The sequence below is a fragment of the Homalodisca vitripennis genome, chromosome X (genome assembly GCF_021130785.1).
Source record: "Homalodisca vitripennis isolate AUS2020 chromosome X, UT_GWSS_2.1, whole genome shotgun sequence".
Taxonomy (NCBI): domain Eukaryota; kingdom Metazoa; phylum Arthropoda; class Insecta; order Hemiptera; family Cicadellidae; genus Homalodisca; species Homalodisca vitripennis.
In genome coordinates this window covers 147,835,695-147,979,873 of record NC_060215.1, presented here as the reverse complement: position 1 = coordinate 147,979,873, position 144,179 = coordinate 147,835,695, and the positions used below count along the sequence as shown (strand labels likewise).

The following is a 144,179-nucleotide window of genomic DNA, read 5'->3' as shown; positions in this document are numbered from 1 at the left end:
AATTACTTTATCGATGATCACATGCGTGACAAATTTGACGTTTTCTGATGTTCCTTAGAGAGCAGAGACTTTGCATCCCCAACCTTTTGCAATAACAGAAGATCGTATATACTGATTAGAACAAATCCGAAAATCTACGTTCTAAACATTCGGTAAATACTGATTGTCGTGATATTCACCATCAGATTTAAAGTACGAAGTGGGGTATTAACCTTATATTTCATGTACAATAAAATAAAAGAACTTGTGTTAAAATTGCAACAGGAGCTAAATACTAATTTATGTTTTATTGTATCAATAAATATCGAACTGCCATGAATTATTCTTTCCTCTCGTTTCATTGCATGGATTATTCGAACTTGAATAAATAATTTATGATAAAATATTAAAGCCTCCTATTGTAACCAGTGTAAATAATGTCTTGTAATTTTCGGCTTAATTTCGGTTTAAAATCTGATATAGGCTAGATTGAAGAGATTTTAAGGGATTTTGCCAATGGCGCAGTGTAGCGGGTACAACGGTTATCGCAAGATAACCAGATCAAACAACGTCGAGCGTGGCTGCTGCTTGGATAGGTAACCGCTGCTGTCCTGGCCTTGCAAGCAGCCCGCCTGCCCGGCCATTGGTGGTGGTTCGGAATACACCTTTAAGCCGTTGGTCCCCAGGTTAAGTGTTAGAGAGGGCTTTTTACCCCTAACTTCGCCTGGTGTAATAAGAGATTCTCTGACTTTGACTTTTTTGACATGGTATGCAGGATGGGTTAAGGTGGAGGATGGTGCAATCTCTTGCCTAGATCTCATGGCACTGCCATCACGACGGATAGTAGATAATATATAATATATCAGCTATGCCAGCTTGGAAGAAGCTTTCTCTGTTTCTAACTCTATTTATCTCTATCTATCAAAACAGGCAAGGAAGGGTTCTCCTTACGTTTGTCTTACGCCTTCAGCACCAAGAGACCCTCACATAATCCAACAATAATCCTTTGCAGTGAACTAAACTAGGATCCTGATATGGTGTCACCCCAATTTGCCAAGATTTACTGTTAGTGATGTGACATATTGGCTTTTCAAATTTAATTACATATGTTTTGCTGTACCAAAATGTAGGTTCTTCTGGTAGATATAAACCTGCCAGAAGACAACCCTTCTCGGAAGCAATAAACTTTATCTGAACTATCAAATATTTACAAATACTCTTTAAGAGCAATTATCCAACACATTAAGGTAAGGACGGATGCTGTTCTTATATAGTTGTCACCTCTTGTATCAGGTGCCGAAGCAATGTAACACAGGATTATCAGTTTATTTTGACTGAATTTTTTTACTTGAGTATCGCTGGCTTGATGGGCACTGGGCATCTACATACGCCTAACGCTCATCTCATTACCTGTCGCCGTACCAGACCCTGGGTTTCTTGACCTTCCAAGAAGGTCATTACCGGTGTTGCTTTCCTCGGCAGCGAATATTTCCGAGGTTCCGATGACATCATTTACCGTTATCAGAACACCCCTTAAAACTGAAAACACCCCGAAGTATTTGAACAGTCTGGAATGCACTCTTTGTGAACCCAATTTGTTATATCGTCCAATTACAAACCAAATAAAGGGGAATAGGCACATAAATAACAAAATTAAAGGATAATAGGCGACAGATTACACGGTACTGACGCCTATTTTAATCCCCTAACTCGCTCAAGTGAATAGTCGGTTTGGTACTAAACAGCACTTACATAACACATAGTATATGCCGTTATTACTTTTTAAACAGTTTTGCTCTAGAGTCATGAGTAAGGGTATTACCAGTTTAAAAAGTTTGCTATCTGGCTTCCGTGGACAGTAAATTGCCATAAATACCAGCTGCCCCTCCATCGTTGTGAGGTAAGCTCACAGGCTCATTCGTACTTGTTCTCCTGAGAGGTGGCCTATTGCCAAGGTTTAAAGCGCCTATCGGCTATCCAAAATGTACGACAGAAACCCTAGCAGTTTACAGTTATACAAACTGCTGAAAACACTTATGAGGAAACTTACCGTTCTTGACCAAAGTGATAATGATTGTGCTTGGGTAACACAGAACAGTCAAAGAACAGTTGTTCCAAACTCTCTTACTCATTGCATAGCCTAGAGATACTCTTATATTTGTCCAATTCCAATAATTAGCGGTACTGCTAACAGAAAACTGTCATATAAATGAAACAGTAGATTCTGGATAAAAATCGTATTTTTATAAATTAGTTACTATAATAATTAAGTACACTACGTAGCAAAAATAATTCACCTCTTCGGCCATTTAGGCCTTCATTTTATCTAACATTATTGAATATTTATCATTTTAAATATATGGATTATATGCATTATAGCTATATTTATTCTGAATAACCAATAAAAATAGTAAATCCAAGTTCTCGTAAATCCTTATTGGCTTCAAATGAAGATGGTCGAGATTCTAGTCATCTTGTCTCCGCTTAGTACAATAACACTTTAATACATTTTAGCATATACATAAGTGCGTAACATGAATACATAAAAACGTAACGTAAAAATACAATATTAGATGGTTTTTGAAAATATCTCCTCATCGAAATTCAAAATATGGTAGTTTTCTATATATATTTTGTGCGATATATTACTTTCAATATGTCTGTTACGAACCTGAATTGTATTGTTTACATTAATAGTTTTCAAGTACAAACTTTCTTAAAACTACTATTAGTAAGGAACTTTAAAGGATTTTATGACATAGTTTTTACATGTAAGGCGTGTATGTCTGTACCATGATCACTGACTACAATTGCCTTATCCATTGACTCATCGCCAATTCTCCAGTTTTTTGTAGTTCGTTTTTGAAAGTGGAAGGTTTGTGAAAGTAAGTGTTTTTCGGACATTTGCCATCGTCAGTGACACAAAAATAAATAAACCCCGTGTGTAAAATGAAAGTTTGTACTTGTCATAAACATGAGTATAGTCATAAATAGAAAACGAAAGTTCTTAAGATTTTCATACATAGGTACGTGACAGTTACTTTAATTTTGACCCTTAATAGCAACATTATACTTTAACCATTCTTAGGCTCTTAATTTTATCCTAAATTATTTATGGAATGTGTACTACTTTAAATATTTAATAATAAGCGTTAAAAGTTTCAGATTTTACTCTGAATAAGCGAAAATAATATGCAATCCAGTAACAAAAACCAATAAGCCTTTTAATAACTTTAAAAGCAGACGTTTCTCATCACGATGAGATCTAAAAGTGTTTGAAATGCAAAATTGTTCCTATTGTCCTAAAATAAAGGCTCTTAAGAGTGGTGAACATAATCATACGTTTGACGGCATTGTTAAATTAATACGCGTACGTAGACAAAAAGTTAAAAAATAATTCTACCTAACAAGTGAATTATTTTGTATAAACCACCAACATCAAAATATTGATTTTTGCATGTAAAACGCAGAATACTTCAAACTACAGTCTTCAAATACTGAATGGTTTATAATTGGGATGAATAAACCTTTCCCATAATTATATAGTGGTAGGTATCTAGGGAAAGCGAGGTTTAATTCCCGAAATGTTACGGTACCCCAAACTTAATCAGATATTTCACATCTTTCTCAACAATGTTTTGTATAAACTCAGCCCACGGAGGGGTAAATAACGGCAAGAATATTACTTATCCGAAATAACACTTCTTAGTTACTTGCTTCTTTTTCGTATAGTGTAGAACCGAATATTATTTTGATTTTATGTTTAAACTTCTTGTGTGCAGTTAGTTTCATTATAGCCAAAATTCGTAGTATTCTGTAAACTATACGATTAAGTACTAAGAGCGCAAATTGTTGCATTTTTTAATGACGCACTGTAGTGGGTACAACAGTTATCTCGAGATAACCGGATCAAGCAACGTCGAGCGTGGCTGCTGCTTGGATGTGTGACCGCTGAGCGATCCTGTCCTTGCAAGCAGCCCATTGGTGGTGGTTCGGAAGTCACCTTTAAGCCGTTGGTCCCCAGTTTAAGTGTCAGGAGAGGGCATCCTTGCCCTTAACTTCGCCCAGTTTAATAAGATATTGTTTACCTTACTTTTTACTTTTAATTGAAGAGTTTTGAGATAGGGAGGGTGGAAGAGGGCGGTTCTCTCTAAACCTGGATAATAGATTAACCACATCTTGTGTAATTTGCGTATTTGTAATTTGGACAACACTTGGATATAAAATTATTCGATTTAGCTAAGAAAATAACAGTCAAATGAGGTATTATTTTTAAGATTTTGTACGCTACCTTTTTGAATTGGTAATTAATTTATTGTAACCTTTGGCTCAAAGTAAAAATTAATAAATTCATAAGAATGAAAAGATAAATTAATAAAGTGCTCGATGTGATTAGAGATATACGCGTTGTCTCAGATGATGTTTTTTGCATCCAAGCTTCAAATCCTTTTGCCAAAATGTCTTAAAATGTATAAAAATCCAATTTCCGAGGGAAGAGGACTGACATTTTTACAATCAAACCCGAAACAAATCAAAATGAAATACTGATTTATACCTTTATTTACTTGTATTTATTTTAATTAAAATCTGACGGGGACAGCAGCTATCGCAAAATAACCTAGTTAAGCAATGTCGAACGTGGCTTTGTGTTGTTTGGGGGTGTTTGCTTGTTGCTTGTTTGCTATTGCTTTATGTATGCTTGGATGTGTGGTCGCTGAGCGATCCGGTCCTTGCAAACAGTCCGCCGCTCAGCCGTTACTAGTGGTTCGGAAGTCATCTTTAAGGCGTTGGTTCCCAGGTTAATTGTTAGATAGGGTTTCTTAGTCCTTGATTTGACTGATAGGATAATACATCCTTTGCTTTGTATGCCTTATAGTTATTTGAACTCTAAAATCCATATCTAAACTATATATGGATATATGGGGACTTTGGCATAGTACATCCACATTTGACCTACGGTTTGAGACTATAGGGCAGCTGTTCTAAATACAAATTTGACAGAGTATTTAGAACACAAAAGAAAGCTGTTCGAATAATTTCGAAATTAAAACCCAGAGAGTCGTGTAAAATTGCCTTCAGGGAGCTTGGATTTCTAAACTTACCCAGCCTCTATATTCTCGACGTTACCCTGTACTGCCGATTCAAATGCGAACTGGTTCAGGGCAGGGACGTCCATCAGTACGAGACCAGAGGCAGGAACAATTTCAGGACAGAACAGCATAGAACGGCTATGTTCGAACACTTGCCATCTCAAATGGGTGTCAAGTTAATCAATAAGCTCCCTGGAGATCTCAAACGAATTAATGAACCCAAACAATTCAAATCTCGATTAAGACACTTTTTGTTGTCAAAGGCATTTTACTCCGTTGATGAGTTTACGATGGGCCGCTGGGATGAAAATTAATATTTTATTATTATTATTCTATTTATCCTTTTCTGATATCCAAAACATGCAAAATACAATATATTGTTAGGTTCACACATGAGTATGTGGAATTAACTGTGCCTATGTTAAGATAGGTTTTAGTTTATAGATTTTTAAATCAAAATGTTGAAATGACGCTTGCAATGCAATTTTGTTAATTGTTTTACTGCAATAAAGAATTATTATTATTATTATTATAGATTTCCTTCGTACTGTACAAATCGTGACTTTGGTCTCCGTCATGTTAAGGATGAAAATTCTTTACGGATTCTATAGTAGTTTGGTACTGATGTCTTCATGTTGTTGTAAACATAATCTAAACATCAATCGGATGCATGTCAAACCATGCGTTAAAATCACTAGCGGTGCGGTGGGTCGGCTGGATGACAGCATTTCAGTATTAAAATTGTCTGTTAAAGATGACAGATTACCTTTAAATAATTACTTTAATGTTTAATATCTTGCAATAGTTTATAACGACGACTAAGTCAAGGGCACGCTGAGGTTAATCTGAGGCCATTGTGACTGAATAACTTACCGCACCTATCAGTTTCAGCACGACGATAACGTTTTTTATCTGGTTGAAGTTTTTAAATTTACTAAACTACCCAGTTTAACTTTTAAATATCATGGGGAAAGAAGAAAAAAGGACTTGCTCTAAGCTCGCTTCAAATACTATATTCATTTATTAAAGTTTTAGAACTGCTATAGACAAATTTCACGAATTTAGTTTCTCCAATGAATATCAGTTTTATCAATTATCAAGGAATTATGGTGAATATTTTGTGATAATATTGTCCGAAATGTTTATTTTTGTTGTATTTCTGCAGTTATTAGCGGTTTGGATTAAAAAATCAATATAAAAACACGAGGGAATTTTAGAAATCTTACAAACTTGGTGCCTGTTAATAATAACATTTAATAGGAAGTAAATAACAATACTAATGACGCAAAATTTTAAATTACTCGTATAGTACTAGAAAAACAATGATGGCATTTTTAACACAACTTGCGCATGCCACTCTGTCTATATTGTGCCAATCACCGGAACTCTTTATGAAAGTAATTTCAAATAGATCGTCTAACCTTTAGCTTTTTTAAACTGCGACGAATATGATAGGGATTTCTAACCGAAATTGAACAAAGTTAAACAAACACACAAAAGTGCCTCTAGGAAATAATTATTACTGGTTTTAAGATAAATATAAGTAATATATAAATATATTTAAATCCCCTTAGAATAAAAACATTTTTGAATACAGAGAGCACAGGAGGAGTCCAAATTTGATATTAATAAAACCGAATAGTTTTGTTTTCGCGTTAAAATTAATTTTCATTAGGTATAAAAGTTTAATTTATAGTTTTGGGATTGAGAGTGCAGAATGAGTAGGGGAGAAGTGTACTATTTTCATTTTACCGGAGTTTACCCCTATACAAATTTGCGTTGGTGGAAATTAGAAATTATGAAGTTTTTTAGCATGTTACATCTTCCGCTTAGTCCAACGTCTAAAATCTGGCGCTGTCACAGACAGGACTCCTGGAATATGACGTCATGTTCTTCTGAAGAGATACAAAAAATGCCGGCGACGAAGATGTTCAAACTGAACTCTTTGCATAGTTTCCACATCAGCGACTACAAAATATTGTCTGGTTACTCAGCTGCCATCTAGTGTAATCTAGATGAAGTATTATCATTGTCTCATTAGATGAACTTCGATGCTTTAGAGGCTTGTGTGGTTTAGGTAAGAAATTCTTCTTAAATATGTTGGTTCCAGAATGTACGAACTAAGTTTGCTAAGAATTAAGGTTTTAAACATATCAAAAATGGTCCTCACCGTACTCGAATAAAAGTTATTATTTTGAATTATTCATGATGAGTAAATTATAGACGCTTATAATTATGTACAGCTCCTCCTTCTCCATACACAAATTAGATCCCACAGATGGCCACTAAAATATCCAAGATTTACTTATTCTCTCAAAAGCATACAATCCATTATGTATATTGTGTAAACTATCTATACTGGTTCGCTCAGATTACAGTTGCAGTCAGCTTCAAATTTTTAATATGAAATAATGATTTTGTTTCAAATTATGTTTTTACATAGTTATATACATACATAAACCATCTGGAAATTTCCTGGCTACTTTTACAAGTATTGTGGCCAGGTGAAAAAAAATTTGTAATTTAAATAGAAATTAAAACTGAAATTACGTGTCTAGCATTAAAATTATAGTTGAAAAAATGTCGTTTTCTGCAGCATCTGAAAAAATTCTAAACTAAAAAAACAAATACATATAATTTTTTTTCTAAGCTATAAGACAAACAGTTGTTATGACTATATAACAATACAATTTATATATTGCTGCTAACAATTTTTTTTTACCTAACAATATAACTATAAAAATTGTCAAATTAACAAATTTAATATACATTTATAGAAAGCACACTTTAAGGAAAAACGTACTATCTTATGATACTTTAACTAAGAATACTATTTAAAAAACTTGTGTCATTCAAAGACAATAGCCAATCAAACACTTTTTTGGAAAACGTATTTAAATTGCGACTGGATTTAATGCTATTGGATAACTGGTTATAATATTTTGGTCCCAAGTACTGAAATGAATGCCGAAAAAATTACTTGTTTACTTTTGGCAATTTAAAGTTAATTTGGTGGCTAAACCTTGTGTCATAATGCAAATTTTCCAAACAAAAATTTCCGCTTCTAATAAAAAATATCCTTAGCACTTTATAAATGAAAATATGCTGAACAGGTAATATACGCAAATTTTGAAACAAAGGAAAAGAACTGTCCCTTTTTGACCCCTTTAAAATTATTCGCAAAAAGTAATTTTGAGTTATTCTAAGTTTTTGAATTAAAAATTTAAAGGTACCAACCACCCCAACACACAATTCCATACTGTAATCTTGAATGAATTAATGCAAAGTAAATTGTTCTGAGTAGTGAAGTACTACAAACATTTCTCAAGAAATAAAACTTCCTTGTAGCTTATCTTATTTTTTTGGGTAGAATATCAATGTGTGCTTCAAAAGTAAACTTCTCATCTAAAACAATACCTAAATACTTTATTTTTTTTACTTTCTCCAAAGGTTCACAGTGACAATTTTGAAAATTGCATAATTTTGAGTGAAATATTATAGGAAATGGAATTTCAAAACCTTAAAAATGAAAATTCAAATATTTGGATCTATTTGTGTTGACTTGCATACGAATTTCGAGACACCATTCTCTTAACAATCGAAGATCTTGATTAATCGAAAGCCCAATCGTGGCTTCGTTTTGTTGAGAATAAAAAAGGGCAATGTCGTCAGCAAAAGCACTAATGCTGCCTACAAAATTTAAGTTTAACAAGTCGTTTATAAAAATAAGATAATAAAGTTGCCGAGATAACCGATCCTTGCGGTAATCCGGCCTTACAAAACCTTTGAAGTACTGAAAATTTTGCCGATTTTAACACGTTGTCTTCTACCAATAAGCAAAGATTTAAACCAACACAAGAGAATCCCTCTTACTCCTGCAGCCTCCAACTTGGATAGGAGAATGCCGTGATCAACCAAATCAAAAGCCTTTTTAAAATAAATAAAAAGACCTGATGTCTTAAGTTTATTATTGAAACTATTGTAATTTTTTTCTGAGACTGCTATGAGAGCATCCTTTGTAGATTTGCTTTTTGTAAAACCAAATTGACAAGGGTTATAAAAATTTGTAATCTGCAAAAAGTTTTGAAGTCTTACTACCATAATCTTTTCAATTAATTTTGAGAAAACTGAGAGCAAACTAATGGGTCTCAGATTGTCAGTTTTAATTGAACTACTATTTTTTTAAATTGGAATAACAGAGCTTAATTTTAGATTTTCAGGAAATATTCCCTTACCAAAGCTAAGATTAATTAAATGTGTCAAAATTGCTGCTAATTCAGGGATAGTAAACTTCAGTAGTTGCACGGTAATATTATCAAAATCAGAAGATTTTTTATTTTTCATGCCTATAACAATGCTTATAACCTCTTCTTCCTTAGTAGGAGTTAAACAGAAAGAGCGTGGGCAAGCGTACAATGGAGGTAGGTTCGTCGCTTGGACTTTACCCGGGCGGTCAGACTGTACAGAGATAAGGTAATTGTTTATCTCTTCTGCGATATCGGCTGGTTCTGAGATTGAAACTCCGTTAGTATTTTCTATGCGTTCAACTGTTTTATTTTTACTCTCACCAGTCAAGCTATTTATTATTTTCCATTGTTGAGCACTGCCTCCATTGCATCCCAATAATTGATTTGAATAAAAACTATTTTTCGCTAACACAATTTGAGAGTTTAACATTGAACAGATATTATCAAAATATTTACAAAAATTTAATCAAACGGCCTTCTTTTGTATATTTTGTATAATTTTTTACGTCTTCCAAATTTGTTAAACATGTATTTCGTCAACCACGGACTCATTGATTTGGCTTTTGTAAACTTTGAAGTAATTTCAACATTTTTATTGCTACCACAAATACACATATTTATAATTTCATAAAACTTACTAGAGGAATTATTTACATCATTATCCAAGTATACATCATTCCAATTGACGGTTTGTAACTTATTCTTAACAAGATTAAAATATATAGCTTCTTTTGATAAATCAGAAATTGGAACAGAATTTACAGATTGGTTTACAGATTTTGTTGGCGCAATTTTAAAATTTACAGCTAATAAGCAATGATAATTTATACCCTGATCAAAAACAGAAGACTGAAAATGATTTATATAATTATTCCTTACAAAAAATGGTCTATTATTGTTTTTGATGAATTTGTTATTCTTGTAGGACTGTGAATTAAAGATACAAAACCGTTGTTATTTAATAAACTTTGATAACTAATTGAGGTTTGAGTTTTTGCAGCAATATTCATTAATGTCTCCAACATAAATCAAATTGTTTTTAAGTTTTTGATTTCGCGCTTCAACTCGTTTAAAAATATATTTTCAGAATATGCTTGAAGTCTTTATACAAACACAACATTTTAAAACAGGTAGATTTAAGTTTAATATCAAGAAGTAAAGCATCAGCTGATACCATTTCTATGCGCAACTCATTACAAACAATACTTTGGTCAACAAAACATAACACACTGCCCGCTCTATATCTATCGTTACATTTCGTAAACAAATTATATTCTGGAATATTAAAATTACAAGATTCGTCAGACGAAATCCAAATTTCACTGTGAATTATAACATTTATTTTTCGCTTTATGTGTTCTAGCTCTATCATAAAGTTGTTAAAATTTGACCTCATACTTCTTATGTTTGATTATAGAAATGACAGCGTACTTTCATCATTTTCGGAAAACTGAAAAAACTCATAAATATCTAGATTTGAAATTGACGAAGAACTAAGGTAACTCATAGCTTTGAATAATTAACAAAACGAAAAATAACTGTAATTTACAAAAAAATGAAACAAAACCTAAATTATATACCACTCCTGGTAATAACAAACCCATTATTGATATAACTCTACTTATCCCCTTTAGACTAGTACACTCTAAGCACACAGCAAAATAAATAAATCAGATAAAACTTAAAATATTAACTACTTTGGTACTTAAAAAACCTTATCCGATTTAGCCTACTCGCCTTAAGTAAGACTTTCAAGTGCCTCATAAGATTCGACTCTCTTGAAAGGAGCGCCTTGACTCTTTCGTATAAAGAACTTCCCGTCCCTTGCCCAGGCATAGGCGTACCCCACTTCTCTACACTCTGCTTTCAACTTAGAAAGAAATACCTTATTGTCCGGTGCCAGGTGCTCGTTCACGAAGACTCTGTCCCCAGGAAACACCGCACTCACATCCCGCGCCGTCAGTCCTCCTTTTCTCTGCCTGTACTTCTCAATGATGCTGTCCCGTGTTGATCTTCTTACGAATTTTACGATTAGTGCTGGAGTACGATTCTTCTGAAAAGCAGGAACCCTGTGAGAAGTTGAGATATCACTCTCGCTGACCTCCACACCCAGAGCTTGCGCGAGATCCTTCACTAGGCTGTTGGTGTCCTCGTTCGGTGTCACAGGCAGTCCGCTTATCTCTAAGTTGTCCTTCCTGGAGTAATGGTCCATAGATCTTACTTTGTCCTTCAGAGCGGTGACTTCGCAGGCAAGATTAGCGTTCCTAGAACGAAGCTCCTCATTCTCCTTTCTTAAAGTGACGAACTCGGCGGACATCTCTCTCACGAGCTTGTTTGCTTCATCCAGCTTGTTCGATGCAAACTTCACTGAGGCAGCTACCTCATCCATATCTTTCCTGAAGGTTTTCCCAGTGTCCGAAAGTGAACTCATGTCCAGTTTAAAATCAAATCAAATCAAATCATTTCTTTATTGCTTTTAGACAATATATAACATTGTATAGCAGTCGTCATATATTCAAACAGCAAATACTCTACACACTCACACACAGTCAGACTTACATTTCACTCATTCACACTAATTCACACTATCTTTGGATCCAGATTTTAAATTTTGGTAATTTAAGATATTTTTAGATATCCCAGCGACTCATCATAAACTCCTCTAGCGAATAAAATGCTTTTGACACCAACAGGCATTTGAGACGAGTTTTGAATTGGATTTGATTAGTTGCATTTTTTACACTTTCAGGGAGCTTGTTGATTAAGCCGACGCCAACCTGATGCGGTAAATGCTGAGATACCGCCAGTCTATGACTATGGACTCTAAAGTTGTCCCTGGCTCTAGTTTCCATACTGATGAAAGTCCCTGCCCCGGACTAAAGTGCACTTCGATTGACAGTACAGGATCACATGAAACATATAGAGACAGGGCAATGTCAGCAAACCTAGCTCCCTAAAAGAGTCCCTACACGACTCTCTGTAATTAAACTTTGCAACAATTCTAATTGCCTTTTTTTGAAGCCTGAAAACGCGTTCTCAGGAGTTTAAAAACGCGTTGAGGAGGTTAAAAGTTTTGACCTCCTCAAAAACATCGAACTTCAGCTCCTGTAATACTTTGAGCATGAACCTCCTTTGTTAAAGGGGTGCTAGGGCCTGCGCCGACAGTACTGGGGTTAGATGAGGTGTTACGACAATCAATACACTTTCACTCACGATTTGAACGGGTCTTCTCAAAAGAAGGGTCGTTTACTATACATCGAGAATGACAAAGTTTGTCGCAACCACCGGCACATTTCACGGCAGCCTCCACTTGCTCCACAGCACACACCTGCCCACAGATACCGCAGTTAACGGACATTTTTATTTTAATATGATTAGACAAAATAAATCATAAATACAATTCAGTACGCACTAATACAGCACTCCGCTAGCGATCGAAAACACAAAACTCAACTTGCAGAGACTTGCTGCGGCGGAGCGACACACTAAGCGTCTTATCTGTAAGGACTTTGGAGCCAGACGATTATTTAAGGTTATTTAAGGTACATTATATAAGGTACTATAATGTACTTGTTATCAGAGATCTACAATTTTTCTACGTCGACGCTGACCGTACATTTACGGTGTAGTTCTTAATTCCTGACCACCAGATATGTTTTATATAGTCAACAAAATATAGTTATTTTATTTGATAACAAATTAATATTGATCAAAATTTAATTCAAAACATTTTTAGCTACTATTATGAATTTTGTGTCCCCACAGTATAAAAGCCAAAGTGGACACATCTATTCAATGTAATAGTTTAAAAACCCCTTTTAAAAAACTAAATCATAATAATTTTTTATTTTCGTTTTAAAATATTCCCACCTTTAAAACAATTTCCAAATGGTTGGATGGTTCTAAATACTAACGAGAAGCCTAAACCAAAACAAGACATCGCGTGACGACAGAAATGAAGGCGGCCTTTGCTTGTAATCACTGGTTTAGTCACCTTTGTTTGTGGCTTTAAAAAGAATGTCGCCGATAAGTGAACACGAATTAATTCAGTATATTACAACCAAATCCAATCCCGTATATTAATTTGCACTCAAAGCCCTACTCGTTTGGCTACCATAGACATTGGTATTAGGTCGCCTGAATTTTCTGCAATTCCATACGATATAACATTGCTTGTAAAATAATAAAACACTCAATTGGCCATTGTAGCATTTGCCGTTAAAAGACTAGAAAAATAGAAGATATTTGTCATTAATCCATAACATTGTATTTGAATATTTTTGTCAATTAAATTAGTATTTATGGACATCTCAGATCAGGCCCACAGAAAATCGGCTGGAAATAATTATATTAATTTCTATGGCATATATCTGAAAAATGTCAAAGGGTGAAAGGAATGGCTTGATTTTTTATAGACAAAAAGATAATTTTTATAAGGTACCTTATGTCTCGTTCTTAAATTACCTTTCTTTAATATTGCTGTATCCTTATGTTGTATTATATACAATGTAATTATGTTCACATACTTATCGGGAGCCTTTATATGATGTGACTGACAAACATTACCAAAAATCGTCCATGCCGTTCGGTAGAATCAATGGCTGATTGCAGAAATAAACTGTTTGTTAGTTCTACACTCGTAGAGAAGTATTAAATTATCTTCATAAAGCTGGACGTCCCCGCTCAAGATATATGTTATGCGATTATTTAGCAATAAAAAACAGGGGGTCCAAATCGGAACCTTTAGGCGTTCCTCATAAAAGAGACTACGCTTTAACACACCGTACTTTAAATATCTTTTGTAAAAGGTAAAATATTATTGCGTGAATCAGGAGAAACTCAAAAAGCCGGAAGGAACCCCACGGAAGTGATCTGGGAGCTTCCCAAACGGTTTTTTGGAAATCAAGGTGTTAGAGAGTATCAACCGTAGCAACGTCAGGTTGTTACTCATTACTCGTTCACTTCCACAAGCACGTGTGAGATGAAGATATAAGTTGAAAAAAATCTCGTAAAAATACTCTTCTTAGAAGCCAATAAGATTAGAATTGAAAATATATATATATACCTAAGATTACATGGCCTTTAGTCCATTAATTTATAACATTTTCCATACGTTATCGAAAACTTCACGGTATCGGGGTGGTGTTTCTCATCCCTTTTCAAAACGATGTGAGAAAATTTACCAAATAGGCTTTCACGATTTAGAACATTTTCGTGATTGATATGATTTCCACAATTGGAAATGAGGATATTTTAAACTGCCTCATAGAGTCTAAAAGGTAAAAAGTAAAAGTAAAGAATGTCTTATTTTACCAGGCGAAGTTAGGGCTAAGAAGCCCTCTCTAACACTTAACCTGGGGACCAACGGCTTAAAGGTGACTTCCGAACCACCACCAATGGCCGGGCAGGCGGGCTGCTTGTGAGGACAGGATCGCTCAGCGGTCACCCATCCAAGCAGCAGCCACGCTCGACGTTGCTTGATCTGGTTATCTTGCGATAACCGCCGTACCCGCTACACTACGTCATTGGCCCGAACATGAACCTGCGTTAGAACGTTACGTAAACCGGTTCAGTAGCTCGGAGATTGAGTGACGAGCGAGTACTTACAGGTTATTTTACATATCTGTGCTTGTATTGAGATATAAACATATACTATCAACCTCGATCTGAAGATCAATGATTGAAGGATGTGTGTGAGTGTGAATGTGGCTGTGAGGGGATGAGGGAAGGGAAAGTGCCGTAGAAAGCAGCCTGCGGCCAGACGTGGCCTCCCGATCGAGAACAATGCCCAGCGATACGGGGGCGGGTCGAACGCCTACCACTAACCTATTCACTCTTATTGAATTTGTATTTTTTGCATTCTTCGAAATGATGAAGTCGTCATGAGGTGATTCCGGACCCTCCAAGCACGAGTTCCTGGCAACTTCCTTAGACGATATGCAATCAGTCCTGTGTGAGTAACAATATTTTTATCGCACAGTTCTAGACTACAGACAAGATCATAATCAATGCCGTGAAGACAGCGATAGTTTTGTTCAGTTCCGGACTATCTGACGTTCTATTATCCTGATTAATTCCACAGACAAGATAATAATAACCTTGGATACTGCGATACTGTTGTTCAGTTCCGGACCATCAGACGTTCTTTTCTGCTGATTACATCCACAGACAAGATAATAATAACCTTGGATACTGCGATACTGTTGTTCAGTTCCGGACCATCAGACGTTCTATTCTGCTGATTACTTCCACAGACAAGATAATAATAACCTTGGATACTGCGATACTGTTGTTCAGTTCCGGACCATCAGACGTTCTATTCTGCTGATTACTTCCACAGGCAAGATAATAATAACTTTGGATACTGCGATACTGTTGTTCAGTTCCGGACCATCAGACGTTCTATTCTGCTGATTACTTCCACAGACAAGATAATAATAACTTTGGATACTGCGATACTGTTGTTCAGTTCCGGACTATCAGACGTTCTATTCTGCTGATTACTTCCACAGACATAATAACATTGTATACTGCGATACTGTTGTTCAGTTCCGGACCATCAGACGTTCTATTCCGCTGATTACTTCCACAGACAAGATAATAATAACAACCTTGTACACTGCGATACTGTTGTTCAGTAAGATAATAATCAATACCATGAATAAATAGATACAGAATTTTTAGTGCGGAACTGAACAAGAGGTTCAGTTCCAGGTCTTATAACTACTACCATTTTCGAAACTATAATTAGTAACTCTTATACATCAATAATGCTATGGATTTATTAGACATCTGATTATGAAATGATCCCCATCATAAGCTTAAGTTCATGTAGAATTGGATCGAAATATATTGTCCACGTCTGAAATATTCATATACGTTTTGAAAAATATTTCAGACAGATTTGATGAATCGCTATATGTTCAAGCAAGTTGATCTCTTAATTTTACTCTCTTAATTGAACTCGATAATTTCATAAGTATGAACACAAACTATGTTAACAAACTTGTCTTAGAATAGAAACATATCTTGCAAAATGTTTTGTACCATAAATACGATAATTCAAGATGTATACATTTTCCAATGATCAGAACAAATTTACTTCTCTATCGAGAGAAGAATTCTACTTAAACTTTATTGTGACTTATTTTAAGCATTAAAACCTGTTAATGTTCTCAATTAACGTTCATAAATTGAAGTTCAGTTCTCATGACGCCCGCTGTGGTAGTTCAGGAATGTATATAAGATTTGGAATACCCCAAGGTTTTTCTGAAACATACTGTTTTAAATCTTCATAATATATGAAACTGTACCTTATAATTTTACATTTTTATGACACATAATATCTTTCACTGTAGATCACATTTGAAGAGGAAAATGAATGTGTGTACAGAGGTGGAGGATCCGACAACTGGAGTAACCATGTAAGTATGATTTGTGTTACCGCGAAAATTATATTTGTTTCGTTCACTGATATTATAATATACGGTTGTTATATGTTTAGTATTGGTGAACGGTACAATTAAACGATAAATAGTCGAGTGTCGGATAGCCTACTTACTACACAGTAGATGTGCAGGAGATAATATAATTGCCCTCGTCACCTACTGTACTTTTATCATTTAAAAGACAAAGTCTTTTACTACACTTTCCTTAATCATATCATAATAATAGAATAGTTATATTTAATAAAAACAATCCTTAAATCTAACAATATTTTCTGCATAGGAAAACACAACATTGAAGAGAAGATAATATTTGGGCCTTCTCTAAAAATGCTGTTAGTTTTTACAACATGTTTTCGTGGATTTCAGATCATGCAAGAAGTTTATTTCTTGTTCTAATATTAAATTTACTCAACTAAACTACTACATCTACTAGGTATAAAAAAAAAAAAAAAAAAAAAAAAAAAAAAAAAAAAAAAAACAAGGTATAAACGTACAGTTCTTGCTTCAATTATCTGTTTTATATTTCACTTTTCTAGTTAAGAAGGTTCAGTTAGGCATAATATTACATTGTTACGCTGCCATAATTTGTATACCTTTTTGTCAAGAACCACCGATTCAATTATTATGAAATTCTTTAAGCTTGTTATATGTAGCTTTCTTACTATTTTAAACATATCATAGAAATTATTTTTATCAAAAAATGTGTGTTCGATACAATGCAAACTGTAAAAGTTTCATGAGAATCCGCCAATTAGTTCTTGATAAAAAGGTCCACAAATGGGGAAAATGCCAAATTTCAGGAAACTGAAGGTAAAGACAATATATACAAATGGTCTTACTTGGTACGTTTTAATGTTAGTTATAGTGGTACTCTGCCGTTGTAATGTTAGCTATAGTGGTACTCTGCCGTTGTAATGTTAGCTATAGTGGTATCCTGCTCCAAAACTGGGATCATCTTGACCCTCCCACACATCTTCCAGCTTCCTCTTACATGGGCTTGTCGAGATATTTTGCAACATCGGAGGCCACAGTCTGAGCTTTCTCTAGTCTTACACGTACGTTTCTCATAACACCGCAAAAGTTCTGCTCAACAGTCATTCGCAACTTAAAATATCAAACATCTAGCTATATTTCCTTTAACTCCTTCAGTTTATGGCGTCATCGCTTTGGAATATATGAAGCCATAAACTCTTGTATGTGTTTGTGAGCGTACACGTTCTTCACATTAAAATGTATATAAGCTAACAAACACAGGATTTTTGCAAACGATTCGAAATATTTTGATTCACAGACTCTGATTTAAAAAATGTCAATATTTTTTATATTGAAAACATATAAGTCACGTTAACTGAATTTAGTGAATTTTACGAAATTGGTCCAGAAAACTTTTAGAAAATTAGCAGGGTGTTTTCATTTTTTCCTTTTCTAACCTTCTTAAAGTAAACTGGTTTATATGTATCTAATTTTGAGATCTCTCAAGAAGTATTCATCTTGATTAATCTAGGTGTCAAAAATACTCTAGGATCTATTTCACACGTGCACCGCGGACGACAATACTGCTCTGGGATGGTCTGAATGAGTCACCGTATCGAATTAAAGAATAGGTAGTTTGCATATGATTATTTTCATATAATTTTACTTTCACATGAATAACCAGCAAAGCATGCCTAACGGTATCATATCGGCCTAGTAGATAGCCGACGCTAGTCCACTTCTCATCGGTTAATGATGGCGGGTTTGCCATAATTATGTCCACAAATTTAAATGTACATACTTCTGGTTTATTTAATTTATAAGGGCATTGGGTTCGACTGGTTCAATAGTTTTTGTGATACTTTTTTTAATCGAGATATGGAGTCCAGTAAGGATGATGGTTTCTATTCCCAGGAGGGTTCATTTCAGGCTAATTTATACCTTACAGTTGAATCCACACTGGGCGCATCAAATACCAATGTGTCAGTTTAATCCTATTATACACTTTATTGTCACAGGTAAAGTTAGGACCATTAGGTCCTATCTTACGCTTAACCTGTAAATCTGGGCAACCTTGTGGATGTCTAGGAGCGGCACATCACTAACCGCAAATGTTTAGATTCTTGGGTGCAAGGGTAGTTCTATAGGTCTAGTCTATTGCTGGAGATGACTGTTGGAGTTGGTGGGTTCCCTAAGAGTCAAAGGTTCTTGCTATCCTAGACATAAGCGTGTGCCACCCCCTGCCTGCTTTGACTTGAGAGGCAGGTTCAGAGCTGGCTTCCCCTTCTTCCGAGGGGGACATGACTGAAATTAATGCCCTAAATTCTTCCTCATGGATCTCGACAGGAGGCGGCCTCTACCCACAACCTTACCCATCCAGAATATCCTGTCACTCTGGAAGCGGCGTAAAGATCCTTTTTGGACTAGGTGCAATATTCTAAGCTTTTTGTTCTAAGAGAACAAACAAAGGTGGTGTTTACAAACTTTCCATGGTAACTCCCCTCAAGAAAGGTACCAAATGAGGAAGGGCGTGGGGATTAAGGATGCTAATCCAAGAACGCTCCAGCAGTGACACCAACACTACTGATCCATCTGTTAGTCAGACTAACCCTGTAGCCTTGCAGTTCAATTAATAATCCAAGAGATGCGCAAATTTAAGTACGAAATAACTATATTATATAAGTTCTTATGCTATAATTAGGTGAATTTGTTATTAAAGCTACTTACGGCTTTTAAATTTTCCATATTACCCTTTCAAACAATATCAAACAAATTATCTTGGTGACTGTGGCATATATTTTAATACTTGAAGAAGCTCGTATGACTTAAACTTATACGTAATACATTCAAGAATGCTTTTTACATTTCAAGGTCAAGGCCTATCCATTGGTTTACATCTTCATTGCCTACCGGTAGAATTCGTGTTGACACTTATCTCTTGAAATTAAAATATCAAACTCAAAGATTACCTTTAAGTTGTGATACTTCGTAACTGATTGCTAAATTTAAAAATCTAAGACACAAAATGCTCTCTTTGTCTTCAAAGTTGGTCATGGCATTCTTTGCATCAAACGGCCGATAAGAAAATAAACCACTATAAATAAAACGTTTTCGAGTCTCTTCAATGTGGTAATAACTTTTCATAAGATACTTTAAATGTTTTAATTAATATACGTGCTAGAAGTGATAATCTTGAGAGTTTTCAAGATTGTTTTCATTGATTGGTAATAGCACTTTTCAGAGAAACACCATAAAGTTTAAAAACAATAATACTTATTGTGAACTTGTTCATGAACTTATGAATAAATGCTGAAAGATTAACTTTGTCTTTTGTGGAAATAAAACACTTTTTAGTCCATTATCTACTGGAGTTCCTTGACAATTTCAAATTTTCTTAAGCTATTTTCAACTTCTATTTGCCATTCATGTACGAAGTATAACACGACAAAGGTCACAGACGCAACCCATTCAACAAAATATGTCAGAATCGTTTGTTTAACGACCGTTAGCGTTCGTTTAAAGTTTAAGTGCGAGGTTTAACAAAAAAGGGATAACCACTAGATTAACACAACACTTCATTCGCCAAAATACGCTGAGAACTATTGTAATCGGTTGGTAGCTATTTTTAGCATTTGTTTAGCATTTTTTTGCAAAAAGTAGTAAAGGCAAAAGAGTCTCCGCTAAAATCACTAATGCCACTCGTTTACTAACATACACCAACAACTAGTGGAATCGTTTGTTTGAGTTGTAAATTGTTTTGTGATGGCATCGTTTTCGTCCTCTACCACTCCCACTCCTCCCCCCTTCGTAGCTGCGTCTTAGCTGACGTGTTCGTGGGGGGTTATTGGGGGGGGGGGGCCTAAATACAAGGAAGGCCTAAAGGCGGCATTAAATTAAATATGACCTCATATACAAGCGACAGTATTCACCGGCCGAACCCATAGTAGGTGCAGTAGCATCATTTAACGAAATCTGTGAATTCCATCAAATTATCACTTTTGATTTAAATGAGACTTGAACATTTTTTACTCTGCCCCAAAAACGCTCAATGCCCAGTGCGGTTTTATAGCCCCCACGAACTTATTTGTACCTCTCCACTGGGGAAAGTAATGTTTACGGTTTTTAACATACGTTTTAATACACTTGTTTAACTTACATCCATAACCGATAGAAATCTTATGTAATTTTTTAAAGAAGCGATTGAAACTGAATATAAAATATCTTGTAATTTGAAAGTTCGTCCAGCTTTATAAAAGTAGATAAGAATTCCTAAATGCATGGTAATAAATTTTTTGCCTGTAGTATCTTTCGCAATGAATTTTCAAGTTCTTCTATGATGAAACTCTGGTTTTATTCCAGCAGTTGTGCTACAATTCAACTTCAGAAACTTCCACCTATTCCAAACATTCAAATTTGTTCTGTGTTTACACTCTCACATTCCATGTAATCGTTTAATTTATTTAATTTATCCTCAAACTCTTTGACCTTGTGCCGGTTCCGTGCCATGAGTCCTTAGCGCTATTAATATTGAGGTAGCTTAGATTACATTTCATCAAAAATCTCACTCCAAATTACCAAATACAACACGATAGTACCGTGATTAGTATTTTGTTGTAAATTGTTCTCTATTCTCTAATTCTAATCATCCACACTTCCTCATTGTATGGACACGCAAGAGAGCTTTTGTATGAAACATATATACGTACTGATAGATTACGATAATTATGCAGAGACTTCTTACGTTACACTAAAATTATGGGGTTTTCTGTTCGATGATTCTATTTCTTCCAACATTTCCAAAAGCGGGTAACTTTAAATTTTCTAATTGTAACCCCTATCTTGTGACATGTCATTTTAAAGGTCTATTCAATAGAGACACAATGACACGAATAAAACACCTCTACGACGTTTCTAGCAAAAGTTATGGGCAAACAACCCCTTACATTTTAGGGTGTAATTAAGTCCTGATACGCCTGCATATATTCCAAACTGTTTGAGATATAGATGTACAACTTTCACCATATGAGCCTATTCGATTCACACGGATCGATCTGAGGCTTGCATCGATCATGCATTTTCAAGGGTGAACAGTAAAGACATGTTCATCGTGAATGCGACATCGTATATCGTACATGTTCATCGTACATGTGGGTATCACGGATAAGGTTGGAGGAAAGGTTGAGGATAATGCGAGCAAGGGAAAAGAGCTGCGTTTCCTTGCTGAAATCCCAGAATTTCTATGGCATCAATTGCAAGGCAGCATTGCAAAGCATCAATTGGATTTTAAATTCATCAGCTTTAAGTCAACCCAATCTCGTTAATATCATAGTGAACTTTGGAAGAAACCGGCTTCGCCGGCAACATGCAGTCTCCTGGCACCCGTTTCCGAATTGATTACTCCAAAACTTAATCAGCTGTTTGATAACGTTTACTGGTCTTTTGCGTGCAGTCAATGTCTGCTTGGACTCATTAAATTCTATTTTACAAAATTTATTACAAAACAGCAAATTGGTAACTAAAGTACCACTGGGAAGTACACCCTTTAAGAAAATTAAAACTTGGATGAATGATTATATTTGTTCCTATAATTAAGACGAGAAATACATTTTCAAATTAGTTAAAAATAATCACGTAATAAAAATCTCAAGGATTTACGGTTTAAAAATGAATTACATTCAAAAAATCATGCAATTCAAAGATAATTTTAACAAAAGTTGTAATGTAAATTACACAACTCCAATTTTTAAAGTATTAAATGAAATAACAGGGTAATCCTTAAGTAAATAAATAAGTAAATAAATCCCTAAGTAAAATAAATTATATTGCAAACGAAAATGTAATTTGTGAATGGTTCATTTACTGTAGTGAATAATTTAACTATTATTTCTTGATTATAATTGGAAATTCAGATATAAATGTTGGTGTTTCTTTTAACTCAGAAGACTGAGAAGAAGTCAATGTTTACTACTCCAGTTTTTCTATTGATTCTTTTGAGTTATCATATAATTAAAAGATAATATATCACCGAATGTGGATGACATTGGTTCTGTATTACTTAATGGATTATGGATGTCTTACAATTAGAGTTTCTCAAGTGGAATTTTTCCTACGCCATTTCAACTTTATGATTGTGCTAATTTAAATTTTTTGTGCAATAATTATTGCCCCATATCTTTTACCTTCGTGCTTTTCAAACATCTTCGAAAAGTTGTTGAACTAAATACTATTATTCATTTTGGATAAATAACGTATGACTAAATTTGGACTTAGAGCTAATATGATTACTGAAAGTGCTTTGTTAAATGGTATGGAAAGTGTGTACAACTGTCTAAATTATGTTACGATTTTGAGTAGTATAATATGAAATTGCTTTTGATATAGTTTATTGAAATATCTTGCTTAAAAATTACATCAATGTTGAATTACGGGTGTAGTGTATGTTTGGGTCTAGTGTATTTATTAGATCGAGGACAGTGTATTCGTATTAATTGTCTTAAGTGATATGGGGGAAACAAAATACGGTGTACCTTAAGGTTTCGTATTTAACGCAGTTTTATTTTTTATAATTAAATGATCTCTGTGAACAGTATTATTCGAGATTCCGAGGAAAACTAACTAACTTAGAGAAAAAATATCTAGTGATTGTTAAAGAATGTACTTATATTCTAGTTACAATCTCTGTTTATTGCTGCATCGATCTATTTTGCGATATGCAACACAGATAATCAAATAGTTATTGGGTATTTCAAAGTAAACATGGTCGTGTTTTCAAAACAGATAACACTTATCTGACATATAGAGAATGAATTGTTAGTTCTTTGAATAAGCTTTTATTAAACTTTACTTGTAATATAATTGATATTTTTGCACTAGCAACAAAATATGTAACGTTTTCATGTATAACTTTATTCATTTTTATTTTATTCCTAACAACATGCAATAAACACGATGCAATAAATGAAATATACTGTAGTCGTGTTTTGACTACGTTATACAGTTTAGTAAGCCTAATAAATATAAATTAAGATGCACTGGGTAAATTAAAGATGTTTATATGTTATTCCGTTTATATAATAGAATATTATGTTTCTAAGTTTTTAAAACACTTGGTTTTCAAACGAAATACTAATTTTAGTATAATTAATCTATTCCGAAAAGAAATATTTGGATGTGCGATGAGACACCTTAGTACTGGGTGGAGTAGGAATACTCGTAATAAAAGTAGTCACTCCCTGTGTGTTTTCAACTTAACGATAAGTAACCGTATGAAATTGTGATTTCTAAAAAAAAGCTTCGAACTTCCTCGAAAGGGTTATCATCAAAAGGTTAATACAGTGAAGTTTCCCCAAATAAAGTTACGTCTGTTAGAAAGAGTTGTTCATTCATCGTGTGCCCTATCCATTGAGTTAAAAACTGTAACAGATGCTCATCAACAGTTGCAAAAAAATCTATTAATTTTGTAAATTTTATAAAGCACTTGGGGATTTTTTACGTACAATACAAGTCTGGCCCTACTAGGGATCCCAATGGAACTCCCAGTGTTCCTCAGAACTGAGATAATACCGTGCAGGCAATTGGCTGGGCTTCGAGCTTTTTCTTCTTTTTCACTTATAAAAAAGGTAAAGAATGACTTATTTTACCAGGCAAAATTAGGGCTAAGAAGCCCTCACTGTGACACTTAACCTGGAGAACAACAACTTAAAGGTAACTTCCGAACCACCACCAATGGTCGGTCAGGCGGGCTGCTTGTGAGGACAGGATCGCTCAGCGGTCACCCATCCAAGCAGCAGCCACGCTCGACGTTGCTTGACTCGGTTAACTAATGATAACCGTTGTACCAGCTACACTGAGCCATTGGTCAGTCGTTGGTTTAGAATTCTCGCTTTAGAAGAAGTAAATCACTGTTGACCAAGTCTAAAACATTTGAGTTCACACAGAAAAAATGCCACATTTTGTATGCATACACTGATTCAATCAAAGTATAATTTCAAACCGATGTTCTCCTACATCCTATAAATTTCAGCGTCGTAAAAAATGTAAACACCCTGAAAGAAACAGTCATTCAAACTTTGGAACCATTATAAAGGTGAATTTCTGTTTGATGATGTCCTCAAAATATACGTGAAAGTTGACAGTTATTTTAGTTGTCAAATAGTTTTAATTTCATGCACATTTAAACATTTTGGAAAACGACCAGATTCAAAATGTATTAACCATTGATACCATTGGCTTATAGATCAATTTTAGAAACATATAAAAGAACACTTATTGAGCATATTAAGTGGGTTTCTGTGGCTTTTTAGATGGACACACTTCATCTACAAAAATTTCGGAAAAGGAAACTTAGAAAAGATTAATTTTTTCCTGGTCTTAATAAAAACTAAAGAACGTATCGTATGTATCGAAAAATAGTTAAATTTAATTCCATATTTGGAGAGTTCACTGCTCTTTGTTTCTAACAATATTGTTGATTTCTTTGTATCTTACTTTACCCATTTCCTTTCGATCTAATTCAGGCCCTTTTAGTTGTTATTCGTGCCCAGGAAAATATTTAATTTTCCATTAACTTTCCCGCCTGCATCTTGACCACAGTAATTTATAATACTACAGAGTCAATATACTACAGATAGAATAGTGGGCCTTGTATGGAAAACAATCTTGAGTTTTTTAAAGATTTTGATACAAAGTGTCAACCAGTATGTCAATGCAGGTGTTTTTTCTTTTTCAAGATTAAATTATGCAATTCTTGTGGTTGAATTCTAGTTTACCATTTTCTGTTAGTGCAGCTTCTGGAATCTGACGTTGTCAGACTTCTGGAACCTCTAGTTATCTTCATCTGAAGGGACTCAAAACCAGTCGGCGACGAAAAAAAAACACTTCAAATCGTTTCGACATCAGACACACTGAAACTACAAAATTTTAAAAAAAACTGGGGCTAAAATCAATTTTCGCATTGATCAACCCTTCCCAAAACAAATACGTCATGTGTAGAATTCTTGTTATAAAAGTTTTGATCGAGAATACCTACCCGGGAATGTTTTATATTATTCAACAAACTATTGGTACTTTACATAAAATGTTAAAGGTCCTTTTATAAAATTTTTGAAAACTAATATGTGATCGGTATTTGTCGCTAATAAACTCGGTATTGAACAGAAATATTAAGCTCTGAGAAATATTTTAACAGAAATACGTGGTTTTGTCACATTTTTATTCTTATAAGTCTGATACATTTTGATTCTTTGGCTGGATTTTTACGGATGGACAAGACAGGCAATGCAAGCCATCGCTCGTTTGCTCTTCAGTCGCAGACTTCACGGAATGTGTAAACGTCTGGAAGGATAAGTGAAACTTTACACAGCCCGAGTATCTGATCTATCTCTGAATCGTACTGTTAGTATGATGGGATGTTTATTTTGTCACGGCAATTTAAAAAATAGGATTGATGATGAGAGTGGCGAGGTGGTCGTCGGCCCGGAACAGCGTTGCGTTAGATTGAAGGGTGTGGCAAAATACTGGCTTCCGGCACCGGCTGATGTCCAATTGTGCGTTCGTAGAGAATGATTGCCACATGAATCAGGCCTGTGAATCACGGACAACGGAGAATACATGTCCTTCCGGCACATATTAACTACACTTTTTATCGCATCATAAAAATTAACTTTGTTTCTGGCACTTGTGATCGAGAAGGCACAAATGTCCAGCACAGAAGGCCTCTGACCTGGATGTAACAAACTTTAGAAGTAGAGTATCATGGTTTTATTTTAACGTAAATTTTCTCTTATTTGAATTAATCGTATACTTATTTTTTTAAGGAGAGTCAGATCTCCTTATAAACCTTATTCTATCTGTCCTCATGGGCCACTGGCCTGTGCGCATCTTATCAAACAGAATTAAGGGGGAGAGTCGATACAGTACAAGGTCGATGGTACTGATAAAAAGTAGCTTCGGTCACAGACATGATTTGAACCTGCACTATCTCTAACTAAGATCCAAAGGCCAACGTCTTAGACTGCTCGGCCATCGGCACTCCCATTATGAGTAAGCTTACTTAATATACAAATCCAAGTCTTTAATATGGCCACCATGGCTTTTAAGAAACCGAATATTTGTTCATTTCTCACCCCGTCAGATCCTTTAACATGTTAAAGCGAGGATCTAAATTAAATTAAGATTCCATTTGGAATATTTCCCTGAAAAGTTTAACAGTCAATGAAAAAAATTCTTTTCTAGGCTCTCTTTAGTGTACATTGTGTGTGTGACTTTCATGATTATTACATTAACAATTAGGGTGGTTTTTTGTACACTTCATGGCATTATTAAGATCATATTAACCTTTATGGTTTTATTTCCCGGTAGTACAGGTTATATACAGGGTGTTCATACAAGTGTGTAACAAACGTCTGTGGCTGATAATAGTCACATTTGCATGTTGGAAATTTTTAAAGTAAAATAACAAAATACCATACTTGTTATAAAACATTTCCAAGAAACAAACTATTTTTTTTACGAAATCCGTCAATACATAAGCGATCACAACCACTTTAAATTTATGCTTGCTCAAACCGGAAGTAACAGAAATTTTGTCAGTTGAAAGGCTTCAACTGTTTTAACGTATTTTTATTTTACTGTAAAATTTTAAATAGGTGCAATTTTGTTAATATTAAAGAACATTACACAATTATTTATTTAACATTTACTCTTATATGTAAATACTCATATACTACGTACAAAGTTTTGTAACTCTATCTTTACTAGTTCTAGAGGTATTAATTTATTATAAAAAGTTCAAAACGGTGGCTAGCGGCTAAACAAAGTTTTTTCAGGCTCTACCTATGTTTTCAGGAAATTCTTGTTTTAAATGATAAGTACTATCAGACAAAGAAGTCTGAACACGCTGTTCTATAGGGAAATAAAAAATGAAAGTTTAATAGGTTCTATAATAACGCCTGATGTTTAAAAAGAAACTACCCTAATTGTTAATTTTTTTAATTTATAAAAGTGATACTGTGGACAATAACGAGGACCTAGAATTTTACTCCTTCATTGATTCAAGAATATGGCGGGGTGAGATATGAATAATTTAATTTCACAAGCCATGGTGGTCATCTTCAATATTTGGATTTGCATATGAAGTGGGCTTTCTCATAATAAATATAAGATTCTCATGTATGACTTTAACAATAATTTAGATGGTTAAAGCTAAAATATTGCTTAACACAATAGGGACTCTCATAAGTGTTTTATTTTAGGCCTTCTCCAAATGTATGTGCTTACAATAGTTTTTTTTTTTTTTTTTAGAAATATTTGAAGTTTTGGAAACCAATAACATATATTCTTTTATGAGAACAACAAATTCAATAAGAACATAAGGGTTCTTTTGAGATATTTCTCTTCCGCTATAGAGAAACAACTGTTAAGGAATCTTTAGATATTAATTTCAAGAAATGTTTTCGTGAGAATCTGGGATATCATTCCTACAAACACTTTACGACATTTCTGAATTGTATTGGAAGTCGGAACTAGTTATATACATAACTTCTGGTTGAAGTATAAAATTTTACCTTTACGCAGACGCAAGTGTTAACGAAGTTGAATGTATGCCAATGTTTGAAATATTAGTTTGGTACCTTTTTAACCAAGTTGAGACTAAGTATTCGCGTCATTATCAATTATTGTAATACATATCCAGCTCGCAGCATTATCAGCAAACAACATCGCAGAACGAGTGTCATATTCATATACTTACTTATTTAATCCTGCACTGAACGCTAGAGATAAATTTTACCCTTGTGACGATAATATTTGCTGCAGCATCTCTTAAATTTGACAACTAAACAGCAATATAATATGGCAGTAGCTGAAAATAACATCGTGGTCGTGGCTTATCACATCACTCTTGACTTGTGAAAACTGAAAACTTGTGAAGCTCAAGTAAACATTTAATATACGAGTAATAACAAACGACATCAAATTGTTTATTTTATTGACAAGGTTACATGCAAGTTTTACTATACAGGACCAAATAAATAAAACGAGCGATATGTAAATTGGGCTTCTTATACACAACTCGTACACTTTCAAAACTAGGGCTTAATACACAACAAAATATAAATTGTTTTTCACATTTACGCAACTTGCACATTTTAAAATAAAGGGCCTAATAAACAACTAATTGTGTGTTTTTCTTCACGTATCGTACCCATAAAAAACAAATATAAAAATAAAAGTTTGCTTTTTTTATTAACTAAGAGTACATTATTAACGGGGGCGGTTCCTGGAATTTTATTTTGGGCGGGCCCATGTATTTATATAAATTTATGGTGGGGGTCCGGGAGTGATGGAAAAATTTGTAAAGTTTAAAATGGTGAGTTTTAATGCCTTCCTGAGTTCAAATTTAATTTTCTAGTGTTTTAGAAAATTGCTTTAGTTTAAGACATTTTTGAAAAACGAGGATTTGTTCATTACTTTTATATTATTCCTATTCATATTTTTACATCATATTCTCAATGCGGTAGTTCAACTTAGATCTAAAGAAAAACATTTCACTGAACAAATATAAGTAAAAATAAAAATTTTACTACCTGGGTAGGAACAAAATACTTCCCTTCTCTTAGTTCAGAACTTGGAATGAGTAAATAAACGCAAACTATCAATTAGGTTTTTATTATCCAATGCAATGAAACAAATCAAAATTTTTTATTATAACCATTAGTTAAAAATAGTTTTACGATGTTTTAAGTTAAGAAGATGGTAAGCAGGAGAATTCAGTTAATTTCGAAACAAATTGGAGGCATCTTTCTTTTTAGCTGCAAACTCATTTACAACTGGATCTGGCTCCATCAATAAATGGTAACTTAGTTCCTTCTCTATTGAGATAATTGCAAGATTACTCAGTCGTTGACCTGCCATTGATGCTCTTATGTGAGGTTTTATACGTTTCATTGTTGAGAAGCTCCTCTCTTCAGGTACTTACAGGTATTACTAAAAATGTAGCAAAGAAATCCTTGAGTTCTTTGAAAAATGTACCCATGCTGCATATCTCGTTGTAGAGACACGATAAGGATCCTTACTACTTGAAAACATTGAATTTCCGAGCTCACACTGTGTTTGTATAGAACAAATAGTATCTCTGTATCTTCCATAAGAAGAAGCAGCAGAACACAGTACTTCTGCGTCCAAAACTGTTTCAGAAGTTGGATCACACCCTGATATGGTCGAAATAAAAGAAATATTTTCTGAAAACCTTCTTTTCATTTCATTTGAAATATTGTCTAGGGTGGCAAAACATTAGCTGACGTCTTTGTTTTTCAGTATCTGCAAAATTTGCGGCACTTCTGCCTTTGCCAATAGTCTCCATTGTTAAATAGTCTTCTAGTCGGCTCGAAACTTTCTGTGGCCGTGAGCGGAATGCACTTCCTGTTACTTCAGTTTGATTCATATTTGCAATTTTAACTGCTTCTTCGTAGCACTCTTCAAACTGGTTGTCAGTCCTTAAGAATAGCAGTCTTGACATGGTAGCTTCAATAAATTTAAGGCTTTTCTCGAGGTCAATTGTTGAGGTTAGAAAGTATGTTGAAACAAAAAAGTAGACAGACATACAAAAATAATAATGTTACGAAAAGTTGTAAGCTGCCACAAAAGTGCTTTTGCCTCTGCAGACTACTTTTTTGTCGCTTGCTACACGTGTTTCTAAAGATCTTACAACAGGGGTGAATTCGATTTAAAAAATTTGACCTCCTTATATTTGGAAACCCACCTTGAGTCACATTGCTGGAGTACATGTAAGTGTTTATTACCAGTTGCTGTTTTCTTCTTGAAAGAAAATATTTCCTGCCACAAAACAGATAGCGACCGAAAAGAATAAATAGCTTCAAGGAGCCCAATCGTTTCATCGGCGCTACGAACATTTTTGGCAACATCTATAAGGACCAAGTTCAGCCTGTGGGCATGGTTACGTATGGGCATGGGCTTTTTGGTTAGCTGTCGAATCAGAGCTTGTAGGCCATTAAATTCACCAGATATGACACTGGCTCCATCAAATGATTGACTAACACAGCTTTCAAGGTTAAGCTGCAAATTTATTAAAAACTCTCAAATTCTGTTAGCCACGTGCTGTGCATTTAGTTCGTGCACTTGAACAAACCCAAGAAATCGGTCCTTTACTTTAGAATCGTGAATTTATCTGCAACAGACACTCATCTGTTCGCAGCAAGAATAATCATAAACCTCATCCATTATTGTATCGTAAACATTGCTATCTGCTTTAATTGCAGAAATCATTTGATCAGTAATTACTTTGTTCGTAGCCAGTATAATTTCATTTTGTATAATTTGTTATGTATATGTTGCATTTTTGGCAAGCTTTTAATATTTTAGTCTAGGGTTTCATTTTCAATGCAGAGAAGACTTCCTTTGTTAGACCTTTTGGTTGTAATATTACTTTCGAAATCAGCTTCTCTGTCTGACTCATTAGAATCACTATTTTCTGCCCTAATTTCGTAATATTTTAGCTCAGTTTCGCAGTGCCCGCGCAATGAGGTATGCTCATAAAATATAGCATAGCCATTACGTTTTGTCTTCCGAAAAATATAATGCTTCTAATAACTGACTGAAGGATGTCTCTATTTTTTGTATTTCTTTTGCGAGTTGATTTTTGTAACCACCACACTCAGGGCCGCATTTACAAATTCGGCGCCCCTAGGCCTACAGACCAAAGAGCGCCCCCCCCCCCCCCCCAGAGGACTCTGATTACACTGACGTAGAAATCCAGTAAATTTCTTAATTACGTAATTTTGATTAAAGATAATTACAATAGTATATATATATATAGAGAGAGGAGTGTTTTGAATAAATAAAAGCAATAAACCAATGAATGAGTCAACGTCGCACCCCGGACCTAGTTGACCTTGGCCACCCGCCCCGCCGAGCGCCAACACCACCCGCCGCCGCAACTTTTTTCTTTTGTGTACTTTAAAATTTATGCGCCCCCTAAAATTTTGCGCCCTAGGCCTGGGCCTAGTGGGCCTATAGGGAAATGCGGCACTGACCACACTAGTCTTTTTGGAAGATTTCCATCCGTGGTATTGTGGTAGGTAAATATGCTTTGCGGACATTGTAACTTTCATGTCTTGTAACCAGACTTCCTAAATGTTTCTAATCATTGTAACCAGTCTTCACTAACACATCTTCAAGTAATTGGCACTGAGTCAAAAAATGTCTACAAACAAAGCAAAAACAGCATAATTTTTAATTGAATATTCTAGCCAATGGCATCTTTCGTACCAACTAATGTTTCGGCGTTGAATCGTCACTTCTGGATGCTTCAGCCCATTATCACAACTTAAATTCAAATCAAGGACTTGACTATTTACAATTTGTGTTTTAGAGGTACAAGGCTGATCCAATTTTAATTTTTTACTCTTTTCTTACTCAACTGTTTCAGAGATGCTGCTCAGTTTAGGCCTGCAATTGTCAGAATCTATGTTTGTTTGAACTGATGGATTATAATTATTAGAGGGTTTTTTTCTTTTAAGCAAATATTTATCCGTATTAAATGGTTGTGACACATAAATAAATAAATTATACAATTTACACCTCCTAAAAAATGTCTTCCATTTTCTTCACTAACACTAGTTGTAAGTTTTCAGTGATCTCATTTTATATTATTTACAATTTAGACTCTTTGTAACAATAACACTTTAATGTTTAGTTTATCTGTAGCAACAACGAAAACTTAGCAATTCACAAGATGCTTATAACATATAATAAATGTTTAACCTGTATAGGTTACTATTTTTATACTTTTCCTATTTTTGTAGTATACTACTAGTATCATTGAACAATAGTCACTTTAGTTATAAAAATAGTAAAAATACATCAACTAACATCGTAACGTAATTGTAATAAATCACGCAAATCGACATTTGAAACATTTAAAGACGAGAACTAGAACAAGACATATGTAAACAAACAAAACCTAACTCCACCCTGGAGTCTGCACCGTGAAGACTGCCGACTATGACTAAACTGTGACAGTTGCCAAGTGAAGATGAGTCACGCTCTTTTCCTCTTATGCTCACTGTCTCAGTTTCTTGTTATGGTTATGCCAGTTACTATGGTCTCCTCCATCATCAACAATACAGACAGAATTATTACTGTATGTATTTACGTAATAATGTTATTAATTAAATTAGTTATTATAAATGTATACACATTTAGCTATCTATTCGTAATGGTTGTAACTTTTTTTCTCGAGTTGTTCTGAATAGAAACAAAACAAACCCCGTTTTTCTATCGATACTTCCTGTTTATTACGTCATGTCCTTAAAAATCTGGGTGGATCCGGGCCCACTCGCTAAAGCCGCCACTGACTATTAATATAATAATAAACAACCAAATACAAATTTTGTTTGAGCTAACCAAACGTGCATTTTTCGATGTAATATCAACAACAAAATACATTTTTTTATTTGCCACGTGCATCATAACAACAAAGCTTCCAACTTTGGCTCTTCAATAAAAGCATTGTAGCGAATAAAATTACCAGAATGCACAATTATAGACAGATTATAGTCTATAGACAATTTGTTGTTATTCTTAAGATTTAGAAATAGCACAGTATACTTATTTATTGTTTTTACAATATAAATTGACTGTTGTGTACTGTTAATTCAAATTGATTTGTCATAGTTCAATGATACAATAAAACAGTAATACTACGTTTCGAGATCTGCAATCTTATATCTTCCTCAGGTGAATAACTAACCTAACACTAACTACAGTTGAGTTTGAAATAAACCAATTATACCAGAGCGTTGTGACACGCATGTTAGGAATCACAAGCACCATGTTGTTTATGAACTCCACTGACTCTAAAAAGTGCGCTTCATGAAAACAAAAAACGAATTGTATGGAGGAATGACTCATGTTCATACACATATGTCCGACCAGTCGTGACTCTTGAAGGATCAAAGACCCTTGGTGACCTAAGGGCTCTCGGAATGCATTCACACTCTTAATTGTAGGGCTACTATTTTTTAATTGCAAACTACTTTCACAATTTACAGTGACCTTTTTGTGTGAATTCTGATTCGTCTCGATCAGTTTATTTAATATGGCATCTTCAAAGGGAAAAAATGTAAAAATCCAAAGAATATCTAATTAAGAAGTTATTGAACTGATATTTAACATAGGGGCTGCATTTAAATCAAATTTCCACTACTTGAACATGTAACATTTATGCCGTGTCAAATCATTTCAATTGTAAAAACAAGAAATACATACTACTCATAATATAACTATGGTGGGAAGGTTTGATTCAATTTGAATATTGAGCTTAGCTCTATTTTACCTCCCGCTTAATGCTCATGATGAGCGCGAATGTTCACCTGATGAGGCAATGAGAACACTCTCGTCTAGACTACACTGGATAGCTTCTGGGTAACCAGACTGAGCTCCTTCGTGGGGTGACTCTTATATCGAAAATTTACAAAGAGTTTATTTTGAATATCTTCGTCTGCCGACTTTTGATGGATCTCTTCAGACAGATTTGGACTCCAGATCCCAGGAGTCAATCTGGTATCTAAAGTGGAGCTAAACTCAACGTTCGCAAATGAAAACTAGACTTTGTACGCTTTGATCCACGTTTACGGTCGCACAGCATACAAATTTGTGTTGATTAAGAGGTGTGTGTAATGGTAAAATTCTCTGAAATCAAATAAAATCTTTGATCCACAAAGAGTGGTTTCAATGGACGTACCATTTACATGAAAAAGTTCCATATATGGTTTCTCCAACAAAAAACAGATAATTAGATGTACTGGATATTCAAGAGCGCCACGTTCTTAATAAGTATGTGAGCCAGCAGGTAATGGCACAATTGTTCAGGTAGGTTTTCCACTTGGGCTCTTCAATTCGTAAGTTGCTGAGTTTTTCCACACAAGGGATAGGAAAGGTTGCTGCTCCTAGGTGATGAGAGTTCTTCTCGTCGAGGCTCTAGAAGTCAAGCAAGAGCTTCTTTGGCAAGAGGAATTCCTTTTGGTAAATCTTGAGTGGATCTAGCTATAACACCTTTTCTTTGATTTGATTCTTTCTTACTATGGCCTGGTGATATCCATAAATGTCGAGGGTCTTGTATTTGTTTTTTTCGTTCCACATCTGTTGCAACATCTCTTATAATATCAGGCGGAGATATATTGACGACAGGGAAGAGCTTAGTGGTTGGGTGTGATTTTCAGACGTACACTAATAATAATAATACTTACTGTCCCTTTGATAGCTACGTATCTGGTATGTGCTGAAGATTCTGCAGCCAAAACGCAGAGTGCAAGTGAAGATGTTCTAAGTACGGTTAAGGGAGCGCCACATTTTGGTTACCAAGTTTGTGTTGAATATTATTTCTGGTTGAAGGTTTGCCTTTCAGTTTGAAACAATTCTCTTTGGATGACAACACGTGGTTTGAGGTATTTATGAGAAGCACAGCCTTTCAAGAGTTTCCCTACACAATTGAAGGTATACTTTTCTGGAGGCTTCTCTACTCCGAATTTGGAACGAGCACACTTGAGTTTTCATGAATTTGGTTTGTAATAGTTAAATTGGTATCTGATATAAGGTTACATGATAGAATGTAGAATATAATCAAGGAGGTTCCAAAAGACGTTATGACACTGACGCTGCAAGCAACAATGTAACTCCTGCTTTATCTGATGCAAGTTGAACGACCTTGGAAAATGAGCTTTACCCCGAAGAAGTACGCGTAATCCCGATGTAGCCTGTTGTAGACGCGTAAGTCGTTGACATTCAGATGATACTTGAATGAGTTGAATGAATGAACAAGTGCTTTTTTATCAGAAGTTCTAGTTTTCTTGTACCCATGCTACGGAGGTGACCAAGCACCGAGGTAACCAAGCAGGGATCACTTCTGGCTGGTTTATTCCTTGCAGTGTAACCTATCATTGGGCGCAGCAAAAACCGATGTGTCTCTTAAATCTGGGCAATCTTATGTATGTCCAGGAGCGGCACATCACTAACCGCAAATGTCGAGATTCCGAGGTGTAAGGGCAATTAGACAGGTCTAGTCTACTGCGGGGATGACTGTTGGAGTTTGGTGGGGTTCGTTCCCTAACAGCCTCAACAAGGGTGTGCCACCCCTTGCCTGCTTTTATTGAAGAGGCTGGTTCAGAGCTGGCCTCCCCTTCTTCGGGGCGGGGGGCATAACTTTGAGATTAGTTCCCTAATTCTTCCTCATGGATCTCGATAGGTCTAGTCTACAGCGGGAGATGACTGTTGGAGTTTGGTAGGGTTCCCAAGTATCAGAGGATCTTGCTAGCTTCAACAAGGGTGTGTCACCACCTACCTGCTTTGACTGGAGAGGCTGGTTCAGAGCTGGCCTCCCCTTCTTTCGAGGGACATGACTTTGAGATTAGTGTCCTAATTCTTCCTCATGGATCTGGATAGGAGGCGGCCCCTACCCCCTAACTTACCCATCCTGAATATCCTGTCACTCCGGAAGCAGCACTAAGGTTCTTATAGGACTAAGTGCAATTTATAAGCTTCTTGTCCTAAGAGAACAAACAAAAAAATCACCTTACCGGATGTACTGGTGGCCGGAAGTACTGATATAAAAAAAGATTTATGCTGACTCTCTCTCAGAATTTCAATGACGGGGTCAAAGTGTGGGATTCTTGGTGGGCTTGAATTTAACATCTGACATGATTTCGGGAATTTTGACTTGGCCTTCGCAGTGGCCATATGAAATTATGGTGAAGGTTTGGAATTATATTAATACCAGAGCTGCAGGGCCTGTGAGGAGCCAGGCAATCCGTACATTCATTCTAACTTAATTATCTAACGCGATTTAGATAATTAAAAAGTATCAATATTGTTGGCAGCAGACTGGATCCTATTTTCTTTTCGTATTATCTTTACTCACCAAGATCATATCGATTTGTCTTCCTTTCTATGCAAACATTGCACAATGTACTTCGTGGCACAAAACTTTGATTTCCAGTTTGAGGTATGACACTGCCTTACTGTTGCAGCAATATATGCTACGTAAGAGTTGCAATGTATATGTACGGAAGTATACCGATGCAGTGGACTATTAAAGGACCCTATAATACGTTACGGGGCATTTCAAGTCTGTCGGCATTATCTACGGATATACCTGCTGCAGCTTTGCTTTACTACCCTTCAACTTTTGACCCCAGAATAAATCAATTTCTTCCATGCACCACGAGGAACTTATGTACCAAATTTCAAGTCTCTAGGACCTCTCTCAACAGTTTATTGCATAGACGGACGTACAGACCACAACTAAATGATTTTAAACAGGCTGTTTTTTTTTTTTTTTTTTTTTTTTTTTTTTAATTTTTTGGGGCACTGAAGTGTTAGCAAAATGAGATATTACGAGATTTTTATTAAAGCGTGTGTATTTTGATAAAAACATATTCTAAAATTTGTTTTTTCACTATGAATAGGTTTTTCCTGACATCTGCCATGTCTAACTACAATCATTGTTTTGATTTTATTAAGTGTGCATCACAGTGTGTCATAGTGTGCATGGAGTTTAGACGCAACATGGTTGTGGTTATTTCTGACTTACGCGTGTCACAACTCTTTGGTATGTGTTAGGTTAGTTGTGTGCCTGAGGAAGTGATAGTATTGAAACGTAGTGTAGCTGGTTTTATGTATCGCTATCCGGATGGCAAATATCCGGAAAAAAATCCTGTCTCCTTATATCCTAAACATTAGGTAATGGAACTTAGTGATTAATCAGTATCGACACATTGCAGGCCAGCCAATATTATATTGAATTACTAATTTGTCCATTTAATATCTCATGGGAATGTATTATCAATTATATAAGACTTTTTTGTTTTTATTCGACCAATATTAATCAAGCTGTTTTTGTCTGAAAACCACTCATATTTTCATCCTTCCATCATCACCAATAGTAGTGTAAGACAGCATAAAAAATCATAGATTGCTGCTTGAGATGAAATCTGTTTTTACCTTACTCGAAGAAAATTGTATTTACTGAATTTAAGAAATTTTGGCAACTGATAAATAAATGTTAACTAATACCACATTTAATTCTAGCCACAGTACTTGCTGGGCACAAGTTATTCCGGTACTTTGCTATTATTTGCACCTTTTTGTACCGGAGAACTAAAAAACTACATCATTAGCAAAATCAGGCTTAATGTGGAAATTACACGTCACTATGACGGTCGGTTCTTATTTCCTGCTTCCCTAAACGAAGCGATGTCCACGAGAAGGAGCCACTCTGTCCCCATCTACTACTTTTAATTACGCGATATAAGTAGGTTTTAATTCGGTATCATAAATATGTTACTAGTAGTACCAAAGTTAAAGATGACCTTGACATACGGGCGATCACGTGATCTGAGCTTGAATTTGGGCGCTATTTCGAGGAGTTCTTTTCTTTTTTTAGACAGAAAAGATAGGTGGCGCCGAACTTTTCCCGACCTCAGGTCTCGTTGGATGATCTGGCACGTAATCTGAGGTCGGAAAAGTACCGGGAAAATAAGAAAAACATCCCTCGATATAGTACCTAAATTCAAGTTCAGATCATGTGGGCGCTCGTTGAATTTTATTTTTGAATAAGTACATATGTATTTACCTACTTATATAGCCTAATAACCAAATAGTATATAGGGACACAGTGGTCTATTTCTCACCTACATCGCTTCCTTTTTTTGGGAGGCAGAAAACAAGAACCGACCATTGTAATGGCATTTAATTTTCGAAAGTAAGTCAATTAAAGTGTGTTCTTTTTATTGATAAATTCTTTCAGGTCCCCGGTAAGAAAAACTTTTCAAAAAATAGTGGCTTCCGGATTACACAAAAGTACCGCTATTTCTTCCATGATTAAGTTACTTTACATTACTCATACTGAAGCCAAGCCTTGGACATCATCGTGCAGTTGCTATGACGTAAACGCATTTTCCTTATAAAGCCTGTAATTTTGTTTGCGGATACGATTGTCTTCACACTCTACAGTGAAGTTGAAAACATCCAGCAGTCACTTGTGTAAACTCATCGTCAACGCAAATTCTACAGCAACCCACCACTATAGACTTAACAACCACGTCGATAATCGATATATTTCGCTTCGATTCTTTATACAATATGAAAGTATATATATATATATATATATATATATATATATATATATATATATATATATACTCACCAGATTCTTTCTTCGCCTTGTGAAAATGACTGTCAATATTTATACATTATCATCAAATTACAGTTATCGTTCGGATTAATAAAAGATTATTTAGTTAGTTTATTGTCACCAAGAATTGATCGTACTTCATTGTGCACTTCAGAATATCAAAATCGATTTTAGAGGATTTTTACTGTTCTTCTTCTCTGCTGTCCTCCATCTTCCTTGCATCGAATAATTAAGTAATGCGGAGTATACGTCAGTTTACTAAGGCCGATTGTAATTGACGATACAGCTAACAGCGTTATTGTCATCACAAGTCAACTGAAACAGGTGTTTTATTGTTGTCATTTTCAGTACTAGCACATTCTGGCTCAAGCGTTATGACCTATGGTGCCTGATTTTGTTGCAGGTCTGGCAAGACATCGAAACTGTGATTATGGGCAGTGGAGGCGAAGTGGACCAGGAGGCTTCTGCAGTTCTGCAGGCTTGCGACACTTCTGCTAACGGCCTGGACATGGATCCCTTCACCCAGCCCACCACACCGAGCTACTACATAGACTTGGGGGGCTCTTGCAAGAGTCGGCCAGCCGACCAACTGGTACCGTTCGTCCCCCCGGTGATTTACTCCCTGCCACCGCCCGTCGATTCCACCAAAGATGACCCCTCGAAGAGTGACTCGTACGCGGAATGCATCAGCAGAATCAAGACCGAGGATTCCGCCCACGCGGAGACCTTATACCTGACCAGTGCGAGGCATCCCAGTTCCTATCCACCCTTGGCCTCCGCCTCCCACAATTTCTCCAACGCTTCGCCCCACTACTCGTACGGCGTGAGTCAACCCTCCTTCGTGCCTCCGGGACCTCGTTGTATAGTTCCTCTGGGCCAGATCTCCCCGCCTAACACTCCGGAGACCTTCCGGACACAGGTCGTCCACCCTTACGGCCACGTCCACGGAGTGGACGCGATCTCTCACGAACATCCTTCACACCATTTCATGCTCATCACACCACCGTCCTCACCACACGTCTCGACCCTGCACGGACCGCCGGATCTACGGCACAGACACCCCGGCCACGCTTTCCTCCCCGGGCAGCACCACCTGCCTCCCCCGGGAGCCGTCAAGTCCCTCGTCACCAAGACCCGACGTCGCCAGAACTGGAGTCGGCGAAAGGTCATAGTGCACACTTGCTCCCACTCCGGCTGTGGCAAGACATACACCAAATCATCCCACCTGAAGGCACATCTCCGCACACACACGGGCGAGAAGCCGTACCAGTGCGGCTGGAAGGGCTGTGGCTGGAAGTTCGCTCGCTCGGACGAGCTGACTCGCCACTACAGGAAACACACCGGGGACCGTCCCTTCCAGTGCAGACTCTGCGAGAGGGCGTTTTCCAGGTCTGACCATCTCTCTCTCCATATGAAACGACATATCAATATCTGAAGAGAATTTTGACCAAAATATAATCTAGTTTATTTGATACAGCGTATTCTAAAAAGATGATTTATTCAGTTTTGGACAGTTGGTTTTTGAAACCTCGATGGTAAATATATTTAAGTTGAGTTGATAAACCTTACCTTGCAAAGATTAATGAGTTACATAAAAGGTATTTTAGAACATTTTAGTGAAAGAAATACCAAATCTATTTCACAATGGGTCTATATGTTTACACTAGTTTAAAAGTTTAAAATGAAATTTCTTGAAAACAGAAAAGTTTTGGCACGCAACTACTACTGTCTTAGTTATATACTTTTCCATTTACCACACATAAGTGAATTGATCTAATTTGTAAAGTATTCATAACAAATTCAATACAATTTTTATTATTTATATTTAAAACAATTTTAACAATGCACAACATAAATTTTTGTCCTACAATGGAAAATTATATAAATTATATTACTTGCAAATCTGATAATACCAAAGATTTTGGATTATTTATTTTCATTTACTGCATAAAGAAATTTTGGTTAAAAGGAATTAATGCAACTAAATATATCTACTCATTTTGTTTCTCAACATGTGTGTTTAAGAGCTGACTTTACTAGCAGCCATCTTGCTTTTAGCCTCATAATAACGTTATTACACCTCGTGCTCTGTTACGCCCTCATTTTTGAGTTTGGCAGATATCTCATGCTAATCATATTGATTAATAGTTTAAAAATTTAATACTGCTTGATTATTCAAATTGTAAAATAGACTATTCAGTTCAAGTTTTTTCTCAATATCCAAGATAAATACAACAAAATTTAAAGGCATTTGATGCGTGTTGAGTAAGTTTTCAAAATGAGATACCTCTTATCACTCCACTATAAGAAATAATAGCCTTAAAGTGTTTGTAGGCATAAAACATGTTCTTGTTCGTTGAAATCGAGATGGCTGCTAGTAAAGCTAACTCTTAACATGAAATAACTCTTGATAATGTTATTATAGATTTGGAAAACAAAGGGCAAGAGGTACAACATACAATCAGTTCCGCCTTACAAATATGAGTTACACATATGTGGAATAAAAATTTGATATTGTCAAATAATATTCATTACAAATTTATAAAAGAAATTATTAAAACTTAAATTCCTGTTTATGTATACATAAATAGTCCCTACATCTTTCTTTATGGATTTTACTCATTTCTATGGTATGGATTGCACCATACATAAAAGTATATACTGTATACATAAAATATGCATATATAATACAATATACATACATGATAACACAACAATTTAATAAATAGATTCGTAATTAAATTCAAATAACTTTACAAGTTACACCAGATATTACCACTCCTTTTTAGATGTTAATTTAAATGTGTTCATGAAAATCCACATGAAATCCCATAACTTAAAATTAAAATAAGGTCGTGCGGAGAATTTAATCAAAAGACTCACATAATCTACATCTTTTTTATCTGAATTTTCGAGGCAATGCAACACTGTAGTGTGCATCTATTTTTAACTGGTCCTCGTAAAATCTTCACACCTACTTACTTGCCCGTAAATACCCAGTAACGATTTCACTTTACGGTTATAAAACACATCAGCAAATTTATATGATATTTTACTAATAATTTGAGGGTAGAACAGAACATATATGTTACCCTTATTCTATTTAAAAAGTTCCGTATTTCGTTATAAATCTTGCCAAATGCTTTTACTACTTCTAAAATGGGTTTTAATGTTGCAGTGCTTCCTGTAATTTACATCCGCAAAATATTTTATTAACATTTTTTTTTATTTGTGTTAAATATCATTGTTGCTATTAATTGCATGTACTCGTAAGAGTTTTGAAAAAATGTTCTTGATACCATGGTACGACTTATTTTTTCACATTTCAATCCAAATTTCTTTACTCATAAAATGAATTATAATCGCAGATTTGACACTTTTTGTCAATTTAATAACAGTGAAGTGAAGACTTTAACACATACAACTAGGTGTAATCTTACGCGTCATTCCTACCAATGCATCCTAACTTACAGCAAAATATACATTTTCCTCTTTAGTTGTACTATTTTTAGACGCAAAATAGTTTTTGTACCAAAGATAATCGTTATTGTGAGAGCTTTTATTCACCACAGGTTCTAAAAAATGCATTAAGCTACTGGAGATTTAATTTTTCATAAACAACCCATCACCCATGTTTTAACTAATTCCGTTTAACAACTCAAGAAGACGGGATTGAAATAGTTTAACAACAAAGAATTTACAAAATATACTCTAATAAACTGGAATCGTACAGAATGAAATAGGCCTACATCAAGTAATTCATTGATATATTACAAAAGCAAAAATTTGTTAACTGAGATAAAATGTTTGAATATTTAGTGGCAAAAATTTAATACTTTTGTACTGACCTTTATGTGCTGAATTGAGACAGTAAATTAATGTTTTTACAAACTGGATTTTTCCTGGGTGGACGTGTCTTTGAGAAATGCCTTACAAGGGTATAATCCAGATAAAGTTTTTAAAGATTTTTTTGTGTTAAAATGGAAGTTTTAAGAATCTTTGATCGTAGATTTTAGGAATGTCAAAAGATATTTGACTTTAATGACGATCTGCAACCCTCAAAAATTGCACAGAACGGCGACTCATAAGTTAAAACTACTTGAGATAATCTTATGACCTCCTGTTTCCTGTAGTTTCTGCCTCAATGGAACTGTTTAACCACTGTACGCGGATCTTGAGTCACCTAGGCCCTCGGCCACGTTCATGAGAAGTCCACTATTCTAGTAGTTCCGGTGAAGCAGGCCTATAAGAGAAGCCGGACTGGAGTGTAGTTGGAGCTCGGGTAGACTCGGACCAGGATGCTGAGACAATGCGTGGTGTGGAGGAGTTGGGAGTGTCTGGAGTCTGCACACAACACAATAGCCTCAAAACCAACATCGGCCGTCGCGGGCGTCTTTGTTCTTCAACTCAACTCCAAACTGTTACTGTACAAGTATCAACGTAGTATCGCTGCGGTCCCCCCCCCCCAATAGGGCACGCTACAAACTGAGTACTGTCAACTATTTCGAATGTCACTGTCAAAGTTTAAACGGATCCTAATTAGAAATTGGCCGAAAGTTTTACTTAAAATATGTTCTGCTATTGATAGTAAAATAGTAGTTTTCCAACATTTGACTAATCCATCTTAGGTCTAAATATTTCAAAGTCGTCCGTCTACAAAAGAAACGTAACCAGATGTTTATTTTTCCTGATACTTCGCACAGTTATACGTCGTCAAGTATCTCATTCTCCCAGTCATTTCAATAACGAAAACAAATATAAATGCATTTTGAGATATTGCTTGGAATTTCTTTCAAGTTTTTTCAACTTGCAATTTTTTACAACATAGAAAAGTATGAGTAAATAAGTTGTAATTTCATACTGAAAACACTACCTACAACAATTCATAATATGTCGATCCTATCGAAAATATGTCTAATTCCACACTTTATTTTAAAAAAGTAGCCCTTACTTTAGAGGGAGTTGACAAGATGTATCCACATATTTTATTAGTGTGACTGCAGTATTTAAAACCATAGTTATACCGTTTTAATTACATATTTAACGAATAAAAAAATAATCCTAGTTTTAAAAATAACGTAAAGGGATTTCCTGGAAAATTTGTGGGAATAAGACACTCACGTATCCGAAGTTAAAAAACCACTACTATTTACATACAAAGTGTTTACAACATTATTAAGTGTGTTATAACAGCCGAATCACAATACAGAGTGCGACCGAAGTAGAGAAACGAACTTTCTAACTCGCGGCATTTCAGAAACGTTCTCTCTTAATTTTCAATAGTGACGTTGATATACAAGCCCATAAACAGTATAAATACGAGATGACGCTATCCATTCCCCCCTCTACTTCTAGACGTCAAGTGGGACAATCGCCAGATGTAAATCAGGAAAACTTAAAAAACATAAATAAGCGGTGAAAGATTGCTGCATCCGGCCTGGAGCAAGTTGACATTCCCAGGCGGAAACAGCAAATTGTATGGTAATGGTAATGTAAGTAACCAGTGGACAATCTGGCGATGAATTAATGCGATTTTACAGGGAGATGCGCCTGGATAGTCGTCCACCCACACGGAACTGAGCGTTTACACGCGGCCCTGACGCGGGGCATTGCGTCTCTACACATGTTCACCACATAGTGTGGTCACATCATGACTTTGACAAACTATAGGTACACACGACACATTGCGTCTGTACACATTATCATCACTTATTGTGAGCACTCCAGGTCTTTGACAAACTATAGGTACACACGACACATTGCGTCTATACGCATTATCACCACTTAGTGTGGTCAAACCAGGACTTTGACAAACTATAGGTACACACGACACATTGCGTCGGTACGCATTATCACCACTTATTGTGAGCACACCAGGACTTTGACAAACTATAGGTACACACGACACATTGCGTTTGTACACATGATGACCACTTATTGTGAGCACACCAGGACTTTGACAAACTATAGGGTACACACGACACATTGTGTCTGTACACATTATCACCACTTAGTGTGGTCAAACCAGGACTTTGACAAACTATACGTACACACGACACATTGCGTCTGTACACATTATCACCACTTAGTGTGAGCACACCAGGACTTTGACAAACTATAGGTACACACGACATATTGCGTTTGTACACATGATGACCACTTATTGTGAGCACACCAGGACATTGACAAACTATAGGTACACACGATACATTGTGTCTGTACACATTATCACCACTTAGTGTGAGCACACCAGGACTTTGACAAACAACTATAGGTACACACGACACATTGCGTCTGTACACATTATCACCACTTATTGTGAGCACACCAGGACTTTGACAAACTATAGGTACACACGACACATTGTGTCTGTACACATTATCACCACTTAGTGTGAGCACACCAGAACTTTGACAAACTATAGGTACACACGACATATTGCGTTTGTACACATGATGACCACTTATTGTGAGCACACCAGGACTTTGACAAACTATAGGTACACACGACACATTGTGTCTGTACACATTATCACCACTTAGTGTGGTCAAACCAGGACTTTGACAAACTATAGGTACACGCGACACATTGCGCGTGTACACATTATCACCACTTATTGTGAGCACACCAGAACTTTGACAAACAACTATAGGTACACACGACACATTGCGTTTGTACACATGATGACCACTTATTGTGAGCACACCAGGACTTTGACAAACTATAGGTACACACGACATATTGCGTTTGTACACATGATGACCACTTATTGTGAGCACACCAGGACATTGACAAACTATAGGTACACACGACACATTGTGTCTGTACACATTATCACCACTTAGTGTGAGCACACCAGGACTTTGACAAACTATAGGTACACACGACACATTGCGTCTGTACGCATTATCACCACTTATTGTGAGCACACCAGGACTTTGACAAACTATAGGTACACACGCGACACATTGCGCCTGTACACATTATCACCACTTAGTGTGAGCACACCAGGACTTTGACAAACTATAGGTACACACGACACATTGTGTCTGTACACATTATCACCACTTAGTTGTGAGCACACCAGGACTTTGACAAACTATAGGTACACACGACACATTGCGTCTGTACGCATTATCACCACTTATTGTGAGCACACCAGGACTTTGACAAACAACTATAGGTACACGCGACACATTGCGCGTGTACACATTATCACCACTTAGTGTGAGCACACCAGGACTTTGACAAACAACTATAGGTACACACGACACATTGCGTTTGTACACATGATGACCACTTATTGTGAGCACACCAGGACTTTGACAAACTATAGGTACACACGACACATTGTGTCTGTACACATTATCACCACTTAGTGTGAGCACACCAGGACTTTGACAAACAACTATAGGTACACACGACACATTGCGTCTGTACGCATTATCACCACTTATTGTGAGCACACCAGGACTTTGACAAACAACTATAGGTACACACGACACATTGCGTTTGTACACATGATGACCACTTATTGTGAGCACACCAGGACTTTGACAAACTATAGGTACACACGACACATTGCGTCTGTACGCATTATCACCACTTATTGTGAGCACACCAGGACTTTGACAAACAACTATAGGTACACACGACACATTGCGTTTGTACACATGATGACCACTTATTGTGAGCACACCAGGACTTTGACAAACTATAGGTACACACGACACATTGCGTCTGTACGCATTATCACCACTTATTGTGAGCACACCAGGACTTTGACAAACAACTATAGGTACACACGACACATTGCGTTTGTACACATGATGACCACTTATTGTGAGCACACCAGGACTTTGACAAACAACTATAGGTACACACGACACATTGCGTCTGTACACATTATCACCACTTATTGTGAGCACACCAGGACTTTGACAAACAACTATAGGTACACACGACACATTGCGCGTGTACACATTATCACCACTTATTGTGAGCACACCAGGACTTTGACAAACTATAGGTACACACGACACATTGCGTCTGTACACATTATCACCACTTATTGTGAGCACACCAGGACTTTGACAAACAACTATAGGTACACACGACACATTGCGTTTGTACACATGATGACCACTTATTGTGAGCACACCAGGACTTTGACAAACTATAGGTACACACGACACATGCCTGTACGTACCACCACTTATTGTGAGCACAACAGGACTTTTTGACACACTATAGGTACACACGACACATTGCGTACCCATGATGACCACTTATTGTGAGCACACCAGGACTTTGACAAACTATAGATACACACGAACACATTGCGTCTGTACACATTATCACCACTTAGTGTGGTCACACCAGGACTTTGACAAACTATACGTACACGCGACACATTGCGCGTGTACACATTATCACCACTTAGTGTGTGAGCACACCAGGACTTTGACAAACAACTATAGGTACACACGCGACACATTGCGTCTGTACACATTATCACCACTTAATGTGAGCACACCAGGACTTTGACAAACTATACGTACACACGCGACACATTGCGCGTGTACACATTATCACCACTTAGTGTGGTCACACCAGGACTTAGACAAACTATACGTACACGCGACACATTAATTTTGAAAATCTTTCTTAAACTCTGTCTTTCTTGTTGGAGCCTCGCCCTTCTTCATATGTACTGTACAGTATCTACAGTAAGATACATGTCCATCTCAAACTTTCTGTTAAAAAAAATATATTTCTCCATTTTCATTCTTTGGATGGAACATGTAAATGTTATTACCAGAAAGTGTACTAAACCGTGTGGCCCTTTACAAAATGTGTGACTACAATTATTTAAAGGAATGTATGAGATTCACGAAGTTGTCCATTTTATCTATTTTGACAGGTTTTTTTACGTAAAAACTTAAATATAAAGTGAAATGTAGTTAATTTTAAGTTTTAAAGATATATGTCATTTGTTACTTGAATGCTTAGGGTAAGGTTATGATTGCCAAATGAATATAAATTGTGGAAATGTTGGAATACGTCTTTTAGTGAAACCAAAACATTTTTAGGTGATAAGTCAGATACTTATAATTCTGTGTGTATGGTGCGTAATGACTGTTCCCACAACTGTTATGTTGCAATATTACCTTTGTGATTGCAAATCGTCCAAGAGCTTTCTATGTTTTACCAGTTATGTTTATAGTTATCAGTATTAGTACAGTTCATTGAGTAATGTCACTTGTTAGTAAACCCCAGTACCGTCCTACTGAACTGATACTTATAAGGTTTATACATTAATTAGTTTTTGTTGGCTTTTGGAGACAAAGTTTTCTCCACTTATTTACCATTGTTGACAGTGCGTGATAATTGTACACTTTAGCATATATTTATTTTAGATTTAGTTTGTAAAATGTTATCTTGCACATTGTAAATATGTAAAGTTTAGGAATGCCTGTTCCATCGTTTACTGAAATAGGAAGCAGGTGAGAGTGAGAACTTCAATAAGTGTAATTTTTGTATTCAATCTCCCGAATCATAGTTCTCAAATTAATTCGTATTTACATCGCGCAATTTAAGATTTTGCAAGAAATTGTACCTTAGTTCTTAAGAAACAGTTTATAAAATGGAACAAGCATTATGTATACACAGTTGAGTTCATAAATAAAGAGTTGAAATTTAATTAAGCCAAGTCTTTTTATTTTAATATTACACCTGATTCTTCACTATGAATATTGAGTATACAAGTCTAGTCATAAAAAATACACAAATACCAAACAATAAGTAAAATAAAAAGCCAGAAGCATCTTTCCTCCTTCACAACAAGAATTACACATTTTGGTTGGTTATTTTCACACTCCTGGTACCTAGGTGGAGGTGACATTATCATCACCTTAATTTTATTTGAACTGCATATAAATTCAAAACAATATAATATTGTAATGAGAATTTAATGTTAGTACAGTTAAGCTGTTTATTAAGACAACAGTTTTTAAATTTTTAAAAAATTGTGTGAGCTATGCAAATGATTTATTTTACTAAATCAAGATATTTAAGATACAATCATGATATTTCAAGTTAAAAAAGGAAAGGCTTTTGTTCAAGTAAAGGTAAGCTGATTTAGTTATAACCAAGACCTACTTGCCTATTATCATTAAATAAACTTCCTATACCTGATACTTATATGGTTTCATGGTTACATTCAGAAATAATGTAATAAAAATTGTACAGAGAGTTGTGAAATTTTATCAAATATACAACTGTCAAAACTGCAATATTTAAAAAATAGTGTTGCTTTTTGATCAAAAACATATTTATTTAGCTAACAATATCATAAAAATTAGAAACGTACACAAGAAACAGTTTTAATCTGATTAATTAAAGAAAGTACATTATATTAGGATATTCCCAATGTATATCAAAATGCCAGATTGCTTGAAACTCAACAGCTGTGACTTCGACAGCAGACGGCCGCTGTTATAATGACAGCCTACATTCCCAGAATCCAGCTTAGGTGCTGCTACATCTAGATGATGACATTAACCTGCTACATTGTAAATTGGCAAAGATGGTATTAACTTTCAGTAAATTTCTCTTGATACGCTTTTTATAAGAAGATAAAAACAATATTTCTGGATTACATTTAAGGTACCTAGATATTGTCAATATTGTTGAAACTAGGGCTGATAGTCATATCGATAAAAATCGAGAAATTCTGGCAGTCCATCAATCTGGATCAAAATTGAGATTGCGGCATATCAAACATTGTATGAAATAAAGCAATTATTTCTGCGGTAATATTATTGGCAGTGCCGCCATAATGGTGTTACAGTTTCTTATCAATTCATGAATACCATCTTGCCAATAACGATGTACTTGAGAAAGGAAAAAATAATTCTGAAAAGGTCACCTATTAGAGAATTATTATCATAATTATGAGTTTATTTGAGTTAATAAGATGGTCCAGTCGGTTTAGGGTTCGACATTTGTTTAATTTTACAGCCACGGCCTTTTTTGATACCCTCCTTGAAGACTGGAGAATGCAGGTAAAGATTTTTTATCATTTTCCATTAACTGTCTTAAATGTGCACTAGAGGCAATAATGGTACCAACTCTTCATCTACACTATACATGATTTTATAATCTAGGTGTCTCTGATGTTAAAAAGATGCAAATAAGTCGTTCGTCTTTTTTGGATCTCTTCAGAAGTCAGTTGACTCCAGATTCCAGGAATCAAGTCTGTGATAGTGTCAGATTTCAGATGCTGCACTAAGCGAAAGGTGAAATGGCTAATGAGATGAGATGAGCTCATCAACGCATCCAACCATAGCTATGTTGTGTGTAGCAATTTCGATCATCTTGAAATTAATCGCACAAATAACCACTAAATATACGAGTATAATTTTTGCTGTATTTGTAGAAAAGATGACTTAAGATGTTTAACATAAATTGCCAAGGTGGGGAGGGTTGATTCCATGTGAATGTTGAATTAAGCTCCAATTCATCTTCGTGTTAGTGCAGCGTCTGGGATCTGGCGCTGTTACAGACTTGACTCCTGAAATCTGGAGGCATGTTCGTCTGAAGAGATAAAAAAATAGTCGGCGACGAAGAATCTCAAAAAACTCGTTACATCGTTTCGACATCGGAGACCACAAGATATACTGACAGATAGGTGAAGAGATATTCTCGTTGTCTCTTAAGATTGTGCACCTTTTTCATGATTCGTATGCAGTACATATGGTATTAAAATTCACATTTAAACTCCTATAAAGTAGGCGTTTAAATGGTTCAAATCAATCCATCCCTTGAGTTAAAATGTCATTTTTTCTAATGAACCTTCAAAAATTTGAACATATCATCTTTGCTCTGATGTTCCAAATAACAGAGGCTCATGAAGTCTACCTTTCTTCCAACTGTGCTGAAAGAGGTATTTGAAATCAAAGTGTACAACATTAACATATTTTTCTTCCTAATGTTTGACTTAAAATTTACTTATTGAGCATAGCCGTATTTAAAGAAAGATATTGGAAATATTATCAATTGAGATGAATTGGTAACGCTACAAAATTAACTCTATTCATTTACTGTAAATACACTGCAATAATATTATACGTGTAAGGTAATATTTAGGCTTAAACATCGATTTTATAGAATCTATCATCAAATTCGGTGGTTGTAAACAAATATACTCACAAAGGAATATGAAATAGGCTACATGCCTTTGAGAATGCCGATGGCCGAGTGGTCTAAGACGTTGGACTTTGAGGCTGAGTTAGAGATAGCGCAGGTTAGAATCCTGTATGTGACCCTTGCACTTTTTATCAGTACCATCGAACTTGTACTGTATCGACTCTCCCCCTTATTCTCTAAGATCCTCGCACAGGCCAGTGGCCCATGAGGACGGGCAGAATAAGGCATAAAAGGAGATCGTCTTCTCCTTACAAAAGTTATACGCTTAGTTAATCACACTCAATATAACTTTTTAATAAGTAATTAAACAAAAATAATAAAATGTAAAGTAACAAAACATATATTGCTGTTCCATGACTTTTTAATTGGTACTCTATACCAACTGTATATTTGCTGAAAGTAAGTCAATTAAGCGACCGATTTGATATCTGCTTTATTTCCGTATTTCGACATATATATTCTACTTTGGAAAATATTGAATGGAAAAAGACATCTTCTTTACACGAGCACTAAAGATAGTGAATACTCTTTATACTTAACGGATGTTCACGATTGGCTTAAATCAAGTACGGATTTAGCAAAACAACTGTTTGAGAATCTATGTGAATCCATATACCATACATAAAACATTCTTAGTCCATTGTTTAAAATTTCATACAGCAAGTATTTAGATTAATAAAAAAACCAACACCGATTCTATCCTCCTTGATTCTCTACTTTTTCGAATTCAAAAATAATATTGTAAAGATTATACTTAACAACGTCAATAGTATGTTGGTTTCTCTTTTCGTTTTTCACCGTGGTCTAATTAAAAAAGAGATCACTTTTAATCATTAAAATGCCATTTTCACAATTTAGAGGCTCTAAAATCCTTAAGTTTCATTTCTACAAAGTATTTTATAGTGACTACTATAGCATTTTCCTGTTCTTTGCGTAGCTTTGCAAGAAAAAGTTATATCGGCTTTTCGTACAATTCACCCCTCCCTTGTATGTTTTTTTCAGCCGAATCTAGAAATTATACAAATTAAAAGTTCTGTATGCGATGATTTTTTTCATTGTGCTGAATTACTCTAAAACACCCTATACAATATAGTTTTCAAATCTGTACATTTAATAAAAAGTAGTACTTTATTATTGGCAACATATTTATCGCCAGATTAATTTCACAAACCTATTAACTATTTTACTTATGTTCTTATCCTGTGAGTGGAGTCATGTTATTTTTATGTTGATTAAAAGTTAGCAAACAATGCCTCAGAACCCTTTTACTCTCAAACTCTCCATTTTCTGGCATATCTATAAATATTTATTTACTGCAAAGATCTTAATGTCTTAATAAGTGTGACATATCTTTTAAATTATTTTGGCACGTAATGGAATATATAAAATTAACTGTTTTAATGACACTGTGGGAGCTCATTCTACATGTAAAATAATGAAAGAGTTTGTATAAACATGGGCTCGGAAATGCTTCATTAGTGAGTTACGGCTAGCGCCGCATTTCAGCTCAGCAGGCAAAACGAGGTCTTCGTGAAATTCTGGTCAGGTAGATTAAGGGGCGAATTCAATTGTGTCTTGTGCTTTTTGACCTGATAAACTGAATAAAAAACAGGTTACAGAACTGTAAGTTAAATGAGAAATTCAGTGTCAAATGTAAAAAAATGGAGTGAAAACACATTTTTTCATCTTTGAAATACGGAAAAACATCCCTCAAGATAGTACCTGAATTCAAGCTCAGGTCACGTGATACCTCGTAAACTTTTTATATTTTATAATACGTACGTATGTATTTCCCTACTTATATAGCCTAGTAACAAGTAGTACATGGGGACATCGCTTCCATTTTAAAGTAGAGAACCGATCGTCTTAATGACATGTAATTTTTACAGTAAGTCAAATAAAGTCTATTCTTACTATTAAGGTAGTTGTCCGGTCCCAGATAAGTAAACGACTTCCAAAAATAGTGGCCTCCAGTACCAAAGCACAATAAAGGTTTTAAGTGAACTGTATGCTCCTATTTTCATAAATGTATGCACTAATGATTTTCCAACCGTATTCACCTAACCTCTCATAAATCAATATATTAATCGGTGTATATGAATTTTGAAGTGCCAGTGGCTGCTGAGTCCTAAGCCATGTTTATGCTACGTAGCTGCATATCTCTATAGTCGGACTGTATAGCTGGATTTTGTAGCAGAGCTATATAGCCAATCTAAATAATTTCTTTTGGTCAATGTCAGAGCGTCAGACATTGGTTCTGGTTAGAGATAGCGCAGGTACAGTACGCGCGCTGAAGGTTCGGCCCTGTCGTTGCCCTACTAACCAAATAAAAACATTGACTCTCCAATGATCCGTCACGGACGGCAATGTTTAATTCTCGCTCGACAATCAATTTATGGTTAGACCAACTTCCTGTACAAATAAAATTCTGAAACTTCGCAGATCTATTTTCCTGTGTATGCCAATGCTAATAGATGTATTAAGTTTCAATGTTTTATTACTTTTCTTCAATAAAATATATTTTAAAATTAACTGTGCCAAAATTGTGATACAAAAAAGTTTGTATGTGAGGATTTTTTTTATTATTTGGTCAGGAAACTTTCACCAGCGGGAAAGTTTTTCTGAATGAACTGAATTTAATTTTAGATTTAACTTTTTTCAGATACATAGTTTAGGTTAGCCGTAACTTGTGGAATGTATCACCGACACCGCTGCCCTACAGTTTATGGCCCATTCACGTAAATGCAACACGGCAATACCATTTGAAAGTTTAACATTAAATCACTTTGCAATAGTTTATTTCTGAAAAAAAAAAACACACTTTTGGCCAAAGTGGTGATCTGTGATAAACTAAAAGTTTAAACTTTAATGAAATTATGTTGAATTTCATTGTATTATATTCGAATAGAAAGTGTTTTGGGGTGTATTGTTTATACACTAATTTTATGATAGATGAATGAATACGAAACACTGATGTATAAAGAATCCTGAGAACAGGGACAATAAATATTCAGACTGCAGCGGGCCAAACATTGGCGGATGTCTGCAGAACAGTTGTTATATCGGGCAATCCACCCGTCCCCCGCCATAGTCTGCTCGGTTGACTCGGAGCCGAACCTTCAGCGCGCGTACTGTACTATCTGTGACCGTAGCATTTCTATCAGTACTGTCGATCTTGCACTGTATCGACTCTCCCCTTATTCTGTGTGATATGATCCTCGCACAGGCCAGTGGCCCATGAGGACGGACAGAATAAGGCTCATAAGGGGATCGGCCTGTCCTTAAAGAAAGAGTATGCGATTAATTCAAATAAGAGAAAATGTATGCTAAGTTAAAGCCATGATACTCTACCTCTAAAATGTATGACATCCAGGTCAGAGGCCTTCTGTGCTGGACATTTGATTGATCATACCAAGCCTTCTCGATCATAAGTGCAGAAACAAAGTTAATTTTTTAATTTAGACACTTTTTTAATTAAATTTAAAACATTTTAAATTTAATTTAGAAAAAAAGTTTAATTTGTGCAGGAAGGACATGTATTCTCCGTTGTCCGTGATTCACAGGCCTGAATCAAGTGGAAATCATTCTCTACGAACGCACAATTGGACATCAGCCGTCCGCATAGGACGGATATAATAAAACTAAAAAAGTCGGTGTCTTTTTCTATCTACAAGAGATTAATCTAATAATAGTTCCGTGTAAAAAGCTATGTTGATGTTGCGATAGGTTTGAAAATAAGAATTACTAATGAAAAGTAAGTAATTGCTGCAGTGAAGGCCAAAGGTGAGTTGCAGCCACTGTTGGACACGAAGGGCACTTGGATGTCCCTTACCAGTCACAGGAAGCGGCTCCATTTTCCGGCCCAGTGGTTCGAGGGGCCCTGGGGTCCCAGTGTCGCTCTCGCGGTCGCTACGCTCATATCTCTATCTAAACTGCATATTGGCTCATCATAGGGTACCATTACACCATTACGTTCTTCAAAGGACCAGTAGGGGACTCTTCTGCACGCTACACGCGCTACTCGGAGGTCCAGAGTTGAGCTTACTGTTTCAGTGCCATATATGGCGGACTTTATACAGTCCAAATGAAATTGTCTTGTTTTTATAATAAATCATGAGTCAATAAATCTTTTGGAAACGCTATGTATGAACTACTGCAAAAAGCTGTTGATGAAACACATGAGATACAGAAGCCTCAAAAACTGAAAAACTTGTATAGCTTAGTGCTAGTTTCCTGATAAATTTATATGAAAACTCCATGTGGAATAATTCTAGGGCCCCTTGTAATATGGACGTTTTGTCCCTCTAGACAGTTAATATAATATTAGGATAAACAGTATAGGCTATTCATTATTGACAGTCCTCCACCAGATGGACTCGTGATTAACATGTACATATTTATGTAAAATAGCTGCAATACAAATGAGCTAATTAACTAAAACAGCATTGTAGCTGCTTGATGATGAACCTTTGGTTTCAAAATACTTCGTTCAAAAAATAAACAATTTGGAAAAGTACTGTTGTTATTAACATTTAAAAATTGTGCAATTGTTCCAAGAATCTTCAATTACACTCAGTTGTTGAATTTTGGGAAAATTTACCGTTTTACCAATGCAATTATTTTATTTCAATAAAAACAATTAACTTTTACAAGGAGGTGCGTTTCGGCGACTACCATGAACCTTCCAAACTGAACCAGGCTAAATTTTCTGACGATTTCGTAGAAGCAAATTAAAATCACCTTTATGTCCCTGGACTATAAGCTTTATTTTCTTGGTTATATTTTGATATTATTTCGTAGATCTTCACACTAGAAATGTAATATTTGAAGCCAGAAAAAGTACATATTTCATTTGAAACTAAATTTAATTTTTTATCAAATACGAGGATACGTTTTTTAAATAGAAAAAATACCTACAGGCAGGCCTTCTAAAACTAAATACTGAGAAATAATTATTTAATTCATGTATGGACCACCTACTTCATAATTTGTACGTGGCAAACGATAATTTCAAATGGTACGTAATGGTTTTGCTGTGAATAACATTAAATAAATAAATAAACATCCCTATACACACAATACACACGACATCCATGTATACCAATATTGCTGAAAACTACAAATACGTGCCATTTCTTAAGTTGTATGTTTTGAAAATTATGCCATTTTATAGAAACTATTTCAGATTATCGTAATAAAAATTAACTACAAGTATATTAAATCTGTAGGTCTATAGTTTTAACATTTTTTGTTTTTTGTTTGTTTTACATTCACCTTACTTTTTTAGCGAACTTGATTAGACTTTTCATGGAATTTGTTAGTTGTTCCAGGTGTTTTCTCTTGCATTTAGCTTTATTTTATGGCTTCTACAGCATAATTACTATAAAAGAACAGTTACACTTCATGGATATCGTATTTTATTTCATGAAACGGAACATGTTCGTTAAATCTGCAGTTAATAAAATGTTAAATGGTTTAAACAATAATACACAGTTTTTAGAACAAATCTCTACTCTGTGTTTATTTTTTAAACAAAATTCACATATTAAAGTAATCGTACATGTATTTCGTAAATATAGTGCGTTATATTTTTTAAGTTGTAATAAAACTGTTAACGCCTATTCAACGCTTATTTTTAATGTGTGTATATATCGAGTAATTTCCATTATCCATTTATATGAGAAAAATTCAGAGGTATTATCTAGAAACACGACTAATATTTATTCGGGTAGAATTGTATGAATAATATTCATTCCTTTTTGCATCGTAACCTTTTATTATCAACAGTAATCCGCTGTTTTCAGAGTCTTTCATGAAATTTCTTCTTAAATAATCTGTTAGCAATGCTCTTTGAACACCATAGCAACATATTACTTTAATTTATTGACTAAGCCAAGTGAAACATACCGAGTTTTATTTTATATTATAGTTTTTTGCTTATGATACTTTGATTCTCCATCATTGTGTCTTATTCAATAAGGTATAAGTTATTACTATTCATACTAATAGGCCAGGCCGTAATATTAAGAGTTTAATACAATTTCCAGTACAGGAGATAGCACTTCATAGCACGTAACATGTACAATGTTGACCCACAAGACAGTAGCCACTATTTAAAATTGTATGTAACAAAATACTATCTTAGTGCAATAATGGACGAACAGTGAAGGAAACAGGATTTTTCCGGACATTTGCCATCGTTCAGTGAAACAAGAAAACAGTAACACTACGTTTCGAGATCTGCAATCTGATCTCTTCTTCAGGTAAAGAACTAACCTAATACATAATTACAAACTAGGTTAAAATAAACAAATCTTACTAAAGCGTTGTGGCACGCCTAAGTCAGGAATCACAACCTGGTGACGAGTGAAGACGTATTGTGACCTGTATTCCGTAGTTTAGTTTTAATGATTAGTGTTTGGTATAGTTTTGTATTAAGTGCATGTCTTTAGAGTTAGTGAAGTTGACAAACAATATGTAGGTTGTGATTCCTGACTTAGGCGTGCCACAACGCTTTAGTAAGATTTGTTTATTTTAACCTAGTTTGTAATTATGTATTAGGTTAGTTCTTTACCTGAAAAAGAGATCAGATTGCAGATCTCGAAACGTAGTGTTACTGTTTTCTTGTTTCACTGAACGATGGCAAATGTCCGGAAAAATCCTGTTTCCTTCACAATCCTTCCATCGTCAAAAATAACCTTCAAACAAAGGACGAACAGTATTGATGATTACAAAATTCTTATCAACCAAAAGCTTTGATGCTGTACAAAACCTGACATAGTAGCAATAGATATTCAAAAACATAAAAATGCCCTAATACACATAACAGATTTTGTAACGCACTTGCTATAATCAGATATATAAGACTTGGAAGTGCCGATGGCCGAGCGGTCTAAGACGTCCAACTTTGGAACTGAGTTAGAGATAACGGAGGTTCTAAACCTGTCTGTACCGTTGCACTTTTTATCAGTACTATCGACCTTGTACTGTACCGACTCTCCCCCTTATTCTGTTTGATAAGATCCTCACACAGGCCAGTGGCCCATGAGGACGGGCAGAATAAGGCTTAAAAGTGGATCGGCCCCTCTTTTTTTTTTTTAAAAAAAAAAAGGATAAATAAGGCTAAGTGGTTTTGTTATTTTAATGCACATAAAGCCTGTAAACTTTTTCGGTAATTTACCTCCGATAAAATTGTAGAACTCATCGGTTCTTGTTTATGTTTCGTGTGCTGCTATTTATTTTATAAAGTTTTCTTTATATTCTTTATTTTAGAGTACTTAAACCAAAGACTCCAACCAGAATCATGTTTTGAAAATTAATTTTAAGATAAAATACAAAGAGATGATAAATTATATACATTATATTTACTGAATCATAACGTTCTCAGTCAGCTGGTCAAATATATTCATACAACCAATTTTATGAATCTTAAAATGTAAAATGACAGTTTATTTTTAAGTTCCAGTATACATTAAATTTATATAAAATGTGAATGCCGCCTTATTATTTAAATATTCTCATTCTGAATTGAATGATACATCATAATAATATAATAACACATCATGATAATACATAATCGCATGATTTCCATCAAATTAATAATTTTGAATCAATGAATGAAACCCTTGAAGACTTAACAATGAAATTAAAGGGTTGAATAAGAAATAAAGTCTTGAAATGAGTTAACAGTTTAGAATATTTATCATATAGTAAAATACTATTTCTATCCCAAATTTTAGATTTATAGCAGAATGACGAGGCATTAGAACGGGTTACATTTATGATGTGTAGGGTTTTCTATCCTGGGAACTTTTTATAGATACTTTAAGCATACTTCAGAATGTGTTCCATACAGTGCCGTATCGAAAATTATTTCGGGGGGGGGGCTGACACACTGTGTGGTTTAGGAGGTATAAAAACCCTCAAAAACAGGTGCTCGGGAATATTTCCCTAGCCAATTGTTGAGCTGATAAATGTTTTTTAGTTTAAAACAAACTATTAGATGCAATTTTAATGTTTGTCTATCGAAATTTATGGAAGAGGGATTATGCCCCATTAGACCCATTGGACTTCCCATGATTTACACCTTACCTTTAAAACAATGTACATCTTGAGCTAGGTTTACGTTAAAATTTTTTGCCAAACTCCTTGTAGACCATCCTCCATTTAAATAAAATTATCAGAAGTTTGAATCAGTCTTTTGATAATATTCAAAATTATATGAAAGCTGAGTTTATTTTAGGGTCTCTTGAGACGGACGTGGATTCCAAGTTCCAGGAGCTTCAGATTTCAGATGCTGCACTATGTGGAGGGTAAAATAGAGCTAAACTCAACATGCGCATTGAATTAACCCTTCTCACCGTAGCTACGTTATATATTCAAAAGTATCTTTTACAAAACACATGTTTGAGCGTAGCGAGTGAATATACCTCATGGTCAGTATATCTTATCAGTTATTTCTTTGTTAGAAGTTTTCTTATTGACGATAGAAGGATTTCAGGAATTCACCATCTCTATACTATGTTACAAAATGTATAAAACTGTATATTTTAAGTTTTACAGGGCTTTCTAAGGATGCTGCACAGGTCCGACATTTCTATTACAGACTAATGACTTCTAATCAAGAGGAAAGATTTCCCATTGGTCCACATTAATATTTTGTGAACTTCGAAATATGGCCATACACCACTTAAGAACGATTGTTGCAAACCACATGTTAATTTCAATTTCAGCTTTGAAAGTTTCTTTCACCAAGAATACGCTTTACAAATTCTTATTCCCCGTGTAATGATGCCGTGTAAAGATGCAGTGTAAAGATTTCCGGTACTGTAACGGGAGGCGACACTGAGGCAGCTGCGACAGTACCTCTACTTGCAGTACTCGGTGTTGGTGTAGGCTTGCAGTTCTGTATAGGACCGCCTTCTACCCTAGGTGTTTGCATACGCTTTGTTTGAATGTTAATGGCAGTTCAACACATTATTCATTGCCAGCGTGTGCCCAATGAATAAATCACGCGTAATTAGCGCGTTGTCGGGTCGAGACTCGAGACCGAGGGCCGGGAACTCGCGGAATGCCGGAGTGACGACAATCGTGGAGGCCCGCCAAAACCGAGACACGTCTTAGGACCATCACTCTAGTACAGTCTGCCCGACACGGCCTAAGGCCATCACTCTAGTACAGTCCTGCCGACACGGCTTAGGACCATCACTCTAGTACTGTCTCGCCGACACGGCCTCAGGCCATCATCACTCTAGTACAGTCTCGCATACACGGTTTAGGGCCATCGCTCTAGTACAGACTCGCCGACACGGCCTAAGGCCATCACTATAGTACAGTCTCGCCGACACGGCTTAGGACCATCACTCTAGTACAGTCTCGCCGACACGGCCTCAGGCCATCATCACTCTAGTACAGTCTCGCATACACGGTTTAGGACCATCACTCTAGTACAGACTCGCCGACACGGCCTAAGGCCATCACTATAGTACAGACTCGCCGACACGGCTTAGGACCATCACTCTAGTACAGTCTCACCGACACGGCCTCAGGCCATCATCACTCTAGTACAGTCTCGCATACACGGTTTAGGGCCATCGCTCTAGTACAGACTCGCCGACACGGCTTAGGACCATCACTCTAGTACAGTCTCGCTGACACGGCCTCAGGCCATCATCACTCTAGTACAGTCTCGCATACACGGTTTAGGGCCATCACTCTAGTACAGACTCGCCGACACGGCCTAAGGCCATCACTATAGTACAGACTCGCCGACACGGCTTAGGACCATCACTCTAGTACAGTCTCGCCGACACGGCCTCAGGCCATCATCACTCTAGTACAGTCTCGCATACACGGTTTAGGGCCATCGCTCTAGTACAGACTCGCCGACACGGCCTAAGGCCATCACTATAGTACACTCTCTCCGACACGGCTTAGGACCATCACTCTAGTACAGTCTCGCATACACGGTTTAGGGCCATCGCTCTAGTACAGACTCGCCGACACGGCCTAAGGCCATCACTATAGTACAGACTCGCCGACACGGCTTAGGACCATCACTCTAGTATAGTCTCGCCGACACGGCCTCAGGCCATCATCACTCTAGTACAGTCTCGCATACACGGTTTAGGGCCATCGCTCTAGTACAGACTCGCCGACACGGCTTAGGACCATCACTCCAGTACAGTCTCACCTACACGGATTAGGGCCATCACTCTAGTACAGTCTTGCTGACACTTTCTAAGGTCATCACTCTAGCACAGTCTCGCCGACACGGCTTAGGACCATCACTCTAATACAGTCTCGCCGACACGGCCTAAGGCCATCACTATAGTACAGTCTCGCATACACGGTTTAGGGCCATCACTCCAGTACAGTCTCGCTGACACGGCCTCAGGCCATCATCACTCTAGTACAGTCTCGCATACACGGTTTAGGGCCATCCCTCTAGTACAGACTCGCCGACACGGCCTAAGGCCATCACTATAGTACAGTCTCGCCGACACGGCCTCAGGCCATCATCAATAGTACAGTCTCGCCGACACGGCCTAAGGCCATCACTCTAGTACAGTCCTGCCGACACGGCTTAGGACCATCCCTCTAGTACGGTTTTGCCGACATGGCTTAGGACCATCACTCCAGTACAGGCTCGCTGACACTTTCCAAGGTCATCTCTCCAGTACAGTCTCATTTACACGTCCTAAGACCATCACTCTAGTACAGTCTCGCAGACATGGTCTAAGGCTATCACTCTAGTACAGTCCTGCCGACACGGCTTAGGACCATCCCTCTAGTACGGTTTTGCCGACATGGCTTAGGACCATCACTCCAGTACAGGCTCGCTGACACTTTCCAAGGTCATCTCTCCAGTACAGTCTCATTTACACGTCCTAAGACCATCACTCTAGTACAGTCTCGCAGACATGGTCTAAGGTCGTCACTCTAGTAGAGTCTCGCTGACACGGCTTAGGACCATCACTGAAATACAATGGTTTCAGCATTAAATAAACTAAACTATAGCTGACCCCTTTATATTAATATTCTTATATAGAAAAATACGGTAACCCAGAAGGAAGACGACCCCGTGGGAGACCGAAAGTGAGATGGTGGAACCAGGTGAAGGCTGATATGGAGAAGGTGGGCGCTTCAGAGGAAGATGCAGAGGACCGTTCAAGATGGAGGAGCTTTGTTGGTGCGGCTAAATATCACCTCCGATATAAATGGCCCTGGGAGTAAGAGTAAGTATATAGAAAAAATGCTGAAAAGCCTGTTGATTTTTATAGGGTATAAAATTTTCAAGCGTTTCGAGGCTTTCAGAAATGGCCATGTTACAAAGTTGAGCAGAAATCTAATAATTTGTCATTATTGAATGCTATTTCATAGTATGTATTATATACTTGACGAATCAATAAGTTGATCATTCTCTACTTCATTCTCTTACTTGCATTTGCGACTGGATTTTTAATCAATCTGTTTTGAACTTTTGCAGTAAGAATATCTGTCTTAATGAAGTAACAAAGGTGTTAATGAACTTGCACTAATACTTTAGTTTGCACTTTTACAGAAAATTGTTTATTGTAAGAATTTTTGGAAAGTAGGGAAGCTTGAAAGTGGATGTTTTAAACTCTTCAAGCCCATTTTATAATTATTGCTTAATTTTTGTCTTCTACCCTGAAGATATTCATACAACCCTTTTCCTCAAATTCAATGCATTTAAATGCTTAAATATACAGTGGAGTCCCGCTAATCCGAACACGTGTAATCCGAACGTCGGTTAATCCGAACAGGTCCAGGAGGAATTATTTATAACGATAATGAACAGTTATAGGAACTAGTTACATAAAAAATGAAAATGGGTGCATCATTTCGTACGTAAACAAAGAAAACTTTAATTAAATAGACATACAGTATTTTATTAAGACAAATTGTGTACGGTACAGTACATAAATAATGAAGTTAAATACAGTACCAAATTGAAACTTATAGGTTAAGTATGAGTTAAATTACTGTATTAAGAAGTGAAATCAAACAAAAATTGGACGTACAGTACTGATATTATTATTGAGTACAATATTAATTGTTAAAAGACATAAATTCAGTTATTGTCTTCTTTCGCATTAAAGAGAGTCTATTGGATGACGCGTAGTTTCGTACAACTATTGAACGCGTGGACCCGTACAATATCCAGTACGCTCACATTGCTTAACAATAGAACTCTCACACTAAATACGGTAAATGTGCTTAGTATTCGCAAACACGTTTATTTGTCAAGAAATACAATGCAACAGTCAGAAAACATATTTTAATAAAAATGTTGATAATTCTATAACAAAATAGACCCATTCTCAAGTTTAAAACCGTATTTTTCTGTAATTCTGGCTAATCCGAACAATCACATAATCCGAATAGGGCTCGGTCCCAATTAGGTCGGATTAACGGGACTCTACTGTATCTGTTTAGTATGCTACCATTGAAAGCTAATCAACGTTTAAGAATTGATTCTTCTTTCACCGTTTGCTACTGAAACAGGGAGCGTCAGAAGGATTCTTAGAGAAACAAAAGCATTAGGGAATGTGTCCATATAATCATTTTTTGTTATATATGACAAGGCCGTACTTGAAGAACTTCTGGGTGGCAACAATGGTAAAAAATGTCTAGCTCTTCGAACAGTACAACTCCGTTTATGTCACATTCTTCTTTATCACTCAGAGCATTGTGAAGTTGTATGCAGGTGTGTTTCAGGGTCTTCCTGTCTTATGTCTGAAGATTCTTAATGTCATACAGAAAACTAAAACTCTTGCTGTGGCTCTTCATGAGTTCAAACCCCTCTTTAAGTGAGTTGATTGCTGTATCAAGCACCACAAAGGAAGATTTAACTTTGAATGATGCCAGTCCAACCTGAATCGGTTCATCCTCACTCTCATAGGAGAATTCCCTCTTCATTTTCCTTGGACGAACTTAGGTTCTTCACATTCAGCAGAAACACCAATTTTTCTGCCAGTTCTGCAGAGTCCATGATATTGCTACTGAGACCTTCATCAGATCTCATATTTTACAAAAATGTCTTAATACTTTTCACAAGGCCCATTGAAGTTTGTAAAGTAGTTAAAGCTTTTTGCAATGTCTTACTCACCATGTTTATTTAAAAAGGATATTATTCCATGTAACCAGGCAATACAATAATTTGAAACTTTGAAGTTTTCTTATTACTCCTACTGCAGTGTTCCTGCTAAAAGCATCCAACTTGTGGTTTTGAGAGGACCTTTGTGCTGCTTCTGGAGTGACAGGATATTCAGGATGGGTAAGGTTGAGGGTAGGGGCCGCCTCCTGTCGAGATCTATGAAGAAGAATTTAGGACACTAATCCCAAAGTCATGTCCCCCAAAAAAGAAGGGGAGGCCAGCTATGAACCAGCCTCACCAATCAAAGCAGGCAGGGGGTGGCACATCCTTATGTTGAGGCTAGCAAGAACCTCAGATACTTACGGAACGAACTCCACCAACTCCAACAGTCATCTCCAGCAGTAGACTAGATCTATCAAATTGCCCTTGTACCCCCAGAATCTCGGCATATGCGGTTAGTGATGTGCTGCTCTTGGACATCCATAAGGTTGCCCAGATTTAAGCGACACATCGGTTTTTGCTGTGCCCAGTGGTAGGTTCAACTGGAAGGTATAAATTAGCCAGAAGTGATCCCTGCTGGGTACAGGAGGACACTTAAGATCATCCTGTATAAGATTTTACAAAAAAATAACACATACACAAGTATAATCTAACCTAAACATTCTAAATTTGCACTAGAATTTGTTATGAATTCCAGTATCAAGTAATTCATAAACTGCAAACAGAGATTAAAATAAGAGCTATTTGCATAGTTTATGTTTATACTTACAAACAGATGTGCACAATGCTATCAGGCAATTTACTAAATAACCAGTAGAAACAATATTGATTGATTTGATTAAACAATCTTTGATTGGGTACTATCAGTTTAAGTTTTATCTCATGTTGTCCTTTCAGTGGTTTTGCTTTGTTGGGAGATATTGAACTTAATCTCTAATTTATATTAGTACTTAATAAATATAAAAAGAAGTATGTCATTTTATAATAACTTTTAGTATCAGAACATCTTTATTTTCATATCGTTAGTTTTATTCAAATTTTCACTGCACCTCAATTTCAAATTTGAGACATTTTGAGATTTGAAAAAATGACCAAGGTTTTAAAAGTAGTTTGTAATGATGCTCTTCTTTTGCTTTTGTTGCATTTCAAAAAGTTAAATTTAGCAACTATTGTACTTTTCTGTGAGTACAAAAAGGTTTTTTATCCACTTCATTTAAATATATGGTATAGGGGTAGGAATATTTGTTTAAGGTCAAGCAAAAAAACAGTATTGTTTTAAACTGTAATTAGAACTAGAATTAGGTAATGTTAAGGTTGTAGGATGTAGAATCTTGGAGCATTGAAAAAAATTATCTTATTATCACTGGTATAAATGAATAAAACATTTTCCAATATAACTTTTATTTTTGCGCAAGGCCTTTCTGAATCAATAATTCCATCATCAGGATTTTATTCATTTTATTAACAGAGGCCTGAAGATAGACCCTTGCGGTATTCCCGTTTACACTGCTCCGAGGGCGATAAGATGATGGGATAATTAATTAACTGTAAATGTACTCGGCACAGTGTCTTCGGTTCTTAAGGTACAGTCTGAACCAATTCTGACATTTTCCTCTAAGCTCATAGATGTCCACTTTATCAAGCAGTCTCACATGATCAACACAAGAGTAAAAGGTAAAAAAAGACTATATATAGAGTAAAAAGCATTGCTAGGGTCACATAGAATTGAAGCTACATGACCTTCACAATCCAGTAGAGATATAATAAAGACAATAAAATTGTAAATATTTGCTTCGGTGGAAAGACTCCAAATCCAAAATCCAAATTTGATTCAAGAATAGATACAGTCTCTGGAGAGTATAATTGGGATCTTGGAAAGAGAAAAACTCAATAAACCAGACACTATATGTAAAAGAACAGGGGATCCCAACTGTTTGGATTATTTACCTCCCTTAAATGGTGTACAACAACCCACTCTTGATGTTGAAAAGTGGCTGAAAGTGCCATCTTGTCATTCTGTTAAACCAATTAACTATCATAACTCAGGTCCAAAGTTCTTCTCAATTAATCCGTTTGAGGTACTTTCTGATGTTTCTACAGAAGAGGTGTCTGATGAAAATGAAAGTATCATCTCATCTATCAATATTAATACTGCTAAATCAAAAGTCCATCAGGCAAATCACAGCGGCTTGAAAGCCAAACAAGTTCACTGCCACAATACTTGTGAGAATAAAAATAAAGATACACTGTTGATCTGTGCTGACAGCCATGGGAGTGGCCTGTCTTGGCATATTAACAAGAACCAAAACACTTATTCAGCAGTGGGGTTCGTTAGACCTGGTGGTCGAACAAAAGACATACTGGACTTGAGTAATATTTCAAATGAATTAAAAAGCAAAGATGATGTATTAGTAATTTTCTGTGGCACAAATGACATCTCAAAAAATGAAGCTAATGAAGCTATTACTGGTATAACAGAGACAATTCAAAAGGTTAGGAACAACAACATAATTCTGGTGGATTTGCCAAATAGATTTGATCTTCCTCAAAGGTCGTGTGTGAATGAGTTGCAAAGAAAATCTAACTTATCAATTAAGGAACTGTGTACCTCTTATAAAAATGTGATGTTGGTTGAGGTAAGCAAAGCGGAAAGACATCTGCACAATCGTCATGGACTACACCTTAATAATAGAGGAAAGAGATGGCTTGCGGAGCAAATCTGTACTGCTGTAAACCACATGCATGATGGAACTACATCACCATCGCAGCCACAAGGCGATTTAGTGAGAACTGAGGGGGTGCCGGCTACGGCAGAGACCACATCACCACTCACTCGCCCTTCTATACCTGTGGATGAGAGGGCTGCAGCATCACCATCAACCCCTCTTGTAAGTGCTAAGGGGGTGCCAGTCGCGGCTGTGATTTTGTCACCAACATTTTTGCATACCACCACACCGGCAACTGACTCTGCTACACCATCGGGAAACGGACTTCTGTCTTCGGTGCAACATCCTCTTTAGAATTTAAGTGTAGAAGTAAGCTAAATGTCTTGACTATAAACATACAGTCAATAAGAAACAAAATTGGGCAACTAGAAGTCATTTTGAATATTAACAATATTGATGTGCTGTGTATTAATGAGCACTGGTTATATGAGGATGAAATTACTCTGTATGTCCCAGAAGGTTTTATTGTGGCATCTAGTTTCAGTAGGAAACCACCTCTTAGTCGGGGAGGCTCGTCAATAATGGTAAATTGTAGCTTGAAATATGAAAGTATAAATGTATCTAAGTATAGTATTAATTATTTATGTGAAGCATCTGCTATTTTACTGTTAGACTTTAATTTTATTTTATTAAATGTATATAGAACTCCAGGCTCAGATTTTAATAATTTTATAAACAATTTAGAACGTTTAATATTGGATTTAATGGATAGACCACACACATTTTGCTTTATGCGGGGATGTAAATGTTGATATTTTAAAACCAAATAGGCCCTATGTACAGTATTTTTTTTCAATGTTCTTAGGTCTACTAACCTATATTATATGAATGAGCAGCCAACCAGAAACTATTCATGTCTTGATAATGTCTATACAAATGTCAAACAGGAGCTTTATAGTTGTTCTCTCATTAACCAGGATATAGTATCAGACCATGCTGGGGTCTTGGTTGAGTTTGACTTAAATAAAGTTAGGCCAAAACAATATAATGACATACAATCAACAACACGACTTCTTACAAGGGAACAATTGTTTAGCCTTACTGAAAGTTTAAAAAATGACACAGACTGGACTCCTTTGTATCTTGTAAGTAATGTAAATTTAGCATTTGAATTCTTTGTAAATATTGTGTCTAATATTTTAAATAACAACTGTCCAATAGGCAATAGTCAATGTAAAAGGCAAGGGCAATTCAAGACAACGCTATAAAAGATGGTTCACACCTCAACTACAAAATATGAGAGCTTACTTGTTAATTTTATATGATAAGTGGAAGAAAAGTTGTAATACCATTGATAAGGATAGATATAAGAGATATAGGAAAATTTACAATAAGACTATTTCTGAAGAAAAAATGTCTGTAAATAATTATTTAATATTAAATGCTCCAAATAAATGTAAAATAGCATGGAATATTGTAAGAAATGAATCTGGAGTTAAGAAATCAAATATCTCAAAAAATATACCACTCTTGCCAGGAGAGTTAAACAGTTATTTTGTTAATGTACCATTAACTAACAACACCATAAATTCTGTAAATGGTTTAACTCACAATGATTTTGTGAATAATTTTCCTCTCCCTGATAAAGAGAATTTGTATTTAAGTGGAACACGATTGATGGTAGTTTGGTCAAATTTATTGTTAATAGGTTAAACAATACACGCAGTGAGGATATTTATGGGCTCTCAAACTTTGTAATAAAGCATATAATTAATGTGATAATAGTGCCTCTTACTTACTTGATAAATTTAACTATGTTTAAAGGTCAGTTTCCAGATTGTCTAAAATCAGCTAAAGTCACCCCAGTTTTTAAAAAAGGTAACAGAAATTTACCAGAGAATTACCGACCCATTGCAATTGTACCTGTTTTCAGTAAAATAATTGAATCTTGTTTGTTGTCTCAATTGCATAATTATTTTGTAAATAATTCATTGCTATATGACCATCAATATGGGTTTAGGCCTAAACTCTCCACTGCAATGGCTGTGGAAACTATGATTGATGTAATTTTAAAAGGTTTTGAAGACCTATTTATAGGTTCTAGTCTGATTGACTTGAGCAAAGCTTTTGACAATGTGTCCCATAGTATATTATGTAGAAAACTAGAATATTATGGCATTAAGAATGTGGAGTTAAGTCTGTTAGAAAGTTATCTAACCAATAGAAAGCAGGTTGTTAAAGTCAATAATTCTCAATCTGAGTATTTAAATGTCATCGCTGGTGTCCCTCAAGGATCTGTATTGGGCCATTTCTTTTTTTAATCTATGTAAATGACTTTAGTGTAAATATACCTTGTCTATCTGTACTATACGCAGATGACACCACACTGATTAGTGCAGATAGGGATATTGCCAATGTAATGTTGCAATTAAATACATCCCTAGAACGAGCTAAAGCTTGGTATTCTGCAAATGGCCTTTTAATACCTAGATGAAAACAAAACTGAAAATATTCACGCTTAAAAAACCATTGGATTAATGATAGTTTATTCAAACCTGTAAAACTACTTGGCTTCTATCTAGATAGTAAACTGTGCTGGAATGTACATATTGATAATCTCTGTAAAAAATTATCTAGGGTAATTTTCCTGCTAAGAAAATTGAAGTAGGTACTGTGTAAACTTAGAAACACTTATAATGACGTACAATGGCTTATTTCATAGCCACTTGTGTTACGGCATTCGACTGTGGGGTAATTCCAGTACAGCAAAAAACGTTTTTGTCTGGCAGAAAAAAGCAATTAGAATATTAGCTGGATTATCATATCAAGAGTCTTGCAAACAACATTTTTCTAGGCTTAAAATTATGACCTTGGCATGTACTTATATTTTCTATAACCTAATATATGTAAAAGAAAATGAAGATAGATTTGAAACACAATGTACACTCCATGAGTATGATACCAGATCAAAGATAATCTGAGAACTCCTAATATAAGGCTAGATAAATATTATAAAAGCCATAAATACCAGCAGTTAAAACTATTTAATAAGCTTCCTCTTTTTGTTAGAGCTTTACCTTTCAAACAATTTAAATCAAACATGTCAGAGTGGCTTAAGCTTAAGGAATTTTACAGTGTTGAGGAGTATATGAAATGTGATATGTTGTAAATAACAAATACATATATATATATATATATATATATTATATATATATATATATATATATATATATATATATATATATAAGGGTACTCCATAATTTATTATATTTATTTTAAATTTTAGATTTTAACTCCATGTCTCTGTGTGTTTTTGTTTTATTTATTTGAGTAGATTTAAGTATTTATTATATATCTATTATAATAGATATGACTGGAAACTAGTATATATTTATACTATATCACTAGAATTAAGCTGAAAAATAATGTTTTTTTGACGAAGCCTATTGTAATCTTTGGAATACTTAATGGCCAATAAAACTTCTGATTTCTGACAGTTTGCCGGTCATTTGTCACCTGGGTGTCATTGTGGTTTCTAAAAATTGGTTTGATTACGGCAACCAAAAGAACGCCCATATGGAGGAATACTATCTCTCCTTTTATAGGCTTTGGTAGCGAATGATCTCTTGACTAATGCAGAACAAAGAGATATAAACATGCTGTGCTTATGATCAGGGGCCGACATACTAGATAATTTAGAGAACCTCACCCAAAAAATTCTAGATTATTACGTAACTAGTTTCAAGGTATGGGTTTTTTAGGACCAAAGCTTTAGATATTGGTAAAAGGCTTAGAATTAAACCATTAAACTTTATGTTTAAGTGCATAGTTGCTGACCCATCTGTTGGACGATAAAAACAAGCAAAAGATTTGATAAAAAAACAATAACTCGCTTATTGTCAAAAATGAAAAAAATTTGATAATGATAGTTGGGCATCTGTACATTCTTCCTGTAGCAAAATAATTGAGTCCAAGGAGGTATGGTAGAGTATTCCACAGGCACTGATCCACTGACCATTTTATGTGCTAAAAGATAATACAAGTATTAGCTGGGTTTGCCGGTCTGCATTACATATGTGAACACACCGTCAAATTCAAGTTTTATCTCTATTAATATTTGCAAATGTTAAGAGTCCATGGTGACTTAAACTTAATTTAAAAATGTCACAGGAGGTTTCAAATAATCGAGGTTTCTTCTTGCTCATATAATCGTAAAATTGTATAAAAACTGTAAGTTTTTAATCCTTGACACTTTGAAAGGATTACTATAAATTGAGTCATCAAAGTATGCAGTTTCTCCTTTGTCAAATTTGGATAATGAAGTAATGTAAACACCTTAAGCAGGTTCTTGCTAGCCTCAACAAGGGTGTGCCACCCCCTGCCTACTTTGACTGGAGAGGCTGGTTCAGAGCTGGCCTCCCCTTCTTCTGGAGGGACATGACTTTGAGATTAGTGCCCTAATTCTTCCCCATGGATCTCGACAGGAGGCGGTCCCTTCCCTCAACCTTACCCATCTTGAATATCCTGTCACTCCAGAGGCAGTGCAAAGGTCCTTATATGACTAAGTGCAATTTATAAGCTTCTTGTCCTAAGAGAACAAAAAAAAAATCATCATACCGGATATACTGGTGGCCATCTCGATTCTAGTCGCATAACAAAATGTTAAATCTCATGCATTTATTTGTATCGCTAGTTGTTTTTAGTATTACAATTATGAGACATGTCTCGTTTTATAGATTTAAATAATACATATCCAAAGGCCGTTTAGTTTGTATATATATATATATATATATATATATATATATATATATATATCTTATATTAAAGAAGCACAAAAGCAATTGTCAGACCGTGATACATATCAAACTTTAGATGAAGACCCAACCGTTAAATTTAATGATAAAATCAAAAAATATTTGGAGGAAAATGGTCCAGAACAAGATATTTCTTCAAAAAACATTAGCATTACTTTCACCAATAAAACCTTGCACCCCCATTTTTTATACACTCCCCAAAATTCATAAGAGTATCCAAAATCCACCTGGGAGACCCATTGTATCCAGTTACGGGTCACCGACTGAAAGGATATCCTCTTTTGTTGGATGATCAGTTGCAACCACATGTAAAATCTCTTCCATCATATGTAAAAAATTCATTGCATTTCATCGATCAAATTTCCTCTATCAACCCAACCATTACCTGATGACTCTATTTTAGTAACAGTGGATGTTAATTCCCTTTACACTAATATCCCACATGAAGATAGAGTAAAAGCAGCAGAATATTTTTTAAATTCACGACCAAATAATACTAAACCTACAACACACAATTTATTATCACGTTAATCAGAATGATACTTACAATGAACAATTTTAAATTCAATAACCAAAATTATATACAAACTTCTGGTACTGCAATGGGAACTAGAAATGGCCCCATCTTACGCAAGTCTATTTATGGGCTTATTTGAAAAAGAATTTTTAGATACACAACGCTTAATACCTTTGAAATGGGCTACGTTATATAGACGATGTTTTTTTTCATCTGGGATCATGGAGTCGATTCATTGACACAATTTCTTAATGATCTTCAAGATTTCTCTTCTTTAAAATTTTCATGGATATATTCTAAATCTAAAGTCACGTTTCTAGATTTAGATGTTTTTATTGAATCTGATTTCTCCAAACTAAATTACACATAAAAGAGACTAACACCATGAATTACCTACATTTCTCCAGCTGTCACCCAAATGTACGTCAAAAAATCCATTCCAAAAAGTTTGTCAGTAAGAGCAAAGAAACTAATGCAGCAGCCAATCTGATTTCTTAAACTACATTGAAAAATTGGGTAAAACCTTCAAAGATTTGGATTACCCCGAAAAAATTGTCAAAAATCAAATTAATAAACCGAAATGTCCAAAAAATTCATATGATTATTCAAAAGAACCTAAATTTATTACTCAATTCTTCCTGGTCTACACAAAATTAATTCTATTATAAAAAATTGGATTTAATTTACTTCAAAGTTCCCCTGACACTTCAAATTTTATTTCAAAAGCACCTCGAGTAATTTTTAGAAGACCTCCAAATTTGAAAAACAAGCTTGTTAACACACTAGTTCCAAAATCTATCAACTATACAAGAAATGGATGTGATCCATGTAAAAAATCACGATGTGGAACATGTAAAATTATGACTTCTTCAAGAGAATTCAATAGCAGCAGTACCGGAATGACCTATCCTATAATTGGCAAAATTGACTGTAATTCAAAAAATGTAATATACCAAATTAATTGTAAGTTTTGCTCCAAACAATATATTTGGCCAAACATCGAACCATTTGAGAATCCGTATGACAGGGCATAGGTTTGACATATTCCATAAAGATGAAGATAAACCATTGGCAAGACATTGTCTAGAACACAAAACAAGACAAAATTGAAGAGTGTTTTAAATTAAAAGGAATACACCAACTACCACAATGCCCTGATGAAAACTACAACAGATTAAAATTAAAGCACATGGAGCAAGCTCATCAAATTATGTTGAAGACAAAAAATCCATTTGGTCTAAATTTAAGGTAACTTTTTAAATAATTTTAAAAACATTCAAAATTCGCCATAAATTACAAGTTGCATTCCACCCTTTATAAAAATCAACTGTTCCAACAAGATTGATTGAATTAGAAAAATTTCACGTCAGCTGGACTTTATCAAATGTTATGCACTGTGTTTACATTTATGTTTTTATTAATTTTTGTTTATTAAATGTTTATTAAATCCCCCGGAAATATAGAAGTGAAAAATAGTTCTTTTCTTTTCTTCTATTCAACACAGTGATTAGTATATATATATTTCATAGGCAATTCAGAAAAATTTAAATATTCAAAAAGTAAACATTTTCAAAGAAAACTAAACAGAGTTTTGGATGAGTATTAATTACATTATTAATTGACATCTCCCTTAATATGATGATCAAAAGTATGGGGCATAAAATAGCATAAGGTTTAACATGGTTCTTGTGGGGAGAGACTCAAATCATTTCACTACATCTGGTTTTATTGTCTGCGGTTCCAAGTAGGCACACTGAAAATCTTGAAGTTTCAAGAAATCTTCAGTTTGAAATAAAGGACATAAATAGCAATTGAGACTTCCATGGTTTTTCAGGAGTACTTTTTACTAGTATTTAATGCAGTACTAGAAATATAATATTATTTTAAGTACTATATATTAATATAGTACTTAATATACTAGTATATTATAAACCTTTGCAAAGCCATAAAATAGACCTTTGCCCAGCAGTTTATGATGTTAAAAACCTAGATCTTGCTTGGTACAATTGAAAAATAGTAAACAATTTGAGGAAATCTTTATCAAAACAAAGGACATGTGTAGTACACTAGATATTGAAATTTCAAATATTCATAGAAGTATGAGTATCAGTCTTAATAGAAGAAACTAGTTGCCCTTCTTCCCCTTTCTACATGCACGCAAATAATTAAATAAAAAAACAAATAAAGAAGAATTGAACTTTTTATTTATTACCCTGTTTTGGACCCCCTTGTCGAAAATCTGAATGCTGCGTTTTTTCAAGAAACAAAAGATGATATCTGTTGCAGGAAGATTGATGGGATTAAATATTAATGACTGTTTAAAGTGTGAAAATGAAGATATTGAAATTCTCACAAAACAAGTGAATGTCAATTCTGTAGAACTAGAAGCAGAATTTAAACTGTTGAAATCAGAGAAGCATGGGAAAACTTCCCATTCCTTTCCGCTAGATTTGGAAGGTTACTTCTATTTTTCTTCATAGAAACATTTCAAAAAACACAAAGCCATGTAATATTCTGTACCCACTATTTACTTAGTCAATCCCAGAGAGATCTAATTTAAAGTATCCAGTGTTGCCAAATTGCAAAATTTGAGTTACACTTTCACTGAGTCTATTTTGCACACTATGAAATCACATTCATATTATCACACAGTACCATATTTGCACAGTCTATCCAGTTCATGACCCCAGTTCTTCAGTAGGCCTGCAAGGGAAGGTGGGAGTTATTAATGGAAATGACTTTATGTTTAGGTTAGGTGGTTCTCTAGATTTTGTTACCTACCGTTAGACTAGCTCTATGGTTTACAGACGGCTCTAAAACAAAAAGTGGCACAGGTGCCGGAATTGTGGGGAGACCATGTAGGGGGCTGGTGGTCCCTATGGGTCCTTATCCCACAGTCTTTCAGGCAGAAGTCACACCCATTATGGAGTGTGCTTGTGAGAAACCTCATCTGCGGTTCAGGAGTGAGACGATTATCATTTTCACATATAGCTAGGCAGCAATGAAAGCGTTGGACTCTTATGTGTTCAACTCCAAACTTGTCTAGGATTGCTATCAAGTCGTTTCTTCCCTTGCCAGAATCAACAATGTGACTGTTTGTTGGTTCCTGGTCATGAGGGGATGGATCTCTGGGAACGAGAGCTGGTGTCCTGGTTAACTTGGGCTCAGCATCCAATAAGATGGGACCTCAACCGTTCTGTGGCATTTCTAGGTGTGAATCCTTTGGGGCTGTCTCAGAATGGGTTCACACTAAACATGAAATGAGAGAAAGTGGAAGCTGCATCCGAGTCTGTGAATGAGCAGAATGGTTCTACAGTCACCTTCCCCTAGGGTGGGCTCACTAAGCAGATCGGTGTCTTCTCTGGTTATGGGTCTGATTACGAGACGGTCACCTGAGGAAGCATCTTCACAGAGTCTGTATCCTTCAGGAGGATCCGCTCTGTAGAATGTGTGACAAGAAGGAGGAAAATGCTGAGCACCTGCTCTTTGACTGTCCTGCAATAGCAGGGGAGTAGTAGAATAGAATAGAATAGATTTTATTGCGTTGACAATATATATTATATTGTATTGCAATAGTCAATAATACCAATTTTTTACGGTATTTATCTTAAAAACTAAATCCATTCACTCAACTTTCCATACAGTTGCACGCAGGCACACATTCATACACATACAAAAAAACAAAATTCATAATTCGTGGGATCAACCCCCAGGATTGCAACACCGCCGCGAATATCAATCCCAAGTGTGCTCCATGAACTCGCCAACTGAGTAAAAAGCACAAGACACCAGGTAGTGTTTTAATTGGGTTTAAAATTTTTTTGGATTTGTTTCTAAATTTAGTGTTTCAGGGAGATTGTTAATGAATTTGATCCCAGTTTGAGAAGGGAGGCATTCAAATGCTGCTGTTCTATGCTGTCGGGCTCGAAAGCGCTCCCGAGCTCTTGTCTCGTATCTGTGAATATCACTGCCCTGAGTCAATATACACTGAAATCGACAGTAAAATGAAGTCTCTAAAATATTCAAGCTGGGTAGAGTTAGCAAGTTGAGCTCCCTGAAGGCACTTCGACATGACTCTCTGTTGTTCAATTTTGCGATGATTCGAACAGCTTTTTTCTGCAGTATGCCATCTTTGGTATTCTGGACAAGGGTGGTTTGTAGAACTGCTGAAACCGTAGACTGGTAGGCCTCATGGGGTACTTCCGGGGTGTGCAAAAGACCCTTTGAGACTTAAGTGCATGGCAATAGGCCACCCCACAGAAGAAGAAGACTAGCTCCAATCTCCTCAGTCAGGATTGATTTGTCTGGTTGGGAGGGGGAGGCTTTTATTGCACTGGTTATAAAACAGTAATTGAACAAGACCTTTTGTAGTTGACAAATGCCCAGTGAGCACAAAATATCCCATTCTTTCCAATATCTCTGTGAAGAAGAAGAAGAGCATCCTTCCGATCTAGTAAAGGCAAAGCCTGCTATTCCTATTCTATAGAACTCTCATGTTAAAAGCTGGATTTTTGCCTTTTTAAAGCAAAACACTTTAATCTAGGATACCAGCTTTGCCACATTCAGCTAGTGGATGTTGAACTAAACATCTACAATTATCTAAGATTCGTATGTAGCTCAGTGTCTAGTTCCCGCACGAGATTAAATTCTATAGACATTGTGTGGAATTAAATTAATCAGTTATTCTTCTAACATTCTCATCCCCCTAATTACATATTATTATAGAACCTGTAGGTTAGTGACCTATAAACCTCTGTTAATGTACTGCGTACTGTATTTAAATCAGAAATACATTTAAGTTGATAGTCGCCTCACATTTTACTATCTACATTTAGAATGTAAATGTAAGTAAAGTGCAAAATTTGATAAATAACTAAAAAGATAATAACACACCTTGTTTTCAACCATACGATACTGTACAAGGATAAATCTTGAATCTTAACTGGATTATTAATCTTATAATAATACTGTAACATATCAAAGATCTATGTCAGGTATAAAATCAATCTCTGTTAAGAAAGTGGAGGGAATATGGGCAGTAACCGCCATGTAAAACAGCTTAAGAGTGGTTTTAATTTTTTGTAGCATTAATTTATTTATTGTGTAGAATATATTGCCCAAATTTTACAGTTTGCCACGTAGAATACTCTGTTGAGTTTTGATAAGAAAATGAACAAGGGTTGTTTCGAATGCTACATCCGTACCTCTTTTCAATCAGTCCAATATCAATATTTTCAAAGTATTTTATAACAAATAACAGATAAAATCCACAAAGCTTTAGCAAACCTAAAATACTCTTGATAAGTAACGATTTCACAATATCATGACTTGTGATGTGTCAAAATTGAGTCTCGAATCCACTGAATCATCAAATGTCGATACAGGGACAAAGGTGATCGGTGGTACACAAATTACTGATTGCTAAAACATGGCATTGCCGTAGCTTCTGTATGGAACAGCGTAGATAGAAAACCAAACCAAATTTACAAATTATCTTAATTTTGTACACTTATCTTGTATTTCCTCTTTCCTAAGTCTATCTATGTTTGTGCATCACCACATGTGTTGTCTTTTTTGTTTATGTCATAATTTATATAGTTGTATAAATATGTCCTCTATAAAGACATGTTTACTATTTAAAATTTTTTTTGATCATGGCTAAGGATGGTTGGCCACTCTTACTGGCCAGATTTGCTTTGATGATAACAAACAAAAGCATTTATTATGTCCTTAGTTACTGTTTATGATTAGCACAAACGGTTTTAACAAAAGAATTTAGACAGGATAGTAAGGGCAGACTCACCTTTACCAGATTGGAAGGATATTCCTCTTCTTCTTCTTCATAGAATGTGTTACTTTTAATGTCTCTACTATTTGAATGTATCTAATGTCCTTCGAATCTATTTTAGGTATTAATATTTAATTAGTAATTATTCGTACAAGAATCAATATTAAGTTCAAAATCTAGACCAAATTTTGATATCAGTATCGAAATAAAGTTTTTGATGATAACACGTTTTTTTTTGTTTGTTTAGAAATGGATTTAATTCTCGTTTCCTAGTAACAAATAACATAGAAATCAAATATGGAATTGAGAATTGATTGAGACAGCAATTTTAGCAAAGGAATCGAATTTTGTTGGAATCGGCCCATCACCAAAATGAACAATGCTACAATAATCTCTCAGGCATGGCAGAGGTGGAGCCATTTGTTAGTTATGTGTAAATGTCCACAAATTGCTTGAATGTGAAAAATGTTCATACGCATGTGAGTGAGTGACCGAAATCTTCAGAAACGTTGAAAGGTAGAAGGTTGTAATAGTGATATATATTGTGAATAAATGATATCAACAAACAAACAATATTCCAAAGCTTTATTTTATACCCACAACAATTAACATTTCTTAAAGAATGTTATATAGTAACAAAATAGAAGATCATAAAACTTATAAAAACTCTAGTCTTTAATTCATCAGTTCTTGTATCGTGAGGAATGTGATTATGAAACATGATATTTATTTGTCTTGACTTATAGTTTATTTGTTGATGATTTCTTTGACGGCGGCTATGATGTTCTTCGCGCTGATACCGAACATCTCCAAGAGAACTTTGGGAGGACCGGAGCGTGGGACTGTGGGCACAGCCAACTTCTTCACCATGATGTCCCTCTCTCCTGCTACTGCGGAGATTACTGCCTCTCCTAGACCTCCTGCATTCAGAAAACAATCATTTATTATAATAGTGAACGCTTTAATGTTGATGAGTTATACAACAGTAAATTTACGTCTTGTGTTCCAGTTCACATCGCGTTGGAACATTACTAATAGATTAATTATAGAAATGTTACGGCCTCAATGTGGAGAGGCGATCTCCAGTCAACAAATGTCCAAGTCAAAAAGAACAATTCAATCAAGTCCGGGCCTTCAGTCCACAGATATTTCGGCTCTCCACAGCAAGGGTGGTATAGTTCAAGAATTAATTGTTACAAAACACATTGTGAACCAGAAAACTTAGATGTTAGTTACAAGATTTCCACATAAGCCTAAAAACTAAGATGATCTAACTTGTCAAACTCAACATAGTTTTTTTAGAGCTTCCTTGTCAATTGGTAAATCTAAAACTTCTTACAGAAAACTCTGAAATATGTTGCAATATATTATTCTACAAAATTATTACAAATTAATCAAATACATCTATACATGACTTTTAAATGGATTTATGGTAACATGGACAAATCCAGACTTTTCTAATCTCAAAACCGGTTTTTTAAACTTGAAAAAATCGATTCCTTTTTCTCAAATTTCAAATCATAATAGCTTTTTTTAACCTAAGCATGATTTTTTCATCACCACAAATTCAATTTCTGCAATTTTTAAACCTTTTGAGACTGTCTGATAATATGAAAAGTAATTCAAGAATACCACTTTATTGTACAAGGATTTGCAGAGGTTCAGAGAAATAGAACAAACCAAATCCTCTATGTTTCACTCCAATTTAATAGATTATAATATGGATTTCCAGAATATACGCTTTTAATCTGCAAAAATGTCAGCATAAATTTCACCATAAAACATGTCAAACCAATCCTAGTAATAATAAAAAAATTTAAAATACAAACATAATATATTTTATAAAGGAAATATTTATACAACTACAAAAATTGTGGAGTGAATGAAAATTAGCTGCTGACATCCACACATAAATACAAGGTAAGTGGCATTTCATAGACATGACCATAGTAAATAGAAACTTCAAGTGAAATATTATTTACAAAAGCACAATCATTTGTTGATTAAGTTATCTATCTATGGTTTTCCATAAACAAAATATAACAAAAAATGTTTTAAAGATCAGTAATTTGTTTACTATCGATCAGCGGTTGTTCACAAATAGACCAGAAGACGCGACAGTGTAGAAAAAAAAAAAAAACAGAAAATACTAACTGCAAGAAAATATTATTTATAAAACGATAATTTGTTAATACGTTGTCTATTTATGCATTTTAAAACACAAAGTTCAACAAACACGTTTTCACGATCATGGTGATTTGCATAATGCCAATCGGCTGTGTTTGTTGTGTAATTGATAAACTCGCGGTGCTGTGCAAACAGAAATATAAAAAATTCTAACTGCAACTATATAAAACTATACAAACAATAGTTTAATAATTTTGATCATTAGACTACCTGTCTGTGGGTTTTCAAAGACAAAGTACAAAATTACGTTCTATTCTTTTATTTTATCATAGTTATTTGTGTAATGTCGTTCACAAATAAATGCAGCACGACGCAAAATATTACTTAGAAAAGTACGATAAATATTCAATTAGGTTCCAATCAGGCTGAGCTGAACTGGCGGGCTTCTTTTGGCTATCCAAACCATGCTCACTTTTCTTTTCGTTCTACCCTCACCTATCGGGAAAACCTCCCAAAAAATCTAGCTTCTACTATACTTTACTACAACTACACCTAATTTCTTTTTTTATCCAAGTCAAGGTGGGACAGCGTATGCTGAGAGCTGCGTGATCAAGGGAGTGCTTGACCGTTAATATGCTAACTCTGGATACCTGGCGACCTACAGTTTAAACACAGCCTTCCCCAAGTAGAGCAGGACAATGCTTGGGTGACCTTTAGATCTGCGCTACTCATGGGAACAAAATGAGTAACTATGAAACAAAATAAAACAAAAAAAACCAGAAAGCTCTAGTAGCACTCAAAATGTGGATAAAAGTCCACAGAACCATATATATATATATATATATATATATATATATATATATATATATATATATATATGGTATAGTCCTGGATGAGAGGCTGACTTGGAACTCACATATCGAGAACACAATATCTAAAGCGACAATGGCCCTTTGGGGCTTGCAAGAGACTCTTTGGATTTAAATGGGGTTTGAAACCCAAAATGATTTATTGGATATATGAAACTATAATAAAACCGATTTAGTGTGGTGACCAAAAGTAGAAGAAACAACAGCTGCTAAGAGGCTACAGAGTCTTCAAAGGCTAGATTGTGTGAGCATTACAGGAGCAATGAGCTCCTGTCCAACCCTGGCAATTGAAGCGGTCCTGGGATACACTCCTCTGGGGCAGGAGGTGATGAGGACAGCCGCTCTAAGCGCAATGAAGCTTCTAGGAACAAAGGTAATAAATACTACCTCCTTGGAAGGTCACATGAAAACAACGCAGGAATTTCCTGAGGCTGAAATGCTAACCAATGTGTCAGAAGCAATGGTTAAGAAATATTCCTTTGAAAAACCATATACTGTCTCTATTGAAGGAAGGGAGAAATAGATCAAAAAGGAGGTTAACCCTACAAAACGAGTCCTGAAGTTTTACACAGATGGTTCACGCCTTGACTCTAGAGCAGGATACGGAATATATGGACCAGGAGTTAACATGGCAGTACCCGTGGGAAAACATGCCACGGTCTTCCAAGCGGAAGTCATGGCAATAGACTCATGTGCCAGAATACTCACACAAATGAGGACAAAAGGAGCAAAATACTTCATACTATCTGATAGCCAGGCTGCACTAAAGGCACTTGATACCTGTTCGTTTGACTTGAACGCAGTCTGGGAATGCTAGAATGCTGTGGCAGAGCTGGCCAAGAATAACAGAGTAACACTCAATTGGGTGCCGGGCCATGAGGGCATGCATGGAAATGAAAAAGCAGACATCCTAACAAAAAAGGGAGCGGAGTCCATAATGGTGAGGCCTGAGCCAGACTACGGGATAGCTTTCTCTAACAATAAAGCTCTTGTAAAAGATTGGGAAAAGAGGATAAGAAACTTTAATTGGAGTCAGGCCTCAGGATTAAGACAATCTAAAAAGTTTATCTCCCCTTAAGCTAAAGAGCATCTCTCCTAGATCAGAGTAAGGAGGATGTAAGACTGATATTAGGGATGTTGACAGGACATGGCCCCCTAAGGAAACATCCTAATAGGGTGGGCTGTAGCCAGACTGACGAATGCAGACTCTGTGGAGAAAAGGAGGAATCAGCGGAGCATATTTGGCTAAACTTTCCAGCCATATCAAAAATTCAGAAAAGATTCCTGGGAGCATATCTCCTCAGCCCCAAGGACATCAGAGAACAGGAGCCCTCAAATCTGATCGGCTTCTGTAAAAGCCTCGGATTTTGAGGACACAAATTTAAGTAAGGGAGGCGCAAAGGTCCTTTTAGGACTAAGTGCAGGGGCAATCGTCTCTTTCCCTCAGGATAAAAAAAAATGTGTATACTGTTTTGAAAATTAAAAGTACGGCAAAAACACGTTTTAGAGATCGGTAATTTGTATAATGTTGATCCAATAATTAATAACACGTCGGATCTCCATAGATTCGAATGTCGGATCCCGACATTACTTTCTCAAAACCAAATCTTTGTTGAAGATTATGTGGATTCAAGATTCGGCTTTGATCCATCAATAGTTTTTGGCTTACATCATAACCCATATTTGAAAAGGGAGACACCAGCTAGGTTATATAGCCATATTGAAGTACAAACCCCGAAGCAAAGATAACAGAAAAGTGTTTGTTCAATGTAAATTATTAAAAATTAAATTTCAATAAACACCCATTTTTATTCACTCTATTTATATTTTCAAACGAAAATTCAAAATGCTGGTACAGTGAAAACAGATACTTAAAAATTCGTTTTTGAATCCAAAATTACCAACCATTAAATAGTAAAACTTGAAGAACTTAAATTATTTTTGGGAACAATGATTTTCATTTCTTATGTTTCAAAAACTTTTTTAATTATGTCAATTTTTTTAAATTCAATTCACAGTTTACAGTTTTGAGTGTAGTTTATGTATTGTACGAGGTCTGTCCAAAAAGTATTTGACCGCCGACCAGTAGGCGTAACCGACCGGCTCGAACCGGTTATTGGAGGGGGGGCGAGCCTACTCCTTCCCATATTAGGCACTGAATACGATCCGGTCACTTAGTGAGTCATAGCGTTCTGTTCCGTACAGTACTGCCGTGTGTGTGTGCGTTGCATTTCAATATGACTGAACGTGTTGAGCAGCGCATTTACATTAAATTTTGCCAAAAACTTGGCCATTCAGCATCAGAGACGATTATTATGATACGGAAAGTTTATGGTGACATGTCTATGGGCGATACACAAATAAAAGAGTGGTTTAGGCGGTTTAAAAATGGCCGCATATCAGTGGAGAGTGATGACCGATCTGGCAGGCCTTCAACGGCCAGAAACGCTGAAAATGTTGAATGTGTTCGTGCAGCAATCAATGAAAACCGTCGATTGACTGTCCGAGAGCTGGAAGAAGATTTAGGAATACCAAAATTGTCAGTTTGTAACATTTCACACAAAGATTTTAAAATGAACCGTGTTTCGGCAAAATCTGTTCCTCGGCTGCTGACAGAAGACCAAAAGAACTGTCAAATTGAAATCGCACAGGACAATCTGGATCTGATAAAAAGTGACCCAGGGCTATTTAAAAAAGTTATTAAATAGCCGTACTGGTGATGAGTCATGGGTTTATGGCTACGACCTTGAAACAAAGGCTCAATCTTCAGAGTGGAAAAATGCTGACAGCAGTTTTTTTTTACCAGGACGGCGTTGTTAATCACGAATATGCTCCAATCAATCAATCATCTTTATTCATATTTGCACAGTAAATAGAAGAATAGTGTCATATTTTATCTTATTTCTATATATTATTATTTTTTCTTAGCAGTACACTATTACTACAATACAGAATTTTAAACAATTTAAAGACAGAACAATGCAGTTACACACTCATTTATACTTAATTAAAATTTTTTATTACCACCAAACTAACATATTTTATTGCTGACATTTTAATTGTTGTGAGAAATAAACTCTTCTATACAATAAAAAGCAGCGTGTGCTAAGAATTCTTTCAACAAATTTAAAAAGTTATTAGGGTTTTGCTCTTTTTTTATGATTTGGGGTAAATATTAAAAAAATTTATTTCCTTTACAAATAAATGTTTTTTGGCCAAGAGGCCAGACAGTGAATAAGGAGTATTATCTTGAGGTCCTAAGGCGGCTACGAGATGCAGTGTGAAGGAAACGACCTGAACTGTGGACAAGCCGTGACTGGATCCTGCACCACGACAACACACCAGCTCATTCCTCAAATCTTATTCAGCGTTTTTTTGGTCAAACACGACATCAACCAACTACGACAGCCTCCCTACAGTCCTGACATAGCTCCTTGTGACTTCTGGCTATTTCCGAAATTAAAAATTCCTTTGAAAGGAAAAAGATTTGACGATGTTGAACAAATAAAACAAAATGCAACGAAGGACCTGTTAGCCATTCCGCAAAATGAATTTAAGGAATGTTTCCGGAAAGTGGGAGGAGCGTTTGAATAAGGTAGTGGCTTGTGGAGGGGAGTACTTTGAAGGGGACCAGATTGCCGTTGCCGCCGAGTAACGTCAGTTCATGCCAGACGTCAAGGTCGGATACTTTTTGGACACACCTCGTATATAATTACCATTGACTTTAATATCTGTAATGACAGTTCGTATCTCCATCTTATTAATGTGCGCATATTAAGGTGGAAGTTACAGCGCCTAATTTTATTACTGGACAATTATTACTGGACCCTATGGACCCTTTTTATGCAAGAAAAGGATCCTTTTCAAATTTGTAACAGTAGTACCTCAAACTATTAGACCATACCCAAAATGTGTCTCAAAAAGAGAGAGATATGCTGTAGGTACGATCGTCACCGATTGATTTATTGATTATGTACAGCATACATAAACACGAATTCATAATTATAACTAACAAAAAATATGCTAGGTAACTAAAAAGAATTATAAAAAACAATACCTTCGGGATAGTGATCTTCAACAGTGATAATCCTACCGCCGCACTGCTTGGCGTTGGCGATGATGTTGGCGGCATCGATGGGCTTGATGGTAAAAGGGTCCAGTACTCTGCAGTTGATGCCCTCTGCTGCCAGTTTCTCAGCGGCCTCCAAAGCTTCGTAGAGAGTCACTCCACCGCCGATCAACAGAACTTGATCCTTGGCTGACAATTTCACCACCTTAGCACCTCCAACCTAAACACCAATTGAAAGGTTTTACTGAAACACTGTAGTTTGAACATACCACATTCCAGCTCCTAAGCAAGGATATATCAAATTTTTGTACAGGAATTTTATCAATTCAGAAAAAGTAAGCAACAGCAAATATTGTAAATAAGTGGAATCAACCAAACCTGATTTTGGACTCAAGATTCTTAAATGGTTTTTAATTGAATGTTAAACAAAAAATCTACAAAACAATGTTTAAATGGTGACTAACTTCACTAAACTATTGGCACGATTGAGAACCTAAAATGTGGATTTTATAGAATAAGTAATAATTATACATATATACACATAATATTCATTTACAATTTTATTAAACTGATAAATAATCTTAAACAGTATGTATCTATTTTAGTTATTTATATTTGTTGCAAACAGCTATAATATTTATACTCTTGAAAACAATTTAACTGATCCAAGTTATGTCCCTTTTCGATTCATTCATTTGAACTTCACTTTCTCCATTGTTTATATACACACGGAAATGTGCCATCCAGCAAATTGTAACATACAGGATTTTTCATACACGACTTACAACAAATTTACAATGGCTTAATACACATTTAATATCTTTAAGCTCGAATACAAATGATAGTTTATTAGTTGGGTGTAGATATTCACGAGTCTGATTGAGCAAACAAAATATTTGTGAAAAGTGTGTCCTAATGCACATGCATTTATGTGTTAGTACACATGTGTACGGCTGTAATCATTGGGTGTTTTAGCAAGAGGGGAATAACCTGTTTGTCATTATCTAAGTGGCATTGCTCGACTTATCAAAAAATATTTTTATCTAGTCCTAATAGGACCTTTGTGCTGCTTCCAGAGTGACAGGATATTCTGTATGGGTAAGTTTGGAGGTAGGGGCCGCCTCCTGGCAAAATCCATGAGGAAAGATTTTGGGCATTAATCTCAGTCTGTCTCCTTGAAAGAAGGGGAGTCAGCTCTGTACCAGCCTCTCCAGTTAAAGCAGGCAGGGATGGCAAGCGTTTATGTTTTGGCTAGCAACATCCCCAACAAATCCAACAGTCATCTCCCGCAGTAGACTAGACCTATCGAATTACCCTTGCACCCCAGAACCTCGACATTTGCAGTTAATAATGATGGTGTTACCCATAAAATGACACAACATTTTGGCGTACCCAGTGTAGGTTCAACTGGAAGGTATAAATCAGTCAGAAGTGAACCTTTCTTCTGGGGTTTCAATCAAATACTTTGCAATATTGTTCAAAGTGTAAATTATATCAGACATTTCAGGATTTGTTATTTTCTTAAAAAGTTGGCTGGCTATCCAAATTAAAAGGAATTGTAAAAAGAACATTTTTAAAGCTAATTTGCCTTCTAGAAAAACTTATTTTATACACTTGTCCTCACACGTAAATAATTTTGGCTATATGTGTTCTAAGTTGTGTAATATTTATTATTGGTTCTAAGCTGTACAGTTTATATCTATGTATGTAAAATAAATCAATTATACTTTAAGTTGATTCATTTGTACTGTACCAATAAAATTATTAATGTACAGCATTGTCAGAATCACTCAGTTTTTGTTAAAAATAGCCAAACGTACAAAATAAATTATCTAAGGCTTCAATAATTACTAAGGAAAGCAAATCACTGTTTACAATCTTAAGCAACATAATTATAATTATTGGGAACATCAATATAAGAACATTGTAACACAATTCTGCTACGAACGGACTGGCTAGTAGGACAATGGCAGTTAGAAAATTGGGTTGGATGAGCAAACGACAGAATTGTTATTGGTTCACACGAGCAGGAGATGACAACTCACCTCTCATCTATTGTAATCTTAAATCAAGACAAAAGATTGCAACACATATTGCCAACATGGACTTTTCAAAACACAAAATACTGTTACAGGAAAATCAAATATATGAAAAAAAATTTAATGTCTTTATTAACGAGGCGGAGTTAGGGCTGTTAAACCCTCTCTACCACTGAACGTCATATCGTATGCAGTAAATTTACAATAACTGAATACAAACACATTTAACCTTTTAACATACTTATACTTTATAATAAAACGAAACAAAATTGCTTAATTCACATAAAATAACTCGTGGAACTATAATTATTAATGAAAAATTAAGGAAAAGTTAACAATGTAAAAGAGAAAATAAAAAGAACAATAACACATTCAACCGTTCCAACACACTGTCTGACCTCACACACACTGCTAGCACCCCCGCCCATCACCCCCACAGCCCCTTCCCCCCCCCCCAATAGCAAGTCCCTAACCCTCACCCCGAAGCACGCACGACCCTCAATACATCTAATACTTCATCAGGGAGAGTTGTTCCAAAGGCGACAAGCCTGAACAGTAAACGACCTATTAAAAATTGTTGAGCTATGAATTGGAATTGATAGTAAAGTGGCTCCCCTTTTTGTAGGTCATTCACTAATATCAGAGAGATAAAATTGAAGTGATCGGACAGATAAATAGGAGTTTTAGTTTTGATAACTGAATGTAGAATGGAAAGAATATGGAATCTTGGCGTAGTTCTTGGAGTTTTATGAGAACTGCTGAAAAAATTATGAAACATGCTCGTTACATTCATTACAGTAATGAAAGAAGTATGACGGAGGAAGTTACCTTGAATGGCTCATCATTCTTGTAGATGACGGCAGTGTTAGGGCGGGATGTCCGGATGAAACAGATGCCCTTGGTGTTGGCTGCCAACTCTACAGCTCGCTCAGTCGCAACTGCGTCTGCAGGGTAGAACACTGTCGACCCTAAACATTGCACATCTTCCTTTAGCTCGAGAAAACAGATTGATATGTAAATAATGAAGGAAATATTGTACTTCTTTCAATATCTCCAACTACCTCATCTAATCCATATTGTACGTGGATTTATATTGTGGTTCTGTATAGGGGACTACATAGGATACTTGTCTCCGCCAGTTTTGAAACCAGAAAGTTTAAGATTATTTGTGAAGTTATCTCAGTTTTGACAACTATTCTAGAATTGGTGATTGCATTTAATATGTGACGTTATGAGGTCACACAGAAGAAAATTAAAATACACAATACGTTTTAACTTTTAGTAATAAAAGTGGGGAAAAAATGGAAACCTTAACTACAAGAGTTTCATGCAGTAGGATAGAAGTGTTTCCATTGCTTAGAGTACGCACTGCAGCAAACATCTGGTTTCAGATCCTCTGTTTGCTGTCTCTGATGTTTCCTAAAACTTTTTTCTACAGTGATTTTGAGAAAATGATTTTGTCTGTAATTAAGTTCACAAGTTTCTGAGATCCAATTACTAAACAATTTTACATACTGAGCCTATTGATGCAGTATTGTAATTTTGTTGTAAACCTGTTATGCAAAATCTCATTAAATATGACTATAAAACAGTATTAAAATACTTAGTAAATTTCTTAATAGGGTTTTTTCAAAATGATTCCAGATGTTTAGATTCCTTTCAGGGGAAATGAACTTACTCACATTGCCATTTCAAAATAACAATCAATACTCATCTACAGCGGAATGAACCTTACAAATAGAAACAAAATAGCATTGGTTACCTGGGATGGAGCGGAAGAGAGCCAAGTCTTCCAGAGCCATCTGGCTGGGTCCGTCTTCTCCGATACTGACACCACAGTGAGAACCAACAAAGTTGACATTGGTCTGGGAGATAGCACCCATGCGAATCTATGACACAAACACACTGCTGCTCAGTCATTTCCAACTACCTTAAAGCCTTATGTATAGAATGTCCCTAAAAGAATGACCCGATATTAACTTATAATGATATTGAAACAAATGCCACTAGGTAACTGATACAGTGCTAGATATAATAGGCATGGTCTAGAGTTTCAGAAAAATTCGCTGTATGTTGCTACCAGCGCTGACCTTGTGCGTGCAGCCAGTCTCTCACAAGATAGCGTCCGCGCAACAGAAGGCGTATTGTGTTATTGAATTTAGTCGTACACAATCGGTGATCACAGTTTAGCGGGCATTTTGTATTCGATTTCGTGGTGAACCACCATCACCACAGAACATTTAACGGTGGTACAAACAGGTTGAAGAAACCGGGTGCCTCTGTAAAGGGAAAGATTCTGGCCGGCCACGCGTTCCTGAACAAACAGTGGAACAAATCCAACGAGCATCTAAGCGAAGCCCCTGCAAATCTACACCCCCTGCTAGCTGAGAACTTGCGTTACCGCGCATGACAGTGTGGCGTGTGTTGTTACGGCGTCGTTTAGCCCTTAAACCATACCGATTACAACCGGTACAAGCTCTTAGAGCTACTGACAAATTGAACCGAGTGGACTTTAGCAATGCTGTGCTAGAAGACATGGAAGATGACACTTTCATGCCACAGTCGATATTCAGTGATGAGGCAACTTTCCATACAAATAAATACAAATACAAATACAAATATTCTTTATTTTCAAATACATTAAGTATTGAAATGGCGTCAAATAAAATCATCACAAACAGTTGTTACCATATTAGCGGTAAGGTTAACCGTCATAATGTGCGTTACATGGGGGCTCGAAAATCCTAATCAAACCATAAAACATGAATATGATTCACCAAAAAAGAATGTTTTTGTGCTGTTTCACAAACCAAGGTTTATGGACCCTACGTTTTTGAGAAAACAACCTTAACAGGACAATTATATCTTGCAATGCTACAGGACTGGTTATTTCCACAACTTACTACTGACTCTGAAAATTTCGTCTATCAGCAAGATGGAGCATCACCACACTGGCACAACAGTGTGCGCAGATTCCTCAATGACAACTTGCCTCGACGTTGGATAGGGCGTACAGGACCGCGAGACCAGGCTTTACACTCCTGGCCTCCTAGGTCCCCTGACTTAACACCTTGTAATTTTTTCCTGTGTGGGGATATGTTAAAGAACGTGTTTACATCCCTCCCTAACTCGTGACATTGATGAACTAACAAAGAGAATATCAGCTGCTGTAGCTTCAGTGACAGAAGACACCTTAAAAAAAAGTTTGGGATGAATTCAGCTATCGGCTAGATGTCGTACGTGCAGCCAAAGGAGGAGACATTAAACATTTATGATGCATTTACGTAAACTTCAGTAATTTAGTACCGGTATGCAATTTGTTGGTGTTAAGCCTTTCTTGCTCATAAATAAGTATATTTAAAATCAGGTAATTCTTTTAGGGACACGCTGTATAATGAATAATTCTGATCTTAGAGAAGTTACAGGCATGAATAAAGAACAGGGAAATTTAAAAAAAATTTTTAAAGCACCAAGTTTGAAAGAAAATGTACTAAACACACAAATCCAATATTAAAAAAATGCATTGAATCAAAAAACTTCAGCAAGATTCACAACATATTATAACAGGACTTCCACGACCAGAGCCTAAAGGTTTTACAATTAAAATCCTTTTTACTCTGTGTATTTATTTAACCACTTAAGAATGCTTGAGTTTTTTATTTAACTGTGCCTCTTGTAATAGAAAGTATTGAGTAATCTGAGTATTTTTAATATTTTGGAAAACTGGTTATCTACTTGTCTTATCTTATTCTGCTAACCCAAATCACAAGAGAAGCATGAGGCTATAGTTTAGTAAACTGCATAGCATACTGCATAATGTAACACTGGTAGTATACTGTTACCATAATCTGTAGTATATGGTAGTAGTGTTTTAAAAAACAAACAATGTGCATATCTGGAAATCTATTGAGACCGGATGTTTGTAAAAGTTTCTAAAAATAATTTATTGAATTACAATTTCCTACTTAAAAAAAAAACTAAACGAATTGAAGGTGTCCACACTGAAGCAAATTAAAATTACACATTTATAAAAAATAACTACGCTTCTGAGATATGAAGAACTCTTTGCACCAAGCCAAATATTGGTTTCAAACAATATCATCGATGTCAGCCAATTTTAGAGCAAATGTCATATATGACACTTCGGTCTCGACTTTCGAAAAGGAATGACATTGGTTAATCATAACCTCACCTGAGGATAGTTGTACTTGTCTAGTCTACTGTTTCATTCATTACTGTTCCATATGAGGTTAACTTTTAAAACTCAATATTGTCCAAAATACACATCAACAGACATGTATAATCTTTATGTATGCATGTAGTTGTGTCTTATGCTAATAGTGACATTTGCAATTACTACTAATTATTATTTAAGAAGGCAACTAGCATCAAAAATAGCCTAGTATAACGTGGTAATTTTATTGCCAAAAAAAGAAACAACAATTTTTTAAATCTGTGAAGTGGTTATTGAACAACAATATTTTTCCAAAAAACTTGTAAATATACAAAGATTAAGAAAGCAATTTAAGAGGGTAACATAACATAATTGCTAACAGCACTTAGAGAGTTAATTAACAGCCACTATTAAAAAATATGGGAAGATACAAGTATGAGAACTAGAAAATATATTATATAGGAATACTGATTGGGGCCCAGTACAAAATGAAAGTGTATATGGTGCCAAACCAGAGGTCAACAAATATGATAGGATGTGAGAGTAAAATAGAAAGTAGTTTGTGCCAAAGTGGTGCAACCAACTCAATAAGACAAAATATATTGAGGGACAATACACAACACAACTTAACCCTTTTAGTGCTAAGGGGTCTGGCGAATTGCCATACCCAAGAGTGCTAAGCATTTTAGTGCATAAATGCAGAGTTTTAGTAAATTCCTTATTATTTCCTTATTTGAGGTCATATCTTGTCCCTTTTTTTTGTATTGAAGATAAATAACCATTAAACAGAAATAAATACAAAAAAGTACATTTGTACATATTTTGGATTGTTATAAAAAAAATTTCTTTATAATGTAAATTTTTTTTTATAATTTTTTTCACTTTGGCATACAATTTTAGTATGTAAACAATTTTATATTATTTTTCTGATGCTACCATCGGAAAGAGCAACTGAAACTAAACAAATTCCATATATTTTATTTTATTTTGTCACAACAAATAAGAAGTGTGGATAAAAAATGTAATATGTTGTCCGCGCCAAATTTTTGCCCTTCATGTTATGTTCGAAACGCTCAAGAGAAATGTAATACACTTACTATTATTAGCATAAATACTTTATTAACTTTAGTATTATTTATAAAAGAAGAAATTCAAGCACAGTTAACACTTTTTTTACCTAAATAATTGTTTTATTCAGTAATAAAACTATAAAAAAGGTGAAGTAACTCATCATAACCTGCAATGTTCTTATTAGACATAGTTTGTAACTAACTTAGTAAAATATAATACACACGGAAAACACAAATGAAAAATGAAGTAATGCAATGATTTGGAATACTAATGAAGTAGTACTTTTAAACATAAACGACGTTAGACGCTGTAGCACTAAAAAAGTTAATGTGGCGTGAGAAGAAACAAGTAATTTTCAGCAGCAGCATCAAAAAGTATTTAACGGGCACAAACAATCATGGTTCAAACAAACATGTGCAGATCAATAACTTAACTTATTAGGTTTTGTTGAGTACAGAGGGAAAAAGCCAGTTTTAACAAAAAGTGCTGGTTTGCATGAAATATTCCATATGTGTTCAATATAATATCCCTGTCTAGAAGAAGTGGAATGACCTACCAACTTGGTAAAGGCAAGTCTGCTCTTTCTACGCTATCAAAACTCACACAATAAATAAGTAATCATTAACACAGTGACAGTGAAATAAATTGGATTTGTTGTGTTTTTACCTGGACCAAAACGAATTCTGCTGCTTGCAAATGTCCAGCTCATTAGTTGACGGAATCAAGTAACTAACACTGCATTGCTTCCAGTTCTTTTTCCATGAATCAGTGGAAATGAGTACAAAGTTTAGTAGAAGTACCATATAAATAGTTTTTAATGTTCATGCGTATCACAATAAGACCATGTGTGAAATGATGAAAATAATAATCATCATAATCAATACTTTTACTGTGATTAATAAAAACAATGATCAATAATAATGCAAAATCTAAACCTAAATTTGAAATGACAACACAATTTAGTAATCAGAATGTTTTTGATAATTCTACATTTTGTACGTATTGCATATTATTGTACATTATTATACATATTGTATATTATTATACATGCAAAATTAATAATATTGGGACTGATCAAAATCCTAAAAAAACTTTTTTTAAAGAGCCCAATCATTAGTAAATTTTCAAGTAAATAGTTTTTATTATATATTTATACGAGGTATGTTTTAAAGTAAGTACCATTTTGAAATAAATACATAACAAGTATATATTTTTCAAAAATAATTTATTCCCTTTATAGACCATACTTTACTCTGCTTCTCTATATCATCATCCCCTTAATATTGAGGCACTTGTCGTATCGTGGGACAAGCTTTTGTATTCCATTCTAAAAGAAAGTTGCTGCCTGATTAGATGACCACTGCATTACAGTCATAGAACAATTTCTGATAATTTAAACTTTCAGACACAATTTCAAAAAGAACACTTCTTGAGACAGCAGGAACCTATTCAGATAAGGACGAAACCGTGAATCGTCTGTTATCTTTCACTTTACAGTTCACTTTTTGAATCAAGTCATCAATAATGACTGAAAGCTCCCACTTCGTTCTCATAGTGAACGTTTATGCAGCCATCTTTAAGGGCCCTGACCCATTTCCACACCATTCCACCACTCATAAGGTTTTAATCATAAACATCACTGATTTAGCGTTGAATGTCAGCTGCTTTGAAGCCTTTAGCACTGGGAAAACGTGTTACAGCACGCATTTCGCAGTAGGTGGAGTTCTACATTTTAAAATCACACAAACGGATGTAGGCTCGATCCATAATGCGTCTGTGGCTTCCAAACAGATATAGCTACCCTGAGTGCAAGCGCTAAATTTAAACCACAGTGCTGTGGCGTGTAAATTAAAAACAGTACTTTCTTTTAAAACATGCTTTACCCATTGACCACTTATCACGGTACCGTCTCGTGACAGACGACGCAGTACCAGAACACCGATCACGAGGTAATACTGTGATGACAACATACGTTATTAAATATTTGTTTAAACATTAGTATGGGTTCAAATAATAAAGTTGATATATTAAAATTAAACTAAAGAACATGTACTATACATATAAATATGTAATAGTTCCATAAATCTATCAGCGTGATCTGCGTTTGGATACCGCATCGGCCGTCACGAGACTTTATCGTAATGATGACATACGTTATTAAATATTTGTTTAAACATTAGTATGGGCTCAAATAATAAAGTTTATGTATTAAAATTAAACTAAAGAACATGTACTATACATATAAATATGTAATAGTTCCATAAATCTATCAGCGTGATCTGCGTTTGGATACCGCATCGGCCGTCACGAGACTTTATCGTAATGATGACATACGTTATTAAATATTTGTTTAAACATTAGTATGGGCTCAAATAATAAAATTTATGTATTAAAATTAAACTAAAGAACTTGTATTTTACACACCCTTTCACTTAATACCAAGGTACAACGCCATGTTGTACCTTGGGATGGTCTGCAAGGGTGTAAATTATAATGTTTTACACCCTTATTAAATAACATATGTTTATTTTTAAAGTGTTAGTAGATTCCTTAAATGATAAGCTTGTAGCTAATATTAATATTACTACTGTAATATTTACCCACTTAAAAATAAAAATGTTTCTTGTCAAACTGTCCCAAGGTACAACAGTCTCCCCTACTATACATATAAATATCCAAAAAAAGTGCTATTAGGATTCTAAAAGAACTAGGACCACTAGACTCGTGTCGAGCAGCCTTCAGGGAGTTGGGAATCTTGACTGTGGTAAACATCTACATCCAAGAAACAATCCTCTTTGCAATAAGAACAGGCCAAGCAAGAGCTGGTGACAACCATCCCTACAGCACCAGAAACAGGAGCAACTTCCTCCTCAATCAGCACCATCTGAGCTTGTTTGAGAAAAAAACCATCGTACAGAGGAGCGCTGTTTTTCAACAACTGCCCGAATCCTTGAGGAAGCTTCCAAAGAAGAACTTCAAATCTTCCTTAAAATGCTGGCTTCTGGAGCGTCCACACTACACCGTACAAGAGTTCACCCAATGGAGAACCACCATCTTGTAATAACAGACACTGAATTGAACACAAATTGTAACACTAACCACAAGTGACCTTTGCTCTGTTCTCTATGAATATGTGCAATAATAATAAAAAAAAAAAAATAAATAAAAAAAAAAAAGTTTTAACCCCAGAAAAAGAATGTGAACCAAGGTATAATACTATAACCTTGTGCTTTTTTCGTGTTTGCTAGGAATTGTGTAAGAACACAAATATCGCATTTTACAAAAATCGACGTAAAACTTGAAAAAAAATTAAGATAAATTAATGGAATAAAACTTTCCACTTAAAGAATTAAATTTCCTATAAAAATACACCAAACATCATAGATTATAACTGTGTTTTGTACTAAAAATAATTTCTTGCTTTCAAAATTTACAAAAAAAAATAATATAATTTTTTTTTAATTATTCTCGAAATTTAAAAAATCTTACATACTTTAGTGCTTATAAATTACAGTATATTATAGCATGTGTCATTAGCGAAGAAACAACGGCTCAGTTAACCAAATAGCAATAAAAGTGAATGTTTTGTGAGAGTTTTACTAAACACTTGTATTTTTTGTATTTTTAATTAGATTTATACAAAAAGGTTGGGCGGAAGAATATTGAGTGGCTAATGGATTAATAGTGTAAAGAGACCAACCTGATCAAAAGCTCGAGTGAAGAATGTAGCGAAAGTGGAGGCAAACGCAATGGTTCGATCCCTGCAAGCAGCTCCTATTGCCACTCCCACCAGGTTCTGTTCAGCGATGTAGCACTCGATGTATCTGTCTGCACTCACCTGGCATTAAAAACTCATTCAGTACAAGATCTAAACATGTTTCTGTTAAAATTATTTTCAACTTTTACACAAAACACTCAAATCAAATCAAATCAAATAAATTTATTTTCAAAAACAAATTTCCAACACTTGTACATGTTAATGCATGAAAATTGACAGCACACAGAACAAAGTCTGTGCGTGCTGTCCAGTTCAAATCTAGAATGTACAAAGTATTAATAATAAAATAATAAATGCTATATGTTAATGAAAAATAAATAAATAAAAACAGAAATGAACTAAAGGAAACTTTAAAATAAAAAATAAAAACTTGACAGTCTATACATAATTTAAAGTATAACATTTAATCAAAATCACACAAAAACTTCTAGAATATGCTGTCTTAGCACGCATTTAAATAAAACACGGTAAAAACAAATGAAGATGGACAAACAAAAAATACATTATCTCAGAGACGATGACGCACGGATGACAGTAATGAGTGGAAGTTAATGACTGTATCGGTAAAGTTAGTAATTACTCCAAGGGTCTATTTCTGAACTGTAATTTCCTGGATCCATAAGTACCATAACACCCCTCTGCACTTGTAAGGGGTGATATCATTAAGTGTGGCCTTTAATGATATTTTGCTCATCTCAAATGAAATCTCAGGTAGTTGTCTCAGCTCGGGTTCAAATTCTACACTAAGCGATTGCATAATCATGTACGTCACTTTGACTCGCATTTAAATGACAGAATTTGACCTTCAACTCCTTAAATGGCTTAGATTTTAATGCAATTCTCAAACACTTACAATGTTACTAAAATTAAGCTTAAAACTCTTTTTGATTGGTTATTTATTATTATCTCATAAACATACCAAGTAGTATGTAAATTAAGTTGCAGACATCTTTACATAACTAATACATAATTTCATTTGCAATAGAAAAATACAATTCATCTCAAGTAGGTCTCTAATATCAACCGAATACAAATTAGTTGCCATATTTTGATGTTTGGCTCCACCAGATGCACTAGTATTTCGGTAAATTGATAGGATACACTGTAGCAGCTACTGTGACACTGACATTCGGATAAAAAAATAATTCTAAACAATATTTGCTATGGTATATGCTGCAAATAGTGACATTTTCATTTAGTTTCTTATTTTCACGAGAGATTGCACCACATTCTAGCCACGCTTGGATAAGGATTGAATTTTAGAACTCTGCAATACAGTGGGCCAAACGTGATGGCCTAACAAAGAAAACAGCAAGAGCCAAAACAGAGCTGAGGGGCAAGACATGGTCCTAACTCTCCAAGCTGACACAGAGACAGCAACAGCTATCCATAAGGACCCTATGAGCTGGGACGACATCACATACTACCTGATATTATGTTTTAATAATCAAGAAATACTTTGCATATAATTTGAAATTTAAGTTTGTTTTGTATTTTATCCTTAAAAACAAAATTTCCATTTGGAAGGAAATGAATATCTTGTTACCCAACTGGTGGTGGAAACAACAACACAAAGTCTCTGGTTCCCCTAATGCTGACTTTAAGTAGCAATGTATTTGTAATTATATGTTATAAAATACAACAAAATATTATTAATACTAATAAGGAGACGCTGTGGCTACATCGTCTACCGGAGATCAAAGATGATTGGTAGATATTTTGCTGTTACCTCTTTGATCTTGCAAGAGAAGGTCGAGTTCTTAGTGTCACCATCGAGAGCAATGACTCGGGGGTTGTTCTCTGCTATCTTGATCAGGGCAGTACCGTAAGCCAACCTTGTGGCGATGGAATCTCCGAGCTTATAGTTGGGCGGGGACGACAGCCGAACGTTGGTAATGTCAATCTTCGGAGCATCATCGATCACTTCCTGGGGGCCGAGTGAAATCTTCCCTTTGTTCTTCACCATTGACTCCAAATGCTGCAAACAATCAGGTAAATATAATATTACAATCTTTAAATCTGGTTCCTTACTAACTGTCAAACTTGGATTAAAGTTATCAGCTTGACACTTTAAGTATTGCACATAACTCCCTTAATCACATTCTGCACTTTCAAAATTGTAATCGTAACTACCTAATATCGCTTCAAACCAGAGTCAGTGCTTCTGTCTAACTTTCACGATCCCTAGTTTTATGCTTAACTTGTTGCAAAGCTGGTATAAGTAATCTCCAGTCATTATGCAGTTTCGAAATGATTCTTTCGAAAAAAGAATCACTTCCACTCGTGTTTAGGCTCAAAATAACCCCACTTGTGACAGTTTAGAACAACTATTTACAAAGCGCCTACAAGAGAAGTGGTGGGGAAGAGCATATTGACAGATGGTTAAGAATTCTGGGAGGGTCTGAATGTCACTAACTTAATGGCCTGGAACCTATTGTTGATCACTTAGTGTTATAATGGTGTATGTGACACAGTGAAGGAGGATTTATCGAACATTGGACAGATTGAGACACAAGAGTAGTTGTTCAAACACTCAAGAGGGAACAATAGGGTCTGCAAAGGTATGACAGTGTATGTGACACAGTGGAGGAGGATTTATCCGACATTAGACCGATTTTGACACAAGAGTAGTTGTTCAAACACTCAAGAAGGATCAATATGGTCTGCAAAGGTATGATGGTGAATGTGACACAGTGGAGGAGGATTTATCCGACATTAGACCGATTTTGACACAAGAGTAGTTGTTCGAACACTCAAGAGGGACCAATATGGTCTGAACAGTTATGATGGTGTATGTGACACAGTGTAGGAGGATTTATCCGACATTAGACCGATTTTGACACAAGAGTAGTTGTTCGAACACTCAAGAAGGACCAATATGGTCTGCAAAGGTATGATGGTGTATGTGACACAGTGGAGAAGGATTATCTGACACTGAACAGATGCCTTGACCTACCTTTACATGAGGAAATCTTTAAAACATGACACATACCTTAATACCATTTAAAGTGCAGTTTTGGGGTATTTTTGTGTGGGTGCTAAAAATTATTTTTCCGAATTCTTTGGGGTCGAAATATGAGGGTTTTCGTTAAAAAAAAGAAGGTAGGTTTCACGGTTCAGCCGCTATACACTGCGAGCGGATGGTCTGCCTGAACTTTGATTTGATTAAAATTATATATATTTTCAGCAAAACCATTATTAAAACATGCCAAAATTGTTTTTGGCCTCAAAAACTAAGGTAGTTGTTTTAATAGAACTTTTTTACATACTTATAAATACTTCTTTTACTTTGCTAAAAAATTGTGTAGGTATTATAGGAAATATTGAATGAATATTAATTTGTAGACAATTTAATTGTGAAGAAGTAGATAACTACAGTTATTTCAATAGAATGCTATAATTTTGTCAATTTTAATTGATAGTCCTATTGATTAAACCGTAAGATATTAGTAAATATATTTGGATTGATGCAGATCAACAAAATCAAACTTGATTCTTGTTATTTCTGCTTCTCAAGATCGAGCATACCGTACATCCATGACACGTACAGGTACTATATACTAAGTTTCAAGTCTTCATGGTATTTCTTTACGCAGTTACTTGCAACTTTACTGTCCTTGGATCCCAAAATCCATGTTCTTCCTGGGACTAAGAGGAACCAATGAGAAAGTTTAAAATCTCTACAACCTTTCTATTAAGAGTTAACACACAGACACGTACCATTTTAAGAAGGACATGTCCTTAACATGATGTCCTCCAAAGCTGCAGGATCTGGTGTCCACACATTCCACGTGTGAGAATCAAATGAATTACATTGTGAACAAGCATTATTATCCTTCTCTCATTTGATTATACCTTCTCATCTTTGTCTCTCTTAAGTTGCTTGCAACTTAGAACATAATTAAAAGAGTATAAACAAACTATTAAGTATAATTATTACCTTTATGACATCAGTAGCCTTGTCACCCAGCGCCTGTCCGTGCCAGTTGGCCATATCTTCGATTCCTGGAAAGTATTTGCCCTTCAAGGTCTTGGCCAGTATGGCAGTAGGTCTTGTCTTCACTGTTGATGCTTCATGGAATGCCTGTAATCAATATAAATTCGTTAAAAGTTACGAAACACAGCATAAAAAGGGTATCTCGGTTTTACAAATCTATTCCAAAATAAAAAATATAAAGAGAAATCAGTGAAGTAAATCTAAACAATATATAGGTACAAAAATAGTTACAATTTGGATTATGTATTCACTACGTGCTTCAAAACAATAATTTCTTCATTAGCCCAATTAAAATAAAGTCTTTACCCTTCGCACGCCAAGGGTAAAAAATTGTTGTTTCTTTAAGTTTAAAGCTTTCACTATAAAACAAGATAAATATTTCAAACTAATCACAACACTACCACACGATGAAGAATAATAACGAGATACATAGTAGACACACGCGCTTGTGACAACTGAGAAAGTAATAATACACGCCACGGATATGTTTGGTTATGGCTCTATAGGAGACACAGAACTGACGAGCAGGTGATTGGAGTTAGACAAAGGGTGCTCCCCTCCCCCTGCCGCAGAGTGAAGATCATTTATAAATACCTTCTTTGTAACTGCGCTAAACACGGAGTGTGCACCGGACATTTCGATGACCTTTGTGCACTAAAAAGCTCTCCAAGAGACATAATCTATAATATCGGATAACACTGTATTTGGCGTTTTGGTCAAGTCTACCATTCTAATACATCCGTCTACGGCATGGTAAGGGTTAAAGTTATCCCTTGAGGAAAAGAAGAAGAACTGCTTGTTGGGAGAGATTTAAAGAAGACCAATCCCTGCGTTCTCTGGCCAGTGTTCCACTGACAACAAATTTCAGCTATTATGACATACAACATTAATCTTAAATTTATTAGTGCTGTTTGATAAACAGATTTAAATTATGTTTACTTCTCAATAAAGTTGTGAAAAAGCAACTAATTGATAAAACTAATTCCAGTTTTAAAGTGACATAAAAATTGCACTCAAGAGAAAAGAAATACATCTCTATCAAAATGACAAAACATTGAATGATATATATTCTTTGTGGTACAGAATGAAATCGATTTTTTACCAACAAAGCGTTTTAAGATATATGCTGTGTACCTTTTCATAAACTATTGGAAATAAAAGAAATCCAGATCTTTGAAAGAAAATAGTTATTTACTGACTGTGACTTCAATATCATCCTTTTGGAGTAACTGGTATAACTTCTAATCAGATCTGGGAATAGAGGATTCTGAACAGTTCTGGGCTGAAGAAGGCAGAGATATGATCAGACAATGGCCATGTTTTGGACAGTGCAACAATGTTCAAGTTAACATCACCAAAAATCAAAAAGATTGCAAAACGACAAAGAGTGTAATATCTCATTTCAGTACATGCCTTGGCAAGCTCCTCAACATCATGGCCATCTATGACGATGGGGTTGAACCCGAAAGCGTCCAGCCGCTTGCGGTACGTGTCCATGTCATGTTGGAGCGAGGTGGCTTCTGACTGGCCGAGCCTGTTGATGTCGAAGATCACACACAAGTTGGTCAGTTGGTAGTGGCTGGCGAAGTGAAGTGCCTCCCACACTGAACCTTCTGCACTCTCTCCATCACCCACCAACACATACACTCTGGAACATCACCGGACAATAGTAGGGTTAACCGTGTAACTCTGTACCTACCGTGTTCTCAGTCTTTGCACAAGTTGGTAAATGAGTTTAGCTCCAGTTCACCCTCTACTTAGTGCAGCGTCTGGAATCTGACGCCGTCACAGACTTGATTCCTGGAATCTGGAGTCATGTTTGTCTGAAGAGGTCCAAAAAAAGTCATTAAACTTTTGTAGTGTAGTTGTTTCTGATGTCGTAACCATATAGAGTTCATTTTGAGCTTCGTCACTGTCTTTTTTTGTCGCTAAGAGGAAGGTGAACTGGAGCTAAACTCAACATTCACATTGAATCAATCTTTTCCACCACCATACCTACGTTATGTGAAGTTGGTTGGGTTGTACGGACTGGCGAAGTGAAGCATGTTTTCAGTTTTAACAGAAGTCACATAAAAATGTTATTTAATATCCAGTAATTATTATCTTAACAGTGTTTGATTTTTATAAGCGCAATAAAAACAAGTGCATTTTCTAAGCAATTTCCATTTGCAATCTTTCCAATTGCAAACTAAATTGTATGTAAATAATAAAGCAATCTATTTTTGGCACTGAAATTAAACTGATGATTCATATATTTCATCGGTTTTCGTCCCAATGCAGCTCGGAGCTGCTAACGTTGTTGCTCGCGATTCAGCTGACCATTCAGTTAAATTGTGCCAGTTGTCTTTACATCGTCTTTCTATTATTTCAGTTTGCTTTGAACAACACCTAGTCATTACAATAGTAATTAAAATTGTTACATTGTTATCAAACTTTAATAACTATGTGGTGATTAGTTTTAAATTAGTATCGAATGAGTATAATTAAACATGTCTATAATCAGTGTTTAATCTACACAGGCATTTGTGTTATTTGTTTATTTATTGTTTATATTGATTAGACTAAACATAATTATTTTATGTTGCTCTACAGTTATGCCTGGAAAAAATAATATAAGCAGCAGTAAAATTTACAATAGACTATAATAATTCAGAAAATACAAACAATGAATTTAAAACAATTTTCTTCCAAAAATGGTTCCAAAATCTAGGCCTAGGACTATGTGAGAATGTTGATGAAATAGAAGTTGCTGTTCCTGAATTAGAGGTGGGTATGCAATGAATATAGGCCTGAATCATGATACTATTCTTAGGAATTGAAACAGAAACACAAAATATTTTTCCAACCACAATTTAATTATGTCTGCCACACGTGCGTATTCCCAGAAAATACCACAGTCAACCAATGTGAATACATAATTTTCATTCCAAAGAGCAGTTTTAATAAATGACAGCCAAAAGCTTTCAAATTAACTATTTAAACTCATCCATCTATACTTTTCCTGTCACCAATGTGCATGGAACTTTAATACTGAGCCAAGTATAACTGAACTTAAAAAATAAAAAAATAACAATTTGACAAGACGTTTATGTAGTGTATTGCAGACTAACGTTTTTATTCTATCACGTTCTTGGCAGTTGATACAGTGGAATAGTTAACAGAAAGTTGGAATCAAAACTAAATGCAAATCACTAAAGATATGAAATACCACTTTACCAATTATTGGCACTGAAAACTCAGGTGCCAGTTTTCATAACATATAACGATGGCTAGTATCCAAATGCATATTATCCTTTCAAATCCTGTTTTCTTATAGGAAACAGGCATGAATAAATAACAGTACATTGAAAAATTATTTTTGTATTTTCAAAAAATAAATAATCCATATTCAACTAAAAACAAAGAATGTGCATCATATTTGTAGTTTTTATTGCCACCATGACAGCCATGGCCTTGCAACACATTTTCAATAGCTGCCTGGTAATGCTGTAAACTGATGAAACTAGAGACCCTGGATGTGTTTTGCTTTAACTAAAAGAATTCAGGCTGGATTAATTGTGACAGAAAGTGATCCATATAAACCAAAATTTGGATGAACTGAAAATACAGTAAAATCACAATAGGTTACAAATAATATAAGAAGTTTATTTGTTACAAATATAACAGTGAAAGAGAACCAATACATTATTCCGTTTAGCAGACATTAAATACAGAGAAAACTAATTTTGTTTGATGTTTTTTAAGGAACTCAGGTTTCATAGTATACTGCTTCCTGACTCATTTTCACTAAAAGAGTATCGGTTTGTCGCTCAAAATAAACCACCAGCCATTCTAGCTCCAACATAGCATCAGTCCACCAAAATGAAGAGCATCAATGTCCTCTGTTACCTTTGAAGAACAACTTGACTATCACAAACATATGTGTCTGAAGAGATCCAAAAAGAGTCGGTGATGAAGAAACTCAAAATGAACTCTTTGCGTTGTTCACCCATAACTTCAACGTCAGTTAGCTACTGCTATTGTTGGTCTGAAGCTCTGAAGCTAATTACTTTTTTTAAATTTAAAAGCCTCAACCTCTTCTAGGTCTAGAACTTTATTGTTATTATATTGTATACATTATTCTTAAAGCCAAACAAACATTAAAAGAAAAACAAATTATGCCAGAAATTCAACAAAAATTGTTTATTTTTCAACAGCTACCTACGCTATGTAATAACAGTCTGGATAACCCGGAGATCTGGATAAACGAGTTCTGGATAAATGAGGTTGTACTGTAGTACTGTTTAATGGCTACTACAACCTAATAGCTAAATATGAACTATTGCCAAATCATATGCTGAGTGTTCATTTTGCACAGTCAACACACAAAGTTATGCAATGTGTTCAAGTTTCTATTTTGATATTTAACCTTTCGAGTTTTGGTTGGTGTGGCGGGACTAGTAAAAGTGATGAGGGAGACAAATAATTATGTTTGGATTTATCCAGTTCTGACGTAGGTTTGAACAACAGCATGACAACTCTGACGAATTATTTTGAAACTCGTAACAATGAATGTGAAACCAATTTATGACTATCTCGTAACATTAAATTCTCTGAGACATACACAGAGTGTTCAGAAAAGGGGGTCACAAACTTCTGTAGCTGGGTAATGCTCATGATTTAAAAATAAAGTCCTACAAAACATAGGTCGAGAAATATTTTGACCTGTATATCATGCGCTCCTGTTAAATTTAATTTTGTCAATTGTAAGAAGTTACTATTAAACATGTTATTAATAACTTTATGTTTTTTACAGAGTAGATACACAGACTGAAAACCAACCCACAAGGATTCAACCCACTGGTTCAACAAACTGTGTTCAAAAGTTCCAGCACAGCTCAATACAGTACATTTTTAATGATTTCACCTATAAAAGTGGAAAATCAAAATAGGACATCAGATAACTTTTTGTACCATCACCATTCTCACTCTTCCCTGTGTCTGTCTATAATGAGTCGATGGAAAAATCTAAAAAAAACTGTTTGAAGCATCCATGAAGTACGGTATAGTGGTGTAAAAAATATATTGGTTGACCCATAAAAAAGATTATAACCACTGAAACTTTTTTCAGCATTAAATATTTAATATATTATATAATCTTATCCAGGAAACATGTTTTCAAATTCTATTTAGGAAACAATGAGCATCAAAAAATGGTGTTTTACAAATAAAAAGGATATAACGGTGGTGCTGGATCAATTATAATGTTGTCCTTTAAAACTTAACTTTTTAATCTCCGAAGAAAATCAATTTATACAAAAAACGTGAATAACAATTTGTAGAGGGTAAGTAACATCACTCGTTAAACATAATTTAACCATTTTGTTTATCATTAACTCATTACTTGATAAACCTGAAGCATACAATCACATCACTTACTTATTATGTAATATTAAAAAATGTGTAAAACGCTACTATTTTTTCCAGAGTTAACATGTGTTTTGATCACTGTACTCATCTCATTATGACCTTTAAAATGGGGTACAAATTTATGTACACATCCATTTAAAATTTTCTACTAATTTCCTATGTGTCATCCCCCAGAACAGGACAAGGGCACAAAAATGTTCGTTTCTATAAGTGCAGAGTTTTACTCTTACAATCAAAGAAGTAACAAATTTAGCTCATCCTCAAACGTTTCTAATACTCTGTATGCAAGGCTATTGTAACTGTTAGTGAACAAAATGTACTCAAACTATAATAGGGAGTAATTTTCTTAAAAACATACAGAAATCTAAATAAAATAAAATCTAACATATTTCTGCATTTAAATTTTCTAATCACATCTGTCACTGAAAACAACTATTAGATGTGTAACAACATGTACAAAACAATATTGACCAATATCACTGTTATTAGAGTTAAAGAAAAACCCAAAAAGAATGAGGAGTGATGTTGACAATGTTGTTGTTGGTGTATACTGACCTATAGGAAGCCTTGTCGAAGTATTTGCCAACATACGCCATCCCGGCAGCAACCGACACACCTTGACCCAGCGAACCGGTGCCGACATCAACGAAGTTCAGCCTCGGAGTGGGGTGGCCCTCTAGATCACTGTCGATCTTGCGCAGGTTCTGAAGGTTGCTGACCGGGAATAAACCCGCCTCGGCCCATGCTGGAAACAGACACATGATCACTAAAAGACTCTGATGGTCACTTCGTAGACGTTAACACAACATTTGATTGAAGTATCATTAAACAGGAACGCTGAAATGTATTGGAGCAGTGAAATAACTTATCAATGGCCAAAATTATTAAAATTCAACTGAGTAGATCAATTGTAGGCCTTAAACCCACATTTTTTACAAATTGACGATTCACAACCTCTTAAAGGAACTTAAACATCTTAAATAAACGGATGGCTTAAATATATGCACAAATGGATACAAGAACAAAGTAATGCAAAAATTGAAATTTAGAAAACTCTGTCATTAAAAGTAAACATAGTTTTTAATGGAGGATATTACAAAGGCTGCAAAAGGTCTGACTGTAGAAAAGTGAGACCTAGAAAATAATGTGACATGAGTAGGGGTTTCCTTCAAATTCAATTTTCTATGTGCTTAGTTCCTAAAAAATTACTGTTGAAATGCTTTTTAAGACACCCTCACTTGTAATAATTAACACACTCCTTAATGGTGAATTAATTTTTGTGTTTTTGGTCATTTTCCTGTGTTAAATGTACTGTAATACAAAAAGTAAAACTACATTTTGATAACTAAATAACTGAGGAAATCTACATTGGTCGTGGAGTGTGTCAGGGTTGATCTTTGCTGTTTAAAACATGTAGTGAACAAATTTGTCGGAATCGCTTCGGGAAATATAAAAGGATATTTTGTATGAAGATAAAATAATTAATAACATAAGAGTTTGCAGTTGTAACGCTTGCAAGCTACAAGATTCTTACCCTACAGGAGTGACTACAATTCTAAATGACATACGTAATAACAAATATGGACTCAAAATAAATCTAAAAAATCACGGTTGTGATAAAATCTAAATGAGAAACAGTACTTAACAATAAACAACATACAAATAGAAAGAGTTTCTTATTAGAAATATCTTGGAACATGGATTACACAGACATGTAATCAATCAAAATAAATAAGAAGTCATATTAAAATGGTCAGATTTCATTTAAATGACAATTGTTTTCATGCATTCAAGATATAAATATGCAACTTAAACCCTAAATATTGCACTGTTAGGTCTTTTCCATTCTTTCATGTGGTGCTAAGGGCCCAACTCTTAAGCAAGTAATAATGATGAAATTGGACTAATAGATTGTAACAATTTCAAATAGCAAAGAAATATACACCTATTCAGTATAGAACAATGTTATTACTAGAAAAACAGTTCTACTGAAATTCAATTCAATGTGCATGACTAAGTTTTCGTTGTTTGAAATGAATCCATTAGTTGTGGACATTAAAATCAATTCATCACAGTATGTATTGCCTTGTTTAAATTCGTAATTTTTTTATATGTTGAGGTAACAATTCTCGTGTTTTCATGAAACAAAGCTCAAATGAATTGTCGAATCGTTTGAAATTAAAAATTCTTTATTTATACAGGCAAAGTTAGGGCCGCATGGCCCTTTCTTACACTTAACCTGCGACAACGTAAAATTAAAAACATTAATTAAGTATTACCTGAAGAATAAAAAAATTGAAGAAATAATTACATTTAAATAATGTGGTGAAATTAATATAATATTTTAACATGATAAAATTAAAATTTAACAAATTAATAAGTTACATAACTACATACAGTAATTCTTAAAAACATAAAATAAAATAATACTTTTAATACAAAAATAAAACTAAAGTTATTATTGGTAATGAGTCCTAATTTTTATTACACACAATCTCACATTTACCCCTTTGTTACGAATGTGTCACAAAGCATCTCAGACTTGACCTGCCTCGGCTAACCGTATCTTTCAGTTAAGTTTGAGGTGAATCCAAACTTTGGATGAGTGAGTTATGGATTTACTTCTTTCCCCTGTGATCGTAACTCACTTATACCTTGCAAACTTATTCGCTGGAATGTAACTGATTATATGACTTACCAGCGTAGAGGATGGGTGCGGCGTGACCTTTGGAGAGAATGAATCGGTCGCTGGAAGGGTCCCTGGGAGCCGATAGCTTGTACCTCATTGTGTGGAAAAAGAGAACAGCCATGATCTCTGCCATGGACGAACATGATGTTGGGTGTCTGAAAAATAACAGAACGTCTTATCTACATTGATCAGTCCTGTATATGAATTACAATATTATATTAAAATGTTATACGATTTTGCATTTAAATCATACATCTTTAAAACTCCAACTTTTTCACCATTTTAAGACACTGAACAACTGCCATTGAAATATTTGAAGATTAAATGGTAACTCCACTGCATACTTAACTCTCCTTAAATGAGTCGAAGGATTTGGATAAAAAAAGTAAAAATTAATTCTAATAAAACTGTACTCGATTTCTGATTACTCTGTAAATGTTCCCCTGCCCACAAGTCAAATATTTCCTTATCAAGATTATCTCACTGTCTAGACTTTGTACTCTACAAATTAAAAACTCTTGCAGTATGAAAAGTATTATACAAGTAAGTTGGTACAAGCAAACTTTAATAAATATGTACATGATCATTCACATTTCCCAACTGCTATTTTAGTTATACCTACCAGACTTATTCACTGAAATATAACTTTAATATAATGGATTCTTTATATAACGAAATATTTAGATTTATTTTAATTCAACGGATGCCAAATTTTGTGTGTTTCATTTCTGTCATTTCTTGACAAATTATTTTCAGATACAAGCATCTTAGAACAAATGGATACATGTTTAAAACAGTCCCAATACTTTATCATCCAAAATTAACTCACAAGTGAAAAGTTCAAGTAGGCCTTAGTATTTTTCTGTATGTCTGAAAAAACTCTAAGCAAATTCATATTAAATCTTGAAATTCCAAATGATTTTATGCCAATTGGTAGTAATTTCCCATAAAGTATTATTAAAAGAGAAGTAAATTAGACAATGTAACAATCTTCCCAGTGGTTTGAATTCAAAGTACTCATGTTTCAAGTTTTTGACTCTTTAACATTATGTTTGGAACTTGGCAATCTGTGCAAGTCATCTGGGGCATGAATTTAACAATTTAAAGTTATTAAACTGTATGAAGTTGGAATGTAAATGGCAAATAACGAGTTCTGTGTGGAATGAAATATTTATGATGGATTTGTTCTGTGACTAGAAAATCAATATTAATGAATAAGAAATAGCACAATTATTACAGATTTTTAACGTCCAGTGGAAGTTCTTAATACATATTTAAAATTTTAATAAGGAAAATTAGTTACCAGAAAAACTAACTTTCAACTCGTAATTGATGTAAGTATTTTCATTACACGATATTTTGCTGAGCAAACAATTAATTCAGAGTTCATGAACTCAAAAACACATAACAGCGCCATCAGATACACATTAATCTAAATTTAAACAGATGTCAATCTCAGAGACTGATAACAGAGGTCAGATTGTGACCTGGCTGCTTCTGAGGTGTCATACTTGAGAGCTATTTATTTTTATCTTTAACTTCATCTGTTTCTCATATACGTATGTGAAATGGATTCTAACTTAAAGTCACAGTTCGGTTATTTTAAATGCTTTGTGATGATTCCTATAGTAATAATTTAACAAAGAATCAACTTAATCTGTCAGAAACAGCTTAAATGGCATTTGCTAACAAAATGTCCACTTGTTCAATATTAATGTACGCAATAAAAGGAAGAGTTTTTTGTACAACAAGGATTGAAAACAAGTTGGTTTTCAAATGCTAAATAAAAATGACAGGCCTATTCTTTGTCGATGTAAATTCTTTAAAGATAATGTTTAAAAGTATAAATATTAATTTAGAGGTATGAAAACAAATGTTTCTGAAACAAAATAAGTAGTACTTTGACTTTCTAATAGACATCCTAGAACTATGTAACTTTGGTGCAAAAACGTACTCAACCGACTATTTATCTTAGATAATTATATTGAATTTTATTTTTCATCAAGAAAAATACTTTCCGTCTAGAGTGCAAACACCAGATGTGATATTCTAGGTAAGGGAGCACCTTGGTCAGATGATGGTAATGGGCACCTAATTTTGTTGATTATTTTCCGACTTGAATTAATACGTTAGCAGGATTTTTCCGGACATTTACCATCGTTCACATGTGTTACTGATTTTTTTTTATCACAGGACGATGGCAAATGTTCGGAAAAATCCTGTTTCCTTCACGATCCTTCCAACGTCAAAAACATACTTCAAACAAAGAATTGGATACGTTAGTTAACCTTACATTACTTTTCTTCTGCGTCTAATTCAACTGCATCTACAGTCCAGTTATTTAATCCAAAAATGATTCAGTCGTTTATAACCCAAAAATGATTCAGTCGTTATTAAAATGGCTCCTCAATGTGCTCCAAGAACTACATTACATTGAGAGTCATTCAATAACTTCAGTGTTAGATCGCAACCGATGATAAACATTAGAATTGTAAAAGGTCAGCTTAGAAATGCAAAATTATTGACCTCCATTTTTTATAGTTTCAGTTAGAAACTACTTTGTAAACTATCACTCAAAGACATGATGAATAAAATCGTAAGACCCTAAAAATGCCATTAGTTTGTGATGTTGTATTGATGTTTTATTCTGACACCTAACTTTCAACAGGATAGTAACCGAACTTTAAGGATTTTTTATCAATTTTTAACATCAAAACAAGAATCCGTATTACTTTTTAAATAGAAGGAAACATGAATAGATTATTAAATTCATTGTGTCATATAATGAAACATTTTAACAGCCATTAAGTGTTCATAATACATTTATTAAATGTTGTGGTAATTTGAAATTAATAATTTAAAACCTATACTCACCAGTTTATAGCAATGAAGGTTTCCTTCAAACTATCACAAATATTTACACTAACAACATGCTTTGCTGCAGAGACGTGTTGTCAATATAAATATCTGAACTGTCAGAAAGAAATATCTCTACTGTCAGAAAGTAAGAACCATTTGCACAATTTACTTGTTATACCCAACTATCTGTGACAAAAAATGCATTTTTATAACCAGAGTCAATGATTTGTATTTATTGGGAGCATCCTGTATACCTTTATTTATTCATCGTAAAAACATTGAAAACATCATTAAGTGCCACTTATGGAATCATAATTTGCTTACAATTGATAAGAAAATCTTTTTTCAGACATTCCTATTACCTCCTCATTCTTTCCATGATAGTAAAATCTTATTAACCCGTATAGTGCCGCTGTAAGAGGGAGTGCATGTATTAAGATTGTCCAGACTAAGAGTGTGTGTACACTCAGGGATGAATCCAATAAAAAGAGTGTGAGTAGGTGAAAAGGCTCTTGAACACAACTTTGCTCAGTTTACTTAAGAGCCAGTCGTACTAGTGGCCAGTTTGTTTTTGTTCCCATGAGAATAGTACTAAACCATAAACCACTTTAATCCCTTACTTGGGACCCTGCAGTTTTAAAGGAATAGCTTAGGTTCCTAAAACCCAAATGCCCTTTTGTTTTCAAATGTTATTTCTAGTTATTAAACACACCTAAATTTCTTTTATGAAAACTCTATTATTAAACAAATATAGAAGCTTGACAAAAACTCATGACATTTTCATGTGTATTTAACCCATATTTTTCAAATGGCCATTTTACAAAACTGTAGTCAAAGATAAGGCAGAAAATATCATAAAAAGTTAACTTTAACTTTGGGCTAAAATTCAAGGTTGTTTCATTAAAGCCAGCTGTCATTCTGGTGCCGTTTTCTGGTTTATGACATAATTCCATTATTAAAGCTATTTATTACATAAAGTTTGAGGTAGTTAGTTGCATTATTCCAAAAATATTATTTCATTTCTTGGAAAAAAAATATTCATTTAGTTTAGTTGAAGTCGTATCAAGCGGAAATACTCCAGATAGTAAAAAATGTTAAATGGGTTGACTACTCCAGACTGTAAAAATGCTAAATGGGTTGACTACTCCTGAATTTACAAAATGTATAATGGCTTGACTTCTCCGGATTGTACAAAATGCTAAATGTGTTGACTACTCCTGATTGTACAAAATACTAAATGGGTTGACTTCTCCTGATTGTACAAAATGCTAAATGTGTTGACTACTCCTGATTGTACAAAATACTAAATGGGTTGACTACTCCTGATTGTACAAAATGCTAAATGTGTTGACTACTCCTGATTGTACAAAATGCTAAATGGGTTGACTTCTCCTGATTGTACAAAATGCTAAATGTGTTGGCTACTCCTGAATTTACAAAATGTATAATGGTTGACTTTTTTGGATTATACAAAATGCTAAATGTGTTGACTACTCCTGATTGTACAAAATACTAAATGGGTTGACTTCTCCTGATTGTACAAAATGCTAAATGTGTTGACTACTCCAGATTGTACAAAATGCTAAATGTGTTGACTACTCCTGATTGTATGAAATGTTAAGTGGGTTGACTACTCCTGATTGTATGAAATGTTAAGTGGGTTGACTACTCCTGTTTGTACAAAATACTGAATAGGATGGCACTAACTAACTACTCCTATTCTACTCTACTACCACCTACCAAGCTTACTACTCTTGGCTCCTTGTGTGACATTTTCTTTTATCACCTGTTTTATCCTCTTTGTCTGTCAGTCTTGATGAGTAAGGAACTACATAGAATATGTGTTAAACTAATTGTTATTAATATTTTAGTTTGGCCAATTTTATTTTTCATGCCTGAAGACAGAAAACTAACATCCTGCTCTTCAGTATAGATACTTAGTCTATACTGGAGAAAATTCAGTTTACTTTCACCAGTTAAAAAAAAAACACAATCATAACATTTTCTAAATGTTTTGGACATCCTAGCTTTTTAAGATTGTATGTAACTCACCCCCCTCCCAAAAAGTAACCTTTCATGAGTAATAATGATATCTTCTGACAACTGTTGACTTAAAAGTGTCTTCTTCAATTGAGCTCCAAAAATTTATGAAGTTCTTAAGCGTGTTAGAAAGTTTATCATACTTATTTATTTATTTCATGATGTGCAAAAAGATAAAGACTTTGTATCTTTGGAAACCTGCAATGTCCTTTATTACATTACAAGGTGTATGAGTACGCCACACCATGCATTGTAACAGGCTTCGCTGAGGTTCCATGCAAAATTTCAAATTTATAGCTCATTTCACTCTCAAGATGTCTTGCGGACAGATATCCAGAGAGACAACCATAAAAATAAGAAACAGACACAAAAAGATAATCCTAGAACTCATTCTTGTAGAAATTACGTTTCATGCAATATTTAAGTCTACATATGAAACGTTTCTTGACATATCTTGCCACATGATACATTCTGATTTTTGTTCATTAAATTGGGTTTCATATCAATATTAAAGTAATAAAAGCTTACACACCAAGTCACTATAAAATGATATTATATGTATTGGTACAGTTGGGCGTCATGTGTTAATATGCCACATTATGCGTCTCTTATGTGTGTATTGAGTTTGTTTACAAATTTATTTATTCTTCTATTGCCTCATTGCCATCATAAGACCAATGTAAAAATATTCGCTAATGCTCAGCCAAATCTCATGGAGTGACATGCACCATCATCGAACTCAGTGTTCCTCACATATAGATGAGCTTCATGCAAAATTCCAAGTCTATAGGTCAGTTCGATTTTGGGATATGCGGTCTGACAGACAGACAGCGATAAAATTGTTCTAGCCCCACGAGTGACAGGCTTCACTAAAGCTCAGCCAACTAGTGAGTAGGCATACAATACAACAATCAATTTAAAAGCTTATTTTTTTTTGTTCCTTTTTACAAAGAACCATGAACATCAAAATGTAATGTATAACATTTTATTATAAGTGAGGTCAGTATTAAGTTGTCCTGTAACTTTGGCACAAACTGCACACATCAATGCAACTATTTGCAACTTTGACTATTTCAATCATGTGAAACCTAGAATTCTTTATGAGCGTAAACTTGGATGACATTTGAATTTCAAACTATTAAACCTAAATATTTAAGCTTTGACACCACAATACTACAGTAAAATCTTTGTCTATACAGTATATAAAAACTTAATATCTATATATGAATCCAAGTAAATCCACAATGAAATTTTGCAATTATTACTTTTAAAAGGTTTTAACAACAAAATAATTGGAACAGTCCTGAAAATCAATTTCATGACCTGTTCCAATAGGATAAATTGACAAAGCCTGAAATAATTAGCCGTGGAACAAATGCGAGTCCGATTGACCATATCAAATGAACGTTACTATGTTAAATTCAAGGGTATCTCGGGTCGTACCACCTAGGTCAAGGACTTTTATCTACAGCTGGTTGTGAAAATTCATCAAGTAATTCACTGCACCAGATAAAAAACTGTCATGACCTTGGCATTCTGGTACAATTATCAACACTCACTTTATAAGATGGTGCGATAAATGTCTCTCATCCAAATCCCACGTGCATTCGGGCTATTAATAAAGTTTTTGTATCAAGTTCACAAATTTTAAATAATTATATCTTAATTTAATGGGAAAATTTTCTGATTTAAAAAGCTCTCTACAGTTAAATATATTTATTGTCCGATGAACTGGGGTAAAATATCAAAGAGACCTAAGGGTTAAAATATGAGTACAGTTTGCTAAGAAAGCTGTTATACAAGAACTTACCATTTGTATGAAGTTTTGTGAGATAAAACCAGAATATTTTCTATTTTCTAAATATTGATATGGGCTGGGTAAATAGCCAGTGGGAAGGTAAATATAAATTGGGTACTTATCCAATGGTCATTTAAATACCCAAAACGGGGGTAATTTAATCTTTCCGCTTTATACAACACTTGTTGTTTTGATGAAGTGTTAGGCAAACAAGGATTGAAACACTTTCAATTTGATGCCTCAAATTGAAATTAGCAACAATATTTATCCTTCAAAATCTAAAAAAGTAGGTCCTAATACCTTTTGGTATTTATAACCTTTTGCACTGCTATTATCTTTTTTAGTTCTTTATATGCTTTTTTCTTCTTAAACTACGATCAAATGTTAGAGAAAACCTTTTTATTGCCTTAATATAAAACCAATGTAAAAATGTTCGAATTATACTCAGTCAAATCTTTTGGAGTACTTGCACCATGATTGAACCTGATGTTACTTATAGAGAAATAAAGCTTCATTCAAAATTTCAAGACCAAAATCAAGATATCATGTGGACAGACAGACAGACAGAAATGAAATTTTCAGCCCCTCAAGTGGTAGGCTTTGGTAACGCTCAACTTGGTTAGTTGACTTTTATTTATACAGTACAAAAGCTTAACTTTAATTATTGGAAAATAGTAAATAACATACGTGAGAAGAGGGTGTTTGCTACTTGCATAGTAAGAATAGATTTAATAAAAATAATAACTGAAATACATGTGGAAGATTTTTTAGTTTTTTTTTAATTACACAGTAAATTACATTTTTTAATCTTCCTCTAAATAATCAAAATGCATTGTGCACTTCTAAAGCATTTTTCTGAACTTTTTCATTTACTCGGGTTAGACCTATTTATTTAATTCTACTTCCTAACTTGTAACCTAAGTTTTAAGCCCTAAGTATAATTTCAATTAATATTTATAAGTGTTATAACAGCTCTGAAAAATTAGTTTCCATACTCTTTCCAGTGCCTAACTTACCTCGAGATGGAATTTTAGTTAAAACTGAAAATACTCGTGTATTTATGAACATTGGGCGTGTACTCTGAGTAACTTATTCATAAATACCTTAGTATTTTACATCCATATTTATAAATTAATACTTTAAATACAAATTTGTTCCACCATTGAGAGAATTGTTTAGTGCTGAAAGATATCATATAAGTATGAGAATTATAATCATACACACGACTATTTCATTTAATACGGAACCTGACAGGTCATTCTTAAAATCATGTTGAAGACTGTCTACCCAACTGTGTAATAGCTCTTAATAGAAATGTACTAGAAACTTTAACTTGGTACGTAGGAAGAACATTTTCAACAAGTCAAAAAGCAGCAAAGTGACAATTTTTTTACCTTTGTTTTATGGGTAAACATGATCGCAACTAGAAACACGTACAACGAACAAATTAGTAAAAAACCATACTGCAATCATATAACGATTTTACAAAGTTAACAACACACGTGAAAAATTTACTTTGTTGTATCAGTTGGTTTCATATAAAGATGGAACGTTCATATTTACAACCTGCAATTATTCATTGCGTTCTGTCGAGTTCTTTGATACACAATATGCTATAACACAACTTGCGTAGATGCAATGGTTAATTAATACCGCGTTAATGATAAGTTTCACAAAACACCACATAAAACACAGAAAACATTGAAAATCTATGTTAATCATAACCCTCAATGCAATCATAGTTGTTGCAAACTGAATATGCATAAAATCTCCAAAAGCTTTTCTGTAGCGTAAGTTTAAACTTTAGGATGAACCATACGTTTCATACATAAAACTGTTTAAAATATATACAATTGACACATTACTCAAGCATTAAGATTTTATTTTAATAAAAATTATAAATTCATTTTCCAAACAATTTGTCATTGATTGTACACTGTAGATGGGATTTTTAATCGGCTCTCAAAAAAGAAGGTTCGTAGGAGTTTTTACTTTATGTAACGAGAATATAAGTCTAATTTTAAGGCTTTAGTCCGATGTCAAAATCAATATCTAAGTTTTCCCGCTGAAATATTTCAAGAATTTAATTGCATAAGTAATGTTTCAATGCAGTGTGAACCTGGAAACTTAAGATATTAGATAACAATATAGACGGTGTATACTGATTACAGTAGCATACCCTAACTTAAAAAACTATTATTTTAATTTACCAAATTTCTCTTCTAGGCAATAGTAATCTCATTTTGTTTAAATTGTTCATTACTTAAACCAAAATTGGGAAGCAGGATGAAAAGTGTATTATGTTTAGTAGTGAATTTCCTGTTGGTAATGGAATGGCCAGACTAGGTCATATTTTCAATCAATAAAATAAAAAGGAAGTATATTATTTTTCTCAAAACTATAACTGAATAAAATTTAAGTAACAGTAAATGGGGCAACTGTAAGTTTTATATGTACAAGTGAATTTCCTGTTTGTAATGGAATAGCCAAACTAGTTTCAATTAATAAAATGTAAAGCGAGTACTTATATTACTTTCCAAAACTAGTAACAGTAATCGGGGCAACTGTAAGTTATATATATATACAAGTGAATTTCCTGTTTGTAATGGAATAGCCAAACTAGTTTCAATTAATAAAATGTAAAGCGAGTACTTATATTACTTTCCAAAACTAGTAACAGTAATCGGGGCAACTGTAAGTTATATATATACAAGTGAATTTCCTGTTTGTAATGGAATAGCCAAACTAGTTTCAATTAATAAAATGTAAAGCGAGTACTTATATTACTTTCCAAAACTAGTAACAGTAATCAGGGCAACTGTAAGTTATATATATACAAGTGAATTTCCTGTTTGTAATGGAATAGCCAAACTAGTTTCAATTAATAAAATGTAAAGCGAGTACTTATATTACTTTCCAAAACTAGTAACAGTAATCGGGGGAACTGTAAGTTATATATATACAAGTGAATTTCCTGTTGGTAATGGAATAGCCAAAACTAGTTTCAATTAATAGAATGAAAGTACCGCAAGTACTTTTATTATTTTCCAAAACTAGTAACAGTAATCGGGGCAACTGTAAGTTATACATGAACTGGTTCAAACAAGTCATCGCCTGGAAGCTGCACATGTGTTTTGTTCAGAATTAAGTGTTCCAAAATAAGTGACCCGTATATGCGACCGGCCTCTCCTGCCGAGCGCCAGAACGTAATTTGTAATTCGGAAATGATCTCCATTAGCGATTAGCATACCGCAGTGGAGTAGTGGAGTAGTGAGATCGGTCAAATTGCCTGTTCAGGATTCCTAGAAGATAAGAGCGGGCACGGCCACAGCCACGGGTGATAGGAGGTTCGTGATCGGCCAGTACAACTTTCTAGTGGCCCGGCCCCGTACTTTCATCGCCTTACTCACCCGGACTTGGACGCAGAAGTGGCCACCACGCTGTTGATCCTCAGCTTGGTAGCGATGTCCTGCAGGGCCTGCACGTCTGGCTTGCGGTAGGTACTTGCTGCCGGCACCACCATCTTGTTGCTCTACTCGACACGATACCGCCTGAAGTATTGGCGCTGCCCCGGCTTTCCGTCCCATCCCCTCTCCCCAGCGCATGCTCCACGGTCTTATCAGCCCGTTATACAATCGTAACCCTATCTCACTGAAGAATCTGACCGTAGAACCGGACTCGGCCGAATAGAGCAGGTCTGATCAAGACGGCAGTAATAATTATTCAGAAGGCATACTCCGTTGTATATCACAACCGAACCATGACTTTAGTTCTCAAAACTTTGTTTTCGAAGCGTAAGTAAGCTTGTTAACAAGTATTAATAATTTGTCGGCAATAAACGCCCTACTAATTATCGATCGTTGTTCATGTTAAACTATCTATAAAAATGTATTCTCAATTTATTTTTAAAACGTTAAAGTTGTTTAAAATATAAATTTAGAGATGAAATTCAATCTTACTGGATTCCTAGAAGATAAGAGTGGCACGGCAACAGCTACTGGTGATACAAGGCTACTTATTATAATATTAGACTTATACAATAAAAACCATCTCCTAGTTTTTTATTTACTTTTATAAAATATTAACGATTAATGAATTTTAAACGTTTTGAATATTTGTATTCGCGACATACGAGTCTGCTTCTAGCGCACCAGTTTATTAATTTAGGGTTATTACAACCGCAAGAGCATAAGACAGTGGCGTATACAGAAAATTATTTCGGGGGGGGCTGACACACTGGTTGGTTAGGGGGTACATATCCTCCAAAAACAGGGGGCTGGAATTCTCCTTAAGGAAATAGTTGAGCATTTAGACCCCATAAATGTGTTCTAGCTAAAACAAACTACTTTGAGTGCAATTTTAATGCTTTTCTCTTAAAATCTCGGGGGGGGGCTCAAGCCCCCCCCTTTATACGCCCATGGTAAAAGAACGCGTGTTAATTGACATCTAACAAATTACCTTAAATAGAAGTTACATAAATCCTCGATGGGACACGCATAATTTATTCTGAAAAATACACCAAAATCTGCCAATCAGTCAGCATTATTTTAAACGCATCCCCTTGTACAATTTAAATTTCCTTTCAAACTCCACCTTTGCAGTGGTCAGTATCCACAATTCCACAATCAACATATACCTTCACTAAGCATTGTGGTTAAATCTAAACGATAAAACCAACTGAACGAGGACATAACCTCAGAACCAGGCCGTTCAGTTCACGGATGCGGTCACGAATTTCCTCTTGAAAAGATTTAAATGGTTATAAAAATTACACTAATAATTTTTACAGGTTGCCAAACGATGTACACAATGTAGGAGGCTTCTTTCCATTTCGTTACGGTGGTACGATTGATTTTTTGTTAGAATAACTGAAGCAGGAAATATAGAAAACTCGTTTTTCGTCACTACACGGGAAATTATAGACCTTTAAAATACCTCGTTTGGATAATTTTCCGGTCGGAGGTTCAAGGAAACTGAAGTAAATAATTAGTTTTATAATATGCATAATTATAACTAATGGGAATTTCGTGTGTAATAAGATTTGAACATATTCTTTTGGCTGTGACATGAAAGGAAATTAATTTTTAATGGCTTTAAAAGGACATTTATTGAAATTGCTTGTTTTATGGGGAAATATGCCATTCCCTTCATAAAACAATCATATCCTCAGCTCGACTGCTTTCCGTGAGCCTGATTTTACGATAGCCAAAATGACTAGTTTCCTTCGAAATGATCAGACTGTTTTCTTGACTTCATAAAAGGCGTCAGTGCTGTATAAATGAATTTTAACTGCTGAGCCAAGCCTGTGTTCCAAAAACATCAACACCTGGCAAAACCATAATTATAGTACTAATAATTTGGACCACGACACCTTCGAACTGGTCTCGCTGGTTTCACATGACTTACTAACACATGTGCATAATTAATGCATCTGCTGGCCAATTCCTATAGTGCTTATTCTCGTGCAAACGGTCACCATTAGCCTTCTTCAAGGAGAAGCGAAACGGAAAACGATCTCGGAATGAAATACCTTCGCGAGACTTCTAGATCTCGATTCTAGTAGAAAACCTCCCCTATCAGGAACCGGTTTATTTAGGCGGTACAAAACCGCAGTTCTAAGAAGAGAACAGTAAAACCTGCTCTGGGGTGAGTCTGTCCGTGGTCACACAAAAAACGCTAGGCCAGGACTGGGTTTAATTGGCGGGGGAGGGGGAGGGGGGCTTGCCCCCGGCGTGAAAGTGCACGTGCACCGCAGACAGCGGCAGAACCAGACGTTTATAACGCGTTTACTAGGTCAGTTCAGAGCGACAGAGAGTTGGACCCGAACTCGCTATGCGTTCAGCATCTCGGCGATAGGATATATCCTAACTCATGACCACTTTCATTCATTGCTTTACTAACTATGTCTATGAATGATAATTCTTAATATCAGTCATTTTATTATTACACTTCGTTTTAATGTGGTACAAGCTGTATACAGTTGAGTCAATCAGCTTAATTTTTTTAGTCACAGATCCTTTTTATGGGCTCAGGAATACAAATTTTTTTTTATCATTCTACAAAAAATTTTAGATGTTATAACAAAATCTGGATTTGGGAGCATCTTGTAATCAGGATCACAGTAAAACAGCTGAAGATAAGGACATGAATAACTTTTTTTTATTTAAGAAAAAAATTAATTAAAAAAATTATTAATCGAAATACATAATTGACTATATTGTATTAAATACAATAAATAGAAGAATAAATTTTATTCTCTACCATGAATCATTAATATATATGTGATTCCCTCAATTTGCATACAAAATTGCCAAAAATTAGTGCAATAAACCTCTATAGTTCCTCTTCCAGCATTCAATAAATTTGCCTTCTATTTTATTGTCTTCAGTGAAGTTGCCTTATAACCACCTTACTTGATTGCACCACCATACTCGATTGCACCACCTTACTTGATTGCACCACCTTACTTGATTACACCACATTACTTGATTGCACCAGCCAATCCACAAAATATGCACATTTACAAGACCCTTGGAATGTGTGTGGGAGTTGTTAGAAGCCAAACCTTTCTATCCTGTCACACATCTTCGAACCCCACGAATTTTGAGGTCATAAAGAGGTACAAACTGTAATTCAACTTGCAAGTAGTTCAAAATGTCTAAAATTTTCTTTTCATAAAAACTCTCAACAATCAAACAAGTTTTTGAGAAAACCTTCAAACCCAACCAAAATTTAGTGCAATTTAAAACTGAAGGGAAATGATTTTTAAATGATTGTAAAATAAGTGTTTGAGTTAGGGTTGTTGTCACATAAACTTCATTTACTCATAGATCCAAATTCTTTCAGTTTTATATCCTTCAAATGTCATACATATATCACATTTAAAAGGTTCACGTTAATATAAATATCAAGTCTCTTTCTTATGATGGAAAGATTACATATATACATCATTTATTAATTACATTTACCAACCAGGTATCGCAAAAGTCTCTCCCCTCCCCCTCCCGCTAATCCTGTCCCAATACAAAAAAACTACCCACTTTAAAAAATCATTTTCTTATAACAGCCAATATTTTTTCAATAAATTACCAATAGAGTGGAAGCAGATTCCAACATTTCAATCATTCAAAAGGGTCATTAAAGAATTTTTGCTGGAAAATGAAATATATACATATGAAAATTTTAAATCGGACTCACCGGGAATTTAGATACAGTGTAAATATTGACTCCAATGATGTGCCGTACTTAAAATTATTTTCAAAATTTTGTATAATTTTATTGTAAGGTAAATATTGAAATTAATGTATATCAGCATATAGGTTTTTTTGTCTATTTGACAAGCCTTATAACATTGTAACATTTTCTCTTGGGCTAATAAAGAATTTCTAATTCAATTTTTGAACAGACATATATCAAACAACATTCATCGGGGATCATTATAAGACTAAAAACCATCTGTTTGTAAGCTTTGAGAACTTTAACCCCCATCTCTAAAGGGCGGATTGGGGAGTAAGTTAAAATTTGTTAATGTAATCCCCCATTGAGTTATTGTTAGTGTTCATTTTATAATTAAACGTAAATAAATGAGCGAGATCTTTTAAATTTAAAAATACGCTGAAATTTAATACTTTTATTTTTGAGTTCACAAAAGATTAAACATAAGATTTTAATTTTACTGAACTCATTTCCTGTAGTTTAACATTACTACATAACAAACCTCACAGTTTTTAACAAAAGTATTTATTTTTAGCGCACCCTTTAAATTAAAACTTTGACACACCCCACCCTCGGCACACACACACACACACACATATATATATATATATATAGTCAGAAGTAAATGATGATCATGATTCAGTTTGCGAATCCTACATCATGTATGAGATAGTTATCATAAATGTGTTAACTTCACTTAATTTAACACTATTAACCTTCTAAGTCTATTAACATTAACTTTACTCTGCAGCAAATGTTGTACCTTTGGTTTTGGTTCTTTTGTTTGGGACAAGAGAACTTTTCTGATATAGATGTACATCATTAGATGTACAACATTAACATTTGCTGCAGAGTAAAGTTAATGTTAATAGACTTAGAAGGTTAATAGTGTTAAATTAAGTGAAGTTAACACATTTATGATAACTATCTCATACATGATGTAGGATTCGCAAACTGAATCATGATCATCATTTACTTCCGACTCTAGGGACTTTGAAAGCAATATCTGTCAATAATGAGGAGTTTAAAATAATATCTGTTATACGTTATTTTGAAAATTAGGATTCTCTTTAGGCCAACAAGAACTTAATTAGTTATACTTTTTTCAAGTAGCACAGTCAATGTGCGATTTCAAACATTGTGTTGTTTTATGTAAAAAAAGTTAATAATTTTTATTTATTGTGATAAATAGATGGAATTTTGTGAAGTTTTTTATATTTTTAAATGTTATCTGATAATAAATAGGGTTGCTCTCATATATGCCATCCTTAAATAAGGTAAAATTCAAGAGAAAGATTTTTTTGTAGGTTTATATTTATTGAGTAAACTTTATCTTTGCATGAGTAAATACTTTCATCCTGCGTTATGATTAAGTATAATTATTACTGTATACAACTTACTATCTTAAAATGTTTTAGCAATGTTCTGTAAAATGGGCAAAAGAGTGGTGGGGTTTTTGGTAGATCTTATACAGAAATTATTAGGACTTTTTTATGAACATTTTTCCAAAAGTGGCAGGGATCGAAAGGGTTAATTTTTTTTAGTTTGCAGGATTCGAGACGGAAGGTGGTCTGGAATATCATCTCCGACCGACCGTCTACTGGCCTCCAACTTAGTAGTTAGTGATTAGTAGTTAAATTTCGCTTGTCCTGAAGAACACGAAATTCTTTGTAGTACTCATGTGTGAGTTTGAAAACGTAAATGAAACTTTATAACTACTTGTAATAAAACCTTTGGTAGCCCAACGTCTTTGGCTAATTGGATAATCAACAGTTTTTAACGGAATGAATTCTTGAAACTAAAAACCGAACATAAATCCAAAGTAGAGAATGTCGGTACACAGCAGTCACGAATGTTTGTGATTATGTGTAAGGAATCCTAAACTGTGAGTAACAACTATATGAGCTGCGTAAGATATTAACACAGCTTTCGCTCTATAAGTTGTTTTATTAATAAAACGTTTATAATCTTTTAGCAGAGTGAATAATGGAAGGGTTCAATACAAACTCAGTGCACATTCCTAAGGTTGCTAGAAAGAAAATTAAAAAAAAACCATTTTCCCAAAACTACCTCACTCAGTGAACATTCAAGAATCAAGAATATTTTATTGCCATCCCACACAACAATGCATTGACAAAGTCATAGAGTTTAAAATATGTCCTTAAAACATATATAATGTACAATATACAAATACAAACACATACACAAACCTTAACATAGCCAACATGGCACAGTTATATCCTTAATGCTGAGCATACATGCATGAACTACATGAAAATCCTATTACTTATATTGTAAAGATATATTTCTTCGATAGAATAGAATGCATTCTGCTTCAACCATTTAGACACAGCTATTTTAAAATTATTACATGAAATTTCCCTAACTTCTAATGGTAACTTGTTAAAGAGCTTTATGCCTATATACAGATAACTATTATGGGTTTTAGCTAGCCTAGCATGTTTTTGGTTTATTGAGTCTTGGTTTCTTGTATAATGAGTATGTATTGAGCTTCTTAAGTCAAATTGTTCTAAATTTTCTTTTACATATATCAAACTCTGCAATACAAAAATACAAGGGAGCGTAAGTATATCATATTCTATAAAATAAGGTTTACACGAGTCACTATTGCTAAGATTAAAAATTTTTCGCACAGCCTTCTTTTGGCACAGAAAAACCTCTCTAGCTCCGCTGGAGCTACCCCAGAGAAGGGTACCATATGTAAGGTGGGAATGAAAGAGGGCAAAATAAGCCTTTAAAACCAAATTAGGACTAGTACAGGATGTCAGTTTTTTTAACAAAAAGATCACTCTCGATAACCGAGTACATAAGGCATCAGTATGTGTTCTCCAGGTGAGCTTAGAATCAAGATAAAGACCTAGTAACTTCACAGACTTATTCTCAGAGTTGGCACCTAGACTAAATATAACATGCTCTGATTTATCCTCGTTAACATATAGGCCATTTGCAGAAAACCAGAGGTGTGATCTCTCTCTCATATAATTGATCATTACTAGATTAAGTTGGGAAAGTCTATTGGAGCACATCAAGGTAGTGTCGTCTGCATAAAGGACACACTTGTTGGGAAGAAATTTTGGGAGGTCGTTAATGAAAACAGTGAACAAAAAGGGACCCAGGACAGAGCCCTGGGGTACCCCCCCTGTCACCCTCTTGAGATCAGACCTCTGGTCACTTATTTTGACATACTGGTACCTGTCAGATAAATAAGAAGTAAAGAGAGACAACTCAACACCTTCCAGCCCATAGTGGTTTAGTTTTTCAATAAGTTCTGAGTGAGGCACAATGTCAAAAGCTTTACTAAGATCTAACAGTAAGGTACTAATCTCTTCTTTACCTTCAAAGCCACTAATGATATAGGAGACAATGCTTTCAACTGCTTTGACAGTGGAGAGACTATGTCTAAATCCATATTGTTCAGAGGAAAGCAAGTGATTGTACTCAAAATAACATTAAACCTGTTGTTTAATTAAGCTTTCAATTACCTTGGATACTACAGGAACCAGCGCAATCGGGCGGTAGTTGTTTACATTATACCTGTCACACTTTTTGTAAATTGGCACTGTTACAGTTGTCTTAAGGCATTGTGGAAAAACACCAATCCTGAGCATCCAGTTAATAAGTATTGTTAAAGGATATAAAATTTCACTTATAACTTTCTTTAAGAGAAAGTTTGAAAGTCCAAAAACATCTTCTGATTTTGAGTTACTAAGTTTAAGTACAGTGTTATAAACATCGACAGGGTAAATCAGAAATCAGAAATCAGAAATCAGAAAACTTTATTCAATTTCATCAAGAAAAGAATAGGTGTCAAAGTATTACAATACGAAATAATTTACATTACATGTCATGTTTTAATGAAAATTGTTTATTGAAGTCTTGAACTCGTCAAGGGTGTAGATGGATCTGTCTTTGAGCCAATTTAGCAGTCTTCTTTTTAAGGTTTTGGAGTCACAATTTTTGAAGTCTTGAGGAAGTAAGTTGAACAGCTTTGCCCCAGCGTAGCAAGGTTTCTTGGAGAAAAGTGCTGTCCTGTGTATCGGTAGGGAGAAGTCATTACCATGTCGCGTGTGATGATCATGGACAGCACTCATTCTGGGCAAGTTCCCACGTGAGGCTGCGTGATTGATGACCTCGATGATGTAGATGGACACCACTGTGAGAATTCCAAGAGACTTGAAGGCTTCTCTACAGCTATCCCGAGGTTGAAGACCAGCCATGACCCGAACAGCACGCTTCTGCGCAATAAGGACTCGTTCAAGGTTGTCCATTGTAGAGCCTCCCCAGAGGATTATCCCATAACGAAGGTGGGATTCAAAGATGGCATGATATGCAGTTTTTGTTGCAGTTGATGTGGCTACTGCCTTGGTAAACATCATTCCACTTAAAAGGTAATGTCTGGGGATTTCTTATACCAGAAGATTTCAATATTTCAATAGCACTAGCAGTATTCAGATTGGCCCCATTATTATTTACATCACTACACACATTAATAAAATAGTCATTAAAATCATCAACAGAACATTAATAACTCTCCTAAATGCAGTCGTCCTCCCTTCTCCAAACATTCAAATATACCATTACTACATAATTTATGAGCACATCAATTGCTCTTTCGATCTGCTTTTTATAGATATTTAGCTTTTATGCTAATATATAAAGTATGCAGTCACTCATTATATATCTCTCCTCATACCTTGACAATATATGAGCAGCATACAAAAAAGAGAAGATTCCCTCATTGCTTATGACACAAGAAATGTCTTTGAGCCATGTGACTTTTGGATGGTTTAGATTTTGAGGTCATCAATAAAAATTAGAAGAGCTATAAATAAACATTAATCACGGAGCACGTAATCACGCAGCATGCATGCACGAATGCCGTTATCTAGCAATAGATTATTCTGAAGAATATGTGCATATTTAAAATAGCAACTCTGTAACCTTTTATTATAACAGTTACATTATGTCAGTCCACATGCTATCAGCAAGTAATCGAGGAGATTGTGCAACTAATGATTGTCAAGAACAGTTTTTAGCTATTTCAGAGCAAAGTACGAAGAAGTCATGAGTGTGATGTGGAATGGATTAGCTATCTACTTTTACTCAAGTGATAAGATAGCTGATTTAATTTGCTTCACTGGTAAAAATTAAACATACCCTAGACAGGCATTTATAACAAATCATCTCTTGATGCAAAACTTCAAGTTGTATTATTTTTAAGAGAAAGTCAATCTTTATTATTAACATACTTATGTTTATACATGTTGCCTAATATACTGTAAGCCTCACACCTCTTTCTAACAGTGAGGCAGAGGTGACAATACAGTATATGCATTACTAAATTCTGATTTACACTTTGGAATATGGCATGCCAAATTGGACGCATGGCAAGTGAAAGAAGAGACTGCCTGAGCTAAGTTTCATTTGTTCGCAGTGTGCCAGGCAATCTCTTCTGATATGTTACTTGCCATTTAGTCCAATTTGGCATGCCATCTGCCAATGTGAGAATCTGACTTTAGGACATTTCACAAGACTATCCTAAAAAAGCTGGTTTGTCAAATTCTAACTCATTGGTAGGAAAACAGTTCGGAACAAAGATGGTATACTTTAGGCCTTCTTGTGGTGTTTGTGATACTCAATGTTGTTGACGAACTTATACAAAATTTTTGTTCAAAATTGCTCTTAGGTTAGTTTCTGTACATTACAAACCGTGTGGGGTCTTTGAAGATAACATGTCCCTGTCTACTAAACAATACTTAACAAACCATGCTTCCTGGATAGTCTAATCATGCTTGACACCTCTCTGTATTTATAATAGGTAATATCTGAGGGTTCACCCCAAAGTAGTGAATATTCTTTTACTGCTGGGTGAAAAATCGAACTTCACTTGTGATAAGTGTGGTAAGAAGTCGGACGAGGTTATGTCAATAACCGAAGTAAGAGCAGCGAGAACTCTGTAGAGATTAATGACAGGGATGATTGTAGACAATGTAGTTTGCATATTAATATTCTGACAGATCAAATTTTTGAACTCTCTAAAAACCAGTCAGAAAAATGAGAAAACAATTAACACAACTTCAGAAAGAGAATGTAAACCTGATCGCGAAGCTGAATGAGGTGGGTTTATTGGTGGATACGTCTTTAATATCTCAAGAAAAACAGGATTCGTATGCTGACAAACTTAAACAAAACCCTATTGTAAGAAATTCCCTCAGTTAAATGGTGCTAATAATTCACACGCTCAAACATTCAGTAAATCCGACGGCAATAATTATACAGTTTTGACTTCAGAAGTCTCGATTTATTCCAGCAGTCGATAGTCAATCAAGTGACAATTCAATTTCGAAGTCCAAACACAGTAGTTCAAAAAGCTGGAGAATATACCGAGAGACCGGGAAAAAAAATGGAGTCGGAGGGAAAAAAAAGTCCCTTCATCATAATCTTGCTTCTTCTGTGCAGGACTTGGAATCGATTTCTCCATGTGCCCTCAGAAACTGAAATGGCCGACGGTGGCGAACCTCAGCCAAACAAAGATGAATTTATTGAGGTTGAGAACAGAAAGCGTAAACACAACAGACGTTTCAATAAAAATAATTCTGGTTTTATAATTGGACGAGCTAATAGTGATGAAACACTGAAGATAGTGGACAAACTTAGATACCTGTTCGTATCAAGAGTAGGAGAAAATGTAGATAGTGACTCTCTGAAACAATACCTTAAAAAGAAAGCGGAAGGTAACTATGTAATAACCAAGTTAAAAAATAAGCGACCTGGTTACAGTTCGTACAAGGTAGGTGTACCTATATCTTTATGGGAAAAAAATCTTTTCACCTGACTTCTGGCCTTCGGGAGCCTTCGTAAATCGATTTCGATATTACCGTACAAACTCTTCTACTAGAAGGGACTCTTCTTTTTTGGAACAGGACCAATATGTGGAACCGAAGAGCTAAACCTAAGTTCAAAAACAAGTGGGACTCAGAGTAGGCCTATGTCTAGTCTGTGTAACTCCGTCAAAGAACACTCTAAATTGTTAGACTTGAGTATAGATAAAAGTGGGACTCAGTTGTAGGCTTGGGCCTGGCATGTGCAACTCTGTCGAAGAAAACTCTGAATTGATAGTTGCACATCTTAATATTCAATCAATAAAAAATAAAGTAAATACTCTGGAAGTTTTTTCTGAATGATGTCAAGTGCGATGTACTGTGCATTAATGAACATTGGTGTACTCATGATGAGTTGCACACATACTCACCAGTAGGCTACATATTGGCTGCAAGCTACTGTAGAAATGTGTCCTATGGGGGTGTGGCTATATTTTGTGAGAGACTATCTTCAAAGTTGTTGTGAGGTTGTGAACATTGACTCTTTGTGCGAACTGAAGCAGTTTTGAGGCAGCTGTGATCGCTTTCACTTCAATTAACTTATTAGTTGTGTCTATCTACCGTACTCCGGATTCCTCTGTAGAAATTTTCACCGCAAAGATGTCCAAACTCTTTGACACTCTTGACAACATGGTAAAATATAGAAACTTTAAAATTTTAATCGCTACTGACATGAACCTAGATCCAAGAAACAATGACAGTCAAGTTAAAAATTTTTTAAACATGCTAAAGTCTTATGACTGTTTTTTTGTCTGAACTCTCAACCAACCCGTAACTCTTCCTGTTTGGATGACTTTATTTCCAACCTGCAGCCTACAACTTTTATCTGTGAAACAACACCCCCTCATCTCTCCGACCACAGTGGACTTCTTCTGAAAATGAGCTTCCTTGGCCTAACTGAGAAAAGTAAAGTGTTCCCATCAGTTGCAGACTGCACACCGAGAACTATAACTTACAGACTATTGAATGAAAATTGTATTAATAGGCTTAAAATGTAGGTTAAGTCAGATTAACTGGTTAAATGTATTTTTACTGGCAAGTAAAGTTGACGAAGCTTTCCAGTCTTTTATGCAAATTTTAACTGACAATTTCAATGAATGTTGTCCTTTAAAAACAAAAACTATCAAACAGAATAGCAATGAAAGCCGTAACACGGTAAACAAAAATTGGTATACTCCTTACCTTGCTAAAGTTAGGCTACTCCTAGATATATGTTACGAAAGAAGTAAGTCTAATCCTAGCCTAGTGTGTATCCACAGAAATTTGAAGAAATATTACAGAGAGCAAATAGACAATGCAAAAAGAATGGCAAATGATAAGTTATATAAATGGAATCCAATAATCACTGTAAAGCTGCATGGGCGGTTATTAACTCTGTTACTGGCCCGCTTAAACAAAAAAGGTCTAAACCATGATACACCTATTACAGCTGGTGAGTTTAATGACTTCTATGTAAATATTAATGATATTGTAAATAGAAATAGTGATAGTGTAAGCACTGCTTGTCCTATAGATGTATTGAAATCATCGGTATTAAAATCACCCAATTCACCCTCTTTCACTTGGTCTGAAGTGAGCATTGCTCTTGGATTAATTCTGTACATTACCAATAATACTGTGTGGAGTCTTTGAAGATAACATGTCCCTGTCTACTAAACAATACTTAACAAACCATGCTTCCTGAATAGTCTAATCATGCTTGACACCTCTCTGTATTTATAATAGGTAATATCTGAGGGTTCACCCCAAAGATTTGACTGGCCACACTGGTCATATGTGAATCAAGAAATTCAGAAAACTAATACGGCCCTAAAGGCACTGAGTGACTGTTACACCAATGTGAGTTTTGCAGAGATAAGTACGGCTGAGAGAAGCATGCATGCCTCAACGCAATTGGTAAAATGTGGCTGGCGATGAGGATATTGGAAAGTCTCAGAAATGGTACGAGTGAATCTTTATTGACTCAAACTAGATGTACCAAACCAAGACAAAACATTTATTGAGGAAACTCAAGTTCTGTATTAGTTTTCATTTACTCAGGACAGTGTATAATGCCTTTTTTCACTCACATATTGTATGGCCTAAAACTATGGGGTAAAGTAATGCGTGCAGCACAGAGAGTTTTTGTATGGCAAAAAGAGCTTTGAAGGTTATTAAGGGTATTATTTAGAGAATAATACCAGTTTTCAAAGAATTAAATGTTAAAACCTTACCTTATCATTACATATTTTGTTCTGCAGGTGGAAAAAACTTGTGTATTTATCAATAGAGGGGAGATAGGTATACATAGTTGTGCTACAAGAAATAAGGGTGGACTAAAAGTCAAAAATGTTAGATTAGTGTTAAGAAAGAAAAGTCATACCTATATGCAGTTAAAACTTTTTAATAGATTACCTGAAAGGGCAGGGACAGTTAATTTCAATAGTTGAAAAATTTAATGAGCAACTAGCTGAAGAAAAATGTTTTTGTCTTACTATCAATCAATGTCCTGTGATACTAATGATACAAGCTTTTAAATAATCGTATCAACCGATTTTAAAATAACCAGTTTAGCTGCAGATTTTTAACATGAGACTTTGAATTAGGTTAGTAGTCTGTTATTTTTTATTATTGTTATTGCTATTATTTATTGCCTTGATTTTTAATAGTTATTATTATATAAAATATTATAATAAATATTTATATATTCTTGTGATTTCGATGTACAAACGAACATAGTTAAAGTAAGTACTTAAATTTTTGTTTTTCATTGTTTATTGACGATGTCAATTATATACATTGTATGTTTAAAGACTAAAGAATAAATTAATCTTGAATCTTGATTCAAAAAAAGGCATCCGACAAAAGTTCTCTCTGAGTACTCTCATTCAAAAATTATAAGAGATAAATATTTTAATTTTAGGTAAAATCCAAGTAGTGCGAAATACCAATAAATATCTAACTCTGAAGAAAAATGTATTTTAAGCGTTTAATTTACAATTCAAGGCACTGTTTCATTTTTATTTGTAAATTTTTTTAGGGTTTTCAACCCATTAATCAATATTTACCTAAATAGCAGTATTTTTGGTCTACTTGTATAGGGCAAAAGTTTTTTGGTTAAGAACTTTGTGACTTTGATCAAATTTTTTGGGGATTTTGTAAGGGGATAAAGTACATTAAAATGAGATGAAGCATATCAGAATGACCATTCTCTTTTTATGAATTTTGAGAGGAAAGTCAATTGAAACAAAGAGGATCCAAATTAATAATGTCACAGCCCATACTTTCTAGTTAAAACTGTGGTACTTAGGAAAATAGTGATTACAATGTCTACTAAGGAAAGTAACAAATTTTGTGTCACCTTTTGGCAATATTGGAGAGTAAAAATGTGTAGAATTTTTAGTTCTTCTTGGAAATTATTTTTTTACTGTTTAGCTGACGTAAAAATATGGTAATGGTAAAATCAGTTTTACCTAGTTTATGAAATCAAATACAGCTGTAACAATGTACACAAATATATAACATATTCAAAGTACAATTAAATATAACTTGTCTTAATTTACTGAAAGTACTGATAGTTAAATATAAGATCAGCTTTTAACATTTTTTCATAGTTCAAAATAAGCAAAAGTTCAAGGTTATTTATCTAGACTTCAGATAGACTTATCTAAAGGTCACAAAGGCAGCAGAACTTCGTATCCAATTATTTTTTGGTTTGAAATCCCATTATAATATTTTAAAATGGCTGCAGAACAATCTATGGTAGTTAATACTGCCCATAACTTTCCCTACGAAATGTACAAACAACCATGTTATTTAACATCCTTTTGCAATTTAAGAGCCGGCTGTAATGAAACAACCTTGAGTTTTTACCATAAGAACAATGTTAAACCTCAATCGCTTATATACTCTTATTTTAGATTATAGTGTTATGAAAGATGTCTCATTTAAAAAATATAATTAATAGGCATCAAAACACTTTTTAGTTTTGTTATAAAAAGTAGGCTATACTTTTAGAATAATCAATAAAAAATTAAGTACAAAATATTTAGAAATATTTTTCTGAATAACTTATAAAAATATTGAAAAAACTAAAAAAAAGCGTTTGGATGCATATTAATTAAGTGCTTTAAAATGAGACATCTCCCAGAATTCTGCATCTAAAAGTAAGACTTAAGAAGCGCATAAGGTTTAAAATGGTTCTTAAGAGGCTAAAATCAAGATGGCCACTATTACTGCCAGCTCTTGACAAATGATAGCAAAAAGATAAATTTCCAACTACATGTATTTTAGATAACAATGATATATATATATATACCATTGTTTAGATGACAAACACTACCTAATATGAATCAAAAATAAACGTTTTGTTAAGGCATGTTTAGTTGTTTGGACTTGTAGCAGTCATTTGTTTTGAACTGACAATCTAATTATCAAACTTTCCTATAGCGAAGCCATAAAATCTATTAAGAAATAATAATCTGTAACTCTTAAGCAAAGTTTACTTGTATAGTTTCTGTTAAAATTAAGTTTGTGATGATCTTTGTGGATTGGCACATGTGTTATTTTCATCAATCTAGAACTGTTTCAGGCAATCAATGAGAACTACTAAGTAAAACCGTTTAAAGTTTTGATTATAAAATTTAGGCCAGTCCATTAACTTTCTTTTACAGATTAAATTCAAAAATAGTAAAAGTTTTGTTAAATCATTACCATAAAAACAATAACAAACAAAAACAATATGATATTAAACCCTACAAAGAGAAAACTAAAGTAACACCCAAGCACTCATAAAGAAAACCCATATGTCAAGTTAGGTCAAAAATGTCCATTGTTTTAATTCAACCAATGTTTCCATATAGACGTGCTTGCATTTGCAGAAACCAATCTATTATGTGCTCGATCCCAAAACGGATGTTTCGACTGAATTTCATAAATTTTGTTCTTTGGACCATTACAATATTTATTTCAAGATACCAAATGCAAGAGGGATAGTAAAAATCAATTCAAAATATCCGTCAAGCGTGACCACAAATAACCAACATCTTAGTGTATCCTACTACGAAATATACGGAAATGCAGTCACTGCCACTGCTACTAAGTATTGAGGAGAGCCGCGTCTGATTGTTACATGTTGTGCAATTTTAAGTCTCAAGTGGACTTGCTTCATTAGTATGTAAATTAAGTGTAGTTTAGGGCATTATCGATGAACAGTGGTGCCAGACATATACCTTCCTGAACTACCAACCTCACTGGGTTATTGACTGATCTCATACAAGCAAGTTGTTTTCCTAATAAAATACTAATTGACCTGTGATCAGCACTGACAAATAATCTACTGGAACCCTAACTCTGGGCTGAAAAATCTGTTATGACTTCAAAATACCTCTTCCGGTCATATTTTACAAATAAATTTAAGCTTATCTGGGTTTTAGTACTATGCCACTTTTATACAATTTGAAAAACAATAATCAGCAAACATACCTCAGATAAGAAGTGAAAACACTACAAAGTATTTACAGTTGTTTTAACGTTTAGAACTATACATGTTTAATTCTTCAGAAGTCTCTTTGTGAAAATATTCTTAAAAAAGACAACCTACACATTTACTGACAATCAGAATACGAAATTTCAATAAATTCTTTGGATTGAGCAAATAAATTTATAAACATTTTCTAACAGAAACTTATTAAAATGTATCTTATCTGAAACATCTGATTATTTATTATAGCATCTCATCAGACAAATTATCAGGTGAAGCCAATCACCAACACCAATTTCCTATGTTCCTCACTCAACACAGACTTATCATTCCTCATATAATTAGAATTAAAAAAACTATGGAATATGGAAAGGAATATTATATTGCATTTAAAGTAACCATGCCAAATGCATTGCTGTGATTAGCCTAGCATAATTTGAAGATTGCTTTTCAATATTATAATTTTTATGATACAGATAGCAATACACATAAGAAATATAGAGAATTAACAAGAAAATTTAGCGAAAGTAATATTGAAACTTTCTTAAAACTTTTAGGATCAGAAAGTTGGATAGATGTTTATATGTCTGGTGTCAATGACAAGTTTCATACTTTCCATTCTATTTTTTTGCACTATTTTAACATTTGTTTCCCTAAAGTATCTAGTCCAAGACCTAATTGCATATCCAAAAACAATTGGGTGACAGAAGAGATTAAAAACGAAAGAACAGATTTAATTGAGCAAGAAAATATATATAGAAAGAACAAACAAAATAATAACTTAAAGCAGCTAAAAATTAAAAAACGTGATCTTAAACTAAAAATTATTCAAGCTAAAAAAAGATTTTTTGATAACAAAATAAAATGTTCAAGTAACGTTAACAAAACAACCTGGAAGTTAATTAACATGCAAACTGGTAAAAATAAGAATTTAAAAGAAAACATTAGGTTGCTTGATAAAGAAAAACTGTTGTTGGATCCAGGTAGAGTTTGCAATGTTTTTAATAACTTCTTCATCAATGTTGTGGATCAGCAGATATCCCATGGTGATGAAGATGTGCCTAAATCATCAAATTATTGTAATAGAGATTGGAATCCAAATTTAAAAGTATTTCGATTCAGTCAAGTTACACAACAGCAAGTTAAAAAAATTGTCAGTTCATTTAATAATAAATATTCTACTGGTTTTGATGAAGTACCAATTGTAATAATAAAAAAAGCAATAAGGCATTTATTAAGACCGTTAACACACACAATAAACTCTTCTCTAATATCTGGTAAATTCCCAGATGAACTGAAAACGGCTAAAGTAATTCCTATTTACAAAAAGGGAGATCCTCAGGTGCCGGAGAGCTACAGGCCAGTATCATTATTATCGACGTTTTCTAAAATATTTGAGATAGTTGTTAATGAAACAACTGTTAAATTATCTGTCGGAAAATGATCTTCTTGATAATCAACAACATGGTTTTCGTCCAGGCAGGTCAACAATTACTGCATCAGTAGAATTTGTGCAAAATTTAATAGAGGAATTAGATAAAGGTAATAGACCTTTAGGAATTTTTATGGATTTGACTAGAGTGTTTGACAGCGTAATTCACGACGAACTTATAAATGTTCTGGAAGATTTAGGCTTAAAAAATAAAGAAATAAATTGGTTTCACTCTTACATCAGTAACCGTAATCAATACGTTGAATTATCATACTTAATAAATAAAGACAAAATCAATTTTGTATCCGAAAAAAAAAACTCATAAAGTATGGCGTACCACAAGGTTCAATTTTGGGTCCCTTACTATTTATTTGCTATATAACAGGACTTTTGTACAGTAGCAGAGGAAAACAAAATGTGTTTATACGCTGATGATGCAAGCGTAATTGTCAAAGGAAAGGATCCTAAGGTAATTGAAACATCATCTCTTAATTGTTTGAATAAAATTAACTCTTTTTTAACTAAAAAAAAATTTGTTACTTAACCCCGGCAAAACACATTTTATACCCTTTAAAACACACCAATCGAAGTTTAATTTTCAATATGACATTAAGATAAATAACCAAAATATAATGGAGGTAGAGGAAACTTGTTTTCTAGGTCTAATAATAGATCAAAATTTAAGCTGGAATCAACATGTACAAACCATAATAAAAAAAGCATCTTCTGGCCTGTACGCCCTTAGGCAAATGGCAAACCTTTGTAACCAGGATACTTTAAAACAAATTTATTTTTCTTTAATACATTCCCATATAAGCTACGGGATCAGTGTATATGGAGCTACTTCAAATAAAAACCTTGAAAAAATTCTTATACTACAAAAAAAATCAATACGGTTAATTCTAAATTTACCATGGCAAGCAACCGTTAAACATTTATTTCCACAATTAAGAATTTTAACTGTTTACAGTCAATACATATACGATACAATAACTTACACAAAATTTAAAAATATACCTAACTATACCACTCATAGATATAATACTAGGAGTGGTATAATTTTTGAAAATCATAAATTAGAGCTGTTTAAAAAGAAAACTGAATACGCCGGTACACACGATTTATTCAATACATTCCTATTGACATAAAAAAAATTGAAGGAATCAATCCGTTTAGAAATAAATTAAAAAATTATCTCATATCACGATCATTTTATTCTTTTGAAGAATTTTTTGAGGGCTTGGGCCATTAAACAAAAATAAAAATTGAGTTGATTTTAGTTGTTTAAATTAACAATATTTATGTTAAGTTAACATAAGATGTTAGATAGGTTAACCTGTATCTGTGATGATATTAGTCTATCTGTATTTGTGACACTATTCTGACTGTATTTATAATATTACAGCTTTGAATAAAGATCTATGACTATGACTATGTATTTTCACAAAAAATTCAGCAACGTACGAGAATATATTCACAAAACCATTTAATCCTCTGGTTAACCAACTAGACAGTTTTTCAAACATAATAAACAAAATATTTTTGTTTAATGCCAATCAGTTATCATAGATGCACGTGGATACACTGAAATAGATACTATATAATATACAAACTCAAGTCCAATATTATTTACTAAACCATAATATTTCTTTACTCGGTTATTTAGAACATTTAATCAAACTGGTTATTAGTTTGGTTTTATTTACATAATGACATAAAATTAGTGGCCAAGGGAACAGGCCAATATGGACAGAAAAGCCTGGAAATTGGAAGTTCAATGGCAAAGGGTTAGGCTAATATGCAATAGCTAGTTCTCATTAAAGAGGACGAGTAAAATAAAGTAAATAATAGTCATAAGTAAAATTGAAAAATAATTGTAAGCAATTTTAACAATAATCTGATAAAAGTACCTGTTGTGCACTCAAATATGAGTGACACAAAAAGGCAAAAGAAAGTTTGGAAAACCAAAATTTGTAGTGACAGACTATTATATTCTGATCACTGTTATTTTGAACAATTTAATTACAAATTGATTGAAATTAGTTTTCCAAATTTCATTCCGTGAAGACCTTCCTTCATTTGAAGTTAATATAAACCTAATCGAAGTTAAAATAAGGGCCTAATTGATTGTAAATATGTTAGACTAAGTAAAACACAACACAGTTATGGTTACATTGGGGTCAAACTGTTTAATAAGTTACCATTAGTTGCTAGGAATATTACTGTACATAATTTTAAAAAAGTTTTACAAAATTGGTTAAAAATTAAAGCCTTTTATTGTGTTGAGGACTGGGAAAACTGCTGACATGAGTGACCTTAAGTTTTAAACAATTGTACATAGCCTCCATTCTAGTCTAATATTTTATATGTTTTATGTTGTAGGCCTTTATATTTATATTTAAATTTTTTAGCATAGAGTATATTTTATGTTCCTATTTGACAATGTCTATTACAATGTTGTATGTTGTTTAATGACAATAAAGAATTAATTGATTGATTGATTGATTGAATCTTTAATCTGCCGTGTGCTAAAATGTACACCTGATGAGGTATTGGACTTGAAGAGTCCTATGACCAAAACAGATGATGATAATGTCACATAGCCAATATGTTAACTGGCACGTTGATCGTATGTGCGGTACCACAAGGGTACTTGAGTACGAATTAACCCATTCGCTCAATATCCCAAGGGATCACAATCAAACTTGATATTTTAAAAATGGATATAGAGATAGGTGGACAATCTACCCGATTTTCAATTCTAAATTGGTTGAGATGAGTGTCAGATGTTAAACATGCTGCTGAATGATTGAGCATTTGATCAGCACAAGTCATCATTGTACAGATTGATATTGGCAATTACAATCTATAAGGTTCTCAATTATAAACAGAGTCTACCTTCCGATATCTGACCCGTCCAGGCGTGAAAGTGGTCCTATTTTGGTTGTTGCAATTTTATTACATTGCGACTCAGAATTTCACAAGTAAAAAAAAGAACTGGGAACTTCCCCCCGAGCAGGAAATCCCAGACTTCCAGTTTATCTGGATAGTGGTTCAGTTTACAATTAGTTCGGCCTGAGTTGATATAATACAACTATGCAATCTTTCGTGAATAGAAGAGTACTACTGTTCTTTCAACGTTGTTTAGTCTCATCATAAGTAGATAGGCCTATATAGTTACTACGTGACAACGTTAATTAGGATACAGCTAATGGTGCAAAGATAACGGCAAATTTGCATTTATCCTTTGTTACAAACACCAATTCGATATACCGTCTTTTCAAATTTAATAGAAGACATCAAAGTTAATTATACCTCAATACATGTCTAATATTTTTTGAACTAAATCAATGATTTTGTAGTTTATTGGTAGCTAATTTCAGCAACCTAACTATTGATGGTTTTCAATTATCATCAGAGATGGACAGCAAGGCACAAATTCTTTTAATTCACAAATCTATCCATAAGAATACCAAAAAACCATGTTGATAAAAACACATAGTACTGTCAGTCTTAACTATTACCAATAGGAGGACAACTCTCAACCACAATATAGACAACACAGTTTGATACTACAAAAACAAAATATTCCTTTCCACAAGTATTTCACTTACTATATTAACCCTTAAAGTGGCACACAAACTTGCTGTGGTGGCACGTGACTTAGGGTACCTGTTATTGTATTTTCTTTGTAAAAGCTTATTTTAACTAACTAATGCTCGAAATGTAACATACTATACATAATTTTTATCACAAAAGATCAGAGAAATATATTTTTTATCTATTTTATTTAATTTCAACATGTTTTTCTAACGTTAAAAGATATGATAAGCAATGTTAATTCTGTTTTATACATAACTTAAAAGAGTATACTATAACTACATCATTATAAAAGAAAAAGAAAATTATACATTTGACCCCAAATTTCATACTGTTATCAAAAATGTTTAGTTTATATAATTTAAACATTATAGTAGCTTATTCACTCATTTTTATGAAAATTCAAGTGTTATGATGAACAAAAATAAACAAACTATGCCAGCTGTTGCTTTTTAAACAAGGTGATGTAATACAGTGCACGTGTTTTAGTGAAGAACTTTGTTACTAACAACAGAACATACGTTAAACTATGTAACAGCCTACTTGATTATAACATAAAATTAGCAATTGTGCAATACGCTAAAATTAAAAACAATGATTCTGTAAAATTACGTGACCAAATTCATTAGGAGTTTCGGCATTGAGTAAAATTATGGTATCTTCACTTAAAGCATTAACACGGATGCAGTATAATAAGTGTCGGATCATCAATACTCAAGTGTAAAGAATCATCTATATAACTAACTTAACCAAATTACATTATAGGTACATAAAATTTTACTATAAAAACTAATAATTTTATGGTGGATAAAAAACAATCTCGGCTACGTGTATTTATAAAATTTAACAAATGAAAACATATAGCCTAGGTTACTTACTTTTTACTATTTTAAGGATAAACATGTCTGACACAAATAAAACATGTACATAATCAGTGTACACGATGGGCAGTATTAGTGTCAGTAACAGGTAATTCAGACGTATCCTATTACCGGGATACTGTTGTTTCGGTAACAGCTGAGCTGAATAATTTGGTATTCTCAAAACGATTTTCTGGTTTTAGGTTATTCAGTAACCAGTAACATACCTACCAGTAAAATATACGTAGGTTTAGATTAGGTTATTGTAAATATGTTTCTAGTAGTACCGGTACCAAAGTTAAACATAACCTTTATAAGTATTCATGTGATCTAAGCTTGAATTTGAGTACTATCTCAAGGGATGTTTTCCTCATTTCGCCAGAAGTTTGGGCCACCGAAGTCTGCACTGATGGCCGGAGGCTTTTCTTATCAGTATCTTCCTGACCTCCAATCAGTCCTAGATCTTACAACGTGATCTGAGTTTGGAAAAGTTGGAATGATCTAGGACGTCACCTAAGGTCGGAAAAATACCAATCAAATATGCCCCTGGCTATTAATGTGGGCTTTGGTGACACCACCCCACCCCTTGGGATAGTACCCAAATTCAAGCTCAGATCCTATGAGCACTTGTAAAGGTTGTTTTTAACTTTTCATATTTATAATACATATGTATTGTATATCCTAATGACAAATAGTAGATAAGGACTTCATAGCACCCAATAATTGTATAGTGAAAATTTAAATTAACCCATATATAATTTTTTACTTTTATCAGTCAATGTTACATTGTAGTGAATTAGTTACATTTTTGAATACTACGATGTTACCACCACGGTAACAGGTTACTGGAACGTCATACCTCAACACGTTATTTTGCAAAACGTTATTGACAAACAATAGTTTTTGCTGTTTCTAGTGGCCATTATTCAAATAACATACATGATTTAACTTTGATTGAATTTATTCAGAACAATAATATCGAACTGAGTTACGTTCGAGAACTTGAATTAATTAACAAGGTAAACATATGTGACATCATTTAAATTGTTCTAATCGCCATTCAATATTATATATCATCCAAGTTTTCGACGCTTATCGTGCTGCGACTTTAAAAACCTAATAACCTATTCAAAGAGTTTAATTCTTCTTTACAACCATATACAGGATGAGAGATCCCATGTAGAGGTCCAGAACCCTGGGCAACGGAATTCTCATGTAACACGAAGTTACATAATGAATGTTATAACCTAGAGTTATAGCGTCCTATCAACATTTCGCACATAGCCTAAAGGTAGAGCATTTTCATCAAAATGACATTTTCATATGCTTCAAAATTTCGATGACTTTTAATTAGGTAGCCTAGGTAGGTAAAACTTATATTTACATAATGTTGATAATAAGATTATTGTACTTACCCAGATTTTGAGCTGTTTGTTGCCGAAATAGAGTCAATCCGCAACTTCATGGCTATATCCTTGATTTCCTGGATGACTTTTGCCTCCGGTTTATGATACTTAGTCATTGTGACTTTCAGGTTAATCTTACTGGCGAAGGAGCTATGAAAAAGCCGGTTTACTACTAGAAAACTCGATGAAAGATTCACCGGTGGCGTCGGCCTTATAAAACTTCCAATATCTATAACTAAAATTGAAGTACTCTTCAATAAATAACCAATATTCAAAACTTCGTAACCCCTTGAACTGAGAATACACCGGTAACCCAAAAAATGTAAATTTGCTTTTGAACTTTTCAAAGACTGCTAAGAGCGCTTCCAGTTCGTCAAACCTCACTCACAGCTAAACAACGACTCAGTCAGAGTTCGGTCTCGCGCTCGACCAATTCCCGTTCAACAGTTTCACCTTCACCTCGCCGACAAAACTCGCCCCACCCTTCAACAGGACAAGTAATGAATGATATATGTAGTTATGTCACCTTTATATACGAAGCTGTCTGGTATTAAACACCTATGATATAATAACCATAGTTTTCCATTCGCTTCCTTAGAATGTGAGTATATTTTTATCAAATGCATTCCAATTAACACAAATGAAATAATTTTAAATTAGTTTTCTTTCAAGCATCATGTTAAAAAATATAAATATTTTAAATGCAATAACTAAAAATCAACCTATGGACTATTATAATAATATTTTTAAGTACATTTACTGCATATTATGTTTATTTATTTTATATCATAAGTCATACTGATAATGTGTAAATGAGGCTCATTTTCAGACTATTTGAAAGTAGGTGTGTTCATTTCAACTTTTTTTAGAACTCTTCTGTTGTTTTTTTATCCATCAAAATCTTTTTCTGTAAATAGTAATAACTATGTTATTTCTTAGTCTTCGGCAGCCGGTGTCATAAATATCTATGTACAAGTATTCATGTTCACACAGCGTCAGAACATTACCAAATTAGTACCGTAAACTGAGGTTGAATGGAACATATATACGAAGTAGTTTGAGTTAATGACCATTTATCATAATAAACTTTATTTATGTCATATAATCCTGAAAAATAAATATATTAAGTTTCACATCACTTCTGAAAAAAGTAAGGCAGTCACGGGACTGGCCGAAAGAAGTGACTACCTTCTTCTTATAACGGGCTGTGGAAAGTGAAAATATATCTTGAAAAAGTACGTTTCCTAATTAGCAAATGGTATTTTTACCGCTGCCGAGAATGAGAATGTTGATGTTGACTGTTGATTATTAGCACGCGATTGAATTTGTGAAGCAGTGTTTGGTGTATCAAAGTAAGAAATATTCTTGTAACTTATTATCCTGAGAAATTTATAAATTCATATTGACACTATCTTGTTCCATTATTTATATTTTGCGCCACTGGTTTTAGTTTTCTCAAGTTGAACATTTATCCAGGATGGGATAACAATTTACATTGAACAATTTACGCTTACTTCCGTTTTATACCTTTTGTAAATTACAAATTCTGCTTCGCTGTTTTCAGAGCTTTAATCGCCACCTTTTTATTTGGTTTTGTTGATGAATCGGAATAATTTTCTTCGTTGTCCTCCATTACAATTATTAGCTGAAAACAAAATAAACACATATTTACTACCTATAAATCCAAATAATAATAAAATATACACTTCGTCACAGTTGATTACGGACACTATTCTCATTGCCTTGTTGTTGATTGTTGATTGTTTCAGTAAAACATGCTGTAAATGGCATGGTAGTTGAGATCAGATGTTTATATAATGGTTCTTTACGTTTCGGTATATCAGTCAGTCAATCTTCCTTGATAGCGAATGTAAAACATAAACATGTATAAAGTTCCGTGGCACGAAACGAAAGTTTTTTCTCTTGCAAACCACATATTATCCATAGTCCGCCATACGTAAGAAGTAGTCACCAAAAACTTTACTTACGTCATCTAATCATTAAATCTTCAACTCAATCGGCTAAGTTTACTAACACTATCGGAACATAGTGACATTTTACCATTTTTATCACTCATTACGATGAGACGGAGCAACCGAGTTTTCTACTTGTAAAGAAGCTAAGGCTTAAAGTGTTGATTAAATGCGAATCTTCAAAACTCGTTTGCTCCGCTGTGCTTTTGTAATCGTGTCTGAAACATCGTAAAGCACTGAATTTTGCTTATGATGATACCATGAGAATACATCTTCATGTAAATAACACTGGTTTTTGTAGCCTAGTCTCTGATGCAAAAACGATGCAGCATTCGATTTGATCTTCTTTTTT

General features: G+C 34.6%; 3 protein-coding genes across 4 annotated transcripts; 1 reads left to right on the top strand and 2 right to left on the bottom strand.

The window, feature by feature from the left end:
* Positions 1 to 11,054: 11,054 nt before the first annotated feature.
* Positions 11,055 to 11,747, bottom strand: LOC124369664. Its single transcript, XM_046827714.1, has one exon. It carries the CDS (start codon positions 11,745 to 11,747, stop codon positions 11,055 to 11,057), a length of 693 nt encoding a protein of 230 aa, XP_046683670.1.
* Positions 11,748 to 39,353: 27,606 nt separating this feature from the next.
* On the top strand, positions 39,354 to 40,683 carry LOC124368620 (Kruppel-like factor 3). Its single transcript, XM_046825859.1, has one exon. It carries the CDS (start codon positions 39,375 to 39,377, stop codon positions 40,377 to 40,379), a length of 1,005 nt encoding a protein of 334 aa, XP_046681815.1. The 5' UTR covers positions 39,354 to 39,374; the 3' UTR covers positions 40,380 to 40,683.
* Positions 40,684 to 78,629: 37,946 nt separating this feature from the next.
* Positions 78,630 to 142,257, bottom strand: LOC124369991 (transketolase). 2 transcript variants are annotated; one of them, XM_046828249.1, is made up of 11 exons: positions 141,864 to 142,257; positions 108,291 to 108,436; positions 106,148 to 106,337; positions 101,597 to 101,831; positions 100,127 to 100,270; positions 97,916 to 98,164; positions 96,109 to 96,246; positions 88,926 to 89,052; positions 87,992 to 88,131; positions 85,113 to 85,344; positions 78,630 to 78,979 (listed from the first exon to the last, which is right to left on the bottom strand). In XM_046828249.1, the coding sequence occupies exons 1-11, from the start codon at positions 141,968 to 141,970 to the stop codon at positions 78,807 to 78,809; spliced, it is 1,881 nt and encodes a 626-aa protein (XP_046684205.1). In that variant the 5' UTR covers positions 141,971 to 142,257; the 3' UTR covers positions 78,630 to 78,806. The 2 variants fall into 2 exon arrangements, with proteins under 2 accessions (XP_046684205.1, XP_046684204.1); XM_046828248.1 differs by lacking the exon at positions 141,864 to 142,257 and adding an exon at positions 118,389 to 118,548.
* Positions 142,258 to 144,179: the final 1,922 nt, after the last annotated feature.

Excerpts from the sequence above, each read along its gene's own strand:
- LOC124369664 (XM_046827714.1), bottom strand. The coding sequence starts at position 11,747 with ATGAGTTCACTTTCGGACACTGGGAAAACCTTCAGGAAAGATATGGAT.
- LOC124368620 (XM_046825859.1), top strand. The coding sequence starts at position 39,375 with ATGGGCAGTGGAGGCGAAGTGGACCAGGAGGCTTCTGCAGTTCTGCAG.
- LOC124369991 (XM_046828248.1), bottom strand. The coding sequence starts at position 118,501 with ATGGTGGTGCCGGCAGCAAGTACCTACCGCAAGCCAGACGTGCAGGCC. Across the intron at positions 101,832-106,147 it reads TTCGACAAGGCTTCCTATAG|AGTGTATGTGTTGGTGGGTG; the intron begins GTCAGTATACAC and ends GTGATGTTCCAG. Across the intron at positions 85,345-87,991 it reads AGAATGATGAGCCATTCAAG|GTTGGAGGTGCTAAGGTGGT; the intron begins GTAACTTCCTCC and ends ATTGGTGTTTAG.